At 35.1% G+C, this 144179-nt stretch overlaps 9 protein-coding genes, 1 long non-coding RNA gene and 4 other non-coding genes across 20 annotated transcripts in view; 1 reads left to right on the top strand and 13 right to left on the bottom strand.

Moving 5' to 3' along the window:
• Nucleotides 1-7625, bottom strand: part of LOC132283735 (nucleoid-associated protein At4g30620, chloroplastic-like) — a 9794-nt gene extending 2169 nt beyond the window's left edge. Inside the window, exons 1-5 of the mRNA XM_059785746.1 lie at nt 7393-7625; nt 3023-3174; nt 1142-1242; nt 985-1024; nt 331-402 (exon numbers count right to left, since the gene is read on the bottom strand). Of these exons, the coding sequence (XP_059641729.1) occupies nt 331-402; nt 985-1024; nt 1142-1242; nt 3023-3174; nt 7393-7483 (456 nt within the window). The 5' untranslated portion in view covers nt 7484-7625. The remainder of the gene's footprint in view (nt 1-330; nt 403-984; nt 1025-1141; nt 1243-3022; nt 3175-7392) is intronic.
• A 1368-nt stretch (nt 7626-8993) lies between these two features.
• On the bottom strand, nt 8994-13308 carry LOC132283734 (pentatricopeptide repeat-containing protein At4g31850, chloroplastic). Its single transcript, XM_059785745.1, has 2 exons — nt 9557-13308; nt 8994-9395 (listed from the first exon to the last, which is right to left on the bottom strand). The coding sequence occupies exon 1, from the start codon at nt 12964-12966 to the stop codon at nt 9628-9630; it is 3339 nt and encodes a 1112-aa protein (XP_059641728.1). The 5' UTR covers nt 12967-13308; the 3' UTR covers nt 8994-9395; nt 9557-9627.
• Nucleotides 13309-14379: 1071 nt separating this feature from the next.
• Nucleotides 14380-19463, bottom strand: LOC132286738 (uncharacterized). The gene is made up of 5 exons (XM_059789116.1): nt 19229-19463; nt 18530-19077; nt 18362-18427; nt 18198-18269; nt 14380-15494 (listed from the first exon to the last, which is right to left on the bottom strand). The coding sequence occupies exons 1-5, from the start codon at nt 19296-19298 to the stop codon at nt 14733-14735; spliced, it is 1518 nt and encodes a 505-aa protein (XP_059645099.1). The 5' UTR covers nt 19299-19463; the 3' UTR covers nt 14380-14732.
• Nucleotides 19464-22720: 3257 nt separating this feature from the next.
• Nucleotides 22721-48055, bottom strand: LOC132286871 (probable protein phosphatase 2C 60). 5 transcript variants are annotated; one of them, XM_059789283.1, is made up of 11 exons: nt 47850-48054; nt 46739-46861; nt 45712-45775; nt 38069-38177; nt 29737-29890; nt 28237-28362; nt 26539-26662; nt 26075-26151; nt 24980-25032; nt 23877-23931; nt 22721-23292 (listed from the first exon to the last, which is right to left on the bottom strand). In XM_059789283.1, the coding sequence occupies exons 2-11, from the start codon at nt 46853-46855 to the stop codon at nt 23086-23088; spliced, it is 1086 nt and encodes a 361-aa protein (XP_059645266.1). In that variant the 5' UTR covers nt 46856-46861; nt 47850-48054; the 3' UTR covers nt 22721-23085. The 5 variants fall into 5 exon arrangements, with proteins under 5 accessions (XP_059645266.1, XP_059645267.1, XP_059645264.1 ...); XM_059789284.1 differs by having other exon boundaries at nt 46739-46857; nt 47853-48054; XM_059789281.1 differs by having other exon boundaries at nt 47853-48053.
• A 6298-nt stretch (nt 48056-54353) lies between these two features.
• LOC132282773 (uncharacterized) lies at nt 54354-63798 on the bottom strand. 3 transcript variants are annotated; one of them, XR_009471850.1, is made up of 4 exons: nt 63508-63798; nt 59279-59445; nt 55000-55214; nt 54354-54792 (listed from the first exon to the last, which is right to left on the bottom strand). It is a non-coding gene; the product is annotated as an uncharacterized LOC132282773 (long non-coding RNA). The 3 variants fall into 3 exon arrangements; XR_009471851.1 differs by having other exon boundaries at nt 54354-55214; XR_009471852.1 differs by lacking the exons at nt 59279-59445; nt 63508-63798 and adding an exon at nt 55356-59272 and having other exon boundaries at nt 54354-55214.
• Nucleotides 59529-59632, bottom strand: LOC132287593 (small nucleolar RNA snoR103). Its single transcript, XR_009473091.1, has one exon. It is a non-coding gene; the product is annotated as a small nucleolar RNA snoR103 (small nucleolar RNA).
• Nucleotides 60837-60940, bottom strand: LOC132287591 (small nucleolar RNA snoR103). The gene has a single exon (XR_009473089.1). It is a non-coding gene; the product is annotated as a small nucleolar RNA snoR103 (small nucleolar RNA).
• LOC132287590 (small nucleolar RNA snoR103) lies at nt 61350-61453 on the bottom strand. Its single transcript, XR_009473088.1, has one exon. It is a non-coding gene; the product is annotated as a small nucleolar RNA snoR103 (small nucleolar RNA).
• LOC132287592 (small nucleolar RNA snoR103) lies at nt 62530-62633 on the bottom strand. The gene has a single exon (XR_009473090.1). It is a non-coding gene; the product is annotated as a small nucleolar RNA snoR103 (small nucleolar RNA).
• A 968-nt stretch (nt 63799-64766) lies between the features above and the next one.
• Nucleotides 64767-79284, bottom strand: LOC132282869 (L10-interacting MYB domain-containing protein). Its single transcript, XM_059784680.1, has 9 exons — nt 79168-79284; nt 75217-75584; nt 74992-75142; nt 73715-74055; nt 73490-73640; nt 72228-72538; nt 72005-72155; nt 65840-66180; nt 64767-65585 (listed from the first exon to the last, which is right to left on the bottom strand). The coding sequence occupies exons 2-9, from the start codon at nt 75547-75549 to the stop codon at nt 65058-65060; spliced, it is 2307 nt and encodes a 768-aa protein (XP_059640663.1). The 5' UTR covers nt 75550-75584; nt 79168-79284; the 3' UTR covers nt 64767-65057.
• A 3443-nt stretch (nt 79285-82727) lies between these two features.
• On the bottom strand, nt 82728-93003 carry LOC132284679 (probable folate-biopterin transporter 2). The gene is made up of 5 exons (XM_059786803.1): nt 92040-93003; nt 85346-85605; nt 85120-85215; nt 84878-85048; nt 82728-83621 (listed from the first exon to the last, which is right to left on the bottom strand). The coding sequence occupies exons 1-5, from the start codon at nt 92404-92406 to the stop codon at nt 83022-83024; spliced, it is 1494 nt and encodes a 497-aa protein (XP_059642786.1). The 5' UTR covers nt 92407-93003; the 3' UTR covers nt 82728-83021.
• Nucleotides 93004-95614: 2611 nt separating this feature from the next.
• Nucleotides 95615-100033, top strand: LOC132284677 (probable folate-biopterin transporter 2). Its single transcript, XM_059786802.1, has 5 exons — nt 95615-96697; nt 97854-98113; nt 98249-98344; nt 98416-98586; nt 99056-100033. Exons 1-5 carry the CDS (start codon nt 96331-96333, stop codon nt 99656-99658), a joined length of 1497 nt encoding a protein of 498 aa, XP_059642785.1. The 5' UTR covers nt 95615-96330; the 3' UTR covers nt 99659-100033.
• Nucleotides 100034-102731: 2698 nt separating this feature from the next.
• Nucleotides 102732-108626, bottom strand: LOC132284680 (uncharacterized). Its single transcript, XM_059786804.1, has 6 exons — nt 108405-108626; nt 108268-108324; nt 105691-105844; nt 104873-104970; nt 104710-104775; nt 102732-103172 (listed from the first exon to the last, which is right to left on the bottom strand). Exons 1-6 carry the CDS (start codon nt 108531-108533, stop codon nt 103134-103136), a joined length of 543 nt encoding a protein of 180 aa, XP_059642787.1. The 5' UTR covers nt 108534-108626; the 3' UTR covers nt 102732-103133.
• A 7262-nt stretch (nt 108627-115888) lies between these two features.
• Nucleotides 115889-134394, bottom strand: LOC132286753 (monogalactosyldiacylglycerol synthase, chloroplastic). Its single transcript, XM_059789138.1, has 8 exons — nt 133384-134394; nt 133104-133276; nt 125563-125724; nt 125343-125484; nt 119031-119255; nt 118637-118699; nt 118471-118545; nt 115889-116309 (listed from the first exon to the last, which is right to left on the bottom strand). Exons 1-8 carry the CDS (start codon nt 133879-133881, stop codon nt 116076-116078), a joined length of 1572 nt encoding a protein of 523 aa, XP_059645121.1. The 5' UTR covers nt 133882-134394; the 3' UTR covers nt 115889-116075.
• Nucleotides 134395-144179: the final 9785 nt, after the last annotated feature.

Here is a 144179-nt window from a genome sequence, read left to right as displayed (position 1 = left end):
AAATAAAATAATAAATCCAGGCACTTAAAAGTAATTGGTAGAATGAAACATGGGGAAAGAAATTTATGCCAAAAATCTGTGACACTAGGGACACTATCAATATTGTCTCCAATAAATATGGGTCTATAGATATACTCTCTTAGAGGTTTAAGTATTGCATTATGAACTATCGTAAGTGTCACATCTGAAAGAATAAGAAATTATAATTTAGCCTGGTGTTGCAAGGCATGATGCTGAAGAATCAGGTAGGCATGACTGACAATAGTTAAGGATCTTAGGAAGATTGCAACAAAGAAGGAAACCCAGATGCAGTAAATTTTGTTCACTTACTTCAGCTCCTAACTCCATTGCAGCCTCAGTTACCTCAGTTCGCACAGGCTGCTGGTTACCAGAAAGTGTTACCTGCAAAAGAAGAGCCCAATGAAAAAATAGAAGTTTTCTTTGAACATTATTGAAGTGAATCCTGCACTACTGCTGAGGAAAATGAGCGAAAACTAATTAATAGTCACAAAGCAGGACTTCCCGAATTACATGGCCTGGACGGGAGTTTAGATGTCCCTTTTGGAACAAGAAATGTTCCAAACAGGATTTGAAGGAACGCATTAATTTGAAAAGACTCATTAATAAACAGAACTGTAGTCAAAAGAAAAGTCAGAGATGTGATCTAAAAGAAAAGTCAAAGATGCCGAAAGGTGGTTATTTAAAACCTAAAGGACCAAATCAGAAGGGCAAAATGAAATTGATACAAATTATATATATTAAAAATAATAAATAAATAAATAAGAGGATAAAAAAGGAGGCAAAAAAATTAGTTATCCACTTTAGAGATTCAAAAACATGTTAACCTAGGTTGATAAAAACTGAACTGAATTTATGATCAATTAACAGCAACTGAACCAATTCCAGAAACAAACTTATGTATACGTGATATGACTTGCAGGTTAACTTACAAACACAGACAAAGAAAAAATGGGAAAATCATACCTTTATTAGTTCACCTTCGCAGTAACCATCAAACTCTGCTCTGTAAAATCATAACAAAAATAGCAAAAAATATATAAAACGACCAGAGCAACACGTCTGCCTAATTGGACAAACAGAACATAAAATGAAAATAAGAACAGATCCCAGTAATTCATACGCAGCAAGTTCCTTTTGCACACGAACTGCCTCAACTTGGACTACCATCTGGGCTTTCTTAACAGTCTCGTACAGATTTTGCATATTACCCAATATTCCAGCCTATAATTAAGTAACATGACAGTAAGATCATTGCCAACCATTAAATATGAAATTTTAACAGTTAAGTACAAATATATAGAAAGAACCAACATAATGTGTTATAGGTCTAATTTTGTTTCTGGGAGAATCTGTGGTGAGATAGCAGACACTAGATAATTATTTCCCTTGTCTTGTTAAAAATTTCATCTTCATGGGACTCCTACTATTAAGCCATGTAACATAGACTCTTCAAAAGTATGTGAAGTACCCTTGTTGGACACACAATTACTCAAACATGGATATGGGATATGTGTCCTACACTTTTTTTCATTGGACATGCATCTAAAGCCGTATTCAATAATTCAATTTTATTCTATCATTTGCTTCAAAATGAATGAAATGCCTATATTGAAAACTATATGACACAAAGACATTATTTTACTCCAAAAAGTAAAACAAAAATAGTAAATAGTAATCATTATTATTCTTCCTTTCTAAGAAAGACGATCTAACTCTTCCTCAATGTGCATGACTGAATTGAAAAACTAAAGGCAACGGTCTTGTGGGGTTATCGGCTCACAAGAGAGCTCTTTAGTCCGGATATATGCCTTCTTAAAATAAATAAAAAATAAAGTAATAAGAACTCCAACCACCATTTATTCATTGACTTTCCACTTATGCTACGGCAAAGACTCCTTGCATCTATTGGAGTTCATTGCAGTGCCCTCAATGGAGATTTAGTCGTTTACTTGATAACTCTTTTGGAGGATTCAGGAAAACTTGAAAGGTGTTAGAGATCATTGATTTGGGTTAGTTTGGATATAGAAAGGAACAAATTAAATTTCAACGACAAGTTCACTATGCAAGAAAAGCTTGAGATAACGCTTCTCTTTTTGGCATCCCTTACGGTATTTATTGCGCGGGAATGCTTTTGAGCCTTCATCAATACGAAAACTTGGATAGCAGTGACCACCTCCTGGGCCCAAACAAGGTTATCTTAGGTGCTTCCAAGCTTCCCATTAGGAGGAAAACCAATTTCGATGTCAATGATTCCTCTCTTAGAAATACATGGAAGCTTGGTTAGGAGGTTGATTAAGCACTATGCCTTGGAAGTACACAAATTAGACGACAGATATCATGGATGACTGTAACTTGGGCAGAAGATATTAGTTGGATATAGGTCAGCCAGCAAAGAGCCAGATTGTGTAGCCAAAAGGGGCATAATCACCTTCAAATAGTGAAGAGGGCCTTTCAGTCCTCCTTGATGTTTGCTGCTGGTGAATGGTTTTTTGGGTATGCAGTTAAATTAACCTTATTCGCTATTTGTTTCTCGTAGTCTTAGTTTCCACTATCCTTTGTTTCTCAGTCTTCTCTCCCTAATGATATTCCTGGTCCCAATCCTTCCAAAAAACAAAAACAAAGGAACACGCATGTTGTGCCGGAGCTTTCCAACAGGCTTACATATCTATATGTATTGCTATATCCACTCAATGTATTATACAGAAGTTAAAGTTCATAGGGAATAAGTAAAATAATATATAACTGGAAAGAAGACCTTCATAATATCAAATAGAAAAAGATGTAAAGGTGAACAAACTTTCAGAAATGAATCAAGCATATATATGAACATTTGATTTCACTTAATGATGAGTATTGCTCATCTAGAATGTGAAATTTATTTTATAGGAGCTCAAGGAATTAAAATCCGCTCAGCATCAAAAGTGAAAAATAAAATAAAAAATACCCAACAGAAAATGCGGCTTAATGAAATTTCCAACTGATAAGAGAGAATCAACAGAACCTTTGATGGGGAATCATCACTCTTGTCATTACTTTCCTTTTTCCCTCCAAATAAACCATGTACACAAAGAGATCTGTGGGTCTTAGCAGTCTTACTACCAGGCCATGATAGAACAGAAAGACCAACTGTATTTGCTTTTGCGTTTAGTTTACCTATAAAGAAATTAGGAATTAATGTTATATCTCACATCAAGGATCATTCAACCAAGCCTGCAAGAATAAATGTTACTTATGAAGGAATAAAAAACAAAAAAAACTTTATGTATTAGGGAAAAAAATACAAAGAAACTAAAAATGCAATCATTTTATCCAACAAGGTATTAAAATTTGCATACAACTTTAAGTAAAATAAAATAAATGAGCGTATTACTTCTTTTCTTTTTATTTGAGATGTTTGTTTGCAGTTCAAGTGCTTTTTCTCTTTTCCTTGTTTGTCAGAGAAGGGGCTTATAAATGCCACCCCTGTTAGTCGATCTTAAGATCTGGAAAAATGACTAAATCTGATATCTCATCCATGTTCTTCCATTGAAATATTGAATATGATTATAGGATAACCATTAGTATTAGTCTTGGTCTTGTTCATGGCCATGTTTGGCAAGTACACTATGAATCAGATAGTGAAAATTTGTTAGGATTACCAACTACAGTATGACATACCAGGCTAGACAATTCAAGTACTCTGGGTATAACATTATCCTTAGAGGTGTTGTGTCCCCTAAATAAAATAGCCTGGGTAATTGATACCTATGGGTTGTAAATCCCTATAATCACAATGGCCACATGAAATGGCTAGATAGTCTGATCCCAACCAATTGGGTTTACAAAGTGAGATCCTAGAAATTGTTGTGACCCCTTCCAATACAGCTTCAAGTTGGGTCATTTTAGCTCAAAATGGATATTCTACATATGATCTACAAATGTAAATTTGCATTTGTATGTATACTTCTAGTAACAATATCAGATTGGATATGCTCATAACTATAGGTTTGTAATAATATCACGTCGTCCAGTGACAATAATAATATATTTTTTTTTTTGATAAGTAGTGACAATAATAATATAATGCCACTAAAGAATAGATCATCCAATTGCAACCTTAATATTAGTTTATATGAATAATATGTAGTAATAAATATATAAAAGTTATAAACTTTTGTATTTCGGGTTACTCAGGTTAGTAAAGCCTTTGCCCAAATCCCACCCAAAATAAAATTATAATAACTGATATTAAATAATTTATAAACAAAATGATAAAAAATAAAATTTTGATTCATTTCCAAATTATAATACAAAGAACATTGTTGAACCCACAAGTTTGGGTAGTTTTATTTCAAGTTAAATATATATATAGTTTCAATATGTAATGCATATACTATAGAATCTGTTAAGAAGTTACTGAAATTTTGAACAATCTGACCAACCTGAAAAACCATCAAACCTAGTAGAGTGTGGTGCAGGTTAAGATGCAATGGGTTTCTTGGGACTTGGGCTTCATGTGGGCTGAGGTATTAGTATCTTGGGTTTGGTGTGGGCTGACCCCTTTGCCCGCCCAAGTCTCACCCCTATTTTAGGTTGGGTTGTGCTATTCTTTATTGCACCAATCCTTCTGATGATAGCTTCAAGTTGGGTTTAGCTATAACAGTAGCTTGCATCAACTTATCATGAACTTGTATATTTTTAAATACCATTGCCTTGCTTGGTTGTGAATGTGTACGCACTTCTTATTGATTGGTATGCATTTGTTCATTCACACAATTATTTGTCAACGTGATACCATTCATTTTACATGAACTGTATTAGGGATTTTGGTAGAGAGTAACCAGTTATCTAATAAACTTGCATTGTAAATTATTTAAGCATCTCTACTTATTGTGCTATCGAGCTTATTCCATTTATTGAATCATTGATTGATATTTCAGGTTAAAGGAGGAACAGATAAGATTGCATACCATTACTTAACTTGAGCCTTTCATTCTAAGAAGCACGGACACGGATACGACACGACACGGACACGGCGACACGGCAAATCTAAAAAAATTAGGACACAGACATGGCGAGGACACGGCGAATATAGTGTGTGTGTGTGTGTGTGTGTGTGTGATGTAGTACTTTAAAAATTACTAAGTGTTATTATTTTTCATCAACCTCACAATGAAAAAAAAAAAACACAAATCATAACTCATAACTAATAAACTATAAAAGAACAATGTTGCATAGTTATAAAACCAAATAAAAAACAAGACATTAGAATAATAACTAGTATCATTTAATCATCATTGCAACTTTACTCCAAATACAAAAGCACAGACAGAAAGGAATATTAACATTCATGACTGTTTAACATTCAGGACATTACCGTTAGCATTTAACATTCACAAAAACCTAAAGGCTAGTCCCCAAAAAAGATACAAAAACAAGTCAGTGTACTATCATCTATTCCCATCCACCATTTGATCTAGGACTTTTACCATTTACAATACCAAAAGGGTAGTACAAAACAAAAAACAGAACATATCAGCATTAAAAAAATAAAATAAAATCCAGACACGTGTGTCCGCAGAATGTCCGAGTCGTATCCGTGTCGTGTTCGAGCCGTGTCCGAAAATTAAAAAAAATTCCAGACACGTTTTTTGGTGTGTCCGACACGTATCGGGGCGTGTCCTACGCGTGTCCATGTCCGACACGTGTCGGACACGGATTCTTCGCCCATTTTGGTGTGTCCGTGTTTCCTAGCTTTCATTATTATTTTTCAAATTTATGATGCATTACTTGAGCAAAGAGTCTTGGGATTGTAAATTTTTTCGTTATGATTGTGAAATGCAATTGTGGTTTAGGAAATTTTTTGGTCTTTGTCTTCACTTACATTTTGGTATTTATTTTGATTGAAGTTTCTATTCAAATGAAGCAATGGGAATCGTATTGCCATTTATTTAATGCAATTAGACTCAATTGATTCCCTTGTTGAGTAGGAAAATTCTGAGATTCTTTGTTGAGGTTTCACACCACATTAGTTATTACATTACTTCCGTATAACCTAAAAGATGCACGCCTAGAGAGGATACTTTCTGATTTAAAATAGAGTTACATTGTGATACATACTGATAAAAGTAAATAAGCAGGAGAAAACTAGAACCAGAGAGAATTCTCCTAGCAATTTGTATCAAAGATGGACCACATTGAATCAAATCGTAAAGTTTGAATGACTGATAATAAGATTTTAACAATTAAGTAGCATGAACAATAATAACTGAATAGTTCATCCCAAACCTTTCCCCATACTTGCAAGGACAATGAAGAAGTGGACGAGCCCCAATCAAATTTATCAACGGATGGGAGACCCATTTAGGCATGCCATCGGATTGGATAAATATCAGATTGGACTATGTCCTAATCTGATTATAGAAAAAATAAAATAAATAAAAATTGCAATTTGATCCAATCTAATAATCCAACAGATTACTCATCATCAGATCCACATCTGCTTTGCTATTTTTGTCGGATATCCAATTCAATAATCTGATCTAATCTAATAATTACTTATTGACTTATTAAAGGAAAATATTTTTGTTCTTTCAATTTGCATGAAGAACTCAAAGAATTTACCATCTTATCATATATATAACATTTTACCCAGACAAATCAAACGGTAGATATAATACATTATTGAATATATTATATTTGGTCGGATCAAATTTTTATTAAATCGAACTGACCTTAATCCAATCTGATTTAGTGGTATGACGAATTATTAGATTTGGAACATTAGCGGATTATCGAATTAGATATTCTAATCCATATCCAACTTATCTAATCCGATTCGGATCGGAATTCAATTATAATTCCGATCCATTGAAAGCATGCCATAAATAAAGGCCTTAACATACACTTTCCCTCCCCTACCAAATCGTTATATATCAATACTTAAACAATCATAAAAAAACAAAACAAAAAAAAAATCCCTATTCTGTAATATTATTGCATCATCTATGAAGCTTTAGAAGTATCCAAAGTTTTATCAATGGAACCAAGAAATTAAAATTCTATTAAAAGCCCAGAAATTACATCTCAGGACACACTTTGTGAAACACAAAATTAGCAGCAAATCCTAATTTCAGGTGCATACAGTTCCAAAATGATTCATTGTATCCATTATGTAAGAACCCTACCAGGTTAACAATTCGTGAAATAAAAAAAATGTAAAATAAATGAAATTGAGAAAGACTATAGATAGTTGTGTGTGTACAGATGTATATAATAAATAAATGCATTCACAATTTACATAAAAATACATACAATCCACGCTAGAAAGCTAAAGAAGGGCAAGTGATTCGAAGAAACAATACAGACGAGAGACAGAGAGAAGGAGCTTACAGAATGAGAATGAAGAGCTAAAGTTGTTGTGGTTGCTTAGCAGGTAGCAGTTCGAAAATTGTGCGGTTAGGGCACTAGGAAACGCCGCCATTGATATGAAGAACAAAATTGCTGCGTGAGAGTTTAGGGAGAGAGATGGGGAAAGAAGGTCTCAGGAACCGGAAGCAGCGATTTCAGCTGAGAGAGAGAAAGATGGGAAAAATGTGATTTTGTACTTCGAAGATATTATTAATCAGTTCAGCTCTTTTCTCTCGCCTTTTGATTCCGATTCAGGTGGGTATCTTTAGAACCTTAGATTTAAAATATAAAATTAAAAAATATAAATAAAAACTAAAAATATAAATATATCACAATTATTTAAAAAATTGCAACACGATTCTGAGGCTTATTTGTCACATACAGAGCATGCAACACAAACAAAATCGAAGTTGCTATCCCATCAATTGATGATGCAAAACCATCATTTAATTTCTTTTTCAAATTATTTTGCAGACTAAAATAAATTGTGTTGCATGCTCTCAAAATAAGTGTCTTACGTACCTGAACAGAGTCATCGTATGTTCAAAGGAAGCACATATTGAACTTGGCTCATTATATTATATATGATTATGTCTAAATTTATATATATAATATATAAAAATTTGTATCTCAGGCCTGTCCTAAACTATTATAATTTCTAAAGTTTTTATTTTTTTTATTTTTTTTCTCTTCTTAAATTCTTTTAATTTTCTTTAAAAATGAAAATAAAATTTCTCTACTTCAATCACATTCTAATTCTTTTTCTTTTCAAAGTTATTTCATTTTTCTTTTCATTTTCTTCTTCTTATCTAAAATTTTTTTTCTTTTCTTTTTTTTTTTTTAACACTGCGTCGTAGAATTGAAATTCTAGCTCTGCTTACAATACAAAACAAAACAAAAGTAACTGTAATATAATTCAGACTAGATAGACAATTGGGTGCTTGAAGAGACTGGATATCACCCACAGTCGATAAAAAAATGAACATAGAAATGAAGTCACGAACCCAAATAAATTATTTTTTTATTTTTTGAAAGACATGCAACAGCACATTTGGGTAAAAGCTAATATAGGGCAGACTTGGCATTTATAGGAGAGTGGTTGAGTTAGAGGTTCAATTTCAAAAGACATGTCAGAAAATAACAATCTTAGAAGAAGATTATAAGAGAAAAAAGAGAATGTTAGGTTTCATTTTTTGAGAATAGTTTTTTATTTTTTAAAAATTAAAAAACATGAAAATTATCACACTAAATTAAAAATGACATATTTTTAAATGCTACATTAGGCGGCACCAAATTAGTGTTGTGGATTTCAAATTGGAGCGCCGCCAAACATAACAAAAGCAATTTTAGAAAACTGAGCCAACAGACTCTAAAACCTATCGTTTATATAGAAGGTAGGAGGTATCTGGATTTGCTTTTCACACCCCTATAAAATTGGGTATTAAACTCTTAGAAATTATTCCATGACCTTAAACGTCGGAGGAATTTATTTTCTAGTTTTTTCTAGCCAATTTGTATCTGCAATAGTTGCCTCAAGAAGACAGATAGTTCAACCAGATACAGATTAGTGGCTTACGTAGACATTATTCACAATACAAATCATGTTATATCTAGGTACAGAACTGATTGTATAGAAGCATGTTGTTACAAATTGAACTGCTATTCCAGATTTACTGATAACCTAATCCATAAAATTTTGAACAAGGATGAATCAAGGTGGCATTTACACATTTGGATTGATGCTACACAACAGAAGCTAAAGGGTATGATTTACAATAATCGAATATTTACATCCTCGTGGACATAAAGTACACCTTAATTGCCCTGGACCGGTTTCCATGGAATGTTTCGTGAGTTGAAACAAGGTAGCAATATCACCACCCGACCTTGCAGATGCATCTAGGTCCACCTCATATAAAATGAGCAGCCTCAGAATGCAAATTTTCATGACCGTGGCAAGAAAGTACAATCAGGCTAACGAACCCCTGGAACCAAGTTTAAGCAAAATTACTACGTATGTGAGTGAGAGAACACCGAGTCAGAATGAATAAATGAATGGTATTGAAACTGGAAAAGAGTTCATACGAGAATACATTCAGTAATGTATATAAGATAAATTTCAAGAAGAGATCAAAAAGAAATGTACCTAGTATGCCTTGAGTACAAAATTCTGAAGTACAATGAGCAGCCCTTGTCCCTTGAAGAACCTCAAAATTGTCAAGCTTGATTAGGAAGCTGTTGAAATGTGCCAGTGTTGGGGCTACAGCCCCCAACCATCATCTTCTTATAGACTGCAAATGCACGATCAGGATTCCCTGACACGCTATACCCTCGAATGAGAGCATTATATGTGAAGACATTAGGTTTAAGGCCCTTAAGTTGGAGTTCTTCATACATCTTCCCTGCTTCCTCTACCATTCCAACAATCCCGAGATTGAGTATCAAGGAATTGTAGGTGTAAAGGTTAGGACTGATCCGTCTACACCTCATCTCATCAAAAAGGGAGAGAGCTTCATCTACTCTTTTAGATCTTCCAAGGCCATTAATCATAAGGTTATAAGATATTAAATCAGGATCAAGGCCACTTGTCTTTAGTTCCTCAAAGTAGTGCATAGCATCCTCCACTTTCCCCGCCATGCAGAGGCAATCTACAAGAACAGTGTAGGACTTCAAATCTGGTCTTATTCCCTCTTTAAGCATCCTATCAAACAACTCACAAGATGTTTCCACATCACCCATTTTCCCAAATCCATTTATAAGAATATTGTAGATAGCACAGTTCGGTTTGCACCCATAATTAATCATCTCCTCAAAGAAATTCTTAGCTTCGTCCAATTTTCCCAGCTTCAAGAGACCATCTATGAGAGGACCGTAAGTACAAGGAGTCGGAGAGAAATCTCCACTCATAAGATCATAGTACAAATCTATGGCTTTTTCTATACTATTAGACTTCACAAGACCGGAGATGAGTATGTTCTGAGTTATGGTGTTAGGCTTACATCCCCTGGAGAGCATCTCTTGATAGAGTTCAAAAAGTTCATTGACTCTCCCAGACTTCCCGAGATCATGAAGCAAAAAGTTGTAGGTGAAAACATCTGGAGCACAACCAGCATCTTTCATATCCTTAAAAAGATTCCAAGCCATTTCAGTAAGATGAATATCAAGAAGCCCCTCAATTAAAGGATTATATGCTTCCGGGGTTGGTTGAACTGCATAGCTTTTTGTAAACTTGACAAATAGCTCATGAGCATCAATGGCTTTCTTATGCTTGCACAATACCCTAATAAGAGGTACCATGACTGATTGGTCTCTGCAAATTCCATCTGACACCAATCTCTCAACAAACAAAATGGAATCTTCTAATGCAGCTTCACTCAAAATCCCTTCCACAATATCTTCCCAAAAATGGCTGTCTGTCTGCTTCCTATCCTGATGAGTGAAGTCCTCAATGATTTTGAAAGCATCTTCAATCCGACCATCTTTCACAACGCAAGGAAGCAGGGTGCACAAAGTTATATAATCGGGGTAGAGTATTTTCTTCATCTGATGGAAGAACCAGAATGCATCACTAACTCTGTTTTCTTTAGCCAGTCCATAAATGACAGTGTTAAAAGTAAAAACATCAGGACTGCAATTCATTCCTGTCATCTGATAGAGCATCTTCAGGGCCAAATCAACCTCTTCATTCTTGCAAAGACAATCTAGAAGTGTATTGAAAGTAATTGTGTTCGGAGGGCAGTGATGCTTAGACATGCTATTAAACAATTCAATGGCCTCTTGGACTCTGCCTTCTTTCCCTAATCCAGCTAGTAATGTGTTGAAGGTTACAACCGTTGGAGAAAGTCTCATCTCCTTCAATCTGTAAAACATTGCCCATGCCTCATCTACCCGATCAGCTTTATAAAGTGTGTCGATCAAAGAATTGATATTAACAACATCTGGGCAACAGCCGCTTGCCATCATTTCAGAGAGTAACTGAATGGCTTCATCTATTTTCCCTGCCTTTTTATAGCACTTCATCATCATGTTGTAACTTATCGAGTCCGGAGCAAGCCCACTATTTTTAAGTCCATTGAAAATATTTTTCGCCTCCCCAAACCTACCCATTTCTGCAAGACTATACAAAGATGCATTGCAAGCAACAATATTAGGAACAATTCCACGATCTTTCATCTTCTCAAAGGTTTTAAGAGCATTTTCAGGCTCTCCAGACTTTCCATAATAGTCGATGAAGAGGATGTATGTGTAGGCAGTAGGTTCAACACCAAGATATTCCATGCTATTACAAAGTTCTAGTGCTTCATCCAATCTATTTACTCTCAAAAGCCCCCCAATTAACGCATTATAAGTATGAAGATTAGGCAAGATCCCTTGATTTCTCATGGAATTCAATGTAACAAATGCTTCGTCAACCTTCCTGGCTTTGCATAAAGCATCAACAAGTATTGTGAAAGTAACAGTATCTGCAGCATAACCATCAGCCTCCATCTCGCTCCAAAATTCTCTTACTGTGTCCAAGTCCCCACAGTCACTGAACTTGTCCATTAAAGTGATATAAGTCACTCTATCAGGCTTTTGACTGCTAGATTTCATCTTTATAAACACTTCCTTAGCACTATCAAGTTTTCCTGCATTACAAAGAGCATCAATGAGAACTGTGTAGGTAATGACATCAGGTCCACAACCCTCGTCATCCATTCTCTTTAATATGCTGCAAGCTTCGTTAATTTTCCCAGCCCTCCCAAGTACTCTAATGCATATAGTGAAGGTGTACACATTTGGCCTCAAACCCAAGCTTTCCATCTCGTTTAACAAACCCATGACAGTTCCAATGTCCCTTCTCTTCCCGGACGCTACCATAAGCGCAGAGTAAGTTTTCAGACTAGGCTTAATCCCTTCTGAGACCACTCTTCTATAAACCTCCAAGGCCTCCTTACACCACCCTGATTGAAGCAGCAAATGGATCAACCCATTGTATGAATAGCCATTTAAAACAAACCCGGCTTTCTTCATCCGCTCAAGCGCAAATGGGGCTTGGCGAATCCCTCCCCTTACATGAAGGACCTTAAATATCGTCAAATAAGTAGTCAAATTCCTATTTATGATTTGCTTTTGCATCAAATCAAACACAACCACCATATCATCCACCCGCCGATGAACCCTCAATAGCTCAAGCATGTAATTACAGGTTTCAGTGGTGTGAGAAACACTGGGCAGCTCAGCAACTGACTTGAAAAACGAAAATGCCCCAATTGGGTCCGAAATCGACTCTAAAACCCGAATAACTTCCTCAGAAGACATGCCATTTTTGGGCTTCCCATTCACCACCATCACATCATGTGAACTTTTCACCAGAAACCCATTGACACCCACATGTTTTTTCCTATGTTTCTTCCAATTCACCTTAGACCCAAATGACAATACCTTCAAATTTCCAAAATTTCTTCCTCCTAGTGACCCATTACAAGTAGAAGCAAAGGGTTTACTATCACTTACAGCAGTATACTGAAAATTACTACAGCAAATCCTTGAGGAGCAGAGTATAATCACAGCCATATATGAATTATCATAAACAATTCAATTCAATGAACATAAAGCTGTGAAGTGCATATAAATTAGACATCTTTGGTGCTATGCATGATTGTTGTTTGTTGAATTGCGTAAGAGAAAACTAAATAATGTAGAAACAAAGATGGGTTTGTATGCTTACCAATTTCAGAGAGAGAGAATGAGAGAGGTTTTATCGGTTAAACGAGGACTTCGTGGACAGAAGTATCCGTTGTTGGCTGCTTTTGGATATTTTGAGTTCTATGGCGTCTCTCGTATGACGAGCATTATTACATGTTATGTTTTGTAATGACATCAATATTACACAATGTTAGATTTTTTCTCTTTCTTTTCTTTTCTTTTCTTTTTTTTTTTTTCCTGTTTTTCTTTTCTTTATTTATTTATTTACCTGAATTCCATTCTTTTATCTAAATTATTTTTATTTTTCTGTTTTTTGGGACTTCGATTTTATTTTGCTTCTCTATTAAGGAACTGTGACTGCTCTCTCTAAATCTGTTATATATCTCATTGATGTTCATATGTGGTCTCCACTTGCTTTCTTAAGTTGTTTGGCCTTTCTTGATTTGTTTGGATTATGGGTTTCTATATTTAAATTTTATTTCAAATGTATTTTTTTTTTCAGAAGGTAGTTAAATGTATCTTCTCCATTTAAAATTCGAAATTCACATTTAACATAAGTTATTGCAAAAACCTTTTAATCTTTTTAACCCTCCAATATGTTATGTCCCAGGGATATCAAAGAAACTAAAACACTTTATTGACCAAAATTTTCTTTACGCATAGGCTGTTGGAATAAATTTTCAAAATAAATAAGAACATGCAATAAAAAATAAGTTATGAAAAAATTACAATTATAAAAAATAAAACACGTGATTATAAATCAATAATTACATTTTAAACATTTAAATTAATACAAACAAGGATAAAAATTATTGTCATCTTTGCCTCGTCCATATGAATTATCTCCTTCCAACTTTTCTGTTACATTCCTTATAAAAAACAGTAGGCGAATCTACCATAAAGTTAAAACTGTGATAATCATTTTGCTCAAAACACCTCTCACAAACACCGTTTCAAACTTAACGAGCCATTTCAATCACGCTTGCCTCAAGTGCCAAGATCAAATACAGTCCATCATTCAACCCTAAATACTGTAAATAACTTCACTAAGATCTTGAAACCTATTACTAAATTTCAATAAAACTTGTCTTGAACCAACTATTCAACTTCAGATGCATCTTTGACTGAACTCATAATGTTGCCAAGCTCAAATAGATCAATTCACCACCATATCTCCCTACATAAATAAGTTTGTTAAAATCCCTGAAACCTATTTGTAGGAAGTAGGCAAACCATTCATCAACATTCTGTTTGACATCCGAGAAAATTAAATAGAAAATGATCAAAATATTACTTTGCATGAAATCATTGTATTAAAATGCCGATACCACAAGTCCTAAGCAACCCGAGAAATTAAGCAGCATCCTTAATTTGCCATCAACAACAAACAGGTCAGATAGGGAGACAAATAAAGGAAAGGAAAGACAACCTTTATAAAAGTATAAGATAACCTGAAATTTACCTAAGAATAAAAAAGGAATCACTTGTTTCTTACATACCTAATGTTTGGTAGAAATGCAGCATATTTAGAATGCTTTTACGAAGGAAAAAAAAAAAAAAAATCCTACTTTTTCACAACAACAATGATTCTTTCACAATGGAAGAATAATTCCCAATATGTTCTGCAAAAGGTCTTAATCTTCTATGCTGGGGCAAATCACTGCCAACTCGCCCCCATTTTCTTTCTCTTTCTCTTCCTCGTCGGAGCTTTCTCCATCTAAATCTGAGTCAGTGCTATCAAATGTTTCATCCTTTCCCTCCTTGGCTGAGGTGTCCTTGCTTTTATCAATATGCTGAATATTATCAGGCATATTTTTTATGGCTATCACACAGCCACCATTTTCCTGCAACAAGGACATGTGGTTCTCTCCCATCCTATGAGCTGTCATCGATGCTTCATTTGTTGTCCCAAAACTACACAGATTGCACCAGAACTTGAAATTGGCACTCTTCAACATCGCTGTGGTTTCATCAATTGGATACCCCTTGTTTATCTTCCACAGATCCTCTGTTTGCTGAACTTTCTCCATGTCGTCTTCCGAAACTTCCTCCTCTTCCTTTGGGCAGTTGCTTATGTACGGGTTCATACTAACAGTGCACATTGCATCTTCAATGTATTTTTCAGTTTTCTCGGGCAGAGGATCGCAATTTCTGATACTTTTGCCCAGTGCCATAGTACTTCCCCGTAATGCCCTCTCTTTTGCCTTGTGCTTCTTTCCCCGAAGGTGGTCTTTTAGACCCTCTTCACAGGGGGCTTTCACTTGACACACGGGACAGCTCCAATCCTCTTGTATCTTCTTACTCAAACCGGCTGAAGGGCTCTCGTCATCACCAGTGGCAAATCCTATTTCAAATTTTCGCTTTATCCCAGCAACACTTGAATTCATAGGCTTAACCTGATAATGATGATGATAAAGACGACAAAAATGATAATGGTGATGATCAGTCACTTGCCCAAAATAAATACTCCGTAAATAAGAAGATTATCAGAGCAATGACTCTAGAAAGAACTATATCTAGGAGTTGCTCCACAATAAACACTGATGGAATTACCAACTACTTCTTGAATAGGGACTAGGGAGTTACTATTTTTTATTTCTTCACATCAATAAGTACATAATTTTCGAAGTCATTAACTGAGTTACAGTATGAAAACAGCGAAAGTTAATAGCATTACATCGTATCTCCTCAAGCACTTGATATTCTTGCTGATTGGACCCACTATAGCCAATCCTCTCAATAAGATGTGTTCTTTAAAGAAGACAAATCAAGCAAATAACAAAATACTCAACATAGAGGTGTAATCAAACAAAAGAATTTGGATGAATAAGGCAATCTTCTTTTCCAATACCTTTTAAGGGTACCAGTGACTCAGGTGCCTCTTATTCATTAAAGCTTTTGCTTAGAACAGCAATCCTAGAGTGAAGGTCTTTTGGACCAACCATTAGAGAATGTTAGCAGAACTTTCGCTACTTTATAAAGCAGCTAAACTCATATTTATACGAATCAAAAGAATTTAGTACAAAGAAGGGCAAAGCCCACTACACTTGTTGTGATATTGACGATATATAGCTCTTAGTAGGAGCATGTTAAAGGAGAGCACAAACGATAACAACCAAAGTAAGCTTGTTCAAGCTTGCAAATAGAAGTTCTTAGTTGTAAAGTTCTACGACATTATTTCCAAATTCAAGGTGTGAATACACTTCCTAATAATCTCATAACTCCTATCCTAACCTTTACATCACCAAGAAACATGTCCATAACCAATCATGGAACAAGCTGCACAACCCACCTAACACCTGGCGATGACAAAGGGCAGTCCCAAAGTTCCCAAGCATGAAGCAACCAGACAACAAAGAAAAGATGGCAATGGACTCTTCCAATTTACAGCAATTAGGAGTGATCCAGCCCCAACAATTCATACGATTCATAATAAAAACACTTGCTATTAGCTACAGTCCTCATAAAGAACGTAAGTATAGCTCGAACATATAAGTCAACTAACTTAACTCACTAGTTTAGATGGAACTCATAACTCAATTAAGTTTGTCCAAATTATTTAGGGTAAGCTACATGAATCTTGTTTACAGTTCTGCTATGCAGAAGGCCATAACTTTAGTTACAAAAGCTATTATACATGTTCTAGCAATCTCAAGTCCTATTATATCTATTCTTGCTATCTCAATTCATATTCATTTTGGTCTTCCCTTTCCCTAGTATTACACTCAAGGTGAATTATGTTACTCTTCCTTTGTCATAGTTATTGGTCTTCTATGCATATGGTCAAACCATCTTAATTCTGGAAAAAGAGACTTAGGTAAAACAATTAGACAATCACATCACAACGGGGTAGCACTTTTCTGCTACTGAACAAAAAGATTCATCTTCAAAACAACCAATGGAAATAGTCCAGTAAAGGAGTACAACAGTAAAAGTTACTTCATAGGGTAGAGTAAGAAAAATCATTACAATTGTTTTCCATAAACCACTTTACCTACCCTAGTTGTCCAAAAACGGCCTTTTATGAGCGTGATGAATGAAAAACTAAAGAGATTGACCAGGTTGACACATTGAGGCTTCTATCAAATCTACATACATTCCCAAAATCCTTCTCTTAGTTCTTTGTGCAAGAGAACTCGAACCACAAATCATTGTTGAGAGATACCAACAAAACATTGTTTCGCATGAAGAGAACCTTAATTACACAAGAAAACCATGTACATCCAACATTTTAGATTGAGATCCTCACTTTGACTCAAACTTCGTAACCATGGACCAAAAAAATTCTCACCCATCAATTGCTTAAAGTCTTCATCCAGCACTCTCCTTAATTTGATATTCGATCTAGCCCATAATTTCTGAATTTTATATAGAGTCGAGCCAATTTGGATGAGTAGCCATTTCCTGGATACCTTAAAAATAGATTTAGACTAAATAATTGGGATATCTTGAACTAAGACAAAAGAAGATAAAAATTGCAAAAATTTCCCAAGGAATAAATTTTTTATTTAGGTCTAATATCTAAGAAAACAAATCTAATAAACTGGTAATTTAAGGAAAATCCAGTCAGTTCAAGCAAACATATCAAAATTTAGAATGAAAAACCTGGTTAGATGATTATACATAAAAAGTTGCGATGTAGCAGGGATACTTCTTTCTTTGGGCGAAAACCCTCAAATGAAAAGGGAAGTATCATCTTAAACTGGCATTTTATAAAACTGCCCAGAGGTGGCTTGAACATTATATATGTATATATCTAATCACTGAAATTGTTTGTGAAGAATGGTGTAGTTACATATAAAAATGGTTTCACTTCTTAGGCCCCATATATGATATAACTACACGCATTTGAACACTATCTAAAACTTCTAACATATTCCTCGAATCACCAAAATCACTGCATTAGCTAAAAAAGCACTCAATGCACTAGCTGAAAACAGCACCTTTCACAGGAACACGAATTCAAAGAAGAGGCAGAAATATGAAAGATTACAAAAGGCACATAGCAAACAAAACTGAAGAGAATGTGCAAGAATCAAAATTGGAAATAAAATGCTGGAATAAACATGGTTAGCAGAAGAGATTGATTAAAGACTCACCGAATTTTTTTTTCCCTTACTAAGATCAATCACTGGTTTAACCTCTAACTCATTCTTCACTTCTGGTTGCCTCTGAAAAGGCAAACAAAACAAAAGAGAATGTGTAAAAGTCAAAAATGCATATAAATAGCAGAAGAGGTTGATTAACTTGATTAGAGACTCACCGAAATTGTTTTCCTAAGATCAATCACGGGTTTAACCCCTAACCCATCCTTCACTCCTGGTTGCCTCTGAAAAGGCAAACAATACTGAAGAAAATGAGAAAAAGTAAAATTAAAAAAATAAAAAAATAAAAAAAAAAATGATGCAGAAGAGATTGATTAAAGACTCACCGAAATTGTTTTCCCCTTACTAAGATCAATCGCGGGTTTGACCTCTAACGCCCCTGGTTGCCTCTGAACAGGCAATTCACCATGAACCCCACCAACCTCACGATTTGGGTGTTTCACCAATGACATGTCTTTGTACCCAGTTTCTGGACGACCAAACACTCCACCTTCTGAGTGTTTCATCAATGACAACATGTCTTTGAACCCACTTTCTGGATGACCGAGAAATGCCAAATTTCCCTCAATCCCCAACCCATCTTGTTGATTGAAGAACTGGGATAGTAGACTGCTTCCTGAACTCAGTAGAGAAACAGGGGAATCGATCAGAGACAGCTCTCGGCTTCTCCGCATTGCAATTTCTCTCTCTAACATCAGTTCTCTCATCACCTCAGCTTCGAGTTCTCGCCGCCGTCGAAGCTCCGACATTACAATCTCTTCCCTGATCCGCCTCTTCTCAATCTCCCTCATGATCAAAGCCTCATTCACGTCAAACGGAGTACTCACAATGTCGCTCATTCGTCGAACACTTGGTGGGTTGTTCAAAAGACCAGCTAAAACAAACAAATATATAGAATCCATATAAGCAAATCATGAAACAAAACACAATAAAGAACTTATCATAAACACAAAGATAATATGTGTGTGTGTTTGTGTGAGAGAGAGAGAGAGAGTGATTAGAAAAACTTTTAGGGTTTAACGAACCACTTAATGCTTGATCGATGAAGGAGCTGCTTGAAGTTCCATCTTCTTTGGCTGCAACCTTGAACTCCATGGCCAACTTAGAGAGAGGGAAAAAAGACTTTGAAAGAGAAAGTAACAGAATAAAACGGAGAGTTGAGGGTCAGTTTTATTATTAGTATTATTATTATTATATACCCGCTACTCCAATTTAGATATAAATTTCAAAATAGATTTCTAATTTGAGAAATTTAATTCTGTAAGTAAATTTACGTTCTTTTTCAAAAGTAATTGCACACTTTATATATATATATATATATATATATTATTTGCGGAATGGCTACACATACAAAATTTCTAGATAGTTATGAAAATTCTAATAGTGACATGGCACTCTATATGCCCCCGGGCTCAAGGAAATTTCATGGAAAATTATTAAATGGTCCGGTTTGAGACCACACAATGTCACACAACAAAATGTGTCTAAAAATATATCTATTTCGAAATTATTAGATAGTTCGGTTTGAGACCATATTATCTGATAACAAAATGTGTTTAAAAATATATCTATTTCATAGAGAAATTGTGGAGTGGTTGGGTTAGGGACCACAAGTAGTTCTAACCAAAAAAATTCATGCAGATGTGCGCCTAAAAAAATTGTGTCTACTTCATGGAAAAATTATTAGATAGTCTGATTTGGGACCACACGTGGTCCTGACCAATAATAAACTGTTACGCAACCAAATGTGTCTAAAAATATTATTATTTTTAATGTATACTCCAATTTTGATATAAATTTCAAATTACTTTTCTAATTTCAAATATTGATTCCTTGTTTCAAAATATGCACCCTTTTTGGAAGTTTAATTCTGCAATTAGATTTAAATTTAAAAGTACATTTCTAATTTGAGAAAGATTTTCAAATTTATTCGCTTACATTTATTTTTTGAAATATATATTGTATAGTCAAATATCGAAAAAAAAAAATTGATATTATTTACCAAATTCCAAAATACTTTTCTAATTTGAGAAATATATTAATGTTTCAGAATATGCCCCTTTGTGGTTTTAATTCTTTAAGGAGATGCAAATTTCAAAATACTATTCTAATTTGAGAACATGTTAAAATTCAAAAGTAATGTAATAAATTTGAAATTTTAATACATCTATTTTTCAAAAACATATATTTTATTGTCAAATATCTATATAAAAAAAAAAAAAAAAAAAAAAATGATATTATTTACGAAAAAGAACATAACCTTTAGATAAACAAAACATAGAAGATTTGCAATAAATAGACGAAAAATTTAAATAGATATGAGCATCAAGTGAACTCATGTTTTCAGGAGTTGAGCATATGGTACCAACTGTGACTCCAATTGGTAATTTCACAATTTATATTTAGGATTTAAAATTTCAAATTGTTCAGTATTAAAACTAACTCTTAATTTTTTTTTTTATACCTAATTTGTATTTTAAATAGGTCAATGGTTAATTTTATTTCAATGAATATTTTCTTTAATGGGTTTTTGCGCATTTAACTATAGATATAATTTATACACACACACACATGTATATTATAATTTATAGATATATGCTTGTGCGTAAGGTCATAAAATCATCTAGAAAATGAGATTTTTCTTATATATATATATATATAAATGTATATTAATTTTAACTATTTAGAATTCAGTAATAAATGATATCATTTTACTTACAGTTTTACAACATTTTAGATGACACGTATCTTTTTAAGTAATACTCAAATTGCATTATTGAAATGCACAAAATTTTTGTAGTTTCCTACAATTTATGAAAGTAACCATAAAAGTTAAATTGGAAAACAAATAAAATCTCTATACTTCAACATTTATTTTTTATAAATAAATTGATAGAAGGCCATCACGAGCAAAGTTACTTGTAATTCAAGATGGTTATGAAAATTCTGCTCGAAACACAAGGCTAGCAAAGTAGCAAGAGCTGAAAAAAAAAAAAAAAAAAAAAAAAAAAAAAAAAAAGCTTCATGAAAAAATTATTAGATGGTCTGGTCTGGGACCACATGTGGTCCTCGTTATCGATAATATATTATCACGTGATTTTCCTAACGAATAATACAATATCACGCAATCAAATGTGCCATATTTATTCAATTAGTTTGAATTTTGTCACAATTTGTAATTGACCACTACCTAAAAATTTCATTGCTCCTTCACTTTTTCCTTTTTCTGTGTCTTTGAAGAGACAATAATTCAAATTCAATTCTTGGAAAACTGAAAAGGCCTTAATGGATGGCAATTTTATCCATCTGACCACGATCTGCCGTTAATGCAATAATAGTACATAAAATCAAATGTGATATATATATATATATACACACACACACACATTCATTTGAAATGGCTTTTGTTATTTTTACCTCTGCAGCAATTTTCAAGCAGCAATTTGCAGGTTCCATACTCGGTTGAATATATTTAGTGTTTTGAGAGTGACTTTCAATGCTTTTGGCCTTATCTAACATGACCTGCCAGACTCGTCCTTTATTCACAACCTAGATAGTCGATTTTTAAGTGTTGAAATTTCTACTAAATGATAATAAAAAATTATAATTAAACACTATGCTTAAAAAATGTTTGAATTATAAAATAATTAATCAAAAAGAGTAAATAGGAAATTAAATAATAATAATAATAGTTTCTATACTTCCACATTACTTCTCAGTATCAGATTGACATACAAATTAAATATAATTCAGGATGGCTACCTACTAAAAAAAAAATTGTGTATATGAGATGAAGTGTAAAGAAAGCCTTTTGTTTATAGAAATTTCTATTTAGATAGAAATTATTAGATACTCATATTTGGTGGCAGTAGCACATGGCACTTTTTTTTTGCTCACAACGAGCTCGAATCCCTTCCCTCCAAGGGTTGGTTATACAACTTAAGCACACTGTCCTGTTATTTGGAAGTTATGGAAGGTATTTAAAAATAAAAATAAAATTCATTACCTTTTGAGAGCACCGAATCAACGTTTAAATTTCCTCCAATTTCAAATCTAAATCACTGATTTGATACTCCCAAACATAAATATATTAAAACTGAAATATAGGTACAAGATGATAAGAGGCATGCCTCCCCTGTACAAGAAGAAAGCTGATCCAAGTGTTTTTCATTTATTTGGAGTTCATTATTGCTGCTATATTCATAATCCAAAACTCATCCCGGAGCTTGTGTCTCCATGGAAAGATCACAAACTAGACAAGCCCAGGTTAGTCAATTTTCCAAACATGTCCCAAGTGCTGTTAACTGTACTCATTCCTTTCTTTTCTGTTTTTTTTTCCCTAGTTGGTACTCACACACGCTCGTCTCTTCTGAGACTTGAACTCCTAACCTCCCTTTGGAAAGTAAGAGGCTCACTCTGACGATTTTCACATCTCCTGCAGATCGGATCAACCCTACAACTCCCGGCATTGGAATAGTTGATTATACCAAAGATAATCAGTTTTTGGACACTAAACATTGACCAGTAAAGCCCAGAATCAGATTACACTAAATATAGTACCTCAGACTCCAAAGAGATGAGGTTTACTATGGCACAGCCAGTAGTGTATAATGACAGTGTTAAAGCAGAAAACTACAAACAAAAAGCTTTCTGTACATACTGATTCAGTGGTGATTTCGTATTTTTAACGTAAGGACTAAAACAGGAACAACATAAAATGCTCACCTTCTCAGTTTTTGAACCCTTTTTTCGAAGGAAAACCATCTTCCTCGGTAAAACACAACCTAAGATTCTGAATTTTTAAAGCAATAAAAGGGATCATCTTAATCTTCTTCCAACCACACTAAGGACGCTGGGACCCTACCTATCAATTACTGCAGCACTAGCGTGATTCATTCTCATCTGGTTTTGGTCCAGTTTCAGCTTGATTAGAAGCTGATGATCGCTCCTCTGAATTTGCAGTGGACTGGATGGGCTTCTTGAACTGCACTATTATCATAGTCATGTTGTCACAGCCCTCACCACCAGCTGTTGAGGGAGCCAAACACCTATCAAATACTCTCTCACATATCACAGAAAGCTTGCTTTCCTGCATAACCAAAGGAATATGGCCCAATTTCAGGATCAAGATCACTTCTAAACAAAATTAAAGCAAAAACTGAACCGTTTTTTCTGATGCAAACATTCCAGTATGTTGATGAAAGTTCAGAATATAAAAAATTGCATTCGACGAGTAGGTCTTTAAACATTTATAATGCAATTAGGAATATTGACTATTTAATGAACCAAACAGGTCAAGTCTTCTCAAGCATCAATCTATATATATATATATATGTAGGCACTCTCTGGATAACACATCCAACTGACATTTTCTTCCATTTTACAGCAAGACAATAAAAATATAGATATTTTAAATGAAAACAATGCAATTTGTAAGGCACCACCGATAGTGACATCACATGTTTGGTAATGCACCAACAACATATCACTTTTTCTCCGGAAAAGCTCACACATTACTTTTCTAGCATATTACTGGTACTCTAGAGAAAAAATAACAAAATGTACCTTTATTTATTTTACCAAATTGAATTAGGCTTTAAATGCTTTAAATTAAAATAGAAAATCAGTATAGCCTGAAAAATGCATATTCCAAGAGTGATATCAAACACTTACCGAGATCAACTGTTCATGTACATAATCTACTAGTTGCTGACTTGACATGCAATCCCTGAAAATTTCACCACAAACAGCAGCCATCCAATTATTAGATATTGAAACCCAGTACCCATAATTTAGCTGATATAAAATTTTAAAAGAAAATAATTTATGGAACTTCGGTTGTAGGAAGAATTCTAAGAATTCAAAATTGTATATTAAGGATTCATAAAAGCATCTCTAGAATGTCTGCAGGTCTGAAATTAAAGATCCAAGGCTTCTCTGAGAAAAGGAAATCCAAAAAAGTCAGGGCATCATTAAGGTTTCTAAAAAACCCAGTTCTGGTATTGCCAAAATATAGCTCTGCTCAATAAACATCAACCAAGGAAGATTAAAGAAAGCAATTGTCACATAAAAGGGGCCACTAAATACATGTGTCCAGTACGTATTCTGAAACTACACCAATTAAGTGCTGTCAACCATTGGGTTTATGATTGAAAAAATGAAACTTTAAGTATTTTCATCCATTTCATTCTCGGTGACAGCTACCATATCTAGAGTCCTAGACACACTTAATATTACGACGCTCGTGACCTTTCCCATATACATACTATTTTGAAAGTGGATGTGATAACGCAAGAAAAATTACCTAGGGAAATTTTAATGGCCATTACCCTACTGAGAATGTCAATCTGGAGAGCTAGAAGTAGTAGACCTTGTAAATTCAGACATACCCGACCTCCAAGTTTATTTGCAAGAAGTAGTTGCCCTGGGACTTGGAAGACTCCATCCATAAATACACAAAAGGAATGAAAATGGAGCCTTCGATGTTTCCCTTAGTGAATATACAGCTGTAATGAATTTTCCCAGGAATGACAAAGAACTGACGGAAAAGAGCTTGTCAGGTTATTTCAATGGAAAGTACAGCCACCCTGGCTAAAAGGTGTCGCATTCCAAATAATTATTATGTAGATATGAAACATACTTCAAAGCACATGTAAGAAAAAAACTTAATAGTCTAGCTACTGTTGAAAATTCAATTCAAATGTGGAAATAAATTTTTCATAACACACAACCATCTAAACAAGTCAAGTTGAAAAAGAAAAGCATGAGACACGTACCAGATGCCATCGCATGCCAGCACAACAAAATCATCATCATTGCACAGCTCAACCTAATAACAAAATAAATAAATATCATGAGGAAAAAAAAAAAAAAAAAAAACCAATGTTCAGAGATTTAAATTCAAGGTTTTTATTTGAACACAAGCAGGTGATAAATATTTTATAGGAAACTTTGCCAATGCCAACAACTACAAACTTGGGGATGAAGTCGGGGGAAGGAACAAGGGTGCAGGCAGGTAGGAGAAGGATGGAAGAAAATCATTCATCGGTGCATTGAATTAAACTGAATAAATTGGATTCCAGAACAAACCAATTTAAACATGCTAGCCACCCAAGTCGGTGTGTGAATTAAGTGTTCACACCATCCAAGATACATAAAACTTAATTAAGTCGAGAATGAAATCAATTAAATATAAAGTCAATCACAAAAGGAATACTTCGAGCATATAAAATCTTCATATAACTGTCAAATAAAACAACCCAGCGAAGATTTCAAGACTCCATGTTCCATAATTATACAAAAAGTTATACATGGACTAACAATTATGTCATATAAATAGTTTTATCATTGCATTTTGTTGAAAAAAATTCAATAAGAAATTAAATAGGCTTGGAAACAGAACAATGAAATATAACTTTTAAATAAACTCTTGAAATCAACTGTTCTTTACCAACATTTTGTCTTAACCAATTTTAGATTCAAAATTTTGGTGATTCAGACCTTCCCCAAAGCACACAAACAAATTACTCACTATTTCCATCCCTCTCCCCCATATCACAATGCTGGCACTAAGTTATTTTCTATATTGTGTATGATCCAGTTAAACTGTTGCCCTAAGCAATCAATAAGAAAGATTTTTGGGACAGCAATTCCACCAATAATTACCATGCCAGTATATTCTTGCTTTGTGGACTTGGACAAAACAGAAGGGTAAAAAACCATGATTAATGTAGCCAATCCAAGAGCTGGACAAGAGTTAAAGATTTTTTAAAATTTATTTCTTACTACTTGAGCCTAGAAGATAATCAACTATCTATTTGCAAAGCAATTCTGTCATATTGCTACTGCTGCAGAAGGAAGAAGATACATACAGTATTTATATCTGGATTGGCAGTTATAATTTGCTTCTCAGCAGGTAAAAACTTATTCTGCTTAAATTCCATGTCACCTGCAGTAAAATAAAAACCTAGATTTAATATTCAGAAAACAACAGGAACTGCTGTCTTTCCATATCTCACACACATCCATACATCAGTATACGAGTGTGTGTCTGTGTAGATATAACTCCATTTAATATTTTAATATGAGAAGTGGGAACACATACCGCTGGCCCTGAGACCAGTAGTATTTAGCTGCTTCAGATTCATGAATCGTGTTATTATTATTATTATTATTTTTTTTTTTTTTCCCGTACCACGAAACAACTAATGCCGACTTGCATCTTGTAGGATAATCAAGGACTAGACCTATGGGTTAGTTTCAGAGTTATAGACTACCAATGGGAAAATGCAACTAGATTGATATAATAAAGTCCACAGGCAGGCAGGTATAGTACCAATAGCTCTTGCAAGATTAAGACTGCCATTGACTCGTCCTGCATGTATAAAACCGCCAGCTTTTAAGATCCTCTCTCTCTCAGCCTCGAGGTCAGGCTTGTGATCTCTGGAAAGGTTGTATGCCTGCACCCCCAAAAAAAAAAAAATAAATAAATAAATAAAAAGAGAAGAAGAAGAAAGAAAAAGAAAATCACATTGAGAAACATAAACACATCTCATTTTAAATCTACAACATACAAAATATTTCAATAACAAGCGTATATGTTCTACATACATATAGTTTTGGATACACCTTAGCCTGTCTATCCATTACTAGTCAACTGGATAAAAATAAACTCCCTCCGTCCCAATTTAAGTGTCGCTTTTGGGTAGTAGTAATTTTTAAGGGGACATGTGGGACATGCATTGTCTCCTTGGAAAGTTACTAAATTGCCCTTTTAAGTTTTGAATATTTAAGTTTGAAATTTAAAACTCAAAGGACATATATGGAAAGATGTGAAATATATTGTTTGAAAAAGGAAAGTGGACAATTATTTTGGGACAGAGGGAATATATTTTTAGAAATGTGATATGGTCCTTGCGGATCGGATCATCCATACAATGTACAAAACGAAACTTCAGATATTATATAATAATACTAATATTATTTTTCATTTTTCATCAAATTAAGAAAAAAAAATCCAGGATCACAATAACTAATGTACACAGCAATTCTCTCATTTAAGAAGAGAGAGAGAGAGAGAGAGAGAAGAAGAAGAAGAAGAAGAAGAAGAAGAATGGGCTGAAGTATAATTTCTGAACTCCCTTTATAAAGTTTGGGTTGAAGTAGAATTTCTGAAATCCCTTTATAAAGTTTGTTGCAATCTAAATCCATATCTAAACAAAACATTACAGCTGTGTGAAATGATGAAAGAGAGAGAGAGAGATGAAGTAGAATTTTTTAAGCCTCTCTAAAATTAGGCCTTTTCATCTTTTTGTTGAAGAAGAGGTAAGAGAATTTCATTAGAAAAGAAAATAACATTTAAAGAAGGGGAAAAAATAAAGAAAAAAATAGCAGGACAAAGAGAGAGAGAGAGAGAGAGAGAGAGGCAGAAGAGTGAGGATTTATTGAAGACACGGCTTGCCAACAGTCATACTTCGATGATCAGTAGTAGCAAGTTCAAAGCTTGGTTGCAAAAGAGAGCAAAACTTTTACCTTTTTTTTTTTTTTTTAATGATCTTTTACAGTTTCAAACAAGTAATAAGCATGAAAAGATCAAGTAAATAAAATTGCTTGAAATTTTTCATATAATAAATATTTTTATTTCTTATTTTATACCTTCAAATTATTGGAACTTTTCAATGAATTCCACATATTGTAACCCATACTTTCTTGAATTTTTAAAAATATCTCCGTATCCTCTGTGTGCCAGTGTGTCCAAAAGGGAAAAATATTCGGACACATTTTTTGGCGTGTCTAACAGAGATACTTCTACCTTTTAGCTGTGTTCAACATGGATACTTCAACCTTTTAGGCGTGTCCGTGCTTCCTAGGTCAAGAACCACAGTTCATAATTTCTCTTTTTCTTTTTCTTTTTTCTCTTAGGAGGGGGTTGCATAAGTCAAATTTTAATCTACATAGAGCATCCTTTACTAGCAAAAATACCATCCCTATAAGAGTCTGAACATGAGAAAAACTTCATAAATTTATGTATTACCTGACCATTCCTGGATATTACACAGCGAGAATCACCAGCATTTGCAACAACCAGTTGGTTGTTTCTAATAACTGCAACACAGGCAGTACTCCCAGAGGTTGGTCCAGAAAAATCAGAGTGAGGCCCCTGATTGCAATGTCTAGAGTAATTAGGTAAAAGTATACACGCCAAAAATATATAGCAGAGTGAAAAATGACAACTCATCAGAAAAGTTCTTTACATAATTTCCAATTGACATGGGAATAAAAGTTGAACATCAGAAAAAAAGTATTACTCTCACAGGCCATATGATATTTACTGATAAAACTGTGGTACATTATAAAGAGGCATTGCATAGATATAGACTCTTCCGTTTGAATAGCAGATCATTACAAATTTGAAGCTTATTTGTTAATTCCCCAGGCTCCAAACTAAGTTCTAGGCTTTGAGCAGAGAAAAAAAAGTTCCGCAGATATATGCTCCAAATTTTCAATATGAAAAAAATAATCAGATGTGCAAAAACTAGCTTTCTATCACAACACTTACAGAAGTTTGTAATAAACTTTTACCAACAATAGGAAACAGTATGCCGGTAGATAGACATATATTCAAACACAGAGAGAGAGACTGCTTCAATAATAAAAGCGTGATTACCCGCCACCCGGTGTTGTCCCCATTCCAAAAATCAAAACAAACCAAGGACCTAATTACATACATCTGAAAATAAATACATCAAAGATATCAAAAACCACCTATCCACAATTCCCACCTATCCACAATTCGGTTGATGTCTAATAAGAATGCATTGTATAATTAAAATGAAAGCCCCTCCCGAAAAGTTGCTTCAAGGGGAAAAGAAGATAAGGATTCAAAATACTATTTTGAAAAGAAAAGGATGAAGTACCTTATACAGCAGGCATTAAAAGATAAGAAAATAGTTTAATGAATGTAAATTGTGTAAACCCTCAATTTGGATGATGTGCAACGCAAGAGAGAGAAGAGGAGGGAGATATACCCATTGACAATAAGCATAATTATAACACATGTACAATTGCTGGGGTATATATTTACACGTGTCTCCAAATGTTCATTTTCGGATGGAGTTTGAAAGTGGGATAGAGGATATCCGATAATCCATTAGAGTGAACGAGATGAATATCTATCTTGTTTGGCAAGCGTAGAGAGAGAGAGAGAGAGAGAGAGAGAGAGAGAGAGAGAGAGCAAACATGCAGTCAGAGAGTGTTATCATACTAGATTGAGTTAGAAGTTGCTTTGTGACTGAAAAAAATGAATTTACTGTGAAGAAAAATGTGTTGATGTAGAAAAGAAACCCTTCTAAAACTCTAAAATCTTCCACAAGCCACATCTACTTCCTACATCCCTAGCTTAAAGCTTTAGAAAGGGAAAAAAGAAAATTTGCACAAACTATACAAATGAAAAGAAAAATGCATAAAGCAAATCAGCATTGGTCCTAAAATTAGGACAATAAATTGAGTATACTCGTTTGGTGTGAGCAGATACCTCCTCAAAAGCCCAGTCATCAACTTGGTCATTCCCCTCACCAGCCCTTGGAGACCATATCAAACCCTCTATCATACCAGTAAACTTGTTTATCTTATCTCCCAAAACAGCTAGCTCCCTCCAACCTCTTTGTCCACGCATCATTTCATCCATTCTGCACCCAATAAAAGTAACACTAACTGGAACGACATAAAATGCATCACAGGCAAGTACTTGATATTAAATAAATAGGCTAAAGATAGCAGACCTTGACTACCATTGAGTACCAGACTACCAGTTGTGACAACAATCTTTTCTGCAATCATATAAATTTTACTTGCACATTTGCCCCTTTTTTTTTTTTTTTTGATAAGTAAAATCATATATAAAAGCGCTCAGAAGGGGAGCGAAACCCAAAAGGAATATAAAAACCCACAAAGGGCCACTAAGCCTACAAAGAGGCCAGGAAATCAACAATCTCCTCAAAAGATATATGATCTCTCCCTGAAACCCAACAAAAAAGAATAGAAAACTTAAGCAAAGAACACGACATCTCCTTTCCCTCAAAATATCTTCTATTCCTCTCAAGCCATAAGCACCACCCCACACAAAGAGGTGTAGCCCTCCAAGCATCCCAAATATGGGCCCCCACTTGGCAACCTCTCCAAGTCTCAAGAAACCCTCTAACGGTTCCCGGCATAACCCATAGCATCCCAAACAGCCCAATCATTAAGGCTCAGCAATCACGAGCCATGGTACAATGAAAAAGAAGGTGATCCACTGTTTCCTCATCTTGAAGACACATATAGCAGCGATTGACCACCACATGGTTCCTCCTTCTCCAGTTATCCTGGGTTAAGATTCTTCCCAGAACAAAGGTCCACGCAAAGAAAGCCACCTTGAGAGAAGCCTTAGAGTGCCAAACAGATTTCCAAGGAAAGCAAACTCTAGGATCATTTGAAAGACACCTACAGAAAGATCTCACCTCAAATCGCCCCTAAGAGTTGGCAGTCCAAGTCCAACTATCAGACTCCTCAACCACAATCTTCTGGTGATACAATAACTCCTAGAAACGAATGGCCTCCTCAATCTCCTAGTCCTAAAACAATCGCCTGAAACGAACATCCCAAACCAGTCTTCCACTATTAAGATGATAACAGTTGACCACCAAAGCCTGCCTATCTGAAGCAAATCTGTAAAGCTGAGGAAAAGCACGGGCCAGAGGATCATCCCCACACCTAACATCCTCCCAAAAACTAATCCTCCTCCCATCCTTGAGTCGAAAACGAACATGTTTGGAGAAGAGATCCCACCCCTTCCGAATAAAATTCCAAACCCCCACCCCTCGAGACCCCCTCACTACCAAGGAGTCCAACCACCTCTCAACTCCCCAAACCGGCTCACCACAACCCGCCTCCAAAGCCAATGCCTCTCCGCACTAAACCTCCATAACCATTTCCCAAGGAGGGCCTTATTGAAAGGCATCAGTCTACGAAGACCCAAACCTCCAAATCGAATTGGCTTACAAACCTGCTCCCAACGAACAAGATGAAACTTGAACTCTTCTCCTCTATCCACCCCCACCCCCACCCTCAAGAAAATTCTGCTGCAATCTCTCAATCCTTTCCGCAACAGAAGAGGGAATCTGAAAAAGAGAGATAAAATAAGTAGGAAGGCATGATAGGGTGCTCTTGATCAGAGTAACCCGGCCTCCTTTGGAGAGATACTGCTTCTTCCACCCCGCCAATCTCCTCTCAAACCTATCCACCACTGGGTCCCAAACCCCCACACACCTTGAAGGAGCTCCCAGAGGCAACCCAAGGTAAGGGATGGGAAAAGAGCTTGTGCAGCAACCAAGAATGTCAGCAAAAGATTCTAACTCGGGGACCTCCCCCACCGGCACCAAGACACTCTTACCAACATTCACCCTCAGGCTAGAAACAACTTGGAACCAAATCAAAACGCATCGCAAATATCTAAACTGGGACACATTCGCATCACAAAGAATCAAAGTGTCATCAGCAAACATCAAACGAGAAATCTCCAACTGGGAGTCAACATCCCTTCCCACCAGAAAGCCTCTCAAAAAGCCCAACTCAATCGCCCTTCTCAACAATCTGCTAAGGGCCTCCATCACAAACAAAAAACAGGAAGGGAGAGAGCAGATCCCCCTGTCTTAAGCCTCTCGAGCTAGAGAAAAAACCGGAAGGAGCTCCATTCACAAGAATCGAAAAACGAGCACTGGAAATACAAAAGAAAATCCATCGCCTCCACCTGTCACCAAACCCCATCCTCTCCATAAGGTAAAGAAGGAAACTCCAACTCACATGGTCATAAGCTTTCTCTATGTCAAGCTTACACAAAACTCTTGGGACCCCACTACGCAACCTGGAATCCACACACTCACTAGCAATAAGGACTGAATCCAAAATCTGGCGGCCTCCTACAAAAGCATTTTGAGAATCCGAAATAATGCCATCCAACACTTTCCTTAAGCGAGAAGCAAAACCATCGCCAACAACTTGTAGAAACACCACCCCCCCCCCCCCCCCCCCCACCCCCCCCACCCCCACCTTTTCGGAATGAGAATGGCATTCAAGCTCTTTCAAAAGGCCCTTGAGCATGGAAAGCATGAAAAGAGCCTATCACCTCCCCTCTGACCACCTCCCAACATTCCAAAAGGAATCTCATGGTAAACCCATCTCGACCTTGGGCTTTATCCCCGTTACAACTCTTTAAAGCAATCAAGACCCAAACACTCCTCTCCAGAAATAGTGGCAAGCTGCAACCCCTCAAGCAAAGGTCTCCACTCAACCAACTCTGTGAATAACTTCTCAAAGAATTCAATAAATCCTTTGCAGATCTCATCTTCCTTGCAAAGAATCACTTCCTCCAGCCGAATTCTCCCAATATGATTGCCCCTTCTGTGAGCATTGGCCAATCTGTGAAAAAATTGTGTTTCTGTCCCCCTCCTTGAGCCACAAAGCTCTAGATTTCTGTCCCCACGAGATCTCTTCCATGATAGCAATCTCAGCAAAAATCAGCCTGGCACTCCACCCTTCTAACCTTCAGAGAGTCCGCCAAATCCCCTTGGCCTTCCATCCGGTCAATATCAGCAATCTCAGCAAGAACCCGATTTTTCCTCCATTCCAGATTCCTGAAAACCTCTTTGTTCCAAATCTTAAGATTCCCTTTTAAAAGACGTAAACTGCCTACGAGCACATGACTTTGGGTGTCAACCACCCCGAATCCCTCCCACCAAAGGCGAACCCTCTCCAAAAAACCTTCAACTCGAAACCACATATTTTCAAATCTAAACGGAGAACGTCTGCTACGCAATCCACCACAATCCAACATCAACGGAACACGATCTGAGATAGGACGAGCCAACGTAGCCTGAATAACATCAAAAAATCTCTCCTCCCACTCCCCTGACACAAGGAATCTATCAAGCCGAGAAAGGGTAGGATGAGATCTGCCACTAGACCAAGTAAACGACCCTCAAACCAAAGGCAAATCCACCAACCCAAACTCATCAATAAACTCCGAAAAGAACTCCATGTCAGAAGTCCACCTCCCCCTCGTAGATCTCTCGAACGGAGAACGAACAACATTGAAATCCCCTCCAACACACCACGGTAGAACCCATCAACATCTAACCTCCCCCAACTCCTCCCAAAGCAAATGGCGCTCACTATCCTCCGTAGGACCATAAACACCAGTGAAAACCCAATGAGAACTATCCTCGAGCAGAGACAGAACACAAGAAACAGAGAAACTCCCAACCTAAGAGTCCACCAGAGACAACCATCTGTTATCCCACATGATCAGAATACCCCCCGAAGACCCAATAGCATCCAAAGCCATCCATTCCACAAATCTCCCTCCCCATATGCTTCGCACCATCCTATCTGACATCGAAGCAAGCTTAGTTTCCTATAAACAAACCACATGACCACCCCCTTTACGAATGACCGACTTCACCACTTTTCTTCTAACGGGGTCATTGAGACCTCGAACATTCCATGAAATGAAATGTAGCTTCATAGGGAAACAGCTGAAGAAGCAAACCCACCCCTCCTTCCACCAACCCTCTCCCTGGATCCCCTATTCCTCCTTTCATATGTGATAAAATCATTGGATCCCTGCATCACTAACTCCTCCACCTCCTCCTGCACCCCTTCCCTACCACCCTCCCTTTTCCTGAGATGAGAATCAAGAACATCAGCGAACAAACACCTCACCTCAGCCTCCCTGCCCTCGAATGACACTCCCAACAGGCCCCACATCCATACCATTCTCCCTCACCCATTCCTCCTTAAAGTCATGCCCTGAACCGACATCATTCTGGCCCCTCACCCACTCCCCCTCCGGAAGAACAGCTGCCAACGGGACTGCCAAATTCACTGCCTGCTCTAAATCTTCCAACGGAATCAAACCCGATTCCCGATCCATGGAGGAACCTTCAGCGCCTTCCCAATCATCAAGGGCCAAAAATGATTGAGAACAAAAACGTGTATCAATCTCATATTCAAACAGCACACCTCTAGCATCAAACTGAACACCTTTCAACCTCAAATAATCCCGAATCTCATTCAACAACACATTAGCCGTATCATCATCAATGCTCACCATCACATCATGTCCCACACACGTCACCCCCTTACAATTATTCTCACACAGCCAATAGAAACCCACCTTATCAACAATACCCCTATCAAGAACGCCCTCCAACTCTGACTCCCTCTCCACTGCCGGAGCCTAGTTAAAAACAGAGTCAGCCCCAGTGTCAACCCCAGTGTCAGCCCCATCCTTCACCAACCCCAAGGACTTACTCAAACCCCCCTGAGAAGGAGAAGAAGCAGAGGGAGAGAAGAAGCAAGAAGGAGGTGCTCCAAAAACGACAGTGGACTTACCCGGATCAAAATCCGACTACACGGACGCCACCCATTTCTGTTTATCTTTCCATGTCCAACGTTTGCGTAGAGCAGGAAGAAAGATCTTTTTCTTAGGCAGACGTTTTCGCAGCACTAGATCCCTTGATCGCCGATCTTCCTTGATTCTTCCAGAAAGATGCGAGCCTCTGCCGACAAAAGAGAAAGTTAATGGCTCAAATCTGTTCTTCAAAGTAGGCCCAGAGAAAGAAGACCCACCAACCGGCCCACTTTTCAATCCAGCAAGCCCACAACCCGAACCATCATTAAGAGAATGGGCAACCGGCCCACCATCTGACCCATCTTTAAAAGAATGGGCAATCGGCCCTCCTTCCATCCTCAAACTACTAACGGGCCATCCAATAACCGGATGCCTCTCAACAGACCCACCAGAAGAAGTGCAACCCTCACAAGCTACTAAAGCCCCATTCCCCGACCCAATGCCAGGCTTTGGATTCTTACTAACCCAAGAAAGTGAAGGATCAAACTTAGCAGAATTTGAAAACTTCTTGGATACAGCTGTTTTCCACTGTGAACGGGCATCTCCTAGGAGCCAACCACGTGGTTGGTCAGCATTCCTCCCCCTCCCACTCCCACGCGCTTGTTGCGCGTGAACACCAACACGAAACCTTTTATGATCCCACCGCTGCAAAAATGGCCGACGACCCATCCCGGTGGAGCCTCCATTCCACTGCATCTGCCAGAGACCTTCTTGTCGGCGACGGTTCAACCCAGACGACAACCCATCCTTACGTTTCTGAACAAAAAGCCTTCTAAAACATTCCTTATTACGGATCCACAGCGCATCTCTCCAAATCTTCCATCTTTGGAACTCTACCATCCCCTTCTTCCCCATGGATTCCCACCTCAACCATTCTTTTTCCTTAAGCAAATGCGAACCATCACCTCCTTCCAAGCTATCCGTCGTCGGAACAAGCTTGGGTTGCTTTTCCTCCCAAACTGCCACTTTATAACAGTACCGGTCATCATGAATGAAAACAAAAGGTGGACAAACCTTCCCATCAGCCACTGTAATACGAACTCTTTCTGCATCAATGGCCTCATCGGCATCCACCCAAATAAACCCGCCGCATAAATCGCCTACCATCACAAACAGAGCATGGCTCCACAAGTGAAGGGGAAGATCATAAATTGTCACCTTCTTCAACCCCTTCTCTTTCAAGACCTCCGAACACCCCACCCTGAAGCTCCAAGCATCCCACACGAAGAGTTGCCTTCCCCCAGTCTCGTCGACCCTCGTTAAGGACACGAGTTGCTTCGGCCGCAGAGGGAAGCTGAAACAAAAGAAGCAAGTCCGGCAGTGGCGAGATCGACACACCAGAGGAGACCTTCTAAGCTCTCGAAGCCCACGCCGCAATCTGAGCCCCATCACCCACTTCCTTATCAAATTTACCCGCCAAGCACGACCTAAGGTCTTCTTTTCTCCTTCCAACCGAGTCGTCATCCAAAAAAATCGATGGTCCCCTAAACGGATTTGCAGATCTCGCAACACCACCTTGAAACAATCGAGGCAGTCTAGCAACCTCCAAGAACGAGCGCATGACAAAGATCACCGGATATTATCACACGCTTGGACTCCTATAGATTACTTGCACATTTGCCCTTAGGGTCCTAAATTCAATATTATGGTGCTTTTAAATCTTATAATAGTTGAACGCCACTTGTTCAAGGACAAGCATAGGATGAGCGGCTTTCAACCCACAATGATAACTCACTTGCAAAGGTAAAACAAAATGAACACGCAATTTTGACAAAGTGCTTTACATATTTCATTTAAAACTTACCTGAACAAAAGGATGGTGTGGCTAAGACTACACAAGCATTCATAGCTGCTAGTCAAGTAGTGTGTGGTTTTAAGCCTAATTCTGTTCACTACCTAAAAAATCAGAATTATAACCTTGTAAAAATTATGTGTACCCATATAGACCACAGGGCTTATTATATTAATGCACACACAGGTTAAGGTTCACATATTTGCATAAATATATTGGTTATAATTTAAGGAAAATTTCAGAAAACCCCCTGAACTATCTGCAATTTGCAAATAACCCCCTATTGAAGCAACCTGCACTCAATATAGAAGGAATTTTGGGTAAAATATTCTAGCAGGAACACTTGAGAAGGTGGGCCTATACATAAGAGACATATATTGTTTGGGTTGGTATATAGATTACACTAATAACCCATTTTCCATAGCCATTCACAAACGGGGTTGGTGTATGGATAAAATTGATCCAAGGGCACTTCTGTCAATAAAAGGACATTATTGTAATTTTAGATCACAAAATGTATATTCTGTCCATTTTATAACAGTGTGCAAATGGCAAGGAGTGAATTGCAAGTTTTCGGGAAAGTTGAAGGGGGTTTATTGCTAAAATGATAGTACAAGGGAGTTATCTGTGACTTTTTTATAGTTAAGGGGTTATTCTACATTTTACCCTATAACTATTTAAAATTATATTTGGCTCCTCTACTGACTACTTCATTCTTTGGAAATGTAATTGCATTGTGGTTAGATGTCTCCAAACATCCCACTTTTTGGAGCTTTGTGAATAATGACTAAAATCAAAGCAAAAACAATAACCAAGCCATTTTCCCAACTACTTGGGGTTGGCTACATGAATCCTATGTTTCCATTTTGCTCAATTTAAGAGCATAACCTCATTCAATCCATATGCTATCATATCCTTCCTTGCTAAAATCAAAGCATTGAGACAATAATCTTGAATTGAGTCTGTGATGAGAGAAGCCAGAGACACTGAAGGAAAAAAAAAAAAAAAAAAAAAAAACCAGCTTTTTTAAGCACATGAGAAAGTAAAGCATAAACCCTGGTACTATGCCGGTGGTTTCCAATGATCTCAAGCGCTTACAATTCCTTAACACAGACCAAAGTCAATGAGATCATCAATCTATAGGCTTTGGTAAATTAGAAGTATATAAAAAATAACAATTATAATAAATAAATAAATAAAAACCCAGCTTTTTTAAGCACATGAGAAAGTAAAGCATAAACCCTGGTACTATGCCAGTGGTTTCCAATGATCTCAAGCGCTTACAATTCCTTAACACAGACCAAAGTCAATGAGATCATCAATCTATAGGCTTTGGTAAATTAGAAGTATATTATTATTACTAAATGAATTTCAAAATACAATGAATAATGAAACGTGATCCTGACCATTATTTCTTTATGAAAAGAAACAACAATATTATTAACAATCAAAAAACAATACGCATCAAAACCATGAGTGGATAATAGTCTGACCTAATAAATATCCAAATAAGAATAATAATAAATTTTAAAAGAGAAACTATGAAAAAAAATCCAAAAAAAAAGAAAGCTATATACTGGTAAAGCAGTGAAGAGAGGTATAAGCATCTGGTGGAAGGGCTAAAACCTGAGGAAGGCTTTCTGAACTGAGGTTCCTATATCTCCAGCTGAATATGCTTCTTGTTTGAGCATTTGCTGATGAAGAAACTTGGCACAGAACTTAGAGACAACCTTACCTGCACTTTAATGAACTTAGGTTAGTATTACTAATAGAAATGTGGCTTGTTATAATCTTATTGTACTGGAATTAGCAATAAAAAAATTACTTAAAAGGTCATCTTATAATTCAAACAGACCAGAAACAAACTCTGAAGTATGAAAAGTAGTATCCCACAAATGTGTCAAATAAACCGAGTCCACTAGGTACAAAAATAAATCAACACAAAGGACATATATCTATCCAGATTTTTCAGGTACAATAGCCTTGGGCTCAACCTAACGACTAAAGTGCTTAAATAAATGAACCTATGTCCTGAATATGAAGATTTATCGTAAATGCAGTTAAAAAATACATAATTATCCTTTCAATCTTAATGTAGAATGACAAATTGCAATAAACTATTTTGCCCTAAAAAAAATTCAAACCGTTTTATAGAACATGAAAAATCAAAGTATAAATGCATCAGAAGAAATATAAAAAGAAGGAGAGAATAGTGTGAAGGCTTGAATGATATAAATCACTCATTCACAGCTCTAGTATTCATAGATAAAAAAAGAGCACATGCTCATATTACAATAAAGAAAATAAAATCAAATCTAAATCAGATCACAGCATATTCTATAGCATATGGCATATTCTATAGCATAATCATATCTCTACTAGTACGGTAAGTCATTCCATAAATCGTGGCTATCATATTTGCTAACACTCCCCCTCAAGTTGGTGTGTGGATATCTGAAACGCCCAACTTGGACAATGCATTCTCAAACACAATCTTGCTGACGCCCTTTGTAAGAATGTCGAGCTTGTGACAAATGGAGTACAAATTTGACCAGAGATGATCTTCTCTCGAATGAAGTGACAGTCCACCTCTATATACTTAGTCCTATCATGCTGAACAGGATTTGCTTCTATGCTGATGGCAAACTTCTTGTCACATTAAAGTGAGAATGGAAGTGACACTAGAAGGCACAAGTTTGTCATCGAGGTTTTCAGCCATAGCACCTCACATACCCCAAGAGCCATGCCCTATACTCTGCCTCTGCACTAGATCGAGAGACAACATTCTGCTTCTTATTGTGCCAAGTAACCAAGTTACCACCAATAGTTGTACAATAGCCCAAAGTTGACCTCCTATCTGAAATGGATCATGCAAAATCAGCATCTGTCCAAGCCTCAACACGCAAGTGACCATGATTGGCAAACAAAATACCATGGCCCGGACACCCTTTTAAGTAGCGAAGGATCCGAATAGCTGCATCAAGGTGAGGGGTATGAGGAGAGTGCATGAATTGACTCACGACACTCACAACATAAGCAATGTTAGGTCGAGTCATGGATAAATAGATGAGCTTCCCAACAAGTCGTTAATACTGACCAACATCCAACAACAACTCCCCCTCAAAATCAACCAACCGATGATTCTACTCAATCGGAGTATCAACAGGACAAGCGCCAAGCTGACCAGAAGCAGAAAGCAAGTCAAGAACATACCTGCGCAAAGAGATGAAAATACCAGCCTAGGAGCGAGCCACCTCAATGCCCAAGAAGTACCGAAGGAGCCCAAGATCCTTAATCTCAAACTGACGGCCAAGATAGCTCTTAACCTCAGTAATTCCGGCAGTATCATCTCCGGTAAGAACAATATCATTGACATACACAATGAGAGCAACTGTCTTACCGCCTGAATGACGTAAAAACAAGATGTGATCAACTGCACTCTAATGGAAACCATGGCAGTGCCAAAGCAATCAGACCAAGCTTGAGGAGACTGCTTGAGGCCATACAGGGAGCAACGAAGACAACAGACCATACCGGAATGAGCAAGAGAACGAAAGCCCGAAGGGGGAACCATATGCACCTCCTCCTGCAAATCAACACTAAGAAAGGCATTCTTGACATCTAACTGAAATAGATGCCAAGATCGAATCGCAGCAACGGAAAATAATACACGAACGGTATTCATCTTGGCAACGGGGGCAAAAGACTCCTGATAATCTATACCATAAGTCTGAGCATAACCCTTGGCAACCAACAGGGCCTTGTAACAAGCAACTGACCCATCTGGATTATGCTTAACTGTAAACACCCAACGACAACCCACATCCTTTCGTCCAATAGGAAGCAGAACCATGTCCCAAGTATGATTTTTCTCAAGTGCTTGTAGTTCTTCTGTCATAGCATCACGCCATTGAGGTTGTGCTAGTGCATCTATAACACTAGAAGGAAGAGGAATCGGGGCAACAGAAACAAGAAAACTCTTATACGAGGGTGAGAGAGCACAATCAGATACAAAATTAGAAATAGGGTAACTACAAGAATGTTTACCCTTCCGAAGAGCAATGGGGCGATCATTAAGCGAAACAATAGCTTGAGAAGGCGGAGCTGGTGCCGAAGGAACAAGGCAGTCGTGGGAGTAGAAGCTTGTACCTGTTGTCTCTGACTATAAACCTGTGGAAAAGGAACAATTCCCCGTGCTAGAGGGGTATCATGAGACGGAATAATAGAAGACGAAATAGGCAAAGGTAGAGGAGTTGAAGACCGAAAAAAGTGATCATCAATTGTATTCAATGAGAACCATTCACTTTGAGAACTAACTGAACTACTATAGTATGGTGTATACTCAAAGAAAGAAATATCCATGGATATAAACTGCCAACGACGGGGAGGATGGTAACCCTATAACCTTTTTGAGAGTGAGAATAGCCCAAAAACGCACACGTCAAAGCCTTGGGGTCAAGCTTTGTACAAGTCTGCCCCAACTACTGAACAAAGCACACACACCCGAAGACTCGCGGAGGAATAAAAAAAAAAAATGACTTGGGATGTAAGATTGAGAATGGGGTTGCGAAGTTAAGAACCCTAGAAGGAGTTCTATTAATGATGTAGACAGCTGCAAGAACTGCATCTCCCCAAAATGATTGGGGAACATTCATGCCAATGCAGATTGCTCTAGCTAAGTCAAGGATGTAGCGATTCTTTCTCTCAGAACGGCCATTCTGTTGAGGGGTTTTAACATTAGACATCTGATGCTCAATCCCAAATTATGTACATAACCGCTGTACCTCCCCATAATTGTACTCCGTACCCCGGTCAGATCTGAATTTTTTTATGGTACGACCATATCGAGTCTGAACCATCGTTATAAAATTTTTAAAAATGGTGTACACCTCATTTTTTGTTTTCATAAGATAAACCCATGTAACACCTATGATCATCAATAAACAATACAAAATATCAAAATCCAAGGCTAGAAGTAACTGAGCAAGGACCCAACACATCTAAATGAACAAGATCAAAAGGTGTTAAAGCAGATTTATTATTACTAGCAGGATAATTGGAACGAACATGTTTAGCCAGGTGACACCTCTCACAGGATAAATCTGAGACTGTCACGTTACAAAATAAGGAAGGAAACAAATGTTTTAAATAACCGAAAGAAATATGTCTTAAATGCATGTGCGGCATGTGCCAACGCATAAGCTGAGCTTTATTAGATGAAACAAAATTGGATAATGAAACTGAATGTGCTTGAGGTGACAAAGGAACATCCAACAGGTATAGGCCATCCACTTCACGCCCACTGCCAATCATGCGTTTCGACACCAGATCCTGAAAAATACAGTGACTACAATTTAATTTTTTAGTAACACTACTAACAGAAATAAGATTTGTAGTCAACTGTGGAACATAAAGTGTATCTGACAAAGTTAATGAAGGAGTAACTGATATGTGGCCCTTCCCAGCAATGAAATATGGAGCGCCATCCACAAGGCGTACCTTGTGATAGCTAGAACACATACCGTAAGATTGGAAGAATAATGACATACCAGTCATATTGTCTAAAAAACCAGAATCAATGCTCCATGATGTCGAAGATGTAGATACGCTATGTGCAGACGCAATAGTACCTAAGTGAGCTTAAGTGGAGGTTGGCTGAGATGATGCCTCCATTTGAGTGAAGAATTGTTTGAACTTGTCCAAATCAACTTGAGTCAAGCTAAATGTGGCAGAAGATGTTGAGGCAGAGTTGTCAGGAGTTAACAAAGAGACTGGTTGTCTAACAAAATGGGTAAAGGATCGAGGCTGTTGTTTCAATTGCGGTGGGAGTCCATGTAGTGCATAACAACGAGATTTCATGTGACCAATTTTTCCACAATGGTCACATCTCCCACGTTGTCGTCCTAGAGGAGGACCGGTGGTAGAACTCTGAACTGACTCGAATTGTACAGTTCCTGAAAGGTTGGAAACCCGAACTGCCATAGCAGAACGATCAACAGAAGCAACACCTGATGGATGAGTCCGACGACACTCATCTAACAACACATAGGAGTATGCATCCTCAAGAGTAGGGAATGAAGATAAGCCCAATAAATGAACACGAGCATACTCAAACTCGTCGTTCAACCCGGAAAGAAATTAAAACACTCTATTCTTCTCCACAATCCCTGTATATAAAACTGCATCATCTAGATCCTTTCAAGAGTGGAAGGAATCATAATATGACATCTCCTCCCAAATAGCATGAAGCTTGGCGACGTAACCTAAAACTGTCAAGTCACCCTGAGAAATCCTGGTGATATCTCGCCCCAATTGGAAAATCCGTGCATTATTCTGCCTCTGAGAATAAGTGCGTTGAACTGAATCCCAAATCTACTTAGCAGTCTTCATAAACATATAGCCAACGGCTATGTCTGGCTGCATCGAATTGACTAGGCAAGACAGAATCATAGCGTTATTTGGAAAACACTGTGGATATGCCTTCTTCGACTTAGCTGGCTCTTTCCCATAACCAGTAATATAGCCAATCTTGCCTTTGCCACCAATGAAAATCTTGGCAGACTGTGCCTAAATCAAATAGTTGGAGCCATCCAACTTCACCCACAATTGGTGATTTTCAAATCAAATAGTTTGTGATTTGAAGCCCTGGATTTTCTGATGAGTTGATCGGAAAAATGGCACCACCACCAATAGAACTTGAGCCAAGAGAATTAACAGTAGAGGACTTTAAATCTACCATAATCTGTCACACGACAATACACAAATCCAAAAAACCACAAATTCTGTTAATAGATCAAAGGGTCTCCTTAGACCATAAACAATAACAATGTCTCCTCAGACCATTCCCAAAAAGTCCAAATACAAACTTTTTTAAGGACCGCTATACGCTTACATATAGCCGGACAAACTCCTCCTTAATATCCGGAACCTCTCTATAGACTAAAAAATTTTTACCCAAGCCCTTCTAGGTATTGGAGACCACCTATCCCAATTTACCTAACCCTAGAAGAGTAAAAAAGAATTTGTAAAACTTAAAAATACCTGTTTTCAATCACAAAACAGCAACCCAGAAAAACATGTGTATGCAATGTCACACGATGTCACAAACAACCTATGATAGCTATCGCACAAGTATCAAGGCTGCTGAAAGATATGGAAAGGTGTTGGCTCTGATACCAAAGAGAAATATAAAAAGAAGGACAGAATTGTGTAAAGGCTTGAATGAGATAAATCACTCATTCACAGCTCTAATATTTATAGATAAAAAAATATCACATGCTCATATTACAAGAAAGGAAATAAAATCAAATCTAAATCAAATCACATCATATTCTATGGCATATTCTATAGCATATGTCATATTCTATAGCATAATCAAATCTCTACTAATACGGTAAGTCATTCTATAAATCGTGGCTATCATATGCGCTAACAGTATCATATAGTCATGTATCGTATATATCAAATAGTGTATCATATAAACATTCAACATGAGATACGTATTGGAAATACAGGTTGATTTTATCTCTAAAAGTTATCACAACATATGTACCATAACATATTTTATATATAAGTAAGATTGTATTAGACAAAGTTCAAACAAGGAATGCATCCCACAAAGCTACACAAGGCCAAATGGGGCCCCTAAACTCTCAAAGAGTCCAAAAAATCAACCATCTCCCCCATGGATCTACAATTTCTCCCAAAAATATATTATATATTGAACCCGTACGAACACAAGAAGTACATCGATGAATGGGAATATTAGCAAACCTGATTTCAGACCACGGGCCAGATTAAATCCCAACCATTTAGATATTGTTCGAGATAATGTAGAACCCATTTCATGTGCTTTTTGTTCCAAGTTTTATATTATCATTTACGACAACTATTGGACACACTTATAGGGCCACGTTCAAAATCGGGAATTAAATGCAGTTTCACAATAGAATGATAGAAGAAATCAAGTGTAGTCTTTGTTGAAGATAATGCTAAGGAAAGGAGAAGACAACAACTACATGGATTGAAATAATTTGAAAAGATTTTACCCGGTCCGTGTGGGTGGGGTCGCCTTGCACAGGTCCTCGGGGATTAGTCGGGGCAAAGCCCCGGATACCTCGAGTTTCCAAAAAACAAAAAAAATAATAATAATTTGAAAAGATGTGATAGCATGTAGTTTAACTAAGGTTATGGTCTTAGCGAGAGCGTAATAGTGAAACAAGATTCATTTAACCCACCACAAATAGTTGAAATAAGACTGTTGAAAAGAGTATTTCTGAAAAGGATAAATGCTTCAACTTTCGAGTGGAAGAAGCCTTTTCTTCCAAAAAAGAAGAAATTCCACTATTCCTATTCCCTGGTACTTATTTATTTGCCTCTATGCAGGGTTTGTCGACCATTTCATTTTAATCCACACGATAATTAATACTTGGGGCCGAGAATGTGAATACGTGCTATCGCTTCCAAAATAACGTTATCTATGTCTTCTCATAAGAAATATACATATGAATTATTTCATGATTTTCTACTTTTACAGGATCCTCTTTAACTTTTACAAGTTCTTTTTTATCTTCTTCAGTAAAACAAAATTTAAACTCCATAAAAGTTCTAGATTTAAAAAGTAAAACATTTCTTTAATTATTGAAGAGCTCTAACTGGATTTGTATGAATTGCAATTGCTCTCGGACTTCTTTAATGTCATTACGTATCAATATCCATTATAGCCCACCATATACTATGTTACCAATTGTTACAATCCTGATTATCATGGTAACAAAAATAAAAGACGACTATAATAACTCAGGTGAGGTATATTCCAACTAAATGGCTTCAAGGCTGAATAGCTCTAACTACAGCTCTATGGGTTCGTTTAATAATAGATCTACGCCCAAACCGGTCCACACTCAACTCAATCATACTCGTGTGCATGATTGAATTCCAGATAATGTAATTTTTTATCAATTCAATGGTTAAGCAACCAAACACTTCTAAGGAGTAGTTGTGTCTGTTTTGGAAATGTGCCAATGCTGACATTTGTCGTTAAGTACTTCTGGCTATGTATCAAACACATTTTGGACATATCTATGATCTAAAAAATTTCTTAATTTTCAGCACATGGTTAACACTTCAAGATCATTTGCCAAAATGTAACTGAGGAAAACTTATATTGATCAGGTCAAATTAATCCATATTGCATTTGTATTTCTCTACGTTTAGATAAATAACAATCCAGATAAAATACTAAAAAATGTGAACCAACAAGTACTTACCTCCATGGCCATCATAAACACCAAAGAATGAAGTGGAAGCATCCAAATCAGGAAATGCAGCATGCTAGAAAACAAAGGAAAAATAATAATAAAGCACCTCAGTATATAATTAATTATATAATATAATCAAGTGTTAGCCCACACTACAATACATGGACTTTTCAAAAGTAGTGAAATACCCGCGTCGGACACATATTGCACGGAAATGGGTCGACACTTTTGGTTAGACATGTACTTAAAAAACATATCCAATCAATCAATTTTATTATATTGTTACTTTAAAATGAGTTAAATGCCAATATTGAATGATATTTTACATGAGAACATTATTTTACCCTAGAAAATAAAATAACATGAATATTTAGCAATGTCCATGTGTCCTATATTGAGATTTGCACATCATGTACCCGAGTCCATGTAATATTGGTTACGAATGCATTACCATACAACTTCCACAAATTCTAATTTATGAAAAAACAATATCCCTAAAGAAACCTATGCCAGTGATTATCTAGTATGAGACTAATATAGAAACAACAATCGAGCTAGTATTCAGTTCAAGGGAGACATCATATCATAATAAACAACTAAAATCATTACTAAATTAGCTCGCAAAACCAAATACGTTCTTGCAAGACTAAGCCAACTGTTTCAAAGGTCACATTTATGGATTGTTCAATTAACTCTCACAGAATGTGAACTCTGGGTACAAGCAACAATACTGTAATTTGTTTGAGAGGTAAAGGAATTCACCTACTTATCTTGATGGTACATCTATACACTCACTCAAAATGCAATATCTTTTGGTTTAGAAATCTTGATAAATTTTGCCATGCATTATACATACTGCATACAAGAGATAAACAAAGACAAAGCAAGTAATTGAACTTGAACACAAAAAATTGATATCCTTAGGACACAATCATTGCTCACAGCGTCTTAAGGACACAATGAACACAAAAAATTGATATCCTCAAAAAAAAAAAAAAAAAAAAACAAATAGGAGGGGGTTTCATTGATTACTCACAGCATCTTCCATTGTTGCACGCCATCCTTGCATGGATGATAAACCATATCTAAGCCCAGAATTATCACCGTCTTCAGAGAATTTTTCAGTTTTGGGAGTACTGAGATATATACCCATCTCTAGCTGAAACCAATAAATACCTCAATCAAAAATCAGTTTACCCAAAAGGTTCAACTAAAAAATACAAAAATAAATATAAAAAATAACATATATATAGAATTTCTTTCCAACAAAAATTCAAGCATCTAACATGCTACCTGGTTATTCAGAAAATGTAAGGAAGAATATGAAATTCATAAATTTTAAATTTCATTAATACTTTTTCTCACCCATCTGGCCATCTCTAGCCGATACTAAAAAAAAAATAAAAAATAAAATAAAAAATAAAAACCTCCAGTTACAAAAGCATTATAGTGACCCAAAAAGAGTGTATCATTCTTTTAAGCCCAAACTCCTATTATATTCCCGATAAAATGTAGGGAAAAAAGAAAAAGGAAAGGTAATTTATAAATCACATCTTCTTTTTCTTTTTCTTTTTTTCTTACCCTCCATTTTAGAACAAATTAAACATAGAGTTAATCATCTATTGGCTGTTGCTGTAAAAAAAAAAAAATCAATCTCTACTAAAAAAGACTTGGACAAACTCAATCTAACATGGATCCAAGGTCATGACATTCATAAAAATAAAATTAAAAAAAAAAAAAGTAATAATCATAGATCACAATAATCAAGATTAAATTATACCCAAATAACAAAGAGAACCCAGATGCTAAATCAGAATTATAAAGATGATATAACACAGAATTTACATAAAAAGAGACGAATCCACAAGTTCTTAGGGCATGTGATTTACTTGGCCAATTGGGTGTCGGTGGAATGTTCTTAAACAGGAGCCAAGAAAGAGAAAAACAGCAAGTGAATCCAAATCTTTACCGAGAATTATCAAAAACCCAGAAGATTTTTCACGTTACATGAGAGAATAAAACAAGAAAATGAACGTAATAGACTGAGAAGTAAAAAAATTAAAAAAAGAGACAGAGCAGCAACAACAAAAACAGAGAACGAGACCAGCATACGAAACAAGAAAAAGTAGAGAGAAAGAGAGCTGTACGACTTTTTGATGACTGAATTGTCTTTTAGACTCTTTTGAGATTCTGATGACTGATCGATCTTCTTGAAACTGTTTGGAATATATTTTACAGGCGAGTTAATATAGTCGTTCAAAAATGCTCTCTCTGTGAGAAGTTACTTTGATACCATGAATGAAGGATAGTCTTGCCAAAACAAAGAATTGGACCAAAGACTCTTAGCAAAATAAGACCAAACTAAATTACATATTTGGTTTTTATATTATTTTTTTCTTTTGTTTTTTTTTTTTTTTTGATAAGTATTTTTTCTTTTGATTTTTAACATGACAAAAAATTCACAAACCCTTTCTTGTCTTTACTTAAATTCTGAATCCTCTACTTTAATAGAAAGAAAAAATACCACCAACTTAAAGAATTGATAGAAAAAATTATCCATGGAATCGTATTCCTTTATTGCTAAGATCAATTTAGTACATGTCAGATTTAAATATTTGTTAATCGAGTAAGAATCGGTTTAAGAATAGAGTAGTAATATGAAGAGAGCTCACTCATGTTGTAAGTCTTTATGTAAAAAGCAAATAAGTTACTGCTCTATAATTAATACATTTTACATTTTTCAATTATAAGGATGCTCCCTTAATAACATAACAATTAAGAATTATACTAATATTAGTAAATTATCATTTTCCTGTTTTCAATCTTTTTCAAATTTTTTATAAATTCAATCACAAAACTAAGAAATCTTTGCATATAATTCTTAATTCTTTTTGTTTATACTAGTATTTTTTTAAAAAGAATATCTTAAACTATTTAGAATTTTTTTTTTTTTTTTAAATTACAAATAAGCACTAAGTTGGGATGAAATATTCATGAGTTCGAAATATAAATGAGTTTCAGACTCAACCAGTTGACATCCTAATTGTCATCTTATATTAATAGCTTGACTTGCATCTGATGCCGCATCCATCCTCTAATATGTGTGTGTGTGTGTATGTGTGTATGTGTGTGTGTGTGTGTATATATATATATATATATATATATATAGTGTGTGTGTGTGCTTTTAGTAGGTGCAAACTGCAAAAGCATTGGAGCTGGGGAAAAAAAAAACAAGTAATAATCTGAAGAATGTACCTTTGAGAGAGTGTAGAAGAGAGGGACCCAAGGTACACCATTTAATTAGGGGTGCCCTATTATAAAAGCAGATTTGACTCTTTTAAACAAAGAAGAAGACTAAGTACCTACGTTACCAATTCTATCAACTAACTTTAATAATTTACACAACAATTGAATCAACTACCACTAACAACTACTTACAGTAGTTGTAGTCCTTTGTTTTAAGATGCTATTTTGATAGAGCCAACCGATAGCGTATATGTATATATTTAGCCATATCGTGCTCACTACTTAATATATTCCTTTTATTGTGTAGTAGATTCCAATCAAAGAATGAAACAATTTATTTATTTGTTTTTGTGGCAAAAAAAAAAGAAAAGAAAAGTTGCTAATGACAGAATGGTTGAGCAAACATTGTTTGTCAACTTGGCCTAAATTTGTCTCTTTCTCTTTTCCATAATTGGGCTTTGTTTTTTTGTTGCGCATGAGAGTACTAAATTAACGTTTTGAATTGAAACAATTTAGTTTAATATTTTAACAAAATTTCATTCAATTTTAAATATAAATTACTGATTCAGTAGTTCAGACACAGCATTAAAGTAATTGAATGGGAGTATAAGTATAGTTTTTTTTAGGACGGATTTTATTAATTTTTTCTATGAATATGATGCTTTGTAAGGAATTAACGTTATGAATTGAAACAAATTTAATTCAACATTTTAACAAAATTTCATTCAATTTTAAATATAAATTACTAATTCAGTAGCCTAGACATAGCATCAAAGTAATTAAATGGGAGTATGAGTTAAGTTTTTTTTAGGAAATATAAAAAGAGCTGATAATATGGGTAACTCGGATTTTATTAAATTTTTATATGGATATGATGCTTTGTTTTTGTTGTGTATGAGAGTAATGAATTAACATTATGAATTGAAACAAATTTAGTTCAACATTTTAACAAAATTTCATTAAATTTAAAATATAAATTACTGATTCGGTAGCCCAGACATAGCATCAAAGTAATTGAATGGGAGTATGAATAAAGTTTTTTTTAGGAAATATAAAAACAGCTGATAATATGAATAACTTGGATTTTATTAAATTTTTCTATGAATATGATGCTTTGTAAGGACAAAAAAATAAATAAAATAAAAAAAGAGGAGGTTAGAAGGTCTAAAAATTCAAACTACCATAATTGTTGTCGCTTAATTTTGAGTCTCTGTGGCTTGTAGTTGTGGTAAAACTTTAATTACATTCTGCTGCCATAAATATATGATACATTATCCAAATAAATTGTATTTGCATATGATGGAGGTGGGATTCAAGCCGCACAATCATTTTTAACAGGTGTCGCTCTCACGTTTCGAGTGCGCTCTGCGCGCGTTGTGACTCAAATTCTCACTATTTATGAATTAATTCTATCGTCCTCACGCTCATGCTCTCGAACTTGTTGTCGCTATCACTACCGTTTTATGTGACTTAGGATAAGACCAACTTTGGCCCAAAGAGTTATATTTCTTGAGTTTCAAAATTTTTGTTCAATCTTTTTATTTTAGGATGTCCAACATACACGCCTTATTCCAAAAATAGATGTGCTTTTTTGTATAACATTCCTAAAGGTCTTTTATTAAAAAAAAAAAAAAAAAGAAGTTGCACTAATTGCTAAATATTATTTTGTTTTTTAACAAATATATATTTAAAAATTCACTCTTACCATACAAAAAATATATATTAAGACTAGTCAAGAATTTTGGGTCAGAACAAGTATCATGTAAAGAGTCAATTGTTGACAACAAACAGCTAAATCTTGACAATTAATCAATCTATTATAAATATAGGAGCAACACATAACACAACAAAGTTAATGTAAATTTTCACCGCAATTCTATTTATTTCTTGATACATTCCTCCACACACACACACACACACACACACACAATATGTAGGCATTTTATCGACTCAATCTTTCATATTTATAAACGGGAATTATCTGTGTTGACCTCTTATTTACAACAAAACGGTGTATATCGACTTAATAATATGTCGTAAAATGTAAATGTTCATGCTCAAGAATAGAAAAATTCGTGATCAACTTTTACTTCCTCTAATGATAAAAGAGTGTAATGGTCATTAATAAAGGGTATAATTTCATTCTCTTCATACAAATACGTAGTATTCCAAAAATAAATAAAATTGTACACACTATGCGAAAATTAAGGGCCATTTGGCAATTGATTTTATTTTGTATCTTTTTTTTTTTGTTATGGATGGTGTACTGTAACAGAGAAAAACACGAGAGAGAAAAAATAATAATAATAAAAAATAAAAAAAAATTGTTTGGTAAATTTTATTGTGATTTGAATAATATTGTGTTTGTTTTTGAAATTAAATAGTACCGTGTTTGTTTTCGAAAAATAGATCAAAATCATAAACATCAAATGGGTGTTCCATAATGTGTTCGCAAGTAGCCCATAAAAAATTAAATAAATAAAAAAACACTATAAATGACTTTTTTAACTAGTCATTTTATTTAAATTTGTAATATTTTTGTACCAAATATGTTTTTATATTTTTGTTTTAAAAAATTTTGTAACAAATTTTGCATTACGAAAAATGCTTTCAATCACTATTGAATACAAAAAAAAAAAAAAAAAAAAAAAAAAAAAAAAAAATTGCCAAATAGGTCTAAGAAATTGACAAAATAGGTATATTTTCAATCACAATCGTTCAGTGAGTTAGTATCTTCGATAGATTTGAGTGTCAAATTTCGATTCTCTACAACTAATCTAACTACTAACACTTTTTGCTTTGAAGAAAAAAAAAAAAGACTTTCTTGTAGAATTGACAAAATCTTTTGTAACATATATATGGTTAGCATACGATTCCTAATCCAAGGTTACACGAGTTTGTTCTAAAATCCAATGCTGAGAATCTGTCTGACCAATGGCCAATATAATAATATATATTTTTATATCTCAAATAATATATATTGACTCATCGCTTGAATAACTGAAGGAAAAGAAGATTGATTTGATGTATTAGTTACTATTTGTCTTCAAAGTTCAAACCTAGATTGTTAAAAAAGTGTCAACATTAAGCAAAGCTTCAACTATCTTTTTGGGGTATCTTCATATCCTCTTAATTCACCCTTTAAGCCTCTAATCTCTAACCCTTAGCCAGCACAAAAAAGAAAAAAAATAATTAAAAAAAAAAAATCATTTTGTAAATTAAAATTGCATGAAATCTCAAATTATAAAAAATTAAAATTTAAGTCGAATATAGTCGATTTAGTTTAAAATATTTGGACATGAATCTTCTCCCTTCTTTGTTTTTCACTTGTGCATTTAGTAAATAACAATCAATTTCACTTTTTTATTATTGTCGTGACACAAAGTAATTAGTTGAAACACCATTTATATATATATTAGTAAAATACATGTATGATGCACGTTAATAGAACTGTGTGTATAATTGTAAAGTAAAAAAATTATAAATGTTCAAAAAATATATTTCAGAATAATTTTTCATTGTTATTTACTATATAGTTATATATTATTTATTGGAATAAATAACATTCTAAAATTTTAAAATAAATTATAAAAAATTAAATATAAAAATTATTTTCTATAAAAAATTCTCAGTTTAGGATTTTATTGGAATATTTTGATATAGAATTGTTGTTATATATTTATTGAAATAAATTATATATATATATTTTTAATTAGATTTCCTTTTACTGAATTTCAGTATTTTCGACAACTATATTATTATTATTGAATTAAATAAATAAGTTATATCTATCCCATATTAGTAGTCCAATATTCCATTTTAGAGTGTCCTAAATTAATTGTCCCATTTTACAAGTCAAAGCAAAAAAGTACTATTTTTTCATAATTTTTCTTTGAATTTTCAAATATTTCCCAACTTGATAATATACACATTTAAACTGAAAAGGATACTATAATAATTTTTAAAAAATAAAAAATAAAAAATAATGCATTAATTGCATATTTCTTAAGAAGTTCTAATTTCAAAGATAGACTCCCCTTAAGAAGTTATAATTTCAATAATGGACGGACAACTAAAATGTGAGGAAATGAGTGTGTGTGTGTGTGTGTTTATATATATAAATGAAAAAGAAGGGGATCCATGGTTGAAGTGTTTGCCTCCAAATCACTAATACATTTTTTTAGTTTTTTAATGGGACCTAGTCACCTAGCACAAAATTTATCATGGAGACAAATATAATAAAATACTCTGTCCCTTGAAATCTATGGAGTCAGTCACCAAGGTTGACAATCTCTCTCTCTCTCTCTCTCTCTCAAACCAAATATACAAAACCAATATTATAATAGAAAGGAGTAGATATATTGTGAGAAATCTATGAATTGACCTTTTTTTATAAAATTAAAAAAAAAGAAAGAAAAAGAAAAGAAAAAAAAGCAATACAATGGGCGGATTGTGAAATGAAACTGACCTGTCTATAAACAAATGATAGCGATCAACCATCAAATATGTACTATTAATATTTTAATGTAACATGGTGGATGGGTTGTATTTCATGTCTTTTGCCCAAGCTTTTCTAGGCAGCCTACATCAATGCGTATCAACACAAATATTAGAAGACGTTCGGTAAGAACAAACAAATGGTCTTTTAACCGAATGTGATTTTTTCAAATTAGGGTACCACTTCACTAATTATGTCAAAGATATGTTTTCTGCGGGAAGATTTTACCATTTTTGCTCGGTTTGTAAATTCAAAATTCAAGGAAGGAAAATGATAGAAGCACCGATGGACCGGGATGTCAAACACTGGTTCAAAACATTATAAAGAGAGAAGAAAGTTTTATTTGATTAATTAATGTGCAAGAGTCATTGTCGGAGACTTGTCACTGACGTCATTAACCAACCACTGCTATAGAGAAAATCAATGGATATTTGTTGGACACTGATTAGTGGAGTCCCCGGCATCAAGTCGTATAGAGATTAAATCAAAGGTATTTTCCATGTCTCCTCTACTGGGCCCGGTGTCTATCTTCTAAAGAACTTATTTATATTTAGTTGGTACCAAGAAGTAATTCACACGCAACATGGCTTTTTTCAGAAACAATTTAAAAAAGATATTTAATGACAATTAATGTGGACATGACAAAGCCTTGCGACATATTGGAATGGAGCTTCTTGATTTAAGTGTGACACTATGCTTACAGGGATGTTTGCTGTGTGGAGAAAGTAAAAAATATCTTACGCACATCTGGCACCACAACCTAGATGGTATAAACTTTCCTTCTCTGGTGAGTTGAGTATTCGGAAGGCTGGGGCAGAAATAATATATAGTTAGATGTGTGTTTTTTTGAACTTTCGAAGGAAAAAAAAAAAAAAAAACCTTTTGGGTGTAAATGCAAGCCAACATGTTAATTCAAAAACAAAAGAACAAAGCTCCCAGTTATCTGTAAGCTGGATGATAAAACATCCAAGCCTAGAAGGCTACACTGCACAGCATCAATATAATGAATGTGTGTTTTCTTGAACTTTCGACAAAGAAAAGAAAAGAAAAGAAAATAAAATAAAAAATAAAAAATAAAAATAAAAATAAATCTTTTGGGTGTAAATGTAATCCAACATGTTAATTCAAAAACAAAAGAACAAAGCTCTCAGTTATCTGTAAGCTGGATGATAAAACATCCAAGCCTGGAAGGCTACACCGCACAGCATCAAGATTTGATTTGTGGAGTTATTGAAGAGAAACCCTTGAGAACTTGCTTCATGATCTTATTGCATCTTGGGTGAAGCAAAGCTGCAATAATATAGAGTCTGTTGGGCTGTAATCAAATATCGAACAGGCTAAAGCAACTGAAAATTACAAGTTTCAAAGTTCAGACCCCATCCAATTTAAAAAGCTATAGGACAATCTTGAAAGATAACTTGAACCCCATTGAATAAAAAAAACAGACTAAAAACAATATCTGTGAGAAAAAATTGAGCCCATGAGAAGCAAAATCCAAAATTATACCGTACATATAAATTCAGAAACTAAAGTAACCGGATCGTGTAACTCACCCCTGAAATACTGAAACTCGGATAGAGTTGAGAATCAACACTTGAGGCATTTTGTTAGATCCCTTGATAAAGAAACACAAAATCCTCGAAAAATATACAACTCATCGGAACAGGGGGCAGAGACTGAGTTTCTGGCAGAACGATTCGAACCAGATCGTGTAAAAAGAAACAGTTTGGTTTTTAAGCAGTTCGATATCAGTTTCTCACATCACAAACTGTAAAAAAAAAATAATAATAAATAAATAAATAAATAAAAAAGGACAGTATTGAAAAGAAGATAAAATTTGCAGAAAATAGAGAATCGCGTCATTATGACAAAGCCTTGGTTTGGATCAAGAGAGCAAATTTTGACAAACCATAATATCAGCCCCTTGCATTATTGCCTAGACTCCTTGGAAGGCCTAAAATAAATGCTCCCTATAGCGGCATAAAAAATGGCTGATCGGAATCTATCATCTTCCACCTTTTTCAAAACTTCAACAACCACCTTAAAGTCCAAACCCCCAACCATAACCAACTTCCCAACAACCTCCCCAAAATTATTTGGTGCTTTCGGCAAATCAATGCAATTTAATCCAACTTGGAGGCTTATAAAAGAGGTCCAGTTCCTATGTTTCTGGTCATCAAAACTTTTCTCTTAAACATAAATTTCAAAAGCTTTATGATTGGTTCTACAAAAGGGGGCTATTCTCCAGTGCAAGGCAATGGCTTTTTAAATGACCTCAGGGTGATATGTTGAAGATCTTCCACACACTGCAATGCTTCATCAAGAACCCGAACACAATATATTCCTCTAAACGGGAATAGTTCTCCTAAAATATATGCAAGATTCGATTTTGTTGCAGGAGCCTGTGGCAGGAAGAAATTGCAAATGGTGCCAGAGAAGCAGGCTTAAGGTTTTAACTTATGGGTTCTACTCCTGAAACAAAAACAGAAGTTCGGGTAAGGGGACTGCCACATCTCTGCAGCAGGGTTTTTCCAGTTACGAAACCACCACCTCCTAGAGGTAACAATTTTGAATTGAGGGGTGCCGACTTCCCGATCAAAGGTGACTGGAAACATCTGGCAGACTGAGTAGGACCATAACCATCACCCCTTTGGGACTAGCATCCTTTGCTGTAAATGAATCCTGCTATACCCATGCTGTAGTGCAAAAATGTATGTTTTCAAAAAGGATAATTTTTGAGAGACGAAAAAAGGAAAACAAAATATTCTGCTTCAGCACCCCCTCATCACCGTCCCATAAAACAATGACAAATATTTGAAGCCAAAATGATCTGACTTTTTTTTCTCCCAAATTACTCAGATTTGAGTTTGAGAAAAAAATTAAAAGGCATTGAGGTAAAGGATTATAGGGTCTTGAGATAAAGATTAAAGTTATTGACAATAAGTTTAAAAGGTGTTTAGAACAAGATTAAAGCTGTTGAGAACCAGATTAAAATTTGTTGAAGTGATATTAAATGTGTCGTAAACAAGATCAAAGGGTGTTGAGAAAAAGACTAAAAGGTGTTTAAAACAAGATTAAAAGTGTTGAGAAAAAAATTAAAAGTGTCAAAGAATAAGATTAAATGTATTGAGAACAAGATTTAAAGGTGTTGAGAAAAAGATTAAAAAGTGTTGTAAACAAGATTAAAGATGTTGAAAACAAGATTAAAGGTGGTGAGGTAAAGATTAAAGATTTTTCTAAATACCTTCAATCTTTTTCTCAACACCTTTTAATCTTATTCTTAACACATTTTAATCTTGTTCTTAAAGCATTTTAATCTTGTTCTCAACACTTTTTAATCTTTTTGCTCAACACCTTTAATCTTGTTCTCAACACCTTTTAATTTTTTTCTCAACACTTTTAATCATGTTGTCAACACCTTATGAGAAAAAGATTAAAAGTGTTAAGAATAAGATTAAATATATTGAAAACGAGATTTAAACGTGTTGAGAAAAAGATTTAAAAGTGTTGTGAGCATGATTAAAGGTGTTGAGAACAAGATTAAAAGTGTTGAGAAAACTATTAAATTGTGTTGAGGTAAAGATTAAAGATTTTTCTTAATCTTTTTCTCAACACCTTTTAATCTTTTCTTAACACCATTTAATATTTTCTTAACACGTTTTAATCTTATTCTCAACATCTTTTAATCTCGTTCTCAACACATTTAATCTTATTTTTAACACCTTTAATCTTTTTTCTCAACACCTTTTAATCTTTTTCTCAACACCTTTTAATATTTTTCTCAACACTTTTAATCATGTTTTCAACACCTTTAATCTTTTTCTCAACAGCATTTAATCTTGTTCTTAGCACCTTTAATATTACATCAACACCTTTTAATCTTATTCTCAACATCTTTTAATCTTATTCTCAACACCTTTATCTTTACTTGAAGACCCTATAATTTTTACCTCAATGCCTTTTAATTTTTTCTCAAACTCAAATAAGTCTACCACAACAACATGGACTTTGTTTCCCACATATTATATTATCAGGTCACTTTGGCTTCAAATATTTGTTATTTTTTGAAAAGATAATGTCCAATGTTTTAGAAGTAAATACTAATTATGAAACTGCTTTTTGAACAAGAATTTCATTCTTTTTTTTTTTTTTTCTAGTTGGGTACTCACACACATGCCTTCACGGAGGCTCGAACCCCTAACCTCTCTTTGAGAAGTAGGGGCTTGGTACTGCTAGGCCATATATATGATTCATAATATATTAGCATCTATATTTTTCAAAAAAATAGTGGACATTGTCACACTCCAAGACAATAGGGCGCGATTAGTTAGGTAAAATCGAAAAGTGGAACAACAGTCCTCTGCTAGAAGAAAAACAATTTGTGCAACGGTTGATAAAAAAATTCATGAAAAATTCAATTTCGAAATTTTAACATATGAAACAAGTAGAGATAAATATAATTGAAATTTAAGGAATTTAAGTCCCTATGCTTGGAAAGATACCTAATTAAATCATTCTCAACACATTTTAATCTTATTCTCAATACATTTAATACTGTTCTCAATACCTTTAGTTGGATTCTAAAAACCTTCTAATCATTACTTCAGCACCCTTTAATCACCTCAACACCTTTAATCTTTACCTCAACACGATTTAATAGTTTTCTCAACACCTCTAATCGGGTTCTCAACACTTTTTAATCTTTTTCTCAACACCCTTAACCTTTTTCTCAACACCTTTAATCTTGTTCTTTTTCTCAACACTTTTAATCTTGTTTATAACACATTTATTCTTTTTCTCAACAACTTCAATATTTTTCTCACCACCCTTTAATATTGTTCTCGATACCTTTAATATTACCTCATCACCTTTTAATTTTATTTTCAACAGCTTTAATCTTGTTGTCAACACATTTTAAACTTATTATCGACAACTTTAATCTTTACATCTTTACCTCAATGCCTTTTAATTTTTTCTCAAACTTAATTCTGAGTAATTTGAAAAGGAAAAAAAAAAGGTCTACCACAAAAACATGGACTCTCTCACATATTATATTATCAGGTCACTTTGGCTTCAAATATTTGTCATTGTTTTACCGAACGGTGATGAGGGAGCGCTAAAGCAAAATATTTTTTTTCCTTTTTTTTTTTTTTTTTTTTTTTTTTTTTTTTCTCTCTAATTGGTAGTTTTCTCTCTTTTTTTTTTTTTTTTTGGTAATATTTTTACCGTAACGTCGTTCCTTTTTTCCATCTCAATAAAAAATGATCCTTTTTAAAAACATACCTTTTTGCACTACAGCATAAGTACAACAGGACCCATTTACAGCAGAGGATCCTAGTCCCACCCCTTTGACATTTGTCAATATCAAGCCCAAGCAACCCCGGCATCTTCCTTGTACTAGGAATACCAGGCATCATACTCCCAGAGCTAGGTCTAGTAATGGGGAAGCCTCCCGGCCCCATTCGCTCAAGTGCTCCCATGTTATGACTTGCGACCATTTCTCGTGTTCGCAATTGCCCCTGGACATAACCCTAGATTTGTTTCCGCCTCTAAAAGGATTTCAGTGTTGGTCATTGCTTCCATCAGCCAAAACAATTGTCGAATAAGTTCATTTAGTTATAACTTTCCTTTTGTTTTTTCAGGATAAGAACAATCAAATAAGATATTCAAACAATAAAAGTAAAGCCAACGTAATCATTTGCGGTTATCAAACACATGGATAGTAAACACCACATAATAAGGTGAAAAAGTAAAAAGCGCCTATAATATAGCATAACAAAATAAGTAGTCGGCGTAACAAAATAAGTAGTCAATGAGATAAGAAAAGTAAACCTCTTCATGTCTAGGGACCCAATAGTTGGCCCACAGGTCAAGATCATCATGGGACCATAAACCTCAACTGTGATGCAAGTTGGGGGTTTGATGATGTCAGCTCCTTCAGCCTGCTGAAATAGATATCATTGACTCGCCGAGATTTTGGGCTCTCATGTAGCTGCATTCTGCATTAGAATGATAATCCATGTCAGCATTCATCCTTATGTTTTACTTTGCAATTTTATATCAAATGTCTCTAATAGGATCTAAATATATGTAGGTCCTTTACGGGAATCTCAAGCTCATTAGATGCCCACCTAAAGCCCACACATCGCTTTATGTCCATATTTACAGCAAGTACACATACTTGAGTGCCCCACCAAGAATTAGGACAGTTATGTACAGTTTACGTGTATGCGTAAGAATGCGCACAAACACACGTGCCATCAAATTATTTTTACTTCACATTTTCTTAAAGATAGAATATTGTGGAGTTATAATTAGCATTGAAAGAAGTGTTTGAAACTTGACTACCTTCACAAGGAACTGAGCATTTCTCTCTCTATTTTTACCGTCATAAACAAAATCATGTTTCAAATTTGTCCCCAAAGAATCCATAGTTTACATGATTAAAAAGAAAAAGTGCTATAGAAACCTTTAGAAAAATAAATCCAATTAGGAAGAGAACATCCAATTTGATGAACTTTGCACATATGGAGCTGACCCAATAGCCTAGACTAATCTAATAAAATCAAAGCAGCATGTATATACAAATGCACAAGCAGTACATATATTATGCTCAAATATCTGACATCATAAACTTTTGGTCATCATATGCAATTCAAAACCATATAGAATTCAATCCAAAAACTGAATAAAGAAAAAGGAATAGTGAACCAGACCAAAAATGAATAAAAACAAATATATAATCCTTACTAATTAAATTATAACACAAATATAATCCATATAGGTTAAAATTTAATTTAAGAAACATTAAAAATAATAATAATAATAAAAACAGAAAAATTGAAAACAAAAAACACCTAAGATCTGAAAAGGGAAAATCTCAGGGTCTTTGTACCGACCTTGAAATTGCATGAGGCAATGGGAAACAAATTGGATGAAGAAGTGGAAATGAGATCAAAAGCGGGTCTGCTATCATCCATTCATCCTCTCTAGGGTCATCTACAGTAGGTATATTTACCAATTCAAAAGCATCAAATCCAATGAAGTGCACGCCCTCTATTATAATCAGATATTTTCAATTAATGAAATATCTCTTTATTGAACCAAATTCAAGAGAAACTCAGTTGTAAATGATATGAAAATACTCCAATGAAAAAGGAGTTCTATTTGTCGGTCTACACGACTCATATGGCTTTGACACATGGCTGCCAAATAATTTCAAGAAAAATATGAAAACTGAAATGATTCTTGACTAACAAACATGTCTAGTATTCTACTTATGAATTATAATCCATTTCAGCATTCAAAACTCTCACACAATATGCTATCTTCTTATGTGTTATTGTGCAATATAATTACCAATCGTATCAAGTGTCTTCTAATAGGATCTAAATATATGTAGGTCCTTTATGGGCATCTCACTCTCACTAAATGCCCACCTAAAGCCCACACATAGCTTTCTGTCCAAATTTACAGCAAGTACACATACTTGAGTGCCCCACCAAGAATTAGGACAATTAATTTACATATATGTGCATGCATGAAAGTAAAGACTCGTGTACCATCTAATTATTTCTGTTTCAAATATTCTCTCGAGTGTTATCTACATGTATTTAGTAACAATTCAATAACCATCGCACCCAGAAATGCGCTAGTTCTTGACTAAAATATCTATTTATCCAACCGAATTCAAGAGAAACTTGGTTGTAAATGTTATGGAAACACTCTAATAAAAGAAGTAGTATAGTTGCTGGTTAATACTGTACTAAATGTTGACTAGCAGACATGTCTATATTCTACTAAAAATGATAATCCATGTCAGCATTCAAACTTCACACACAATATGCTCTCTCCTTATGTATTACTTTGCAATAAATAATATCAAATGTCTCTAATAGGATCTAAATATATGTAGGTCCTTTATGGGCATCTCAAGCTCACTAGATGCCCACCTAAAGCCCGCACATCGCTTTCTGTCCATATTTACAGCAAGTACACATACTTTAAGTGCACCACCAAGAATTAGGACAATTATGTTCAATTTACGTGTACTCGTGCACACAAACACAAACACCCCATCGAATTTATTTTACTTCACATTTTCTAAAAGATGAATATTGTGGAGTTACGATTAGCATTGAAGGAAGTGTTGGAAACTTGTCGACCTTCACAAGTAACTGAGAATTTCTCTCTGTTTTTACAATCATAAACTGAATCCCATTTCAAATTTGTACTCAAAGAGTCCATAGTTTACATAATTACAAAGATAAAATACCAAAGAAACCTTTAGAAAAGGAACATCCAATCTGATGAACTCAGTACTTATAAGTTGACCCAGTAGCCCAAACAAATCTAATGAATCAAATGAACATGTCTACACAAATGCACAAGCAGTACATATATTCTGCTCAAATATATGTAAATAGACACCATAAACTTAAGGTTACCATATGCAATCAAAACCATATAGAATTCAATCCAAAACATAAAAAATAAAAAGTTACTAGCAACCCAGACCAAATGAACGATAATAAATATATAATCCATATCAGTTACATTTTCATTTTAAAAATTTTGAAAAAAAAAAAAAAAAATCAAACAAATGAAGTGAAAAAAAACTATGTAAAAACATAAAGAAAGGGACCAAAAAACAAAAAGATCGAAACTTACTGGCACGTAAGATCTGAAAAGGGAAAAGCTTAGTGTCTTTGTACCGACCTTGAAACCACCATGGGGCGCAGAGGCAATGTATTGGATAAAGAAGTGGAACTAAGATCGAAAGCGAGTCTTCTATTATCTTATTCTCTTTAGGGTCATCTAACAGTCAGGTATTTACTAATTCAAAAGGCATCACATCCAGGGAAGTACCTCAACACTCTAATCAAATAATTTTCAATTAATCAAGTATCACTTAATCCAATCAAATTCTAGAGAAACTCAGTCGTAAATTTATGAAAACACTCAGATAAAAAAAGAAGTTAGAAAGACTTTAGACTAGCAAGCATGTCAAGTATTTCTTATATATTAAAATATTACCGTTGAATATAATTACAAATCACATCAATTGTCTTCTAGTAGGATATAAATATCTGTAGGTCCTTTATGGGAATCTCACGCTCGCCAGATGCCCACCTAAAGCCCACACATTGCTTTTCGTCCATATTTACAGCAGGTACACATACTTGAGTGCCGCACCAAGAATTAGGACAATTAATTTACATATATGTAAATGCATAAAAACAAAGACACATTAACCATATAATTTATTTTATATCACATTTTCTGTAATAATAGCAATGAATTAAGTGCTGAGAACTTGTCTACCTTTAAAGTAAACCAAATAGAGAAGAGCTTATTTGTTCCATAGCAACTCATGAAATTTTTTGCCTTTTTTAAAACATCCTATTCTATTTGGTTTGGTTATTCTAATTTTCTGGCTAATATTAATTTTCATCACATTTTTCAAATGTTTACAGAACCAAATGTGACTTCTCCAGTATGTCTCCTCATTGTTCTTTAACTAAGTATTTCTCTCCATTTTTTTACCATTATAATAAAACTGTGTGTCAACTTTGAACCCAAAGAGTCCAGAGCTTGCATGATTAAAATGAAGAAAAAGAACATCATACAAGCCTTTAGAAATTGAACATCCAATTAGACTAACTTTGTAAAAATGGAGCCGAACTGAATAACCCAAACTAATCTAATAAAATCAAAACAGCATGTATATACAGATGCAAAGGCATTTCACACATATTCTGGCTGAAGATATGCAAATAAACAGACATCGTGAGTCTTGGGTTCCCATATGCAATTCAAAACCACATAGATTTCAATCCAAAAACTGAATAAATAAAAAATAAATAGCAGAACACATAAAAAATGAAGAAGAATAAATATACATTCAATATCAGTTACATTCTAAGTTAAGAGATATTACACAAAAAAAAAAAAAAAAAAAAAAAAGGACAGCATAAATGGATTAAAAGAAGGAAAAGCTGGAATATTTCGAAACAACTAAGATCTGAAAAGGGAAAGAACTTTAGGGTTTTGGTACCGACCTTGAACGCGCCATGAGGGCAGAGAGGCAACGAATGGGATGGACGAAGTGGAAGTGAAACCGATAGTGAGTGTGCTGCACTGCTGCTTCGGGTAGCAGCACCGTCACTTGGTCTGAAGCTTATCACCGTCTGATATGCCTACATAACCCAACATTCTAGAGGGAGAAAAGGTGGCACTCGCATCAGCATAATTTTAGAGAGAGAGACCCACCATCTTCTCTCTTTGCAAGAAGAGAGGTGCCTCCTATTGCATAAGAAAGGGAAACCCTAACCTGTAGCAAAGAGAAAAAATTACAAGGGTAAGCCGAAGTATAAGAAGCCAATAATACTCTTATATTATATTACATTTTATACAATGAAATAACAAATTTATCATTTTTAAAAATTTAGTCAACAAATCTGTGGGAAAGAAAGCTTGCAGAGTCATTGAGTGCATTCGCCAAATTTCAATGAAAATTAAAGTAATGGACTCTTCCTTAATAGTTAATCTGATGTCATGCTAAACACTCGGTTTGGTAGAATCTAGATGTGTTTCGAGTTGATAGAATGGTCCGATCGCAACAAAAACGTTGCGAGTTTAGGTGAAGAAAAATGTCAGAGATACTTCACATTATATCTAAATGAGAAATAAAATGAATATATACTAGTTAAGTATTAATTCCACCTAATAACTTATTTTTGGATCCAATCACAAACTACCTTACCCTTACATTATGTGAGACGGTGAAAAAGTATTTTTACAAAATATTTGAAGAAGTAGTAACAATTAGGTCAGGTATAAATAGAGAGTTTTAAATTTATTAAATTTTAAATTTGAAGAAGTCCTAACAATTAGGTCTTCTTTTTGGTCTCACTCTTTTGAATTATCATAACTGAGTGGTACATAGACTGAACCATATAAACCTGAAGATGCAACAACATTTACAGGAAAGTTTGCATGAAAGAAAAAGAGTCGAAGAGGTCTACCGAAAATAATATGGAATAAAGTTACCAGACATTATTTTAAATCTTAAATATAGCAAAAGAAATGAATAATGAAAAATAATAATTAATGTGACTTGTCCATTTCACATGGGATAAAAAACAGTATTTACAAAGTCCGACTATGACTTTGTAAATATTCATGAGCAAGATCAATGTCGGCTTAATCAACACTACAAGTAAATTCCACAAGAAGTATGGCTATGAGAAAAGCAATAATAGAATGTTAAAAATAACTGGAGTCATTAACAACAAACAGATCCATATAGTACAAAAAATTGAGGGAGAAAAGTGTTGATCTTGAACTTCACTGAGATTTACAGATCATGTCAAGAAACCTTAAAAGGCTGAGTTGAATCAGTACACAACTAATTAGGATTTTATTTCTTGGACATAATACAGAAATGCTGCAACATCTGTACCATTGATTAACATCTTATGCACAACTGCTCACCAGGAAAACCTGCTAAAAAAACTCACAGGGTGTATTAACAGAAAAACTAAAAGTTCCAAAATCTCTGGCAAAGCTTGCTCAAAAACTACGTACCAAAAAAAAAAAAAAGCCCCATCTACCCTAAGCGACCAAGCTTTCTAAGTAGCCACTTCTTTCGAAGTGTGGCATCCAATGCCAAAAATGTCTTTGCTTTTCTCTCATCTTCGAGAAGATCGCAAGCATCCAATAAAAGGTCATCGTCTATGTCAGGTATCGCTTGAAGTGCATCAATGGCGTTTTCAATTGAGACGAACTTCTTGTCTGCTTTCTTACCCACCAATTTTGCAAATACATCGGCCATGTCAGTAAAAGCTTCTTGCATTTCCTCCTTGCCAGTTTTCTGCACTTTGCTAGAACGTCCCGAGACTGATGGTGTCACAGCTGGGCGCTTTTTGCTTTGATCACACGTCTTAATTCCAATATCTTGGAGTTGTATATCTCCAGGAACTTCTTTGATCCCCATAATTAGGGAATTATAGTCAGTTTCTATCCCCAAGACTTGAAAGCTCAGCTGTTCATCCGTTATACCGCTTCCAAAAATCATGCATAAATCATTGTAATGTCCCAAGATTTTATCTTTGTACAAGATTGCATCAGGGTGGTCCTGCAAAGGGACACGTGTAAGGTACTTGCAACAAAGAGGGTAAACAATATACAAGAATCCGAAGATGACACTACTTCTAATCTTCATTCCCTTTATCAAACTGCAATCAACATTTAGTGGTATTTAGTAATTCGATTGCATTGATCTTCACTGAAACGAAGTGCAAAGCTCCCGACCACATTGTAGAGCATTCCAGTTGGAAATGAATAAGCCATATAGATAAAATTTGGTTTTGAAGTGTGAGAGAATTGCACCTTGATATAAGCTTCCCATGCATCATCATCAGCTGCAACTATTTGATGAGCTTCATCCCATGCAAATCCATTCTGATTGAGAAGACTGCTGATGTCAATGTACTGTTTCATCAAGTGCATATACCGATTTTCTAGCACACATCTGTCGTATTGAAGCCCAAATTTTTCATGAAATGACACGATCATGTGAACCCAAGCTTGTTCGTTGAATGTATGCTCAACTTTATTCCCTTGATGCAACAGCTCTAACATAAGGTCAATAAAATGGCGGTCCATTGGTGGGGTCCAATCTATCATCGGATCTGCCCTATTAGCAGGGAATTGACCATCCTCTGCTTCACCTACAAATTGAGAATAAAACACTTATATGGATGAGCTTGCATACCACAAAAATTAACATAGTTCCAAATTGTCCTGAATAGAAACCGAGAGGAGTCTAGAATGACTGATGTACTTGCATTCATAATGTTATTACAAGTTCCAAAGTTTCCATTTCTAGTGACAGCTCCAATATTTTTCCATTCTATTTTGGTGCATACCGACTCCAAGAATGAAGTTTACTCCCAATTCAGATTCCAATGCAATTCCATATGTTCCTTACAATTTTAATAGACTATTATTTCACAAAATAATAGATACATCAGTTAAAACTAACCTTCCCAAAATTATGACATCTGTTATTGCTGCATAGTAATGCACCAGTACAGTTAACATGTAGGCATCGTTACCAGTGTTATTAAAGGCCCAAGGCGCTAGAGGTCCTTTGGAGCCTAGGCGCGAGGCGCACGGCGAGGTGCGCGCCTGAGTGAAGTGAGGCGCACAATTGAAAATTTAAACTACCATAATAACATTCATATCTCATAAGTCATATCAATATTCTAAAAAATTAATATCAAGTATAAAAAAGTACATCCATCAACTATACAAGCATCCAACAACCATAAAACAGAGCACACATTTGTTTTCTTGAAAGGCAAAGCAGAATGTGTTTTCTTGAATGGCAAAACAAAGCACAAAAAAAATAAATCTGTTAACCAAAAAAAAAAAATTTGTTAACACGAAAAAGAAAAAGAAAAAACAGAGCCAAAAAAGAAAAAGAAATAGCATAGTTGTTAAAGGCTCAAGGCGCACAAAAGCGCAAATGACTCCGGGAGCCTGAGGCGCAAGGCGAGGAGCGCGCCCGACTGACGGAAGGCGCACGTTGAAAATAAAAATAAAAAAACAAAACCCACCCAAGGATGTGATATATTTTCAAATCAAATCAATCTCATTTTTTTTGGTTAATCTTCAATTCAAAAGATTATTGGTGGCTGATTTCTGAATCAAAGGATCAATTATGGGTCTAAATTAAACATACAAAACTCTCAAATACAAAAAATTCAATGATAATTTGCAGTAGGGTTCGTGAGATGGGTGTCTTATAATCGGGAGCCTAGGATCAGCCAATTTATTTTTGTTCGAAGTTTGTTAAGAATTCTCCATGTTTCATAAGCTTAATTCTCACCAAAATCCATCAACATTGATTGAAACAAAATGAAAAGAAAGAACAATCCAAGCATGACCCATTTAGTATGTTTCAAAACCAAAAGAATATCATCAGTACTTAGAAAATTATGGATGGCAAATAATAAAGAAAAGAAAACTACAAAATTGGATTTCTTTTTATTTTTTATACACGTAATAACAACACTTGTGTTGTAAGACAAGTAATTACTTGGTGAAAACTTGATCATAGACAATATGATGGTGGTCCATCCGACAAATATACAATATGAAGTGAACAACATATTAACATGTTAGACAGATAGAAACTTAGAATGGAAAAATAGTGATCAACAGTCGTCACAGTGAGTCCAGAGTCCAGACTCCAGAGAAGAAAAGAAAAAAAAGAAAAAATAAAAATAAAAAAATAAAAAAAGAAGAAAAATAAAAATAAATCTGCCAAAGACTTGGCCGAGAGAGCCGAGAGAAGAAAAGAAGAAGAAAAGAAGAGAAGAAAAGAAGAAGAAGAAGAAAAGAAAAAAAAAATCTGAGACCGGTCACCGATCCGGCAGATCCGAGAAGAGGAGTCTAAGAGGAGAGAAGAAGAAGAGAAGAAGAAGGGAAGAAGAGAAGAAGAAGAAGAGAAGAAGAACTAACCTTAGATCCGGCAGATGATGCAGATCCGAGACCGAGAGTCGGAGTCCAAGTCGTCACTCGTCTCGCTGCCTCTGTCAGTCTGTCTTCTTTCCTTTCCTTTTTGCTTCTCTTTTTTTTTTTTATGTTGCAACTTGTAGCTTTTCTTTTAACTAGTAACTAATAAAATAATATGATAATAATATAAACAATACATAAACAATAAACAAACAAAACCATGGAAACAAAACCAGTTAAAAATACATTTTCAAGCAGGCGCGCCTGTAGTCTCGCGCCTGTGTACAAAAGGCGTACGCCTTCTTTCAACCATGCGCCTTAAGTCAATACAAGCGATGAGATGGTGCCTGGAGGCGCCTTGCGCCTCAGGCGCGCGCCTTTAGCGCCTTTGAGAGAAGAGAACTAGACGAAGAGAGAGATGTAAACAAAGATAAGAAGAGAGGAGAGATCTAGAGGAGGAGAGAAAAAAAGAAAGAAAAAAAGAATTGATGTGGCTTCGTCGTTCATCTCTGCAACTAAGGCTTCGTCTTCGTCTCACAATCTCATTATATGTTCGGTTAACACATTGACTCTTGGGATTTCTTATTTTGTTATTCTCTTGAACAAAAGTAACTTCTATCGTATGCTTGGGCTTTCTTTTTTGTTTATTAAGTTGCCAAAAGTACCCTAATAGAACAATTGTATTTTTTAAAACAAATATCAATAAGGCATGCCTCACAAATAGGGCGAGGCGTAACCGAGGTGCGCGCCTAGTAAACATCAGCGAGCCTGGGATGACAACAGGCGCTAAACCTGAGCCTCGAGCCTCGCGCCTACAGCCTAGGCGTGCCTATAACAACACTGATCGTTACTTTACATAATCTCGTGCATATTTCTAGAAATGAGTCCTAATCCATGAAAAAATAATACAGGTCCCTTTAATGCTTAAAGTTTGCGTACGCACGTGTATCTGCATGTGTGTGTGTGAGAGAGAGAGAGAGAGAGAGACTGATATAACTCTAAGTCAGTCATTTTCGACATGTACACAGCTTGAATTGTTTTTCGGTCAATTTTATCCATGAATGAAGTTAAGGACGTTTATGATTTACGCATTATGTTCCAATGACTTGTATGCAGCATATGTAAGCTACTAGAAACTGGGAGAATAAAAAATTAAAATGAAAAAGTGAATGATTATGAGATCAGAATTAAGGCAAAAAAGAAAAAGAAAAAAAAAAAATGGTAAAAGCTTATCCTAATTAGTGTTAAGAAATAAACCCTGTTCCAAGTTCCCTGGAGAACATCTGCGAGTGTCTTTAGAGAAAGGAAATCTTCATCAAGAAAGTTTTCATGGCAATAAGTAACTAACTCAAACTCCAATGGTGGCTTCTTAAATTGTGTTTGTTGTATTAGGACCAAACACATTTAATATAGAAACCTTATGACCCATGCTTATCAATGTACTTGTTATAAACCTCTGGCATTATATCAATTTTCAAACTGCTGTAGAGCAAACTATGACCATTTTTTGGGTCAATATCGAAAAACAACAGACGGCTTTATGATGCTCTAGCGACGCGTCTCACAGTCCTTGATAACAATTTCTCCGCCTACAGTCACAACTCTTTTGAATATATGGAAAACGTTCATAGCTACGTACAATCTGTTTGGAGGTGGAGATGGTGAAAGCACAAGTGCTGAAGGTGGTGAAAACTAAAGTAAGTTTTTTTAATGATTTCTCTGTTTGTCAACTAAGTACAATATTTTCTACATTTTTACATATATAGCATGTTGCTGCATAGTTTTGAAATTTATAGATTTTAGGAAATATGTTGGAGCAAATTTTGAATTTACATTTGATTATTTTTAGTTTGTCATATGCTCCATAAATGATTTGATTTGATTGTTAAGATTGAAATTGCCAAATATATGATTTATTTATTCTCACATAGATATAATGCACATTAGTAGTGTTATTTGTATTTTGCAGCTCATAATATCTATCAAAGAAGATCATTAAGCCATCAAAATCTCAAAAGTTTGACAAATTTAAGTCTTTCTAAATTTATTTTCTATGTATTGTTCATCTTGTGGGTTTTGTCATGAAATTGATAAAGGAGGATATTGGTAGGTCAATAGGAGTTAGGTTAGCTAATTTGTACAAACCAAGAATCTGTATGTTTTAATTTAACTCTTGATGTTGGGTTCAGATATAGTTAACAGAACGAGTTAAATGATGAGGGTTCGAGTCTCCAAAAGAGCAAAGTGGGTGTGTAAGTGGCGGCAAAATTTAAGTCCTCGTACTAATCAAAACGTGACCTAATTTTATACTTATACAAAAAGAAAAAGAAAAAGAAAAACAGAGCGAGTTAACTCACTCTGTCCAAGGTCAAAACAAGAATTCAAAGCTTCAAGCAGGGGCACAAAGGTAACTTCAACTCTTAATTTGCGCACTCGCCAAAATTAGGGTGCATGCACATGCATTCATATTACTATACATACAGGCGTTTAAATTTGCATGTTTGATCCATAATAGAGAGAGAGAGAGAGAGAGAGAAGAAAAAAGGAAAAAAAAAAAATTAATTAGATGTTATTAGTCACGGATATCAGAGCACTAAAGGAAGGGTGGATTGCATGAGGAGCAAATTTGATAATTGTCAGCAGAGGGCCGTTTGGTGTGAGTCTGGATCAGAGGTAACTAGGAGATTCTTGGAATGAGAGTATCGTAACCTTGTTGTAAATCATTCTTTGCACATTGAATTTGATCTGCCTGGATTACGTCCTGTGGTTTTTCCCAATGGAATTTTCTACGTGAAAATTTCGTGTATTTTTGTGTCATGTTTTTCTTATGATTTTTGCTTTAAACTCTGCATCATCCCTATTTTTACATGCTTGATTGATAGTTACGATTTGAAATATGGTTAAAGTTGTTAAATTCTAAATTTATGTTAGAATTTCATTATTTAGCTGTTAAGACCTATTCACCCCCCTCTAGCTCTAGTTTGGCCCATTTGCGTACACTGACAATAAGAGCCTAAGATTCCAATCCTTATTCTTCATGATTGTACCTAGGTTTTATTCATCTTTCTTTTATCCTAGTTGAGTCAAGTTATTCAAATAACGTCATGTTTTACTGGCCTGGACTGTAGTAATTGGCCACAGTTTTTATTTTGTTGACTGGTAAGCTTAATTATGAAAATAAAACTCAAAACTTTGGCCCTAGTAATGGATATTTTGTTGACTGGTAACCCAATTCCATGACTAGTGACCCAAACCATTTTACTACCCTATAAGCCATTTCTAGAACGTTCAACATCCAAAAGTAGATTTTGTATGTTAACTCCCCCAACAAAACTTTCGGAACTTTCAGGGATTACAAATCATAACATCCAAAAGCCTATTTAAATCCCTTTTCAATGGATCAAGTAAAATAACTTTTCTTTCAACCTCTAAATCCAAATACTTCAGGTTGTCCATATTTCAGCCCACAAAATTATCTAAGAAGCATTATTCAAATTTCTTTTGTATTATCCTACACAAGGCAGTGTCAAAACTGGTGAAAATCTCTGGGAAAGAATCTTAAAACAAATCAAGTATAAATATGGGGGAGCACCAATCATGTTTGTTAGTAAAACATTGAATACGAAAATAAAGTAAAAACACAAAGAAAGCATATATCTTCATCCTAGTCATCTTTGGAAATCATAATAACTCAGGAAACATGCAGAATATCTAACACATAGGAAGAAAATTCATATATTAAATATGAGAAAATCAAGTGTGTGCATGTTGAAATCTGGTAAAACTCAGGAGTCACTGGCAAATGAAAAAAGAAGAATTGCAAAGCAAGGAAAACTTGGCATAAGATTCAAACGAGTTTCAAGTATTATTTGAAGTAGCATAAAATAAAACTCCAACTTCTCTTTTTCAAACTTTAGCAAAACTCATACTTGTTCTAAGAGGAAACTGGACTCACTTCGTCTTCTAGAGATGACACAATTAGTCATTGCAGTATATAATCTTATACAATCATCGCAACCAATAGACATGTACCTGTTGTGATAAGAACAATTTCATTGTCTGGGTCGACATTGAGAGCCAAACGACTGTATCTTCCATCAGAATTATTTTGCCCATAAATGATACATAATTTGTGATAGCTTGGTGCGGTTTTAACTCTGTATGATCGAGCATCAGGATGTGCCTGCACGCATTATATTTATACAATAAAAATCAATCTAAACATAACAATACGAATGAATGAATAGCAGTTCACCTTGATATAAGCATCCCAAATGTGATCTTCAGCTGTCACCATCTCTCGTGTCTCATCCCAGGAAAACCCGCTCTGCTCAAGAAGATTCTTAACATCATTGTACACTCTCCTCAAATGTTTGTATCGGTTCTTCAGAACATCTCGATCATGGTGAGATTTGAATTTTGCATTGAATGATTTAACCATGTGAATCCAAGCCTGCGTAATGAATGTCTGTCCAATTCTATTCCCTCTATGCACCTGCTCTAGCAACAAGTCAATGAGATAACGATCCATCGGTGGTGTCCAATATGTTCTTGAACGTGCACTACCTACAAACACAACATCTTGTTTTTAGGAGTAAACCTTCACTGAATAAAAGATTTTAGGGTTTCAGAGAACTATATTTGCAAGTTCATCAATGACCTTATTCATGAAATTCAAGTTCTTAGTTTCTCAACCAAAATTAATAACTACTCTCCTGAACACATTTGGAGTGAGCCTAATTGGTAGCATCAACAGCCAAAACGAGCTAAACAAACTGCTTCCAAAACCAATGGGCTTCCCCTGTATTGTAATCGAGCCCAATACATTCAAAAGTCTTAGGTTTTACTTTTTCCAGGATTAGCAGATAGACGAAGTTTGTAGGTGATTGCATGCACCCAAAGGGATTATTCTAGACTTGGAATGGGCTTCAAAACACCTTTGCATAACCCAAAGAAAGGAAGTGAGAGATAAAAAGAGAGAGAGCAAAACGAAAATAATAAACAGGAAATGTAATTGCATTAAAAGAAAATGAGGCACAAGATAGACGGCCAAATAGTACCATAAAACAGAACCAAGAGATCTTGAATAGAAACACAAATATGCGAAGGGAACTAATGCGGTAAAAAATGGCCCTAAAAGTTCTCTTCGCAGGGCTTTTAGCATAAAATGGAAAAATCTATCGAAACCACAAAAAATTTAAACATTCTCATGAAAACGGCAAATGCCCCATGCAACTATGCGTCTGTTTTTCACTGATAAAATATTGAACAAAGCAAAACATGAGCAACTCTTGGTAAGTTTTGCTCAGTTCCCTCTTCACCCAAGTCTCTCCTTGACCACAGGTTATCATGAAATTTCCATAAGACATTACACCCAAGATTCTTGTGACCCATCCAAGAAACAAAAAGATTCCAGTATTGCATGTAATAGTGAAAACATAGTAATCTAGGTTTTTTTTTTTTTTTTAAGATAAATAATAAGAAATCCCAGCTTGGTTATAGAAAACCAAAACGCACCAGTCTTTGTTCCTGAGATGTCATCTTTAAAATCTTTGTCCTGATGTAAATCACTCTGAATTCCATCGTTGATTGCATCTCCAAAAATCAATCTCAAAGTTTTATAATTCGGCAACATTTTTGTTCTATAGGACCGCGCTTGTGGGTGTGCCTACACTCATATAATGTAAGCCACTTATCAACAAGAAGGAAGCACAAACTTTGAACGAGTATTGAGCAGCATACCTTGGTATAAGCATCCCAAACACCTTCATCAGCCACTATCATTTGGTGTGTCTCATCCCAGGAAAAACCATTTTGTTTAAGCAGTAATGTTATATCACTGTAGTACTTCAACAATTTATTGTATCTGTGTCTCAAAACCCTTCTGCTATGTTGGGGACCAAATTTTGCATTGAACGAAGTAAGCATATCCGTCCATGCTTGTTTGTTGAATGTATTATCCAGCTTATTGCCTCTTTCTTGTTGGTTAAGCATCAGCTCGATAAAATATTCATCCATCTCAGTGGTCCACTCTGTCCTTGAACGCTCACTATTTGGAGGGGCTAGGCTACTGATTCCATCACCTATACCAAGAAATTTATTAGTAAAGGTAGTCAATCCTTCACTATAACATATGGTTCCCAAATTGATGAACAAATGTATTCTCTGAAGTCTGGAAATATGAACATCACAATGGCTATCTGATAACGCAATCACATTTTAGAGTAAACAAAATAAAACAGTCCATAAATTGCTAAACTGGAAGAGTATGCTCAACTTCGCTTGGGATAAACTCCAAGAAGGTTACCTGATATGGCAAGACAGCAGCGAATGGCTGCCTGCTTTGGCTGAAATGTAAACTTACTATGCTTTCCAGACTATTCGAGAATTTCTTAAAATTTTTTTTTGAGATTCCATGTGAAAACAGTGTTGAAAACTTCTTGATCAGATTGTGTAGTAAAGCATGATGGGAAGGTGGTGCACAGTGGTGGAGCCAGGAATTTTCCTCAGAGGGGGCAACCATTAACAATAATATGATAACAAAATTTGAACCAAAATAATAAATAAGTTCTTCTGAATTTTTATTCTAAAAAAATTTGTGGGACCCACTGGAGGAGAAAACGCAAGGGAGTTGTCTAATTTTGAAAATCGTATGGGCAAATGAGTTAGAAAATGAAATATCTTATTGCATTTTGGAAGTTTTTCTTAAGGTCTTTTGTGAATTTTTTAAGAGTTAAGCGGGGGAATTTTTATTTATCAAAATTTGGGTATATAAGTGCAAATATCATAAAATTCCAGTGCGGGCAATTGCCCCTACTGGACCCAATGTGGCTCTGCCACTGGTAGTGCACAACTATTAACTTGTTACTTACACTTCTTATGAGCTGAAACTTCCATTTTCAAGAATTAGCAGCACAAGACCGCATGGTTATAAACTAAATATCGACATGTTATTTTTCCAAGGGCAACAACTAATCTAACCTTAATCTAGGTCCAAAAAAAGGAAAAAGGATACACACCCAAATTAATTCCTTGGAGTTCATCATCAATATCCATGTCATGACTTGAACGGCTGTATCTTCCATCAGCAGTTGTATAACCATATATCAAGCATAGATCATTAAAGTTCAGCAAAGATTTGGTCTTGTATGTCCGTGCATCTGGGTGAGCCTGCATGTTGCTCACTGTTAATTAACAACAACGAAATAGACAAAATTACAGACAAACCACAGAATGTAATGCACCTTAATATATACATCCCACACAAGGTCATCAGCTACCACCATTTGCCGTGTCTCATCCCAAGAAAACCCACTCTGGCCGAGAAGATTCTTGATATCATTGAATTGCTTCCATAAATTTGTATAACGACTTTTCAGAACATCTTTGTCATATTGAGATCCAAATTTTGAATTAAACACAGCAAGCATATCTGTCCATGCTTGCTTGTTGAATGTATGGCCAATCCGATTCCCTCTATGCATATGCTCCAACATAAGATCAATAAAAAACCGTTCCATAGTTGGCGTCCAGTATGTCCTTGAACGATCATTGCTTGCAGGAGCTTGGCTACCCATTCTTCGGATATTAAGAATACAATTTAACCATCTATCTGCAAAAGGAAAATAGCATACAAATCACCTCTGCATCATTGGTTAATGAGTTGAAGCAAACAGAAAAGGGTTAAAAGATAGCATGCCAGAAACAGAGACGTAAAAGAATTCTATTGCTCAAGACAACAAATCTGCAGTTGTGCATGGCAATAATAGGACCACATACTTTAATTTAAATTAACCATTACCCAATGTGGTTCTCGTAAATTGAGGTGCTAAGAGGGTCAGATCTCACGAACACCTCACCTTCAGTATTTTTAGCACAACGTAGGTGCCCTTAAACTTGGGCATGCATTTTCAAACTTGGCTGCCAGAGCTTTCGCTTAAAAATCTATCACTCAATAAATTAATATTGTAAACCCCACTAGAGGAGTACAATTAGCTTAAATTGACACTGCTTTTCAAGGATGCATGTTGATTAATCTAAAAAATAATAAAATAAAAAAAGGAATATGAAATTTTGTTGGAAAAACAAAAGTTTGCTGAACTTGATAAAGATAGTAATAAAATTGAAGATCCAGTGAAGTATGTTAAGCAATCAAATAAGAAAAATCTTCTTCTTGATAAAGTTAAATTTCTAGAACAGAAGGTGACAGATAAATTATCAATAAGGCACTGGAATTGATAATATAAAAAATTGGAAATTGAGCACAAGAAGTCGAATGAAACACTCTAGACTTTTATCCATGAGGCAAATAGGCTGGAAAATTTATTGAGCATGTCAAAATGTTTTTATGATAAATATGTTTAAGATTCAGTGGAAGTGGAGTCTTTGATAAGTATAGAATTGTTTGAAAAAAAACCCTAAGAATTCGTTTGATGAAAAAAAAGAGTTGGACTTGAGATCAAAATAATAATAATAATTGAGAAATGAGTCTTAAAAATTTGCAGGTCTTGCTACCATGTCTCAATCTCAGAATAAGAAAAAAATAAGAGAAGTCAAAGGCATCAATTTAAAATTCTTTGCCTAATATAGTTCACAAGGCTTGTAATATAAAAGAATGGAGAGTGAGAGTTTATGTGGCCAACCCAGTTCATATGAGATAAAGGCAAGGATGATGATAATGACGACGACGATGATACAGTTCATGCATCTAATGTAAAGAGACTTACAACTGTTTGAGTCAAATAAAATTAATAATAATTTGTTAGGTCTCTTGTCATCCACACTACATTTAAAGTTATTAACTTTGGCGGTTGGTATTTTGACAACCGGTGGTGTTTTAGACAAGTGACTAGAGCCAAGTCATACTTCACTAGAAGAGTGCTCGGGTGGACGTGACAGTACAAAGATTTCAAGTTTTTGTGAGTTTGGGAGACGCCCTATATGTTAAAGGTTTTGAAAGAAAATCGCTTAACCAAAAGTCAAATCTGCGATGATGATTTTGAGGCAAACTTTACTCAAGAGAATTGATTAGTTGTTTAGAAAGATGGAGAATACCTTTTGAAAGCTCAAATTTTGCCTTCCCATGTTTGTTATAGTGCATTGCTTAAATTTGCATCTTCACGGATCAAAGATTGGGGTATGCAATATAAGGATTTGATCAAGTTGTTAAAACATGGTCTATTTAGAACTTTTCCGAAGCTAGACAAACCTCATAATAATGTTTTTGGTCCTTGTCAACTAGGAAAGCAAATTAAAGTATATTAGAGAAGATTTTGCATTGTTGCTCAACGAGGCCCTTGGAGTTGATCCACACGGATCTTATGGGTCCAACTAGAACTGAGAGAATAGGTTGTAAGGCGTACATTCAACCTATGGTTGATGAAATCTCCAGATTTACTTTTGTTGCATTTTTTAGAGACAACTGATGCCTTCGCTAGTTTCAGGTTTATTTGTCAAAGGATTCAAAATAAAAAAAATGATACTTAACAATTGCAATCAAGAGTGATAAGTGTGAATTTGAACCATCCAACGTTCATTGAATTTTGTGATCACATTTTGTGCATAAGACATGGATTTTTAGCACCAAAAACACCTTAGTAAAATGGTGTTATTGGCTTAAAAATAGAACAATTCAAGAAATGGCCAGTCTAATGGTTCATTATAGTGGTTTAATGTTTTTGGTTAAAGCTATGAATACAACATATCATACTCTAAATAGAGTACACCTTAGATTGGGAATGCTGAGGTGGAAAATGATATGCTCACATATGAAGTTAGGAATCGTGGGAGAATGTTAATTCGAATGGCCCCAATCCTTTTCCTAATACAACTCATCGTTGTTATGATCCAGAAGTTGCCCTTGAATAAATGCAGGGAAGACTAGTCCGATTAGGTCCAAAGCCTAGTTTGAAAAGGCCAGGGTGTAAAAAGATCATGCAAGTCCACAATGAGAGCATAGATGCAGTTGTCATGACATTGACACAAGCGACATCTTTTTAAATATTACAGTGAGTCGGCTTCCATCATCTCCAACGATAACCAAGGTAGAGAAGATGATTGAGCCCAATGAGGAGGACAAAAGGCAAGGAAGAGCCTAGCGAGCATTTACCTCCTTGTGTCCTTTCAAGAGCGTTTACCTTCTTGGAACACAGAGCTTGCTCAATGTGAATCTCCTCAAGTTTGACAAGGAGTCTTTAGATAATGGTGCGGCAACATGCAAGCACAGGCTCTTAAATAGCATCTGTCTCCAAAGTCTACTTAATTAAGAGGTTAGTCACCTTTGATACAGACATTGTGAATGCCTGTACTCAGGTCATCAAACTAAGATGGGGATTCAAGATGCTAATCAGAACAGCATTCCATTTGAGTCTTGAACCAAACTTTCTGGTAATAATTCAGACTTTTCTTTCAGATGTAACCAAAGCAGAAGGGAAACCAATGAAACTTAAATAATTGAAGTATAAATTCATTAACTTGAACTGGGTTCCAATATTTTGATTGATTGATACACAGTGATTGAGGTTCCATTAAATTTGAATTGTTCTTTCTGAAAATAGCATTGTAAAGCCAAGAAAAAGACCAAATTCAATCTAACCAGGAAGCAAAGCAATCAAAATTTCAGGAGAGAGAGAGAATTCAGACTTTTCTTTCAGATGTAACCAAAGCAGATGAGAAACTAATGAAACTCAAATAATTGAACTATAAATTCATTGAATTGAACTGGGTTCCAAGATTTTGATTAATTTGTGCAAAGTGACTGAGCTACTACAAAAATTCTATCAAATTTGAATGGTTCTTTCTGAAAATAGCATTGTAAAGCCAAGAAAAGGACCAAATTCAATCTACCCAGGAAGCAAAGCAATCAAAATTTTAGGAGAGACAGAGAATTCAGACTTTTCCTTTCAGATGTAACCAAAGCAGATGAGAAACTAGTGAAACCCAAATAATTGAACTATAAATTCGTTGAATTGAACTGGGTTCCAAGATTTTGATTAATTGATTGAGACGATTACAAGAATTCTATTAAATTTGAATTGTTCTTTCTGAAAATAGCAATGTATAGCCAAGAAAAGGACCAAATTCAATCTACCCAGAAAGCAAAGCAAGCGAGAGAGAGAAAGAGAAGCAGGAAATTGAAACGCAAAGCTTGAATGAAGATAGAATAAATAAAAGAGAAAAAGGTATGAGCTTTTTACCAGTTTGGTTTTGAGAAAGTGATGGTGCAATTTGGCGCCTAAGAAGAAGAGATCTGGTAGGGGCGAAGAGTAACCCTACTCCGGAATAAGGGCAAATCTCCTTTCAGCTGTTTGGTTACAGAGGCAACCTCTCCATTCACACATTTCACACGCTTATATTGTGCATGTGTGTGTAGGACTCTTAGATTTTCAAATCGGGTTACTGGGTCGGGTTTACTGGGCTTAAAATTCAACTTTTTGTGGTGAGAATCAAATTTTGATTTCGAATCCTTAGGATCTTAATTCTTAAATAATTGCAGCCAATGATAAGCTCCATAATTAAAATCAATGATATAATTACATGATGTATAAATCAATTAAATAGGGATGTCAATTTTTACCGCCCTGTCGGGGTCCCGCCCCGTTAATAACGGATATGGAAACACTTGTTATACCGTTGGGGCGGACATGGATACAAATTTTGTACCCGTCGAGGGTTACGGGGCGGGTAAGGGTTCAATATACATATCCTAGGGGCCCCGCCCCGCCCCGCATATAACTATATTTAATATATATATATATATATATATATATATATATTAATAAGTTATTTTAGCGGCTTACCTAATTACCCATCTCTTATAATCCTAATTTGGGATGTAAACTTGGTATTAAATTTGCTTTTGTTTTGGTTATGGTGGAAGTTGGAGCTTAGAACTTCTTGTGATTTGGTTGTATTAAACTTTTATTTTTGTTTATTATGTTGTATTAAACTTTTATTTTTGTTTATTATGTTCTCTGAATTATTTTATGTGCATGTTATTTATTTATTTTTTTATTAGGATACATAATTTTATTTATGTTGTGTCATTTCTAGGCTTTGCACATTTAAATAGCAGGAGTTTAAGTTTCAAAAAGTGGGAGAAAAAAAATTGGTAGTGGGGCGGGCACAGGAGCACAGTATTTCCTAACGGGGCGGGGTTGGATATGAAAATCCAACCCGTCGCGGGTCTCGGGGTGGGCATGGACTTGACAAAAATTAAAAGGGGTGGGGCGGGATTTAGAGAAACCCGCTCCAAACCCGCCCCGTTGCCATCCCTACAATTAAACCATTCATATATATATATATATATATATTTTTTTTTTTTTCTTTTTTCGGACATATCTATATATAGATCCAATTAAGTACTTTACTTTTTATATTTAATTTTTACTTAACACTTAAAAATTTCAGTGCTTAAAATTTAGCTCTTAAATGTTTTAGTACTTATTTTTTTGTTTTATCAAACAACAGCTTCCTTTATATAAGTCTAAAGATTTCCCAAAAAAAAAAAAAAAATGGATTTTCATTTTTTATATACATGTTTTTCTTAGACATTTATTTTTCAATGTCTATTAGTTCATTATTGATTTGTTTGCATTTTTATAAATAATTTGGAATATACTTTTCGTTTTACTATGATATTTGTTATATGCATGTACCCCCATTCCTATTGCGAGTACCGCTCACACAATTGTATACAAACTAAAACAAATTTCTTATATATTGTCTTCTTTGCTCAAAATTTAAATGAATTTGAATTTGGTATTCTATACGTAAGTGCACAAAATCTTGGACCAAACACTAATATCCGATCACACAGAACCTGATAAAAGCAAGACGATGAAAGATGGGAAATACTCAACCACACGTAGGCCGTCAACAACTTGATCCTATTAGGGTCATTTGCCCATACTTCCAAAAAAACATAATGTTGTGTTCGGTAGGAGCGTGCGAAGGAAATAAGATGGGTGAAAGAAAATAAAAAAGAACGAATAAATTTTCTCTGTTCGGTAGAAATTATATAAGAAAATAAATGATAATAGGAAGAATAAGTCATTCTTCCTCTTTCACAAATTTTCATCCAAGATAGGAGGGTAGACAAATGAGCCTATTATAGAAGTTTTAAATTACTACATCACCCTTCATAAATATTTAATAAATCCCATAAATAAAGTAAGTAATGGATTTAATGGTAAAAACAACTTAAAAATTTATCTTTCCTTTTATCTTACTGATCAAATTAAATTGTAAATTTTTTCCATTTTCTTCCATCTAACCAACTTAAAATTTTATCTTTCTTTTTATTTTACTTATCAAATTAAATTGTGAGTTTTTTCCATTCTCTTCCATTCAACCGAACAAAGGATGGTTGAGAAATTAAAGAGATTAAGAGGATGGTTGAGACATCTTATGGAAGAGATTAAGCGCTTCCCTCTTTTTGTTCGGTTGGATGGAAAAGAATGAAAAAAACTAATAATTTAATTTGAACACTGTGATAAAAGAAAAGATAAAATTTTAAGTTGTTTTTACCATTAAACCCATCATTTATTTTATTTATGGGATTTGTTAAATATTTATGAAGGGTGATGTAGTAATTTAAAATTTCTATAATAGGCTCACTTGTTTCTCTCATATCTTCTGCTCATATTTTGAGGCCAATAAAAATTTGTGAAGGAGGAAAGATGAATTATCGTTCCTATTATCTTTTATTTTCTTATATCATCTCTACCGAACAAATTACTTCCTTTCTATTTTTCTTTCACCCTTCTTTCCTTCTTACCAGAGTCCTTTTAGGACATTTCCCCTCATTCTACCAATCACTCCCTGATATCTTGCTATGTTCTTTTCGTGCACGGATCTTTAACCGCGTCGGACAAGAATTGATGGTGGGCTGGGATGGCCTTGTTGCTTCACTTGGGCTGCTCGACTTGTATGATATGTTGAACCAGACAAAGTATTACACTTCTGGTGACCTCGCCTTTATCGGATGAAATGGGCTTATAGTACTTGGCCCTCTCATATTGGGCTTGCTTCTGGGCTGAATATCTTGCATGTGGGCACCCTTCGGTTAGTAAAATTTCCCTCCACACTATTTGACAACAATATAAGTTGGCATAAATGCCGTGTGCTCAATTTATGAGACGTTAAAGATTTCCTCCCTCATTCTTATGTCTTGGGGATGATGTTGGTATCTCAAGATATTAAGGGCTTGTTTGGTTTCTTAACCATTCATATGACAGAAAATTGTTTTTAGATAACAATCTTTTATAGTTATATGAAAATAGACATTTTTATAACTGAAACTGAACCAAGTAGAGATTTTTGAACTGTTTTCTGATAACAGAAAATTGTTTTCATAGTTACAAACCAAATAATAGTCTCACTCCAAAAGGGGTGAAGATGAAAAAAACTTCCTTACACCTTTAATACTTTGTTATCTGTGCCTTCAACCAATCGTATCATGTCACATAATCAAAAGTGCTTTATTTTAGTTGATCCTATCACTATGAGGTTGGTTAGTCGGTCTTCACTACAACAATACAACCGGCTCAATTAAGTTTTTCTTGGGTGAGAATACCCTTCATTATATATAAATAAATAAAATTACTAGAATTAACATTAAAAAAAAAAAAAGGTTGGATGCATGTGTTGTGTATTCTTACCATGATGCTTGCTCCGGTCTCTAAAAGTTTTGAAATCTTGTCTAGATGTAGGTAACATTTAAAATATACAAGCGATCCACAAAAAATTGCCAAAATTAAGTACAGAAAATATAGTTTATCACAGCATCTTCTTCTATTATGTTATTCTCCTTTACATGAACTCAACAGTGTACAAGAACAGCAAAATGAATTTTTTAAAATAATACCAAAAAAAAAGATGCAAACTCTTAAGTAACAAATGTAAAGAGACAATGAACGACTATAGAACCTTTCCAGCACAATTTCCAGATTTGCCTCTCAAATTCAATATTGGCTCGGTTATCTTCTAAATTTATATTTGCCGTAGATGTTGAGTACTCAAATTAATTTGAAAATGATGTTTCCCAAGGCTACCTTCCATCACCATTGCTAACAAGGGACACAAGTTCGACATCCTCAGTTTCTGGAGTTGCAGTACCTTCTTTTACACCCGGTATATCAGCTGGAAGAATCGAAGAGCTGGGATCACTTCTGGGCACCAGAAATAGCAGACAAAGAGGAGCAATTCTCAAGATGTTCCGGACCAAAATGGCCAGCCAAAGTTTATCAAATTGTGTTCGGGTAACCTTCAAGATATGGAGTAGAAAGCCTCCTCCCCATGAAGATGAGAGAAGGCCAAAGTTATCGATTGACATAAGCAAGGCAAAGAAAGTGCCTTCAATGCCTGGAGGACAAAGCTTGGCACTGAGGACAAGAAGTGGCATCCATTTAAGCCTTCCAATCATTTGATAAACACTTTCGTCAATAACCACAAAGAAGTAATCAGGTATGCCAAATTTCAAGTTTAAGCGTAGCACGAGCATCAAATCCAGCATTCCTGATATGCCAAATAGCAGCTGAGTCCAGAAGAGCAGATCCCTAAAAGGATGGTCTTTTAGACCATACTGATATAGGATTGCCCCCAAGAGTGAGCCAACTGAACCGATTGATAGAATGTAACCAACAGTCTCCTGCATTTCACAAAGCACTTGAATAAATCAACTTACTGGCATTGCAACAAAAGTTGTCTGAATCTTCAAGGCCTCAAATTATATACAACTCAAAACTATGCTTAAAATGTTCATGCATAATTAAAACATTGAGAATGAATTGACTGAGGGAGGAATTCTTAAATTTCATATTTCATAATCATGACAATTGCTTTGGTTATACCATTTCCATTACCTTTTTAACCCTTCTAGCAAACATTTTTTTTTTCCAGAGCCTTTCTAGTAAACATTAGTTTATCTTGTTAATGTTCGGTTGGAAATATATTGAAAAAATACAACTCATTAGTTTGAATGCACAATAGAGTCTAAATATAAAATGGGTCAAGGAAGCAAGAGAAATGTGATGGCTTATGATCTAGCCATGTATATGGCCCCTGATAGATCCAGGATGGTGAAACAAAATTCATTTGGCCCCTCCAAATAGTAGAAATGCAGCTTGGGCAGCCAACTCTAGGCCAACCTGATTTTTCAGTCATGAGGGCAGTGTTTCCAAAAACTCGGGCAGGGCTACAATTGAAATTTTCAACCCGAACTTGATTCAGGTTGAGCTCAAGTAAGGTGTCAGACAACCAGAACCAACCGAATCAATCTTACCTGAACCTGAGATCTAAACCAACTTCATATATATTTAAATGATGAAAACTTCGAATTTTTTCTTGTTATGACATAATTAACCATTTTATATCTCAATCTCTTTTTACTCGATACATTTGGTGGAAACAATTTTTATTTTTTTAACTTTTATTGCGGTTGGACAACTAATTCAAATTTACCCAAACTAACCCGAGGCAAACATAAATTACAACCCGATTTTTCCAATCGGTACACTAGTTCAAAGATTTAGAATGGTTCAGGTTTGGGTAGGAGAGCTTGGGTTGAAGATCGGATTGGTTGTGCTTGGGTTGATGTTTCATACCATGGGTTAAGCAAGGGTAACCCTTCTTCAATCCTTGCAACCCGCCCAAGTTGCACTCCTACTAAGTAATTGGGGTTAAGACTCTCTTGTTTTCCACTATAATTTGTTGTTTCTAGCTTCCAACTATTTCATTATATTTTCATGATTTATTCCTGAGTTTTTATCTACATTCGTTATTATTAACTAATCTGCTGTTGTCCTTCTTTTCTTCTTTTGTAGTTGTCTAATCTGTAGTTGCACTATTAAAAGAAAAACTGTCAGATGTGATGACTTCGTGCACAGAAAAGTAGAACATATTTACCTGAGCGAAAGATGGGCCAGCTTTTGAGTCCGTGTACCAATAGAACATCCCTTCGTAGATATTCAAACTCAATGCAATCGATGAGTACATATATACACATGGCCTCCACACATTTGGGCATTTCAATGTTGTCCACATAGCCTTAGCAGCATCAAGAAACTTCTGGTTTACCTGGTACCAGGACATAACATCAGACTTTGGGTGTTGATGGAATCAAAGAATCAACAGAAAGCCATGACTACCTGTTTGTAACCGTAGTTTGGTGTGTGGGGTTCCTTGAGCACAGTTCCAACTAGAAGTACTAATCCAAATGGGATTATCAGCAAGCCAAACACCCCCTTTGACATGTTAAAAAAAAAAAAAAAGGTTCCAAAAGGTAAAATATCATAGTTTCTAATTAATGCATAATTACAAAACCGGAAAAAAAAAAGAGTGACGTTTTCGCCAAAATAATGGACATAAGCTAACCTTTGGGCCAATTAAGTGAACAAATATGCCACTTAAAAAGAACCCCACTAGTGCTCCGATAGAGGAACTCAAAGCACATAAGCTTTGCATGTCAGCGGCGAGAGAAGGATGAGTACCACTGTTCTGTGCCACACATGCATCAATGGTGACATCTGCAATTGCAACCCCAGCACTTCCTGCTGTTAAAGACAACAGCGCTAATACGATATGCAGCTTCTCATGCATTGATATAAAGAGCATGGAAATCACACCAAGAACACCTGAAATCAACATTAAGCAATTTATTTGGTCAAACAACTAGTCAATGAAACAATTCTTGCAGGTTTTTTTATTTTTTATTTTTTAATCATGTCAAACAACCAATCCTTTGCATGTAGGTTTACTATCTGAAAATGATATGGTAGCCCACAAAAAAAGCACTTCAGAACAATTTGGGCACAGGGAATCTTCACATTCGTAATTGCATGGCAACCACCAATTTGGGGACACATAAGTATGAAAAATAAATAAACTGCAAATTATTTAACAACGCATTCTTTCTCTCTCATTTTTTTTTTTTTTTTTTTTTTTCAGTTTTTTATGGGAAAGAATTATTTGTTCCTCAAAGGAGAAGTAATCAAACTAGATCTTTTCCATCTAGACACTTTGCTGCTGCAGTCCCTAAACGATGGAATGAATGGGAAATGGCAATAGTAGCAGTTTACTCATTAGACTATTAATGATCCCCAGGCCCCAACTATGAATATAATATTCCATTTGGTCAGCATATATTTCCATTGTGTAATATATATATATATACACACACAGTTATACACACACATGAATTGCTATGGCACTCTCTGAAGTAGTCTTGTGTAAATCATCAATTGTGTGAACTTAATAAATTTACATTTATAAATACCATATTTTGTGCTGCTCATACATCTTTGTTGTTAATTTACATTCACGGACATGAGAAATCTTTTTCTACTTTTTCTAATCACTAAATTCTTTTAGCTTCCGAAGCTGCAGATCAATGTCCTTCTATACTGTATCTAGAATGAGAACCATATTCCACCAAGCAATTAAGAATTCTGCTTCTGCACAATTCCTACAGTTCCCTATTAAGAATGCCCAGCCAAATAAAATAATACAAATTTGGTTTCAAGTTTGATGCAACTATAATAAGTTTTTAATCCTGCTCGTAATATTGAATTATGTATGTGGAAGTCTTCTTCCTATTGATCTTACTATTATGCTTTTAACATACATTACTGTAAATTCATTAAGAAGCTCCTAAAGCTTTGGAGATGCATAATGGAAATAATTAGTTTTTCATGGGAAATATCTATTTTATGCTGAACTCTCCACTAAAATCTCCAGGCCACTGCTCCATCAACCGATCTGGTCTAAACAATTTGCTTCTCCATGGTTTGTTCAATCCTTCAGCTTTGTTCTGTTCGGTTCTGTAGTCAGATTGTCTTTGATGTAATCCTTGCTTAGAATCCCTCGATCACATATATTGGATGAACTATGGCAAACCTTCTACTGAGAATCAAGGCTTGCCATATCTAAAAATATGATTCTCTCACTACATTGTAGAGAAGCTCCATGCTCTACCCTAGACCAGCTATAACCTCATATTTGTAGTTAAATATAAGATTCCTAAGTAGAATAGGAAGAGCTATTGTCCAGGATTCGATCGATCAAGCATTCGGTTGAGCTACTCTGAACTTCAATGAAAATATTTGGAAAGTTTTTGATTGATTAAGACATGGATCAAGCTCTAATTTTTGCAAAAAACCCATTTGAAGTATGTGAAAGTGAGATGGTTGTGGGGGGTTTCTTTATCACCTCTCCTATATATTAAGCAAAATTACAGTCATGCCCTTATCAAACAAACAATATTACAAGAAACTCTAACACTCTCCATCAAGCTGGAGAACATTCCCAGCAAAATCTGAACGGCATGAGCCCAAGCAAGGTTATTAACACCATTCAATTAATTGGAGGTGATCAACTTAGGCATATCATCATGATTGAGGGGTTATGGTTTATCGTTAGCCATGGCTAGAATTTGAACCAAAAGAGCAAGGCTAGAAACAAGAACAAATGTAAAACCAGAATATGATTTTGGTCTGGGAATTATGGAGCTAGATGTCAAATTCAAATGCAAAACTTAAAAGGCCAAGCATCCAAAACAAAGTTCAGAAGCAATTATAGGTAATTATAGGTTCAGGTTTTATCTTGGACACAGAACATCCAAAGTCGACTACCTTAGTGGAAGTCGATTAAGCTAAAAACTGATTCTAGATTCAATTAATCCCCAACCAAACACCAATCAAGCTCATTTCCTGTCTAAACAAACCTCATGGGATGGATTTCAACCAACAAAAATAGCTGAAATGGCTTTGAAAACCAGATTGAAAAAAATTGCGCCAAAAAAACCAAGAAAAAAGAAAAACTTTGACAAATGGAAACTGTGCTCAAACAACTGCTAAATGAAACACGGAAACTACCATAATTACCAGAAAATTTAGGCGAGCCAGGCAATGTGGTTTTCTATTTGTAGATGCTGACATCAGCGTCAGCATACTGTCGCATCCATCCCTTCTGATGTTCTGCAATTCGATTTGGATGAGTTCTGGGCTTCGATCAGCTGCTCTGGTACCAAGTGAGTGTGCGTGTTTTGGGTTAGAGAAGAGAAGAAGAATAAGAGAGAGAAGGGAGAAAAAGATTGAAAAGGAGAATCTGATTGTTCTAAGTTTTCTACACCACCTATCGTATTTATATTAAGGTAACAAATTACATTAATAATTAACAAATCTAAAAATCCCCAATTTGAGAATTCAATTATATCTTTGAGAAACTTTAGGATGGAAGCCTTTTTTGAAAAACATTATTAAAATACTATTTTGAGCCTTCTAAAGATCAATCCAGGTCAAACTTAGTTACATAATCTCACAGTTCTACTTCCAAAATTTGGTCTACACCTCCTTCAGGTATAAGCTTTCATTTATTACACCCTTATAGGCAACTGCCACAGGAAATTTAAATATTGCGGTTTTTCATTCAAATCACTCCTAAGCAAACCAACCAAGAACTAACCCTTAGGCTTCGATACTCAATTAAACTGCAACACTCCAAGGTATTTAACATGACCTTAATACCGAAACTTAGATCTCATATTCAACAAGCATCCCAAGATCAAACTTTCAGTTCTGATATCAACTTCAGCACGAACATTACCAAACAAATCTATATGTAATTTGCTAAGGTACATTGCACTGCACTAGAGTCAAACTAGACGCAACTTTCGAATCTATGTATTAGTATTAAGATTCTTTCACACATAAGTTGCATGAAATTCCTACTAAGAGCACTCCTGCCCTAATTATGAGATTATTTCAACCAATCAAAAGATTCAAAATGCTATCCAAATATAAATTCCTAAACATAAAATAACTCTAATTTAGACACGAAATAAAATAACAAATATGTTTGGAAACATGAAAACTGTGATAGTTGGATTTGAACAGGCTAGAATCCAATGTTCATGTGCGAAATTCTCCAAAATAAATTATGTCGCTGTAAGTAGATCATCCAACATTAACTAACATATGAGCACCAAAAAACCTCATATTTAGCAAACAACTTCTCTGCTTCTCATTACAGTCCAAAAATGCGTCCATACTCGCCCATTCCGGTTTTGAACCAGTAGAATAATTATCCAGAGAGTTGCTCACCCATCATGGCATTTGAAATGTTACTATAATTTTATAGTATTAAATTTTTTTCTTTGACAATGTTCTAAAATAAGAACTCCTGCACCTGATTGGCAAAATAGGGCTCACATCCACAAATTAGAGAAGACAATTTTTATAATTATAGAGATATTACAATTCTTACGAAAATCATGAAAAGCCCCATAAACCATCACTCTCCTAAGCCTCAACTATTAAAGCGCAAGTATGTACTTATAAATTTTCTAAATCCAGCTCCTTGTTTGGTAATAGTACAACATTGTAAATTACATTTACCAAGAGAAAACTTGACAAAATAGGAAACTTGATGTGGGGATTTGAGACAAATCTAAACACTGTTTGTTAGATTCTATTGTTTATTGTCTATTAGGATTAGGGTTAGGGTTAGGGTTGGCTGTCTTCACCCACTCTCATTACCATATATAGGGTTTACTTGTTCTCCACACATGTCCTCTCCTATATAATCTCCTCTGTACTCTTACATTATTACTACAATACAATATCATATTTTTCCATTCCCTTTTTTCTAACATGGTATCAGAGCTTTCGATTACTGGTAAACAGTTTATTTGTTTATTGTAGTCACCGCCAAGGATGGCACCATCAGCCCCATCCCCGGTGGCGGTCAACCAGCAAACTCACGTTTCTGCACTCCAAGATTTTCATGTGTCCCATCTAGGGAAGCCTCGTTGCCTTAGTTTTCCTCCGGGAAACCCAACGAGATGCCTCATTTAGAAAAGCCCAGCCTAGGGATGCCCCATATAGGGAAGCCTCGTTGTTTAAATCTTCCTCAAGAAAACCCAACGAGATGCCTTGTTCAGAGATGCCCAGCATGTCAGATTAGCTCCGTCACTGCACCACCATGTGCCTCAAGTGGTAATCCCACTCTTCCACGCGCTTTGATGCGCAACAACGGTAATCCCACACTCCAACGTGTCAGATCAGTTCCGTCACTGTGCCACCACGCACCATTAGTGGTCATCATGCGCTCACATGCGCCTCAATGTGTTAGATCTTCAAAACTCCGTCACCGCGTCGCCACGCGCCATCAATGGTCATCATGCACTTCCAAAGCACCATCAACGTGGCGGACCTTTACAAATTTGTCACCCATGTGCCACCACACCTCAATGTGCCTCAAGTGGTATTCACGCTCCACCATCTCTTTTATGATCTCGTCCCCAAACTTAAGCTGGTTTCATACTTACCTTGAGTTTGAGAGGGGCTGTTAGATTATATTGTTTATTTCTATTAGGGTTAAGGTTAGCTGTCTTCACCTATTCTCATTACCATATATACCATCCATTACCATATATAGGGTTTACTTGTTCTCCATTCCTTTATTTCTATCACTGTTTATAAGCTTTACAAAACTCAATAACACAAAAATATATCATAAATACTCCTAAAAAGATTTCCTTATATTTAGTTTTTTTTCCCTAAACTACTAAAACTTCTCAAAAAAATATGATAAAAGAATTGGAAATTTTTTTCGTAACATCGTGCAAATACCAAATTAAATAAATAACTATGCTACGTTTTGTAAGACATGTATCAATTACAGGGACCTGGATCCTCTCTAGTACATCTATATTTTGCTTTGCATTTACATTCAGGATGCCAACAACAATGCAAAGGTGTTGCATTCTTGAAGAAAGTTGTTGCATTGTTGCATCTCGATGTAATTTTATAAGTGCGTTGAATCCTTGAAGTAAATGTGTTGCATTCTCAATGTAATTGTGTTCCGTCCAATTGCATCCTCGATGTAAACGAACAGCAAAGTACAGTACAAAGATCTGTACTGGAGAGGATCCTGATTCCAATAATGGTGTTTCCCATCTCTATGCTTCTAAGCATGCTATATTAATGCCACTACCCCTCTAAACCTCAATTTGCACCTCTACCCTATCACATTCAGGCGTAAAATACTCGCAGTTCCTGTGACAAAGGGGCAAATCTTTCAATTTTTTTCTGATAGGAAATCTAATAGGAAATAAAAAAAATATCCCCCATCACATTCGGGCATATAAAACACTATCACGTATACATGTTTCATGAGTATTTTTATTAATACTTGTACACATTGTGCCATATTAAGATACAATATACATAGATATATTTATAAGTTCAAGATCCTGCATGCTTCAAAGTTTTGACCTCCAAGGTTACCTACCAAAATCATATCTTGCTTTGTGAAGATATTGATAAGATAAATCACTACCAGCTAAGGGATAAGTCCAAATATCATTAATATGTACAGGAAATTGCTATACTGAACGGAAAACATTTATGTCACAAAATATGCATGCAGATACATGGCCAAGATGGTTAAAGCTAATGAGGAAGAAAGAAAGAAATCCAAAAGGCCTAAAAGGCTAAAACTAAAACGCGTATGTGCATGAATGCTTTTTTCAATCAGATTTCTTTAGCCTGTGCAGCTATAGTTCTAGCCTTTTAGGAGAAGGCGACGGGTCATGGATAGGAGAAGGTGGAGACCAAAACTGACATGGATTGAACCAATTAGGAAAGATATGACATGTGGTTTAACTCAAGCTATTGCATTAGATAGATTGGAGTAACAAAAAATTGATTCATGTAGGTGACTCCAAATAGTTGGGAAAAGGTTTTGTTGAATTGTTGGAGGGTTTAGGTTTTTGTTGAATGGTTGAAACCTATAGAACCCTTTTTGTATTCAGTGCCAATTAGTAGACCACATAAAGTATGCAACACCCAAATTCTTCAACAAGGTTGATAAACACAAAAATCTTGATGTAAAACAAGAAATGGTCTCAAAAGTTTAGACAATTATTATTATTATTATTATTATTATTATTATTATTATTATTATCAGACAAGAGAACAACAATTAACATTTAAAACAGAATGCAACCCTATACTTCTACAAATTCCAATGTAATAAGTAATAATCTAAAGAAGACATGTAAAATTACCTGCTAAAATGAAGTAAGGTCTCCTCCGATGCCCGAAAACAGGAACAACATCAGTGAGGAGGCCCCAAATAGGCTTGATGATCCATGGAATATTGATTATTCCTGAGTAAACCTGAGCTTCAGAAGGCTGTACCTTCTGCACATCCTTCATGTAATACTCCATGGCGACCCGAATCATAGCTCCACCCAATCCCTGACTTATTCCATAAACAACCACAACTCCGAAAACAAAAGTCCAATGCATTTCCATGGCAAGCATTTTGAACCAATAGATTGGAGCCCAGAAACAACCACGGATCCCTCCTCCTTTGGGTTCATTTTCCTCCACATCTTCGCCATTAATTGGAAGTTTCTCGTCCTCCACCATCACTTTCTTGGGAAATTTTTTCCAGAAACCAACAACTACCCAGCTCAGAAATCCGAGTTTCCTGAACTGGGCTTCTCAAACTTGATGAAAATTCCACAGATTTGTTTTTGAATTTCTGAGCTGGATATATTGAAAGCAACAACTACCCTTTTCACAGATCAATGTTTCCTGAAATGGGGATCCAGAATTTGATTGGAAGAAACTCTTGAAATCTCTGAACTGGGTGCTGATTTTTTTGCTTGAAGAACTTTGAAAAGTACAAACCTTTCAAATCTAAATGAAACCCATGTTTCCTCAAATGGTTTATTTGCTAAATTTGTTAGTAAAATCTATGGAAGCTCTGATCTGACTCCTTTCTTTTGCTATACAGTTGACCCCAAAAAATCCAACAAGACCAATACTTTTTTCAAACTGGTATTTGCTATTATCCCTCTAAATGCCCCCAAAGATTATCCAGCAAAAAAGAAAAGGAAGTTGCTTTAGATTTGTTTCAGATGGAAAATAAATGTTTTTGATAGATGTGAGAGAGGAGGAAGTTCCAAGGAATCAAGGATGTAGATGGGTCTCTGACACTATTTGACCAACCAACTAATATGTTTTTTTTTTTTTTTTTGTTTTTAACTCAAGAGGCCATTTGGTTGTCCTCTACAATCCAGTAATTATTTCACCGCCCAAAGTAAAAAAATTCAAAAAACTATGTATATATATAGAAATAGAGAAATAATGTTTGAGAGAAAACAAACAACTGAATTGGTGGGTCGAAAACCTAATAATTTTAAGACACCAATCGTTAGATTCATGAAAGTGTTAACAACTGGTTTTTTAATTCTATTTTATAGAATATTCCCCAAAAAAAGTTGATATTGGTAACGTGACATGGTAAAAGTATTAAAAAAAAAGTCACAGACAAAATGACATGATAAAGTAATTTAATGAATAGTTTTGTCACCAATTGTGTTTATGATTCTTTTCACTTTTGAAGCAGGGATATATTTGGCCCCTATTAACGATACTGATTAAGATAAAAAAAATTCTTCCAAAAGTAATGCTAAAATATTAAAAAGTTGCTTTAAACAACTAAGTAAAAATTATATAATATTTTAATAAACTAAAAATAAAGAATAGTAGTATGAGTTTATATTTTTTACTGTTACATCACAACGGATGATTAGAATTATATTCACGCACGTGCCAGTTTCACATGTGTGAATAATTTTAATCATTCCTATTTTTACTATATAAGAGCAGATGATCCAGTTTTAAAGAAGACAAGTTACAATGACAAGTGAACCTTTTAATCATGAGCAACTAAATGATATTTTTTAAATAATTGTTAAGTCTTTTGAGAAGTAGTCTCATAATATTGATAGATACCAAGTACAGATTTAAGTGAGATATTTTGTAAACTAAAATAAAGAAAACTCATGTCACGGTTTCCTTCATTTGCCATATCGTTGAGGATAATAATTAGATAATAATAATTGCAAATGAATCGAGTGATTCATAAATAAATAATTTAATTAGGTTTAATTAAGTCGAACTCGTTATTAAGTAAATGAGCTAAGTTTGAGTCTAATTTTTAAGTTCATTTTATAAAATGAGTCAATATTAATTAACATAACTCCACTTATATAGGCTTGTAAATATAAACTTGAATTGCCTCCTAAATGTTCAAGAACTCAAGTATATTCTTGATTTTCTTGTAAGATTTTTTAAGATTTTATCTTATGAAAGTATATTATATATTCTTTTGACGTTTCATATGATAAGATTGATCAATAAGCTCCTTAGGTAAACTAATTAAAAATGATCTTGGCAACTGTCGATTACGATATTAAGTATTCGAGTTTTAAAAGTTAAACCCGAACCGAATCGGACCAAACTTTCCTCTTTGTTTTTTTATTTTTTTTTATCCGATCCTGAGTTGAAGTATAATAGAGTCCAAAAAGTCTATTGCTTGACTTGGCATGCTTGTCTATTAATTTATTCTAGTACGATAATTAAGGCTCGTGGATTGGTGGGGTCACCATTCACCATCTGTTTTTTAATGCTGACATTAACATGTTTAGCTCATGAGTTTCTTGATTTAGTGGATGAGCTGAGCAAGAAACTTTCCATAGTAACTACGTCGTATTTAACAATATGGACACGTGTCACTACTACATTGGCACATGTATGAAAATTTCGTTATTACAGCTTTTGAACTGGAATCTATGAGTGTCTGATAAAGCTGGTACATAGGTGCAAGTGCAACGTAACAAAACTAGAGAAGCAATCAACTTACATGCTGTTTACTTCAACAAAATACAACTTCGAATCAGAAGTTGCCACGTAAATACTTGGATGAACTCGAATCTAACATCAATCCATAAACCAATTCACAGACGTAACCAGCACCAGAAGTTCCCTCACGCTTGGCTTTTTATATTTACAAGTTGACAACATGTTATGCTATGTTTCTTTAATTTCCTTACTGAAAAAGGAGAAATAAATGCTATGTTTTAAACCTTTTTTTGTTTTTTGGTTGAATATGCTTTAACTTTTGTGTCCAGATGAAAGGGTTAAAAAAAACAAAACAAGGTCATAATATTTGTCTCTAGGTAAGTCTTTTAGAATTTTTTATTTTTTATATTATTTTTAATTCGGTTATTTAAGGATACTTTAATCATTTTATCTATTTTATTTCGATCAAAGATAAATCTACAATCACAATACTCATAAGTTTAAGTAAGTTTAATTCATTCGCAATACTAATTATATCAAACTTTTGAAAAAATAAAAATAACCTCTAATTACATCAATATGTCCTTACCATTATTGCATATGAACCCTTTTTTTTTCTTTTTTTCTTTTTTTTTTCCAATTTACAAGAAAACTGGATTAATTTTGTAAATTTGGTTTAGTTACTAGTACAGATACAATAGCATGTATTTTGCTCTATTTATACTTCATGATGACAAATTTTGATATATTAATTAATAAGCTCTGGCTAGATGGTATAAGCTATCTTCCTCCTTTGGAGAAGTTGAATGGAACAAAAATTATACATGTTATGTGACTGTGTGGGGGTGGCATGGAATTAGAATTGAAAAAAAAATTTGGTTCAAAATTTTGAATTATTTTTTTTGAATTTTAATTTCAAAACTCTAATTTCATACCACTTTTGGAAACAACATTTTTATCTCATGCTATAGTGGATGGTGTCGAGGTATATCCAAATTTCAAAAGTGAAAAGAATTATAAGCAGAATTAGTGAAAAACTAATCATTAAATTGCTTTATCGTGTCATTTTGATTTTTGTATGTGTCTTATTTTAATACTTTTATCATGTCATTTTTTTTTTTTTAACCAATATCAATTTTTTTGGGACCATTCTATAAAATCGAAACAAATATCCAAATTGCTGGGATGAAGACCTTTCCTCCATCAAAACATTTCTTTTTCATCTGAAACAAATCTGGAGGAATTTTTATTTTTATTTTGAGGGCACTTTAAGTGATGTTAGCAAATGCCAGGTTGAGAAAACTATTGGTCTTGTTGGATTTTTTTTTTGGGGGGGTCAACTGCATAGCAAAAGAAAATAGTCAGATCAGAGTTTCCATAGACTTTAGTAACAAATTTATCAAATAACCGTCTAAGGAAACATGGGTTTCATTTAGATTTCAAAGATTTGTTTTCAAAGTTCTTCAAGCCAAAAAAAAAAAAAAAAAAAAAAAAACAACAGCACCCCAGTTCAGTGATTTCAAAATTTCAGTGGACTTCCAATCAAATTCTGGATCCCCATTACAGGAAACATTGATCTGTGAAATGGGTGGTTGTTGTTTTCAATATATCCAGCTCAGAAAGTGAAAAATTCTGTGGAAACTCTAATTTCTGAGCTGGGTAGTTGTTGGTTTCTTGAAAATTTTCCCGGTAAAGTGAGTGATGGTGGAGGAAGAGGAACTTCCAATTAATGGCGAATCTGTGGAGGAAAATGAACCCGAAGGAGGAGGGAGCTGTGGTTGTTTCTGGGCTCCAATCCATTGGTTCAAAATGCTTGCCATGGAAATGCATTGGACTTTTGTTTTCGGAGTTGTGGTTGTTTATGGGATGAGTCAGGGATTGGGTGGAGCTCTGATTCGGGTCGCCATGGAGTACTACATGAAGGATGTGCAGAAGGTACAGCCTTCTGAATCTCAGGTCTACTCTGGAATAACCAACTTTCCTTGGATCATCAAGCCTATTTGGGGCCTCCTCACTGATGTTGTTCCTGTTTTCGGGCATCGGAGGAGACCTTACTTCATTTTTGCAGGTAATTTTACATGTCTTCTATAGATTATTATTTATTACATTGGAATTGGTAGTAGTATATGGTTGCATTCTGTTTCAAATGTTAATTGTTGTTCTCTTGTCTGATTATAATAATAATTGTCTATAAATTTTGAGTGCATTTCTTGTTTTACATTAAGATTTTTGTGTTTATCAATCTTGTTGAAGTATTGGGCTTTGCATACTTTATGTGAGCAAGAGAGTGCTGATAAAATAAGAACAGGTAAAATACTCAGCAAAATGAGTTGGTGATAGAATTTTTTGAAGTTTTGTAGAAATTGCTTCTATTGATAAGAAAATTATAATCTAGCATCACTTTCTGAAACTAATTATTTCCATTACGCATCTCTGAAGCTTCTTAATGATTTTACAATAATGTATGGTAAAATTTAAAAGCATAATAGTAAGACCGATAGGAAAAAGATGACTTCCCAAACACAATTCAATATTACAAGCAGGATCAAGACTTTATTATAACCAAACTCGTATTATTTAATTTATTTTATTTGGCTGGGCATTCTGTAATAGGGAACTATAGGAATTGTGCAGAAGCAGAATTCTTAATTGCTTGGTGGAACATGGTTCTACATGTAAATTCGTTAAGTTCACACAACATGACATAGCAATTCACACACACACACATATATATATATAACACAATTGAAATTCATGCTGACCAAATGGAACATTATATTTATAGTTGGGTGAGCAAACCTATTTACCATTGCCATTTCCCATTCATTCCCTTGTCAGCAGCAGCAAAGTGTCTAGATAGAGAAGATCTAGTTCGACTGCTTCCCCTTTGAGGACATATGAATACAAATTATTCTTTCCCATAAATAAAATAAAAAAGAAGAAGGAAGAATGAGTTGTTAAATCATCCGCAGTTTATTTATTTTCCTACTTATGTGTCCCCAAATTGGAGGTTGTCATGCAATGGTGAATGTGAAGATTCCTATGCCCAAGTTGTTGTGAAGTGCTTTTATCATGTGCTATCATGTTGTATTTGGATAGTAAACCTGCATTCCAAGGGTTGGTTGTTTGACGCGATTGGAAAAAAAAAAAGAAAAATTAGAGACTGAAAATTGGTTTCAATGACCGGTTGTTTGATCAGATAAATTGCTTAATGTTGATTTCAGGCGTTCTTGGTGTGATTTCCATGCTCTTTATATCAATGCACGAGAAGCTGCATATCGTATTAGCGCTGTTGTCTTTAACAGCAGGAAGTGCTGGGGTTGCAATAGCGGATGTCACAGTTGATGCATGTGTGGCACAGAACAGTGGTACTCATCCTTCTCTCGCAGCTGACATACAAAGCTTATGCGCTTTGAGTTCCTCTCTTGGAGCACTAGTGGGATTCTTTTTAAGTGGCATCTTTGTTCACTTAATTGGCCCAAAGGTTAGCTTCTGTCATTATTTTGCCCAAAACCTGATTTTTTATTTTTCTTCTAGTTTTATTATTATGTATTTGAAAATATGATTTTTTTACCTCTTGGAGCAATTTATTTATTTATTTTTTTGGTTGTGTGAAAAGGGGGTGTTTGGCTTGCTGATAATCCCATTTGGACTTATACTTCTAGTTGGAACTGTGCTCAAGGAACCCCACACGCCAAACTTTGATTACAGACAGGTAGTCAATGCCTTCTGTTGATTCTTTGATTCCACCAACACCCAAATTCTGATGTTATGTCCTGGTACCAGGTAAACCAGAAGTTTCTTGATGCTGCTAAGGCTATGTGGACAACGTTAAAATTCCCAAATGTGTGGAGGCCATGTGTATATATGTACTCATCGATTGCATTGAGTTTGAATATCCATGAAGGGATGTTCTATTGGTACACCGACTCAAAGGCTGGACCATCTTTCTCCCAGGTATATATGTTCTACTTTTCTCCGCCCGAAGTCATCGCATCTAACTACAAAAGAAGAAAAGGAGGACAACAAAAGATTAGTTAATCAAAACAAATGTAGATAAAAAAACTCTGGAATAAATCACAAAAATGTCATGAAATGCTTGGAAGCCAGAGAAAAATCAACAAATATTAGTTGGTGTTTTTCAATATATTTCCTAACAAACATTAACGAGATCAACTAATGTTTGCTAGAAGGATTAAAAAGGCAATGTAAATGGTATAACCAAAGCATATGTCAGTCTTTATGCAATATTAAATTTAAGAATTACTCAATCAATTCATTGTCAATGTTTTGATTATGCATGAACATTTTAAGCATGGTTATGACTTATAAGTTGTGTATAATTTGAGGCCTCTGAACATTCAGACAACTCTTGCTGCAATGCCAGTAAGTTGGCTTATTCAAGTGTACGTTTTGTGAAATGCAGGAGGCTGTTGGTTACATTCTATCAATCAGTTCAGTTGGCGCGCTTTTGGGGGCAATCCTATATCAGAATAGTCTAAAAAACTATCCTTTTAGGGATCTGCTCTTCTGGCCTCAGCTGATATCTGGCATGTCCGGGATGCTGGATTTGATGCTCGTGCTACGCTTAAACTTGAAATTTGGCATACCTGATTATTTCTTTGTGGTGATCGATGGAAGTGTTGGTCAATTGATTGGACAGCTTAAATGGATGCCGCTTCTTGTCCTCAGTTCTAAGCTCTGTCCTCCCGGCATTGAAGGCACTTTCTTTGCCTTGCTCATGTCAATTGATAACTTTGGCATTCTCTCATCTTCATGGGGAGGAGGCTTTCTGCTGCATATCTTGAAGGTCACTCGAACACGGTTTGATAAACTCTGGCTGGCCATTTTGGTCCGAAACATCTTGAGAGTTGCTCCTCTTTGTCTGCTTTTTTTGGTGCCCAGAAGCGATCCCAACTCTCTGATTCTTCCACCTGATATACTGAGTATGAAAGAAGGTACTACTGCAGCTGCGGAAACTGAAAATGTTGAACTTGTCGCCCTTGTTACTAATGGCGATGGAAGATAGCCTTAGGAAACATCATTATCAAATAATTATAGTACTCAACATTGAAGGCGGAAAATATAAAAGAAAAAGATAACCAAGCCAAGATTATATTTGGGAGGGAAATCCAGAAATTTTGCTGGAAAAGTTCTATAACGTTGATTGTCATTTGTTCCTTTAGAGTTTACATCTTTCTTTATTTTTTATTTATTTTTATTTTTAAATTTTAACTTATTTTTAGAATTCATGTACCGATCCCTCAAGAAAAGGCTTTGATTGTTGTTGTAGTAGTAGTATTTTTAACTTCTTTTTACTGTTCTTGTACACTGTTGAGTACATGTAAAGGAAGAAAACGCAATAGATGTTATGATAAACAAATAAAGTTGTAGTTCTGATTTAGCCAATTTTTGTAGATAGGTTGTATAATATTTTGAAAGTTACTACATCTAAACAAGATCTCAATTTTTAGAGCACAGTGCATGCATCACGTGTAAGAATAAAACACATCCATCTAATTTCTATTTCTTCTTTTTCTTCTTATTATTATTTATTTATTTATTTTGAGGTTGCACCCACTCCCAAAAGGGTTGAGATTAATTTCTTGGGATAATTGCAATCATCCCCAAATCACAGGCATTGAGGGAGGAGGTCTACTCCTAGGTTGATATCTATCCATTTCATTTCACCAACCATGCCTTTTGGTGTACTCCTAGGTCAAGATTGGGTTCTATTAATAGAATTTTACCATGGAAGAAATGGCCTTGCTACCCTGGCAAATCTTACCATGGAAGAGGACCCATTCAACTATCTTGGTAATAATATTCATATATATATATATATATATATATATATATATACACATACAAAAAAAAATAATAATAAATTCTTTTCTTTTTTTTTTATTTGCTTCACATATATTCAGGAACTATAACTATGGTCCGGCAGGCAAGGCCTTGGGGTTCAACGGGCTTAAACATCCAGAAATAGTTTCCAACAATTCCTTGGTTGCTTTCAAAACGGCTCTCTGGTTTTGGATGACAAAGCAAAGCTCAAAACCTTCCTGTCACGACGTGATGACAGGACGCTACGTACTCAAACAAGCCAACTTGGAAGCAAATCGGACTGCTGGCTATGGCCTGGTGACTAACATAATCAATGGTGGACTTGAATGTGGCATGCCCAACAACAGCCAGGTTAATGATAGGATAGGCTATTTCAAGAAATATACCAAGCTTTTTAATGTGGACACTGGACCTAATTTAGACTGTGAGAACCAGAAACCCTTTTAAAAATAGGGACAATTATGTAAAAGACTTTTCTTGAACTACACATTCACTATATTATTTCGACGTACAAGAACCCTTAAGCCTATGTATTTATAAAAATTCCTTAAAAATATTCATTCCTTCGTAACATCGTTCATTACTTGTTATTCATTCTAATTTTTTATTAGGATCTGAAACTCTCAAGTCATATCACAAGTTAAGCAGTCTGATACACAAGTAAAATATCTAAAATACTCAACAAATATTTAAACAATTTAAAGATTCTCATCTAATTAAGATCAGCAACAAAAAGATAATGAAAAATCGGCAGATAACATCAAAAAAGAGAGTTGAGAAAAATCAAAGGAGACAGCAATTGTAAGCAAAAAATAGAGTACTAGAAAGTAAAATCAGATCTGGACATACCAGGAGCAGTAGAACTAATACTCACTGCCAAAAACAAAAAATTCTATTAATAGCAAGCATTTAGGAAACATGTATGATTCATACATAAAGCCCTAAAAATTGTCTGATTTTTCTTACTTAAAAAATCAATTGTGAGCTGTGTGATGATGACGGTTGTGAGCTCAAACGTCTGGCTGTTAAAGTGAATGTGAGTGAAGCAAGCTAGGTCGAGCCAGAGATTCGGTATTGAACCCTCTTCGATCGTCGGTCTATGATTTTAAAGATTGAGAGGCGATACATATTGAGAATTGTCGATTCGATTGTGGAAGTAGTCATTGAGAGGAAACAAGGTTTGTTTTCTGTCAAGAATATTGATCACAATCGCAAGATATTTATTTTATCCATTTCATTTCACCAACAATCGCAAGATATTTATTTTATCCAATATCTACTTTATCACAGGCAATCAAGGGAGGAGGTCTACTCCTAGGTCAAGATTGGGTTCTTGTTATCAAGTATAAGGGCATCCCTTGTGCATATCTAACAATATCTATCTATTTTATTTCACCAACTATGATTTTGCTATGCTGACAACTATCTATTTTATTATTTTATGTATATATTCCAATGACTATTTTCGACGGTTTTGAATGAAGTGTGGAAGGATGATAATTGAGTGAGAATTTTTTTAAAAAAATTCTTGAGAGAGAGAATTGTTAAATGATGAAAATTGTTGGTAGAATTAAAGTAATATTTATAGAGATTTTTTTTTTTAAAGATTTTTTTATAAAAAAGAGCTTGGATGAAATAAAATAAAATAAGTGAGATTGCAAACAGCTAGAAATCAAGGAGAGAGAGTGAGAGAGGGATCCACCAAAAAGTAAGAACAATCAACTTTTAGAAACTATACTTGATTCCTTGTTGTGGAGTATGTGAAAGATAATGGGGCTACATGGCTATTCCAATCAATCAAAACATGCGACTTTTTAATACCATGAATTGAGATGACATATTACTTTCTACATCATGGCCAAAAATGAACAATCATCCAATCATTTTAGTATAAAAGGACTTTGAGATCAAGCTTTTGTGAGATTGAAAAACGCAAGATAGTAGAGATTATCTTTAATGCCTTGTCCGGATTGAAATTATAAAAAAAAAAAAACAAAATTCGTACAAACTTTGAACTAAATATTCAATTCTAATTTCATTGCTCACAAACACAACAAAAGTAGTGCTTTTGATTCAAAATTGACAAGTTCACTTCACAAAAAAATGATTAAATTTGTCTGCCCTAGACTAGTTACAAAGACACCCTACTTACCATACCCAAAAAAATCTATAACATTCGAAAGTCTCCCCTATTGATCAATTGCCAGGGAAATTCTCAAATTTGCGCATTGAATAGGCATATAAATTATTCCAAATAGAAAAAACAAACTGCTTGGATATTTCAAAATTTACCTACATGCAAGTCTCTTGGTGCAATTTCAAATCATTGTCGCACATCACGTTTTTACATTATTTTCCCAAATTCCGACTCACTAGTGGATAAATCGCAACATTATCTACTTTACCAACAAATTTTCACCAAGAAGTGTTTTTTAACTTAAAAATGATATTCACTGATAAGCTGCAGGCCACTTGAGCTACCACAAACTAGTTATCCAGGCCCAGAAAATGTTGATATCGTCCATTAAATCGTATCAAATTATGAAATGAAGAAGTTTGATTCTCGGTTCCAGTAGCAGCAGCGGAGTTCCTTCCTGCATGAAGAAGTTTGATTCTTGTTCATCGATTCCCAGAATCCGTCAAACTCATCAAGCACCTTAATGCATGGGAATAGTGCCGACGGAGTACTCAACCTCCTGAAAATGAATAATTCTTGAATGTAAAAGGGATATCATGAAATAGTATTTGCACAGATGGAATATTTGAGAAGAAAAAAAACATTAAATTATTAACAGAAACATATAAAGTTAAAAAATGAGTGCAACAAATCAAGTTTTATACAAAATTTCAAATTTTCAGATGTCTTACAGTTGTACATATATAGATAATTTCATTTATAGACCACATCCAAAATTCAAAGAAAAAATGTGATTTCAAGGAGATAACAGATGATACAATAAATTTGAGGGTCAATGAATCATTTGTTGCAGTAATGTCATCGTTATGGGATGATCTAGACAGGTACCCAACTATACTATTCTGTTGATAACACACATACCATCTCTTTTTCCTTCCTTTTAATTGAAAATGCATTGAGTGGCAGAATTAAAGACAGATCCCCGAAAACAACACAGGAGATAATGGTATCATGCTTCATGCCTCAAGGCAACTGCTTTCCCAGAGCAACTCACCTTTTTGCAAGAACTAAACATTTCATACAGGTGCAGAGGTAACACTATTGCCAGAAGAAAAATGGCTGCTATTAGAGCAACTTGGAACTGTCCGACAGTTCAAATTGCTACGAGGCAAGCCGGCAACTAGTCTCCTCTGGCAATAATAGCAAATGGTGCAAAAGCAAAATCAAAACTAAAACTAAAACTAGTGCACCAATATATATTTAATATCCAAAGTTCAACAATGGCGAACAGAATTGTATGACTTACTTGAGCAGAATCTCAATTCAGAAATTTCTGCATTAGGTGATACTCTGCTTGAAAAACTATGATTTTGCGCTTTTTACTTCGAAACTTCCAAGTCTTGTTACTGTTTTATTAAAAGTTGCAATTCAACATTTGATAAAACCATAAAATAACAAAAGAGAAGTTCCATTCATCAAGAAATGTTTTTGGGTAAGCATCAACCCAAGAAACTTCAATATTTCGTTTATGAAATAGTTGATAGCGCAGGGGAAAAAATTAAAGCAATGAAGCAATTGAGCAAATATAGTAAGACTCGACATATATTTTTTTTTCTTAGTTGGTACTCACACACACGTGCCTCCACTGAGGCTTGAACCCCTGACCTCCCTTTGGGAAGTAAGGGTCTGATACCACTAGGCGACTAGCCCGTTGCTAGTAAGACTCGACATTGTTATATAGAAAAAGTACAACAATCTTGACTGTTACACGAACTGTTACTGCAGTTGTGGTGGTATCCAGTAGATGAAAATAATGATACTAGTTTACTTTTTTCTTATCTTTGCAGCTGTTTATAGGCTGATATTAGGATTCAACTGAAAAAACAAGATATAAGGAAGCATAAGCCACACATATTTTATAGCTTAGACAAAAGATCTAGTAATAATAGTTCCTCACCAAGTCAAAATTATTAAATCCTCTAATTCTGATACGCGAAAAATCACTGTAAGCGTATAATTATTTCTGCAGGAGGTAAGGAACTTCTACACCAACGAAAAGGACTAAACAGAATGACAGTTGAGTACAGGAATTAAACCTGAGCAGGGGGTAAGGATGAAACCCAGTCTGATGCGTGTGTTGGAAGAAGACCCAACGTGTTAAGCTGCCAAGATCAAATGAGTTTGATATGAATAAACAATAACATTAGAGATGCTACAATATAAAATGCAATTTATATCGGGTTAAAATATACAACCCACCTTCCAGATACCCAATGCTAGACCCCCCAAATTAAGGGCAATGAATAGTAATTTGGGTGCAAGAAGGTCTACTTTACTGTCCGCAAAGGGCTCAAAAACTGCAAAATAAAAATAACAATTAACATAATTGAGTTTAAAAAATTAAATGGAAAACCTGCATGGAAATTACAAAAGATTATGCAGATGTGAAAAAAAAATGTATCCTTTAAACTACAAAATAAGGCCACAGGTCGAATGCCTTCATATACACTTGCCAACTAGAACAAATTCTGAAAAATAGCAATCCATATGTAGCAAATATTTTTCTTTTGGTATTATGCTATATCAAACTGCTAGTGGAATGCTTGAAAAGGTGTTGTATTTATTTCGTGAAATATAATTTAACAGGCAGCAGTCATTAAAGACCAGTATGAAGCTTTATTAGAGCTCTGGAGACAACATGTAAAGCAAAATGAAGAATCAAATGGACGCATGAACTTGAAAATTGCACCGCTTAAGTTTTTTGCTGTTTGTTTTCTGGATAGATACCTAATATGAAAACACAGCATATAATAACACTAAATTATGCATTGAGCAATGCCATCAAAGCCTATATAGAAAAGAGTGAATAGTTATTGCCATGAGAAGAGCTTATTTTACATTTATAGTACAAGTGGTTATCATCCTAAAACACCGTAGTGCAATAAATAATTGCCGATAAAAAATAAATAATAAATAAATAAAGCTCCCACTTTCGATGAAATAAAATGATTCGGAAAAAAGTAAAAATTAACAAAGAAGTTGCAGATGAAAAGTTCAATATCGCTCTGGAGCCTCACCTTTCCCAACCCCTCGAAGAGCACTTATAGGCTGCCATAGAGCTGAAAATGTGATACCAATGCTAAACAAATGCACTGTGCTTCCAGCCATCCACATCATGAAACCCATCATTAGCAAATTTTTGAAAGGAGCTTGTGCCACTTCCCACGCTTTCTGCTTACACATAAATAGGTTATAAATTATGGGTTAAATTTATACTACCAAAAAGAGGTTAATGCAGAAAACTTCAGCCGGGAAAAGGTTGGAGAGACATATGAAGTAAGGAAACTTGATAAAAATGCATTTAGTAATCTAAAAACTCAAATAACAAGCAAAGCTTCCATTAGTTGTTCTCACATTGCAGCTGGCAAGATATTAGCACTGTATTTATAATTTTATACAAAAAAACTAATATTTCTAAAATCATCTTTAAAAATGCAGAATTCTTACTTTTCTAAATCTCCATAACTCCTACAAATTAAGGTAAAAATATATATTACCATCACCAAAAGCATGGCTATAGTGGCCTAAACGAGATCCTAACAACATCATAGCATACTCATAATTATTAACTGACTATTTTACATAACTGACATTGTTCAAATGCAACATGAAACCAGACTCTATGAAGCAAAGCTTTTTTCTCTAGCATGACTCTCTGTTTTCTTTCAGCTGGATCAGTTCTCAGTATTTCAATGCCTCCAGCCAACTTGGAGAAATCCGCTTAAAAAGGTAAAGGAGAAAACGCCATTTAACATGTAAAAATAGCACAAGATCCATCCTTTATTGCATGCCCTTTTTATTCATTTAATAATACCATGGATTTATTAGTCTCCTGTAAGAAACCAAGTCAGCTTAAACCCTAGACTAGTTAGTAGCCAACCATTGTTGAGTTCAGATCATCTATCATAAGTTGTTATTCTTGGAGAGAGAGAGAGTTCAGCTAATTAATCCAACTCAGCATGTCAAACGTCACTAATTATTTGAGTTGAACGACATATTGATTGTTCCCATAAGGTCATTTATCTGGATGGAAGGAAATAAAGAATATTTACAGAAAGAAAACGATAAAGGGGGAGGAAATATGTTCATTCAGTTCAGAAGTTCAATTATACTGCACTCAATTCTTCTTCACCTCTTCATTTTATTTTATTCTTCTTATTTCCTTTTGGGGAAAAAAATTTTAAAAAAGAAAAGAAAAAGAAGAGCACTCTGCACTATTTATGTGAAGAGTAGTCAACATTAGTAGAAGAAGAAGAAGAAGAGGAAGACCTGAAAAATGTGAAAATCTCAACTTCAAGTGTCCGCAGTGATACATAATTAGTATAATAACAGGTATTGTCGCAATTTTTCTGAATTTAAAATTTTGAACCATGATCTTTGAGCGCATTTTAATGAAATCTTAATTGTATGTAAAAAGTAAAGAAATAAAAATATATATATTTGAACTTTGATGTCGTCCTACACAATTTTAAACTTGTAAATAACATAGTTAATGTGAGGGCTCTGCCAAAGCTGCATTCTCAAATATATCACTAGGGTGAACTTGTTCCTAAATGCATGCTTCATATGTTTGTTGAATATTTTTATTTTATTTTATTTTTTGGTATTTTAGCCTTATTATTTGTTGTTAAGGAATTTTCTAAGTAGAAATCTAGTTCTACTCATTTTGAAGGATCTTACGATCCTCTATTCCTACGATCCGATCCCGTAAACCCTCCAACTGATCCAAGTCCAATGTTGAATCCCAATCCTGACAACCTCGACAGTGTTTGGTGTGGTAATACTTGTCGTCTATCATTATGGGATCTTCACAATGTGGCAATTTAGATAGTAGCTCTAGGAGAAAGCTGCTGAATTAAAAACCTGTAATGCATCACTCCAATTGGAAGAGGATGGAAGAAAAAAAATTTTGCAGAATGGTAGCATAGCACCCTGAATACAACATATGCAGACCCCAAAATTAATTCATAAATATTTAATTGGTCATCATACATGTCTGACAAATACGTTCCTAAACCCAGAGTCAAAATTCGGTAGAGCATAACAGCAGTTCCAACTTCCTTTCCAACCTAGGCACAAAAACACTACTCCAATGTGGAAATACTTTTGAGTGTTGGCAATGATTTGAGGAAGGTACTGTAATTCAGTTCTTTTCACATCTAAAAAAGATAAGGATTTCTTTTGGTGTATGTTTGCACAAATTCCTAAAATTCTTGAGGTTTATTTATTTTTGGGAAAGTATAGCATGAAGAACAGTTTCTTCATAGTATACTCATAATCAAATTTTATTTATTTATTTATTATTATTTTTTTTTATAAGGATCATTATAACTTCAATTAAATTGCAAACAAACCTTAGTAACTTTGATAACAATAATATTGAACCCATTAAACAACTTAAACATTACAGTCAAAAAAAACCCAAAAGAATGAAGAACTATTATGTGGGCACAGAACAAAAGATCAAGCAGACAAATAGCTAAAATAATTACAAAATCTGCAAGAAAGAAGTTAAAATCAAGTTAAAAAAAAAAAAAAAAAAAAACCTAAAAGTCCAGGTTGTTTTGATTCTGTCAACAGTTGATTGGAAATACCTGAGATTTCCAATTAGCTTCAGCATCTTTCTTTTGGCGGCTGAGCGTTGATTCATCCTACAAAAAAATTATCACCAAATCAATAAATAATAAACAAATACACAATCTATATAGAGAGAGAGAGAGGGATAACCTACCTGATCGTGAGAAGCTCGAACAAAGCCATGGGGATCTGGGATGTCGCGAGAGGAAGGAGTAGAGGAATTGTCTGTGAAATCGACAGCCCATCTACGACCTCCCGCCATCACTCCTTTTCCTTTCTCCATTGTTATTAACGGGTCCGAGTGAATCTCAATCTGTTTCTGCTGTTGTTTATTCCAATTTCCAACCCACCTCTTTCATTATTTGTTGTGCCCATCAAAGGGCGTGTTTGGTAAAATTGGTTATATCGCGTTATTAGATTACTTTTATTTTTTCATTTTTAGCAAGGGAGTTTCGATAGAAATTGTGCAAACAAATGCCTCTTTGTGTTTTTTTTTTTTTTTTTGTAAATTACAAAGGCACCCTCTTAAGTTAGATAAAGATTTTGATTTTAATTTTCACTTACACCTCAAATTAATATTTTGGCCTCGAAAACATACAAATTGACCATTTTACTCTCAAATTTTTAATACAAAATATCTTTATTCTTAAATAACATAAAGACCCTGTATATATATACAAAATATCTTTATTCTTAAATATCATAAAGACTCTGTACGTATGTTTATTCTTAAATATCATAAAAACTCTGTAGGTATGTATGTATGTTTATTCTTAAATATCATAAAGACTCTGTATGTATGTATGTATGTATGTACATACTATTATTGTCGATGACAACCACCACGACCACCAACACACCCATGCCACCACCACGACCACCAACACACCCATGCCATCGCCACCACAACTGGAGACGTCGCCGGTGACAACCACCACCACGACCACCAAATCCAAACCCCAAATTGAAAGCCAAGAACGCACAACAAGACTTCGCCGGTGGGTTCTTCACAACTCATCGACGCCATGAAGTGATGCCGGTCCATCGCCGAGGCCATTTTCCCTCTTCTCCGAGGCCATCATCGCCGGTGATTCACAACCGCCATTTCGAGCTCGCCCAGCCACTGCCACCTCCAATCCACAACCCAAAATCGATGCGGCCAACCCCAGATTCGTAGTTGCCATTCCGAGCTCGATTTTGTATGTGCGTGTGTGTGTACATATATATAGATAGATAGACATATATTTGTGCAATTTTAAGGAGTTGGGTTTTGTGTGGCTGTGTGGTGGTGGTTGTGGAACGACAAATCCAGTAGGAGGAAGAAGAAGAAAGGTGTACGTTAAGGGTAGTTTGGTCAAAAAAATAGTCAACAGGAGGTCAAAGTGTAGCATAGTCATTTAACACCTCAAAAGTACGATGACCCCACCAAAAATTGACATTTGGGGTGTAAGTGAAATATTAAACCACTAATTCAAATGTAAGTGAAATTTAAAACCAAAATGTTAATCTAGCTGAAAAATAAACTAACCTTAGGGGATGTGAGTGTAATTTACCCTATTATGTCACATGACACATTTTCCTCTCTATTAGAATGAATCAAATTCCATTCTGTTTAAGGAATTTTGTGCTATGGGGGCAACACAATGTAACATCTATGTAGTCCAATATATGGTCTAATTATACCATATACTATAGTATTTTTTATTTAAATATTATCTGAAAAGATAATGTATATATATATAATTATTATTATAAAATAATAATCTATAAATATATAATTTCTTATAATATATAGTTTAATATAATCGAATAAAATTATAAAATAAATAAACCTGATTAAAAATCGAGGCTAGAATTTGATTCTATGTCCTTAAGATAGATTCGCCCTACTATGTTGCTAACGGACTTAGTGGCGTCTATCTCCTAGGATACAACGACTTGTCTTCCTTCGGTAGTAGTACTGCAAACCAAAGGAATAGGCGAACCGGCTTAGTGACTCGGACTCAGAGTCACTGACTAAGGCCGGAACCCACATACTAGAGAGAGAAGGAGGAAGAAGAAAATTTAGAAGAAGAGAAGAATTCTCTGAAACCTGCATGGGTTGTAATGGTTCAGGTTTAGTGGTTAAAACTGAATGCAATGGTTCAGTTTAAACAGCATTGGTGCAACCCTTTTAAAAATAAACTGAAAATTAATTTTTAATTTAATTAAATTAAATACCAGCCCAGCCCAACAACTATTAAACCATAGGCCGAGCGGGTCGGGTCGAGCAAGCGACGCGCGCATGTGTGGTAGTTGGTTCGGACTCAAGCTTGCCTAGGTCCTTCCCCTCTTAAAAAGTTAGGTGCCCTTGGGTCCAAACCCAAATCTCATACTAGGCTTATTTAAACTCAAATTGGTTTTAATATTTTTCTGATGTGGGACAAGCATTTCCCACATTTTGCAAACTTATCAAGGACATTACTTTGAAACTAATTTCTCATTCATCCGGAAACGAATTTGAGAAAGTAAATATACCACGTTCATCTCCTTGCAGAGAGGAACGCGCTCGTCTATAGATCCGCAAACAATTCTTAACGGAATTTATTCCAAATCTCATCCAAAGTTTATGTTTTTAATGCCCCCGTTTCTAACAATCCCCCATATGAATGGAAATTTGTGTAAATTGCAAATGAAGAAGATACAAATACTAGAGAGAGTACTACTGGAAAGTAATTGCATCGGGATAGGTAGCTTTTGGCCTTGAACCTTCCCTAGTGTATTACTATTGAATTTACTGGCTAACCAGTGAACATGATGTCTTGAACTGTTCAGTCGTTGATGTAAATCAAGACAATAGCAAACACAAAGTTCCTTCCCACACAAAGTCGGTTCTCACGGTTGTGTTCATATAGCCCTGAACAACTCCTGGTATTTCATGAGTGCTCTAGAAAACTTAGCCTTAGAAGTTCTCATAGAAGCGGCTCCACTTCACACTCATATAGGTGACTTCTTATTAAAAATATCCTACTATATCCCACTTGAATTTTTCAAGGTATAAGAGTTATTAAAAACATAGCTTATCCTAATCATCGCTGTAGGTAGCACTGTCTCATCATAGTAAAGGGTAGAAGATTAAATCTTCCCAGTGCTTCTGGTGAGCCATTCAGAATTTCTGTTGTCCCTTTGAACCTAGATCCTGGGATCTCCAGTCAACTAGGTTGGGTTTCCATTAAGATGACTCGTTAGCTTTCGACTTTAATCTCATTCCCCTCGATGAACTATACACTTGCTCTCTTGTCAAACCTTTTGTAAACGGATCCGCTAAATTATTTTTTGACCTGATATAATCTATTGAGATTATCCCACTTGAGAGCAATTGTCTAACGGTATTATGTCGTCGACGTATATATCAAGACTTACCGTTATACATATTACTTTGTGCCCTTCCAATTGCTGATTGACTATCGCAATGTATACATATAGCGGGCACAGGTTTAGGCCAATTTGGAATATCTTCTAAGAAATTATGAAGCCACTTAGCTACTTCACCAGCTTTATCTAAAACAATAAATTCAGATTCCATAGTGAATCTGGCAATACACGTTTGTTTTGAAGATTTTCAAGATATGGCACCTCCTCCAATAGTGAAGACAAACCACTTGTGGATTTAGAATCCTTTATATTTGATATCCAATTAACATCACTGTATCCTTCAAGAACTGCTGGATATCTAGAATAATGTAATCCATAACTTATGATATATCTTAAATACCTTAGAACCCTGATTATTGTAGTCTAATGGTTCTTTCCTGGATTATTTGTATATCTACTCAATTTATTAACTGAGTATGTTATGTCTGGTCGTGTGCAATTCATCAAATACATTTAGCTTCCTATAATGCGAGAATACTCAAGTTGTGATATACTAGGATCAGTATTTTTCGATAAATAAAGATTTACATCAACAAGAGTCTTTACAAGACTACTATTTTCTTTACTAAACTTTTCAAATATTTTCTCAATATAGTGAGAATGAGATAATACTAGACCATCTGATGTTCTAGAAATCTTGATTCCTAGTATACCATCAGTTATGCCTAAATATTTCATATCGAAATTTTTGGTCAACATCTTTTTAGTAGTTTTGATTATAACATCATTACTACACATTATTAGCATATCATCCACATATAGGCACACAATGACATATCCATTTTGAGTGTTTTTCACATAAACACATGGCGAGTAGCTCATTTGTCCAACCACCATTCTCTATTGTTGCTCACAAGGTTGATTTTAGAAACCACAACTGAAAGATTTAGCTCTGATACATCAGCTATCAGCTTATCTTCCTTGGCAATGTGCACTTCAGTGGTCTTTTTCTTAGAGTTATGTTATATTTTGCGGCCACGACAGTCTTTAACTCGGTATCCTAGCTTGCCACATATGAAGCACTTCCCAGTGAACCTTTTGTAGTTTCCTTAGCTGGGACTTTTTCCAGAGTGCTTCCTCTTCTTATTTTTCTGCCTATCTTCCACTATATTTGCCTTTGACACCATTGAAGAATTCTCGGTTTTTTTTTTTTTTTTTTTTTTTTTTTTTTTTTTTTTTTTTTTTTTTTTCAGATGTGCAGTTATTTCTTCAATTCTGAGCCTGATAATCAGGTCTTCGAGCCCCATTTCCTTGCGCTTATGCTTCAAGTAGTTTTTGAAATATTTCTAAGTAAGTGGCAGCTTTTCGATGATTGAAACTACTTGAAAAGATTCACTTAAAATAATCTTTTCAGCATGAATCTCATGTAGAATCAGCTAGAGCTCCTGCACTTGGCTCATGACTGTCTTGGAGTCTATCATTTTGAAGTCCAGAAATCATCCGACCATGAACTTCGTCAAGCCAGGATCCTCTGTTTTATACTTCTTGTCTAGTGACTCCCAGAGCTCTTTAGCAGTATTTATTAGGCTGTACACATTATATAAAGTGTTGTCCAATCCATTGAGGATGTAGTTCTTGCATAGGAAGTCTTCATGCTTCCATGCATCAACAACTCCTAGCTTGGTAATGTCAGTCTCACCCTCATCTAGCACTGGGGCAGTCTCAGTTAGATACTTATTTAGATTCAGAGTTGTAAGGTAAAACATCATTTTCTGTTGCTACCTTAATTTTAAACTTTGCCCCATTAAATTTTTCGGGCTTCTCCCCATGACTGACGGGAATATTAGGCATAGTAGTACTTGTACTTGCTATTTGTCTGTTATATATTAAATATACAGACCACAGTCAAATTTACAGAAATAAAATAACAATAATATTTAAATAATTAAACTATAGTATAAGTCGATTCTGTCTTAAGATTGTAATCCAATATATGGTCAAATTATACCATTTACTATAGTATTATTTATTTAAATATTATCTGAAAATATAATGTGTGTGTGTGTGTGTGTGTGTATATATATAATTATTATTATAAAATAATAATCTATAAATATATAATTTCTTATAATATATAGTTTAATATAATCAAATAAAACTATAAAATAGATGAACCTGATTAAAAGTCGATGTTAGAATTTGATTCTATGTCCTTAAGACAGATTCGTCTCGCTATGGTGCTAACGGACTCAGTGGCGTCTATCTCCCAAGATACAACGACTTGTCTTCCTTCGGTAATAGTACTGCAAACCAAAGGAATAGGCGAACCGGCTCGGTGTAGTACTCTCTGACTCGAACTCGGACTCGGAGTCACTGACTAGGGCTTAAACCCAAAGACTAGGGCTCGAACCCACAGACTAGAGAGAGAATAAGGAAGAAGAAAATTCAGAAGAAGAGAAGAATTCTTTGAATTTTGATGTGCTTTGAAATGAACCCAATGGGGGTTTATATAGGCGTCATGGTGCCTTTTCCGGTGGCTTGAACCATCACCTGCATGGGTGCATAAGCCCAATTTGATAAAAAAAATAAACAGTTTTCACAATCAAGCCTAGCCTCGGACCGGGTTAGTTGGGCGACGCGCGCATGTGTGGTAGTTGGTTTGGACCCAAGCTTGCCTAGGTCCTCCCCCTCTTAAAAACTTGGGTACCCTTGGGCCTAAACCCAAATTCCATACTAGGCTTATTTAAACTCAAATTGGTTTTAATATTTTTCCGATTTGGGACAATCATTTCCCACATTTTGCAAACCCATTTAGGCTTATCAAACACCTTACTTTGGAATTAATTTCTCATTCACCCGGAAACGGATTTGAGAAAGTAAATATACTACGTTCATCTCCTTGCGGAGATAAACGCACTCGTCTATAGATCCGCAAACAATTCTTAGCAGAATCTATTCTAAATCTCATCCAAAGTTTATGTTTTTAATGCCCCTGTTTCCAACAATCTATTCCATGCAACGATGATGCACTGGTTTTTTTTTTTTTGTTCCCACCATGATGTACTGTATTAGTTAAGCAATATATTTATATCAGAGACACAACACTCATGAAACAAATTACATGGAATTCTTTAAAAATTGTTGCATTAATAAATTTCATGATTTTTTTGATGATGTTGGATAGCGCACTCACACATAAAGAATTTATCAAAAGGTAATTTGAAAAGATAAGATAAATTTTATCGTGGTGTAATTACCGCGATAAAATGACTTAATCAAGTTGTAACTAACAGATAAGCAAAAATGAAATGAGTTTTAAATAATTGGAAGGAAACAATTGGGTTTTAGAGTGTTGAAGATAACAAAAATGACGATTTCCTTGGAAATGGGTTTTAAAGCGTACCACCAGGAGAGGTATAGACATAATAAGTGCTTACATACCAACAAAGATTAAGATAGCAAGACAGTGGTCATGGAAGTGGAAATCCGCTAAGAAATGTGTAACGAAATGTGTAATAACTCATCCACTGAATCAACTAGCCCTAAAAATAGATGGCGTTGATGAGCCCGACCCATCCTCGGCCATCGGGGCAAGTGCCAGGCCCCGATGAATTGAAGGGCGCAAATCGTTTTGACCTTGGAAGACTCATACCGTAAAATAATTGCACTAGATACATGACAAATAGATAACGAAAATAAGGCACGGTAAGACCTTGATTCCTCCCTAATATCTATTAACTCCCAACCAATGAAATGTCCTATTTACTAACTTTTTTGAAACTTTAAAATATCCTTACTTGCCAACTTTTTGAAAGTTTGAAGAATTTTTTTTACCTTATTAGGGTGCATCTCTAAGGCTGTCTTCATTTTGCCCAAACATTAATGTGAATAAAATCAATTGAATTTTTTACACCAGCAAAGGCTGTAACATAATAATATGAACTCAACCTTCCAAGTAAGAAGTGAGAGGAATGTGCGATTTTCTTAAATTAAGTCTACTAGGGAATAACACCTTGATATTTATATCATCACTTTGCTGACGTTCACATTAGCATAACACTATTATTCTTGTTAGAGAACAACATATGAAAAATCAACAAAATCCTTCTAAAACCAGACCAAACTGAAACCTACGAGGCTGCGACTGTTAAATTGGGTTGATTTCTCATAATTGATTTTGGGTTAGGTTTGAAAAAATATAAGGTTGAATAGTTAACTGACCAAGATTTAACATAGTTAGCCCCAATAACACAAATTCCTCAACCCATAATTTCTTCCAGTTGATGATCAAGAACAACATTAATTCTAGGAATAAATTTGATATGATTTATTCACTTCTTTTCATTACACTATCATATCAAATGATAGGAAAAAAAGAAAAAAGAAAAAAAGGGGAACAAAAATGTTAAATTTGGCCCACAGGATATTCGATTGCAAAACTGAACAAAAATGGTTTAAGATGACAATGGATTTAAGTTGAACAGTATTGGTGTACAAAGCTTTTCTGGCTGACCAGCTCATGGAGATCATGGACAATTTTGAATACTGCATCTGGCTTTGCCAGCCTCAACGCGTTGTGCGACATTACCTTGAGCTCATCTGCTTTTGGACCAAACCATTGAGCAACAATATTAGCTATCTCTTTTGGGGACTTCGAGAATTTTCCGCATCCATTTTCCACCACGTATGGCACATTCCCGACTTCCTGTAATAATTTTTTTTTTTAAAATGATAATAAGTACACAATGCTACAGTTCCAAATAAGACTTCAATATGCAGAATTTCGGCATTGACCACATACTGTAATCTAATATACTTAAGTCAGACAAGAAATTTAAGCACACTACCATCCTTGGGGTATGTAAAAAATATGCCGTCATGGAGAAGGCAAGACAGTTCTGAAAAGCTCTTCTCACCTTAGCTAGTATCTGGTTTCCATTACCAGCTAAGTGTGTGGGTGTGGGTGTGGGCGTGGGTGGGTGCGTGCACATGCATGCAACTTAGGTGTGTGGGCACGGGTCAGCTAGTAATTAGATAGTATCCACTACTAGCTAGGTGCATGTGGGCGGTTGGGTGGTGTCATTATGGAAGTACTTTGGACAATGCTTTTGAACATCAACTTCAATTAAAGCACATTACGAGGATGTATACAAAGAACCTACTATTTGCAACCAAACTATTCAATCAAACTGGAATTAGGGCCAAGTCACAGCCAGAAATGGTTCAACAAAAATTGTCCAGGAAAAAAAAAGAAGAAAAAGTTATATAATCTTATAGATATCCAAATAATTCTCCCATGTAACTAGAGAGAACTAATTTGAGGATAAATAATATTTAGGGAAATATATTTTGCAATATCATGTGTAAGTTGGGTTTGGCCAACAAGACAATCACCTTCAAATCCAACACCTAACCGGAGAACAGTTCTCCAAACCCGGTCTGTCCATTTTCAGACACCGAGTAAGACATAATAATTGAACTTTAAACTGTGACAGGATTATATCAGCACAAATCCTCCTTAACCTTGCATAAGAAAATTGATTGCAAAACAAGAGAGAAAATTTTCATATTTGGTGAAATAATACCAAAATTGAACAATACTAAAAATATTACGCGAAAACTTCATGATCCATATTCTTTAAAAATGCTCACCACCCAAAAACAAAAAATACAAAAATAAAAGAAAAAGGTGTGCTATTAATGCGCTCCTTGTTTTGCTCATTTGTATATAATAATAATGTTGATGGACTATGTCTTTTCCTTTTCCAGGAAATTTTTAAGAATTTGAATGAACTGTCACTGGATCTGATTAGCTGACTATAAATTGCCTGTTAATTAGCTGACTCCTTATTCAGGGAGCACCAATGATAGCTTCACATGTTCAATATACATGAACTATATAAAACGTCACATTATGATTCTCTAAGTTATTGTGAGTTGTATATTGTGTTCTTTACACTTTACCTGTTAATGCATATATAGTTAATATATATAACTTCTCAAAGGGGAAAAAAATGTTGAATATATTTTCCTGAGAGAATTTAATAGGCAATCTATTATTTTTTCTTTTCATTTCCCTTCATTGGATTTCTTTTGGGTGGGTGCAGACAGGCATAGCCGTGAGAATGCCAACCTTGGACAACTAATTTGTCCAAGTCCAAAAAGGGTATTTTTCACATTAAAAGTACAATACAAAATCTAAACGACCCAAACTCAAACTCGAACACAAGCTTATGCCAAACTTCAGCTCAAGCATGGTCAGTGTTGTTAAAGGCACACCTATGTGCTCCAGGCTCATATAGGCACAACACCAGTGCCTGTTGTGTGCCTAGGTGCGCCTTTGACAATATTTGCGCCTTTAATATGGAATATAAATATGCTTTGATAGTAATTTAATTTTTCAATTGTGCGCCTCACTTCACTTAGGCGCTTGCGCCTAAGCTCCAAAGGACCTCTAGCGCCTTAGTGTGCCTTGGGCCTTTGATAACACTGAGCATGGTTCATTTCATTAAACTAGCTGAGCCAAGCCGAAGACTGAGCTTGTAAAACTTGTGGTGATCAAGCTTGAGCCCAACATTTGATTTCGTCACAGGCCAAGCCCAATCTAAGCATAAAAAGGAATGAGCCGAACCCAAACGGTCTTGAGCTTGGTTTGGTTCATTTTCAATCTTAACCATTACTATAACCTGATTAAGGTTTTGCTTAGTTTACATGTAAGGAAATTTTGATGGGGAATTTTCTATGATAGAGTAGCAAAACAACAGAAGTTATTCTGACCAAAAAAAAAAAAAATGTCACAGATGGCAAGTTACCAGAAAAGTAGTATCCAACGCACAAACATAGAACAGTAGAAACCTGAAAATTACCTGCCCAGCAATGTAATCGTTGAGAATTATGGGGAGTCCTCGGATCATAGCTTCTGCAATGGTCCCTGGGCCAGCCTACAGAAAAGTAAATTACCGTCAGTTGGATGATAACGGATCAAGAGAGGGAGGAAAAAAGAAAGTAGTGTCAAAGTCATGAGAGATTTACCTTTGTAATAATGCAATCACTGGCTCCCATGCATTCCTCCATTTTAGAGACAAACCCCTTTACCTAAAACTTATAAGAATCTTCTTTATGTAAGCAATGGCAACATACATTTAATATATATTTTCTTCCATGTGTGCTTGTGTCTTATCTATGTCTATGTGTGTGTGTGAGCGTGTCCATGTCTCCCTGACACATCTATGACTTGAGAAATGTGGAAGTTCAAAAATAAATCTAGAGCAGAAAATCATAGTCACCAGGACTTTCAGTAGATCGAAAGTAACCATTAATCATTAAAAGCCAATATACCTTACTTAATAAAAAATGGTATCAAAATGAACAAATCAGGTAAATCATAACCAAGGCAGTAGTTGGAAGTTCTGAGGGGTGTTGCTACCTGCACAGGAATCTTCCAATCGATGGAAAGCAGTCTGTTGGCAAGCTTTTTGTTGTGGCCACATATCACAAGAACCTGACCAATTGGCTCCCCAAGACTCTCATCATATAATGCATTTCCAAGTGCCCGAGCAGTAGCCTCAATGGGACCCATTCCTTCCCCACCACCCATCAGCAGCACAGCTGGAAGATACTCATCAAGTCCTAGTTCCTTCCTCAGTTCCTCCTAGTAATTAAACATACTGAAACAGTTAATGTATCTGCTTTACTGACATCAAAATAACAAGCATGCAAAATCATCCCCAACGTCACTTCAAAGGAGTCATCACAACTACATGTTGAAGGACATGGTCACAAATTTACATCATAATATTAACAGCAGAGAGAAAGGAGGGGGGGGGGGGGGGGGGGGGGGCGGAACATGAAGGTTACTAAATAGGAAATAACATAAATAGCATATTACTTTTCGCGAAATATATATATATATATATCTATATATATATTTCTCAGGGTCTTGTCAAAGAGAACATGGCTAGAGAAAAAAAAAAAAAAAAACTGTGCAACTCTGATATGAAAAACCTAAAAAAGTTCATGCTTTGATTTTCCTTAAGTCATACTTTTAAATTGGTTTCTTTTGAGAGGCATTATGTAAAATAGGAATATGCATGATCCTTTCAGCCAGAGAGACAAAATAAAAAATAAAAAAAACTCACAACTAACTTCCATGTTCTAAAGAAGATCACTCTTGAATGTCTAAAGTACCTTTTAGACGAAATTAAAGAAAAATGTGAACAAAAGATTTTCTAAATGAGATTTATATTACTACATGAAAAGCAAACATATCGGTTTCAGAGTCAATTACCAACAAGCTTTATGCACTTTGAAATGAATCAAATGATTATGGTCATATTTCATAGAACTAAAGAAACACTCCCCTAAGTCCATCCATCTGTCCCTCTATGTTATATGGTATGCAAGCACTCAAGCCATTATTCTATCACATTTAGTGTTTGATGAACTTGAAAGATGAAAACAGTTCTTATACAAAATCATATGTTACCTGATAACTCACAAAATTATAAATCTATGCGAACATTATGATTCAACTCAGACATAGTGGAGTCAAAACTAGAATTCATGGAACCTAACCCAGATGATTGGACAATGGATTCTCGATTATTGTTACACTACCTTGTATCATTTTTGAATGTTAATAGATTTATGTGACTGGATATATTTTTTGCACCATAAAGTAAATAATTGATCCCCAGCATTTTTTCCTATCATAGATGACCAGGTTCTTTTGTTATATATGTTAACACCAATTTGATATAAAACTCATATGAATTCGTAGATGCATAAATACATCTCTTCATTCATCATCATCATCCTTGTTTTGGTCCCCACTTGAATGGGGCAGGCGGCAGGCGTAGGCCACTTGAATTATCTTGTATTCCTTTTTATTCCAAGCCATGTCGCCTCTTATATCTAATTCTTAACATCTTTTTTAATTACATTGTCCCAAGTTAATTTTGGTCTACCTCTTTGCTTCTTACCTTCTATTTTAACTATTAATCCTTTTTTAATTGGTTTATTTTCTGCTCTACATTTTATATGCCCATACCATTGAAGCCTACTTATCACTAATGGGTGTCACACCTAGACTTTCTCTAACATGTTTATTACTAATCATGTCCTTTCTAGTTATCCCTATCATCCATCTCAACATGTTTAAGAATGTGTTATTTTTGTTTCTATTCCAATGTCCAAAATCCTACTCTATATAAGATGGTTGGTCCAACAACTGTCCAATAAATTTCCTTTTCAACCGATTCGTTATTCTATTATCATATAGGAAACCACTAGTTTGTCTCCAATTTGTCCAATCCGCTCCTATCCTACTTATTACATCTTCATCTATGGCCATCACTTTGTATTATTTATCCTCAAAATCGAAAATTGTTATTTTGAATAATCCATTGATCTCAAATTGTCATTTTACGTGATCATTATTTGTAGTATTATTGAAGGAAATGGATATTTTAAAAAACTAGAAGAGGGCTTTACATCAAATGATCTTAATCCATCTCTAGGAGCTACTTTAATGCATGAAGAAGATGATGATACATTCATTAGATTTAGTAAACTTACTTAAAAACTTGAGTAAGCTTCAAAACCATCCACAAAGGGAATGTTCTCCCTTATGAAGATCACTTTAGCTCATTCTTCCTCATTAGATCACCATGGTAGTCTTGCATTTAGGAATCACCTATACGCCTCCATGAAGACCTTGGATGCATAGCTTGTGGGAGCTTCCATTAGATGAGAACACCAAATCCTAAAATTCTAGAGAGAAATATTTATCTTCACACATTAATGATGCCCAAAAGCTTACTAACAATACATATCATATATGTATTTATAGTCACATGGTGTGTCAAAAGTAATTCTCAATCTCTAATAATGAAAGTGCTATCTCCAATCTAATGGGCCTCCAATATCAAATTGGGCTATAAGTGAGAATCCTTTAGGCTTACTATCTTCTCACCTCCAATGAATCAATAATTGACCTGGTCCATTATACCATGAACCCACTTCAATTAATTCATAAATTAATTTCCACTCCACTAAAAGAAATTAATTGACCTCCAATTAGATAGTAAATAACTACTAAGTCAATGTTGCACTTTGACCCCTTTATGCATAATTAGCTATTGGATAATTGAAGCCATCAATCCGACCGCACAAGTAATTCATTTATTTTGGTTCCTTGATTATTTCCTGACTTGATCACAATAAAACATTTGTTTGAGAAAAATGATAATTTTGTAAATAAATACATAAAAACCCATTTTGTCTAAAACACACAAAGACCTTCGAATTTACTTTGCGATCAATCATAATTAATACAAGTAGCAATGATGCAAATATTGAGAATATAACCCTCTAACCATTGATTATATAATTACCTAAAGTGTCGGTCATGGGATCCCAGAGGTTCCGCTGAACAAATTAAAGTAATTATTAATTAATAAAAGAGTCTATACTTCTCTCATACTTGAGAGTCAAATGTCATGACGATGATCAAGAGCAATTGCATATGACGGCTCTCGTAATATATCTCAACCTATTGCGGATCCGGTTCAAGTCTTAGTTAACTAAGAGTCTATCCTTAATTACTGACCATGAATTATTTATTATCGCTATTTATATTCTTGTATTGATCGCCATCAAATACATATAAATATCTCTTGCAACCAAGTAGACATATTCAATTCCATCATGAATCAAAAACATAATACATTAGTATTCACCAATTGTATAATACATAAATATCATTTCAGATAAGGAACAATGTCTATACAATCCAAGAAAGAATTTGTTATGCTAGGGCATACAAATCCCAACACCCGATAGCTAATTATGCATCGAGGGGTCAAAGTGCAACATTTACTTGGTGGTTATTTACTATTTAATTGGAGATCAATTAATTTCTTTTAGTGGAGTAGAAATTAATTGAATTGGGTCCATGGTATAATGGACCGGGTCAATTATTAATTTATTGAAGCCAAGAAGATAATAAGCCCAAAGATTCTCACTAATAACCCAACTTGATATTGGATGCCTATTAGATTGGAGATAACACTTTAATTATTAGAGATTGAGAATTACTTTTGACACACCATGTGACTATAAATGCATATATGATATGTATTGTTAGTAAGTTTTTGTGCATCATTAGCGTGTGAAGATAAATATTTATCTCTAGAATTTTATGGTTGTGTTCTCATCTAATGCAAGCTCCCACAAGCTATGCATCCAAGGTCTTCATGGAGGCATATAGGGAGACTTGGTCGATGGTTTTGAAGCTTACTCAAGATTCTAAGTAAGTTTACTAAACATAATGAATGTACCATCAGTTTCTTGCATTAAGGTAGCTCCTAGAGATGGATCAAGATCATTTGATGAAAAACCCTCTTCTAATTTATGAAAATATCCATTTCCCTACATTTACTTTGTTTAGTCCTACTAATTTTAAAAAACCTTTGACTTAACGCATTTCTCTATTTCTGGAGCTTCTTTAAAATTGTCTAACAAAAGTATGTAATTAGCAAATGTCATGCATCGTGGAATGTCTCCTTACACGCCTTTTGTTATTTTATCCAAGACTATTGTAAATAAATATGGGCTAAGCGCTAATCCTTGGTGCAAAATTGTCTAAAATTGTCTCTATACATATCTTGTATAGTTTTATATAATTGACAGGAACTACTTTTCTTTGTAAGGCCCACATAATTATCTCTCTTTGTATTTTATCACGTCATCTCTAAATCTATGAAAATCATGTGCAAATTTTCTTTATTTTACTTTGACATATCTTCCATTAATTGTCTTTTTAGATTAAATGGCCTCTGTAGTGGATCTTCCTTGACATAAATCCAATTTATTATCAAACATAATTGATTATATCCTTAATACTTGTTTTTTCACCCTCTACCATTAGGGCTGCAACTTGGGCGGGCTAACCCAGCCCAGCCCAGCCCAACCCAACCTTAACCTCAACCCAGAGATTTTGAAATTTGGACATACAATTCACAAATCAAGCTTATGTTCAGGTTGGGTTTTGTCAAAACCCAAACATATTCGGGTTGGGTTTGGGCTCAACCCGAACCCAACCCAAAACCCAAAATTAAATTTATTTTTTTATTTTATTTTTATTTTATTTTCTCTTTTCTCTCTCCTCTCCCTTCTTTCTCTCTCTCCTCTTTCTCTTTCTCTCTCAGCCGCCGTCCCCGCCACCGCCGCCGCTGATCCACCACCGCTGCCGCCGTCGTCCCTCGCCCTCAGCCGCTGATCCGCCGCCGTCATCGTCCATCACCCTCAGCCGTCGTCCCTCGCCCTCCCTTGCACTCGTCAATTTATGAACTTTTGTCTATCCAGTGGTCCACTGGATAGTTAATATACTGCAAATGAAATAGGACACCAATGCGGACAAGAAGGCTAGTAAGTCGTTTAGCATAGAATGAAGACAGAAACTTGGTTTATGGGAAGACCAGTAAGTTGTTTGGCATAAATGTTCTCATAAATTATCCGCTGATCTAGTAAAAGATATAGGTTTTGAACTTTTGATTCTTGTAGACGGATCTGAAATATATGGGTTTTGAACTTTTGATTCTTGCAGACAGATCTGAAATATATGGGTTTTGAACTTCTGATTTTTGTAGATTTTGTAGTTGGCAGTTGCAGAGAAAGAGAGAGAGTTGAGAATGAGACCTGGAGGCAATTTGGGAGGCTGAAATGATTTGCCCTAAATTTTTTTTGTTTTTTAATAATAATATAATCAAATATATATATTTCCGAATAAAATAAAATTATTTAAAAAAAAACTCAACCCGTCAACCCGACCCGACAGGACCGAAAAATATTCGGGCTGGGTTTTGACCATAACCCATGTTGGGTACAATTTGGGCTGGCCCAACCCAACCCGATTCGGGTTGAGATTGGGTTGGGATTGGGTTGGGTTGGACCAGCCCAACTTACAGCCCTATCTACCATTGTCTCATAGTAGGACTCATTAATTTGATCCCTCCATGGTTGTCAAAGTTTTATATATCCCCTTTATTAAATAAATCTGTTAACCATTCAATTCTTGTACTTCTTTTTCTTTAAAAATTTGACAAAACACATGTCACAGTATGTAATGAACAAAAAAGTATAACTATAATGACAAGATAGTGTTGACAATCAAAATAATAGTAAAGTAGAAGAAGATGAAGGAGAAGAAAGAGGAGGAGAGAAAACGAGAGGGATGAGGAAGGAGAGAAAGAATGAAAGAATACTTTCATCCTTTCACCACATTCCATTTATACTAACAAGTCTCAGAAATTACACATAAGCACCCAACATTATATAAGTAATAACAAATAAATCCCTAACAACAGATAGGAGTAATACCATATATAATATAATATATATATATATATATATATATATATATATTCGACTAACTTAATCTTCTATCTTATGTAACTTTAGTATAAAAATTATAAATTAATTGAACTTCTATAATTGTCATTCTCAATAGATCTATAAATGAAAACTTATATTTTTATTAGATGTGTCCGTGTCTTAATTTTTAGAATTTGCCGTGTTAGTGTATATGTGTCATTTTGTGTCTGTGTCCAGTGTCCATGCCTCTTAGGATTCAACCCTAGGAGCGGTAGTTTCCTCATAAACATTAATATGCAACAAACAGAAAACATGTGTGAAACACATCAAAATTAAATGCATTCGAGTTAGAAAGTTAACCAACCTTCGGCCTAACAGGCTTAACAAAGGAAGGTCGCACAGGAAGGCCATAAACCTTAATTTGAGAAGGCTCAAGTCTAGCTTTCAATGCCCTTTTTGCTACCTCCTCTGTCGGACAATAGCATCTTGTTACAAGCTTATGAAACCTATACATCGTAAAAACGAATAAGATTATTACCCTAAGAATATTTTATAGGGAAAAACATAATGAGTCCAGAACATACCATGTAGGATGACAAGTGCTCAAATCTGTAACTACCGTGGTAAACACAATCTTTTCCAACAGACCCTTTGCCCTCAAAATTCGAAGTGGAACATGTTGCATTAAGGGATGTACACTGATAATAATATCTGGCTGGTATTTCATCAAGCCTTTGGCAACCTCTCTGCAGAAATTCAGGGTAACAGAATTATAATAGAACGAGTCATATGTCAAAACAGCTATCTAAGAGAATAAAGCATTAACTTCCATACTGAATTTTAAAAAGAAATAAGTAAACCATAATCTTTCAAGAGTCTAATGGGACTTGAAAGAAAAGAAGCAACCAAACAGCAAATAAAACACTTGAGGACTATAATGAAAAAAACTTGATGCAACTAGTAATAAATAAGAATTAAAACATAATAAAGAAGTAAGTTGCTGATGGATCAAACTTATAAACCGAAACTATGACTTCAGAATTATCTTTCCTTCATGCTAAGGAGGTACAATACTAAAACCATCTTATTAGACAGTTGATAAAGAAGTAACAACAAAGAGAAAATCATGAGACAGTCTTTCTTGACGCTGTGTGAGAGAGAAATTGGCTGGTTATAAGTGAAGAATAATCTCAAGAAAATCAAAATCAAAGGAGTCGTAACAATGAATTTGTAGGACAAGAAGTATTCTTCATACAGATTACCATTACCAGTACTTAGCTTCGAGTCTATCTCTAATCTGTTTTAATTGTGAACATTTAACCACACAAAACAAAGACGGCAAGGTTCCTTGGTATACATGTTATTTTTAGTTGGAAACTAGGGTTTTGAATTACTAGATATGACTCATAGGCACAAACTAAGATTGTAAGGTTGGGCAGAGACATTTCATGTCATGTCGTTTTGGAGAGGACAGAGGGGGGTGGATAGCTAGGCCAGTCAGCTCTGCTGTCGGAGTGGGGGTGTGGAGATCCATTGGGAAGGGGTGGGATGAGTTCTCTAAACATATTAGATTCAGAATTCGGGATGGAAGGGATGTCCGGTTTTGGGAGGATTCCTAGTGTGAGGATCGCCCATTGTCTCTTTTGTTCCCAAGGTTGTTCAGGATTGCTGTTGACAAAGATGCTATGGTTACTGACTGCTATCGTCTTGATAGCGGTAGGTTGTCTTGGGATGTGCGGTTCCAGCGATCCTTTCAGGATTGGGAGTTGGATGATGTTACTGGTTTGTTGGCTTTCTTGTATAGACAGGAGATGGAGGGCACTGGTGCGGATTCCTTGACTTGGGTGCCTTATGCGCAGGGAATGTTTCAGGTCCAGTCCTTCTTTTTTTGTCTCTCTGGGTTTCACGGTACCACCTTCCTGCGGAAGACGATGTGGCTGTCAAAGGCACCTCTTAGGGTAGCCTTTTTTATGTGGACCGCAGCTTGGGTAAGATTTTGACTTTGGACAATTTGAAGAAGAGAAGACATATCATTGTCAATCGATGCCGTCTTTGTATGATTGATGGAGAATCCGTGGATCACCTTTTGCTGCATTGTCCTGTGGCCCATGACGGTTGGAGTCTTATTTTTGGTCTGTTTGGTATATATTGGGTCATGCCCCAGACCTCAAGGGAGTTGATGGACATCTGGAGGGGCCAAAGGGTTGGAGGCGCATGCTAGAGATTTTTGGAGGGTGACCTCCCTTTGTGTTTGGTGGAGCCTTTGGAAAGAGCGAAATAGAAGATCTTTTGATGGGAAGGAGTCCTCCACTGGGGCGTTGAAGTTTTCTATTATTTGTACCCTTTTTTGTTTGGTTGGGGGAGAAATTATTCATCTATTGAGGAAATTGTGGACTTTTTGGGCTCTTTGAGTCCATAGGTCTTTCCCACTATCTTTTTTCTGGTTTGTGTACAGCTCTTGGGACGTGTTCCCCTTTTGAACGCTTTCTAATACATTTTACTTATCAAAAAAAAAAAGGTCGGGCAGAGTCATGTTTTAAATTGTGGCACAAAGATATTAGAATACCATAATTTTAAATATTCATCTGGAGGAAAGGGTTGAGGTAAATTTTGCCCATATAATTGGATATATATGCTCTAATATATGCATAAAAAGCTTTAAAAACATGCAAAATGTCAAGCAACCAAAACAACAATCACAAAGGTAAGAGGATTTAAGATAGCTGGTCTTGGGAAAAAAAAAAAAACAAGAAGGATAGCATGCAAATCCCCTAACTAGTAATTCCCCTCCTCAAAAACCAGGTCAAGTCCAATCTGTTATTTTCTTTAATCTTATTAGGATATTTCTTAAAGATGAATCAGCATGTAAAAAGAGACCGAGATATTTGAGATTTTATTTTCAAAAAATAAAAGGTAATAAGCACCAGTCTTTGCTGAATAGTATTTTAAAGTTTAGCTAAATTATGACTTGAGAAAAAGTACTTCAAATATCTAGTATAAAGTAAAACATCTTTCTGGGCATTGAGCGGAAACCAACTCAATGGGATATTTTGAATTTGCCTCAACCATAATACGCTTGAGCCCTAGACTTCTATTCTCTTCAAAACACTTTGGACAAAGCCTTAAAATTTTATGGTTATTGATTTATGTCAAGTCTTTTTGGAGTATGTGTTTCATTGTGATATGTTAAACCATGGTTGCTTCATGTCTTCAATGCCACAAATAGTTTCTGAATATGATTTCCCTTCCATTGTTTTTTTCTCTTATTGAGTGCTTTTCTTAACTACACAGTTTTGTTATGTTCTTCTGAATCATATAAAATTACCATGTGCAAGGGTGTAAGCATGTCTAATGAGCATTTTGGAACCAATTAGGGAACATGGAAGGAAAAGGCCTTTTTTTCGGAAATAATAAAGAACAACAAAGAAGGAATTCTATACAAACACACACACACATATAGCATTACAAAAAACCAAAATAGGAAGAGAATAACAAAACTGTGTAGTTAAGAAAAGCACCCAATAGGGGGGGGGGGGGGGAACAACGGAAGGGAAATCATATTCAAAAACTATGAAGACATGAAGCAACCATGGTTTAACATATCACAATGAAACTCATACTCCAAAAAGACTGACATCAATCAATAACCACAAAATTTAAGGCTTTGTCCAAAGTGTTTTGAAGAGGATAGAAATCTAGGGCTCAAGAGTATTATGGTTGAGGCAAATTCAAAATATCCCATTGAGTTGGTTTCCGTTCAAAATCTCAATGCCTAGAAAGATGTTTTACTTTATCCAAGATATTTGAAGTACTTTTTCGCAAATCATAATTTAGCTAACTTGTAAAATGCTATTCGGCAAAGACCGGTGCTTATTACCTTCTTTTTTTTTCTTTTTTTTTTTAAATCTCAAAAATCTCGGTCTCTTTTTCCATGCTTATTCATCTTTCAAGAAATATGCTAATGAGATTAAAGAAAATAACAGATTGAACTTGATCTGGTTTTTGAGGAGATGGGTTTTAATTTTCTCTTTTCATGTACTGCTTTCTGAATTATTTGCAATAAAATCAAGTTCATCAATTTAGATTCATTGAGAGAGAGGATAGGATAGAAGAAAGAAGAGGGGGGGGAGGGGTTGCGAGGAAATCAACCACCAAGTTTTTAGTCTCTCTCTAGTTTATTAGAGGTGGTTTAGGTTGTCACTGTTGCCTTTACTTTTCCGGTTGCAGTATCTGTTAATCTTTGCTTTTCTGTTAACCGCTACACTTTCTCCTGCATTTTCCAATGACTCGTAGTTCCCAGTGATTTTCTTGCATTTACAGCGCTTCCCTTGAGATTTTTCTGGTCTATGCTATTGCCTTCTCCATCTAATATCATCCGCAATGCTTTCCCGGTGAATCACTGGTGGGTGCTGTTCAGTACTCTGCTTACTTCTGGTCATGCGCTGCTGAAGAAGGTGAAATTCCTTCCGATCATGAAGCCGGTATCGATAATGGAAAATTAACTGACTCTGGTAAGAACTCTTCTGATGCTATTCGTGACAGTATTTACCTCTGCCAAATCAATCTGGGCTTGTTAATGCTCCTCAATTGGCTTGGGTAATGCTGGTTCTCAGAGTTTTTTGGTCTCTGAAAAACCCGTGACAAAGCACCAATTGGAGTTCTTTCAACCTAGCAAAGATGGTGACAGAATTGCTGTAAGAGCTCCAAATGGTCTTGGTTCCCCTGGTACTTTTAGGTGGAAGAATACCTTGGCGGGATATTTTTTAGGTCGCAAATTAACTCCTTTCCCTTGTTTCTGATATTGCAAAAAAGCCTTGGAACAATGATGGTCTTTTGAATGTTTTGTCCAATAATCCTGGATTCTTTTTCGTTCAGTTATCATCTGAAACCTCTTTGATCCATGTTTTGGAGGGTGGCCCTTGGCATTTTGTTGGTTGTTACCTTATCTTGCAGAAATGGCACCCCAAAATGCAGTTAACCAAAGGAGCTACATTGAAGGTCCTAATGATCAGAATAATCCGTTTGCTTAATAAATCGGATATGGATTACAGGTAATCCGGTCCGATTAAAATTATATATAAATATATATATATATATATATATATATATATATATATATATATGTTTACGTTCCAATATATTATATATGTATGTTTTTTATATTAGTTACCTACCACTAAACTTATGTATATTAATTTAGATTCATTTGGTTGCATAGCAGGCATGGCCCTAAATGTATTCCCCCCGCGCGCGCGCCAGGGGGGGGTGGGGGTGGAATTGCCCCCTTGATTTTTTTTATTTATAGTAATTTACCCTTGTTAATTTGGTTTTTTAATTATATACCCATAAAATATTACTATTGCCCCCCTGAAATTACTAAAAAAATTCATTATCCCCCCCCCCCCCCCCCCTTCTAATTTTTTGGGTCCGTCCCTGTTGCATAGTTATATTATGCACCATCTTATATATTAACAACCCTCCACTCCACTTAAGCTTAAAATAACTTATAACTAGACATGCCAGAGCCAGTCGATAAGATTTTAATCTGAGTCAATAAGGATATGGATTGAAACATTCAATCCGATAATCCATTAGCTAAACAAATGGATATGAATTATGGTTGATCCGATCTGTTGACAGGCCATAACCGAGTTTGTCCAAAGGCTGAGTTTTTCAAAAATCTGTATTGAAGTTGATTTTTTCTGATTCTTGGATAAGTATTCATTAAAGAGCATCCGAAAGGAGAGCATGGCCCAGAACAAGCTGACCAAAAACCTATAGCCTCAAGCTATCTACAAAATCTAAAGGAATCTCCAAGGATTACAATTAGAGCCATGGAACCAAAGGAATGGAGAACTAAGGATAGGAAATATAAACACTCCCCAAAGAGACTTCACCCATCAAAGGATCTCCTATTCCTCTCTCTCCATAAGGCCCACCAAAGACAAATGGGGGCAGTCCTCCATGCATCTCTGACTTGGAAACGCACTCGGCAATTGTCCCAAGCATCAATCAAACTCCTCACGGACTCTGGCATGGTGGATCCCAAAGTTGGCAGACAACATATCCCATCCATCCTTTGCGATAGGGCAATGTGGAAGGAGATGATCCCACCGCCTTCTCATCCCTCTTGCACATACAATACCAACTGACAAAAATCCGAAGCCGCCTTGTCAATGTTCAAAATTCTTCCCAAAGCTGATGTCCAACCAAAAAAGGCCAACTTTAACCTTCTTTTTTTTTTTTTGGGGGGGGGGGGTGTTGGTGGGGGAGTGGTGCGGTGTTGAGCACCAAATTCCTTTCCGTGGAAAAGACACCCCTGAGCATCCATCAGCTAACAATAGAAGGATTATACCTCAAATCTCCCTTGGCTTTCCACGTCCGCTCATCCATCCCCACCTCAAAAATCACCTGGCTATATAGCATCACCAAAAACTCAACCATATCCTTTACCTCCCAATCATAAACAGTCTCTCAAACTGCACCTCCCAGATCAATCTCCCCTCATCAAAATGATAACAGTGGGCAACCAACACATACTCTTCTTTTGACTTCTACTTTAAAAATGATCATAAGCAAATTGAAATTTAAGTTGAATATGTTTGGATTCCCAAACTATGTGCTCAGTGTAAGAAATTTGGACACACTACTGCCCAGAGTAATTTATTTTGAATTTATGTTAATTCAGATAAAATTGAAAAAGTTGAAACTTGTTAAACCAACCAACAAGACTTATTCGCTCCCCCTCCAGGTCTAGATCACGGACTTATTCACTCCCACTCTAGGTCTAAGACTTTGCACGACTCTCTATCCGAGCTTCGGGTTCCGGTCCTACAAACTTTCAAATATGCCTCTTGCCAAACACATTGTTATATGCATTTTGACCAAAGATATCTGCAATGGGCTAGCAATATAAGGTTTGATGGCCCACAATAAATGTTTGGCACTATGGTTCAAGACTTCCATAAACTAATTCCTCTGCAATAAACAGACTTTTTACTCATTGTTACCTATACTTCATTTTGGTTAATGAACTTCCATGCATTAACTACTACCAAAGAAACCAATGCCTGAGCAGAAGTGGACATGTAATGTCAGGATAAAGAAAACTCTTCCAAATAAACACGTAGCACTTGGTTAGTGATTTGAGTGGTAAAGGCTTCAATATATCTATAGAAAAGTAGAACTTTTCAACTAGTATTACGACAAGTTTGACATTTCATACTAAACTAGAATTAATTACATATACAAGACCAAATGGAAACATGGAGTTTGTGATGTCCCACATCGCTTCGGGGGGAGAAGTTGTTAAGACTCATATGTGTGGACACCTCTTAACTGTGTATCCACCTTTTGAAGACCGTGAGCACAGAGGGTGTGCAAAGCGGACAATATCTACACGGGGGGCTTGGGGGGGTGGTGGAGGGGGTTGCACAAGCCTGTGCAGGTCATACCAGCAAGAACAGTGGGTCAATAGGTGATTGTGATGTCCCACATCACCTTGGGGTGGGGGAGAAGTTGTTGAGCCTTATATGTGAAGACACCATGTGCAGACAAGTTTTAAAAACCGTGAGCACGGAGAGTGAGCGAAGCGGACAATATCTAAACAGGGTGAGGCGAGTCATGATAGAGTTGATAAATAAATGACTCTCTGCCAAAGATACTCACATAAGACTTAGTATCTTCCATCCAAGCACCCAAAATTTAATCACCAAGGCATACACATTTCCAGCAAATATGACATCGAAAACAAGGAGGATTAAGCCATACATCCTCCCAGGCTCCCCCATCAAGATGGTATGAGCAAAATATCAGAAAATAGCAGAGATTACAAACCAAACTAGACACCTAAGTAATCTTTCAATTCCTCAATCAATTCAAATCAAAGTTTTCGTTCAGGAATGCAGAGATGTGCAGGGAGTTCTCCCATATTGATTGTGAATTTGTGACCAGATAATTTCCATAAGGAATCTAATAAGCTGATAAAATTGTTGCAATGCAATAGTACACAAAGCTTTATTGCAGATTTTATGAACAGATATTTGACCATTTGATATTTACCCAAAACCAATGAAATGTAACATTAAAACCAGTGATGTAACTAAAGATAAGAGAATTATCTCACCGAGCTATAAATGTCGATGTTGCGGCAAAATTGGATTGATGCACCAGACGCGGAGCAGAAGCATAATATGTCATTTTCCACAAAGACCCATGTTTCACCAAGAAGTTATAACTTCTTGGCAATTGATTAAACGGCCAAGGAGTGTGGTCTGTCCACAAATCAGTAACAAACACCTGCAACACACACACTTTAAAAGCACAGAACAAAAATCAACATTTATATACAGACACCCACTTATTCTTTTTTCAAAATTAATTGCAACTAATCCATCAAAATTAACCTGATACTCATCACCAAATTCTTCGTTAAATGCGGCTTTAATGGCTTCTGCAGAAGCCCGGTGACCACCACCAGTGTCACTCATCAAAATAAGCACCTTTTTCGGACTCTTGGACCCCACTCCATTCAAGGGCAATCCACAATCCTCCAAAACACCACAGCCATCTTCGCCCAATCCATTATTATTCCCAGAACCGACTTTGACAGAGGCGAACCCAAGTGGGATTTTCTCACAATGAAACTTAATGGCACTATTGAAATCAATAAAGAATTTCCGAATTCTCGAAGCACTTCGACTATTCAAGCTCAATGAACCAACAAACTTCGACTTGTTTTCACCAGCCCAACCCCCAAACCCATCGAAGTACAAGTAATTGGCCAATACAGAAGCGCACCCATCTGAATTCAAATTGTTAAACCTAGAATCTGCAAAGCAACGCAACTTGGATACAAAAGTAAGTGCATTACTGAATTCTTGAGTCACACTTGAAGGTTGCATGATTGCTTATGCGTTGTAGAGGCAACAAGAACATAAGCAGTCAATCCATGGAGGGTCTTTATCATGTAAATAAAAATCGGTCTCCTCTGTATTGGCTAAAGAAGAAGAAAGAGAAGTACTAAGAGCAAAAGAAAACAAGTTTAGAGAGAGAGAGAGAAACAAGCCAAAGATGAGGAAATAAGTGACAGTGAGGTGTTTGTGACTGTGGCTGAGAGAGAGACAAGGGCGGCTAATCTGGGGAGGTTTTGCAGCCACAGAGAGAGGATTTAGTGAGAGAAATATTCCAAGGGATTTCAAACAATATGCCCTTTGGATTGCGCAAAAGAAAGCAATTTAGAGAGAGAACCAAGCCAGAGATAAGGAGAGATGTGACAGTGTGTGTGAGAGAGAGAGAGAGGAGGGAAGGAGGGGGCGAATCTGGAGGGAGGCTCTGCGGCCACAAAGAGAGGATTTAGCGTGAGAAATAATATTCCGAATGATGATATCAAACAATGGTACTGTGCCCTTTGGAGTGCACAACACAACCCATAGAAAAAATGTGAAAAAACACCCTAAAAGGGTGGGAGACCACCAAAGCCTAAACAAAAGGCACCATATGTGAAGTGGTCGGTCCATCACGCACTAGGTGAGTTTTGTATGCCGTGTTGACTTATTTTTTTACAAAGATAGTACGCAAATAAATAAAGTTTTATAAACATGTTTTTCTTCCTCCATTGTCTCTCTGTTTTTGTTAGGGGTTGGACTCATCAATTCGATTTTCGTCCAAAAATTTTATGGGAGTGGGTAAGTTACTTGAGATTTTGTCTAAAGATGATTGGGTTTAACCTTTAAATTTTGGATGGAATTTGGTGAAATATTTTCTTAACATGAGAAACCCAAAAACCTAAAGAAAATATAAGAATAGTTTATAAATTTTATATTTAAAATAGTTATTTATATTATCATCAATCATATAATTCGTCACCTGAGATCATATTATTTCTCTAAGATCATATTACATAGTTTGGTTAATTTTGATTACACGATTTAGACCGGTGAACATAACATGTTTATTTTCTCTTAATGTTTATTTGTTAATAAGTTATTAAAATTTGGGATGACCTGAGAAACCCAAAAAAAAAACTTATGAATGGCGTGGGTTGATAATTTAGAGGTGGCAATTTATGTTCGTGGGTCGTGTTTGTATCATGTCGATGTAAGGATATTATACTAAATAGGTAAATCTAAACCTAACCCATTTAATAATCGTGTCAAGAATTATCAACACTAATCCAACTTGTTTATTAAATAAGTAAAAGTGTTAACCCGTTTAATGACATATTTATCAAAACGATACATTTAATATTTAATTAAATACTAAATAATACTAAATAATAATAAATAAAAAAATTGTCACAATTAACCCAAATATTCAAAATAAAAAGAGAAATCATAAGATATAGACAAGGTTTATGTTGAAATGACTTAACTATCCATAGTAATTGTGTTTAAATAAGTAACATATTACATAAGTCATATTCACAATTATAACATATTAAGTTAAATGGGTCATAAACGGGTTACACAGGTTGTTAACCCAAATATTCAAAATAAAAATAAAAATCATAAGGTATAGACAAGGTTTATGTTGAAATGACTTAACTATCCATAGTAATTGGATTTAAACAAGTAATATATTACATAAGTCATATTCACGATTGTAACATGTTAAGTTAAATGGGTCATAAACGGGTTACAGGGGTTGTTAACCCAAATATTCAAAATAAAAAAGAAAAATCATAAGGTATAGATAAGGTTTATGTTGAAATGACTTAACTATTTATAGTAATTGAGTTTAAATAAGTAACATATTACATAAGTCATATTCACGATTATAAACGGGTTATACGGATTGAACCCCTCAACCCAAACTCGACATGATTAAGTAAACGGGTTAATCGTGTAGACCTTTATGACTCAAACCCGTTTATGCCAAACCCAAATCCTTTTAACTCGTGTTGTTTTCGTATTGTGTGGTGTCTTAATTTGTCACCCTTAGTTGATACGCGATGAGTTTCTTCAAACTTAGACTTGACACAGACTAAGGTGTTAGAACATGGGGTTTGGTGTGGACTTGGCCCAATAAAATCAATCATCTCCAAATCACTATAAATGCTAGGCTAAAACGGCAGGTAACCTCTATACGGGGGATAAGCTTGAGTAGGTTTTTTTCCAAAAATTCGGCACGACAGCTGCGGGGTTGGGGGGTGGTGTTGTGACAATGAAAAAGATATTATAAACTTTAGCAAGGCAAGTGCATATTATAAAAAATATTATTGGGATTGTTTTAGTATTTTAATAAAAAATTTTAAGTATATAATTGAAATAAAAAAAAAAAAATCAGTGGAGATGGCCGAACCTACGTAAACTCTTTTATTCATTAGTTGAAAATTTGATGCATAAAAATCCACAAGGACATAAACTCAGATATTCAGTTTAACTCTCACGGTGTAAAAACACTAGTATTTAAATAATATGTATGATTTACAAGTTATTACACGTATATAAGGTCATCTTATAGTTTCAGCTAATGAATAAAAGAGTTTATGTTCTCGGTCATTAAAGAGCTCTCTTAACAGTATTACTCATTAATAAACAAGAAAAAAATGTTTTTCTAACGAAGTAAATGAGTCAAAGGGCAAGGTTCATTTACACTTCACCACTGTTCACAAAGAAAATAAAAAAAGTTGCAAGTCCAAATTGAAGGAATATTAACTTGAATTGGAATTCAACAAAAACAAATACTTTTAACCAATGGTATAATCTCTCCTCTCAATCGAGAAGGTTGAGAGTTCGAGTATCAGAAAAGCAAAAGAAAGCATAATAAATAGCTAAGGGAGAGAGGAAGAAATTTTCTTGAAGCAAAAGGCTGACATTGATGGGTTAATGCAATGGATCAAAAACACCAAACATTTTTCATTTGAATGAAGCCCAAAGATTTAGGGGCGCAACATACATAATACGGCCGAGGCCTATAAATTTGAAAATGTCCATTTAATGGGCCCATTTTCAAGTCTCAAAATTTTGACATTTGGCACCAAGTTTACATTATAAATTTGTAATAGGCCCACCGAAAACCCAATTACATTGGCCCATCAGAACCCACGTAACTTCTGCCCCATCCCAACTTGTAGTTGATTGGATATATGTAATGGGTAAAAAATAAAAACTAAGTGACACGAATTAAGAGAGGAAGCGCAAAAGTAGTTTATTAAAGTGGAGTGGAAGCTAAAGCGTTCAAAGTGTGAGAGTAGGTGTAATATTCTTAATTTTAGCGGTTTTATTTATTTAAATTAATTACTTTATTTGAATTATTTTTATTTATTTAATTGTTTGTGTGAGTTGTGTAATTGATATTTAATTAAATGTTAATTGTTATTTGTGATTTAATTTTATTTAATGTACTAATGTGTATTTGAATTGTTTATTGTGTGAATTATTTGTTTATTTTATTATTTTTTTACCAAACATGCTTTCATATTTTCGCTTCTAAAAATCTTGTAACAAATTTACGTTATAAAACAAGTTTTCAAATAGTGTTGAATATACTCTAAAACAGAAACATTATTTCTGTTTCGAATTAAAGCAAAAATACAAAATAACTGTAGTTGGCGAGTTGCCATTCAGGACCCTAATTTTTGGCAAGTAAGGTCCCGTGAGCTTGTACAATTCTTACTTTTTAGGTGAACGCGTAGCATTCATGGTGAACTTGTACCATTCCTAATTTTAGGTGAACTTGTACCATTGATGGTGAACTTGTATCATTTATGGTGACTTTGGAGTCCATTTCAAAAATGTGTTATATCATGAATAAAAATTAATTCTACATGCACCATGATTATCCTTGTCCACTCACTGTATTATTGTCTAAAGAGCCCTTGATTTTTCTAATGTTTAAATTTTGGACAATATTATTCCATATTTTTTTTTGGGTATTTAAGTATGTTAAGTTTGAATAAATAATTAAAGAAGGACTTCATGTCACTATTTGGTTACAAATTTAGTCATGTGACATTTTTAAAATATAAAATTTTAAAAATACCCATTTCTCTTTTAATAATGTCCTTATATAAGAAGAAAAAAAGAGGAATACTTTAGTCATTTCACATTTAATTATTTTTTGCCTTTTTAGAGAAACACTTTTGTTTTCAACATTTAAATTCTTATTTGCTCAAAAATTAAATGTTATGAATTTTTCAGATACAAGAAGTTATACACTCTATATGCACACTATATGAATATTTTTCACGATTGACACTTTTTCTATACTCTAAATGTGTCTCTTTCCTCTAAGTAGTTTCAAGGGCTAAAAATAAATGTCCCTCAAACCATTTTGAAATGATTAGAAATAAATGACACTTTCAAAAAGTTATGATAAAGAGAAAGTTAAAAATCATTAGTTTTCTTTATCAATTACAAAATTGAGATAAGTTTTTATTGACTTTGCTTTACTTTTGCAAATTATGAGTTTTTATTTTATTTTTTACATTTATCATTATAGCATTACTCTTTTAAAATCATAAAATTTTGATTTTCCTCCAAAATTAACAATCTATATTTTCTTATGTTTACAGCAAAATCAACAATCTATATTTTCTTATGTTTAGAAGGTGGTTTTTAAAATTATAAATCGAGACAAGCATATAATGAATGTCACACCACCAAAGTTGGAATTTTTTTTTTTGAATGAAAACAAAGTTGGAATTTCTTAAAGAGATTAGCTCTTGAGAACGTGCTCCCTTCATGAATGAGTTATGAACTCTTCATATTTACCATTCAAAATAATAATAATAATAATAATCATTCAATCAAAGTAATTTTTGAAATATATGAAAAGTCTAATAATATATTTTTTAATCAGTTGATTAAATGTAGAAAACTCAGGACAACTCTTATAAGCATTACTCATGTGTTTTATTATTGACGTGCATCTAATTTGATCACTAGTCCTGTAATTACTTTCATGTGCAAGTTGGTAGAGTTGTACCAATTGTGTCAATTTAAATAATAGATGGTTCATATGTAGGAAGGACCAAGTGGGAGTGGTCCCAAATTTTCATTGATTTGTTTAATCATTCAATCAAAGTAATTTTTGAAATATATGAAAAGTCTAATAATATATTTTTTAATCAATTGATTAGAAGTAGAGAACTCAGGACAACTCGTATAAGCATTACTCATGTGTTTTATTGTTAAAGTGTATCTAATTTGACCACTAACCCTATAATTACTTCTATGTGCAGTTGGTAGAGTTGTACCAATTGTATCGGTTTAAATAATAGATGTTTCATATCTAGGAAGGACCAAGTAGGAGTGGTCCCAAATTTTCGTTGATTTGTTTGTTTTTAGGAGATCAATCAACATGATGAATTATTGAGATCTCGTTTTTAGATTACAATCTTAACTTGTATAAGGTGTGTATTGTGAAGCTGGTGTACATATTGTATTATAAAAAAAAAAAAATTGGTGGGTGTGGCCTGTTTGGTTGCTTTTAACTTTGGAGTCCGATTTGTCTGTTGTTGTGACATCCTTCGGTGCTGCTTTGTTGTAGTCTATGTTACTTTGAGAGAAAAATAATAAAAAACATTTAAAAAAAAAATTTTACTTAATGAGGAGGAAAGAAAAATCTGACAAACCAATGAGGAGTTGACAACACACCCATCACACTGCCAACCCAAGGACGCAACATTTTCTTTTCTTCTTCAACAATTAGAGGGTTTGTGATAATTACGCCAAGTAGAGGCAAGCTTCTTCTGAAAGTGAGAGTTTGAAACGCAACTAAGGAATATTTTAAGCATACACGGCTAGCTCTGCAACGGTGCAACCCTTTTAAACCCTAACATCTTTCTTGCTACGACGTTACTGAAAACTCTAGCATATTTCTTGCTACAATGTCACACCTTATTATTTTATCAAACACCAATTATTCACAATTTTTGACTTTGCGACTTTCCCTATACATCATAAATTATTACTTAGCCACTCCGTTTATTTACTCGAACAAAAAGACTACATTTCCCCCGTGTCATTTGGGCATGGCATTTCAGACTACAAACTATTTTTTTACTTAAAAAAATAATAACAATTTTACACCTCTTAGTACTAAAAAAGAAAAAGAAAAACTGTTATGTTGATAGAAGATCTATATACAGAAAGTCCAAAATGTTAAATAATGTGACCTATATATATTTAGTAGTATAATTTTTTTTTTTTTTTTTTTTTTTTTTTCCAGCAAATAAAAGATTTATAACATCATAGCAACAAGTACATAGACAAGTAGAAATTTCCTAAACAAGATTCCGCAAGCCAGTCGTCCTCCACACGCAAAGTATAACTTTGAAATTGGTTTAACTAAAAAACAAAAAAAAAGACGTCGATATTGGAGCAGTGAGACAGGGTGCCAGACTCCAAGAGATAGTACTAGGAACACCATAAATACCTTAAATTAAACATGTTAAAGTTGCATATCTTACCCCATCTCACTAGATCTTAGAGAGAAGTGAAAACGTAGAAAGAAGAAGAAGAAGAAGAAGAAGAGAGTGTTGTGGCCGAGAAAGAGAGTGATGGATGAATGATGTGGTCCAAACTTGACCCTATCCGTGGGCCGTTCACATCTAGTCTTCTTATTTGGCCGTCCAACTTTACCAAAATGCCCTCTTTCCATATACTAACTACACACAAGTCATAAAATATCTCTCTATACCCACTAGTCACATAAATATCTGTATATATATAGACACACATATATAATACATCATCACGTTAATAAGTAAATATATGCTAATGAAAAATAATATCGGGACCTACACATGCGAAATAATGTACGAAAAATAAATAAAATTAAAAATATCAAAAAATCTGAGACGTTACAATATGAGTGTTATGTGCACATTTAACCCACTTTAAAAAAATTTTCTCACCTTTTGGGAAAAAAAAAGAATAATAAAAAATTTCTCTCTATATATTTCTCCTAACAATGTATTATGTCTCTCTGAGTTGAGAGTTATACATTTCTTAAGATTTAATGTTAATCATAGGTTAGAAAGTTGTATGTAATATATGTATTTCTTAGTGCAAAATATACACCTATAGTATACTTAAAATGCGTATCACAACTCTCATGTGCTAAATGACATCATTTCGCTTGTGTCTATTTTTGTCATTTCGCAAAATATGTATTTTTATATAACATGCAAAACGTATATATAAGGGTAATTTAAACAAATTCTATCTTAAATGTGTCCAGCATAACTTATTTGCACATATTAAAATTTAATATAGTTATTTTTTATTTTCTTAAATGCAAGCAATTATTTTTATGCCTTTGGACTTTGTAACCTAATGATATCTCCTCTAGCTCCTAAAATGGATGGTAAGGATTTGAGTTTTCAAAAGAGCAAAGTGGGTGTCTGAGTAATGTGTGTGAGTTTCTTACCAAATGACCAAAATAAAAAAAAATAAAATTCCAAATATTGAATTAATAGAAACATGAGATTAATTAGACAGTCGTGGGACTCGTGGCTTGGGATTGTTTGTTCAAATTGCCAAAAATAATTATACTTACCTCTTCTGAAGTTAGGCGTAATTACAGGCAGTACCCTCAACGTTTCAAAAATTACACCGTCCTCCCTCAAGGTTTGCTGCGTCGTAACACTTAGCCCCTTCCGGTGATGCTCAATGCCGGTCAATAAAGATTTTTGATGATGTCAGCAAGTTTTGAGCATGAAGTACCATATTTACCCTAATTATAATTGCAAAGACATTTCCACCCTCATACACTCTCAAATATCACATTTGATTATTCTGTGTATACATTTTCTCTCTCTAAAACTTATTATTACAGAGCCTCAAGGGTTCAAAGAACATGACCATGGAGACTCAGGAGCTTAAGAAGGTAGAGTGGCGGCGGCGATTGGGGGTAGTGGCGATCACTGGCATTGATGTCTTTAATTGAATGGCGTTAGCGATGGCTTGACGGAGGTACTGAGGCATATATAATAATCCTTCACTGGAGTTCCTCCTTGAAATTAGAATTCCACCGCGAGCGCAACCCCTGATTGAGCCAATCATAGGCGACCTCACCGCCATATGGGTTGAATCAGTACCCATAGACTCTGAAGGAGCTAGAAAACATTCTCTCTCCCTCTCTGCGACCTTCCGAAGATCTGTCGACCTATCCATCTAGTCTCCGCCGGATCTGCCAAACTCAGTCTTGTCGTTGCCAGACATCACAGCCGTCTTCTTGTTCTAGCCGGTACCGTGAGCAGCCGCGAATCGTCCCAAGTCTGTCTCACCGGCAACAATCACCATTGCTTCGATCACTGTTCTCCGCCGGCTCTGATTTCACCACCTCCATCCCAGGTTGTTGTAGCTCATGATCATGCTCCGTTGTCTCACCATCGCTTTCCCTCATCCGTTTCAACCCAAGAGTCCCTCATCCGTTTCAACCTAAGAGCCACGCCAAATATTATGGCCTAGTCCCGGTCTCTCCCTCCGGTTTCGCTTTCTTCCGCCTCTCATTCTCATTCACCAGCTCCGCCGCACCGCAGCTCCCTTCTTGGCGCAGCATAATACCCGCCATCGGTAGCGAGTTCGAAGAGATTACTTGTTCCTCGCCGGAATTCAAAGGCGACACCATTTGCATCGTCGCCACCGGAATTGACGTCACCGTCGCCGCCATAGCCCCAGACAGACGTTACGATTTTTCGGGGCTGAATATCAAATAAAAGCCGTTTCTCGAGGATACATTTTCCCATTTAGAGGCTCTCCGGCGTAGAGTGACACATCGGTAAGTTTCCGTCCGTTCTCGAGAACCACATCAGTTGGGAAATTTCGATCAATTGTGCCCGCTGCCATCACAACCACCGCTCACCGCCAACCTGCCAAGCACTGCCGCTTATCCTCAGCTCGCCGTTGTAGGGGGTTCCTCTTCCAATTTGCCGGAAACAGATTCGTCAAAGCTGCTGCTCCGATCGCCGCCAACGAGCCGATTCTCTGCTTGACATGGGCCCAGATTGCAAGTCTCTACACTGGGTCGCTCGATGATGGATCTGACGTCGTTCACTTGTACGTTAGAAATTGTTGTACGGCTTACGAAGCCCAGGACCCGAGCTATGGTGGTGGTTATGGTGGAGTTAGGAATGGCGGAGGCAGTGGCTATGGCCGTTACGATGGTGGCTTTCCAGATTTAAGGCTCCAAACATGAAAAAAGAAATTAAAAAAAAAGAAGGTCAAATTCCAAATAAAAAAAGTTGTTAGAGTAAAAGAGTAATTTAATAATCAGTTATTAATATTAATATAAATATAATAATAGGGGTATATTAGTACATTTACATATATTTCTAACCCAACATACCGGCGATATATAATAATAGGGGTATATTAGTACATTTACATATATTTCTAACCCAACATACCGGCGATCACATTGACGGGAGGTAAGAGATATTTTTGAAACGTTAGGAGTATTGTCTGTAATTACGCCTAACCTTAAGGGAGGAAAGTAAGTGTAATTTTTTTATTTTATTTTATTTTATTTTTTTTTGTATAAAAAACAAAGTCAGGTATAATAAAGGTCAAAAATTGCGGCAGCGCGGGATCGGGGATATGTGAAATATGTGATCGAATGTCACTGTTTCTTTCCATAGACAAGTTATTAGGTGATCCCCATGTAATAACTTTTTTTTGGGAATGTAAAGTTGTATATATATATAACTATAAATATAAGAGACCCAACAAACATACGTTTGTCGGAACATTAATCAAAGATATTTGTTGTATGTTCTGTCTCGAAGTGGAAGGGCATCATTCTTGCTTGGGCTCTGTGCCACCATGTAATAACTGCTTCTCTCTATAATCTAGTGCTACCTGGTCACGTGCAAATGTCACTGCCAATCTCTCTATCAATATACATTGCTTGGATCAAAATGTGGAGCATTGCCCTTTATGGGCAATCATGTAAATTACAGACAAACGCGCGCGCGCGGACAATTATTTAACTGTTAAAAAAAGAAAAAAAAAATTGCATTCAATTACGTTATGTTGCAAATGCACTTTTTAAAAAAAATAAAATATTTATTAAATATTCTAATTTTTTGTTGAACAAAACAAATCTTACTGTTTCACTGAAGAGAATTGGAGTTTCAAAATTATTCCCATGAAACCTTTCTACATTCCCCAAAATAAGATCTTGTTGGACAACTATTTTCATTTTTGATTTTTGTTTTTATTGAAATAAAAATATTTTTTTTTGCTGCAAC

The sequence above is a fragment of the Cornus florida genome, unplaced genomic scaffold (assembly GCF_030987335.1).
Source record: "Cornus florida cultivar Cherokee Brave unplaced genomic scaffold, ASM3098733v1 CherokeeBrave_3.0.0_Hap2_Chr11, whole genome shotgun sequence".
Taxonomy (NCBI): domain Eukaryota; kingdom Viridiplantae; phylum Streptophyta; class Magnoliopsida; order Cornales; family Cornaceae; genus Cornus; species Cornus florida.
Note: the sequence above shows the minus strand (reverse complement) of the source record. Positions and strands in the feature narration are given on the sequence as shown.

Coding starts and splice junctions, on each gene's coding strand:
- LOC132283734 (XM_059785745.1), bottom strand. CDS start 12,966: ATGGCTGTGATTATACTCTGCTCCTCAAGGATTTGCTGTAGTAATTTT.
- LOC132286738 (XM_059789116.1), bottom strand. CDS start 19,298: ATGGAGTTCAAGGTTGCAGCCAAAGAAGATGGAACTTCAAGCAGCTCC. Junction 19,078..19,228: donor CATCGATCAAGCATTAAGTG/GTTCGTTAAACC, acceptor TGTTTGTTTTAG/CTGGTCTTTTGAACAACCCA. Junction 15,495..18,197: donor GTAAGGGAAAAAAAAATTCG/GTGAGTCTTTAA, acceptor CATCATTATCAG/GTTAAGCCTATGAATTCAAG.
- LOC132286871 (XM_059789283.1), bottom strand. CDS start 46,855: ATGGGTATATATCTCAGTACTCCCAAAACTGAAAAATTCTCTGAAGAC. Junction 38,178..45,711: donor TGTTTATGATGGCCATGGAG/GTAAGTACTTGT, acceptor ATTAAAGTGCAG/GTAAGGTTGTCTCTAAGTTC. Junction 23,932..24,979: donor CTGGCATGCGATGGCATCTG/GTACGTGTCTCA, acceptor TGAAATTTTCAG/GGATTGCATGTCAAGTCAGC.
- LOC132282869 (XM_059784680.1), bottom strand. CDS start 75,549: ATGGGTAGCCAAGCTCCTGCAAGCAATGATCGTTCAAGGACATACTGG. Junction 74,056..74,991: donor ACTCCAAGGAATTAATTTGG/GTGTGTATCCTT, acceptor TTCTTGGTATAG/GTGATGGAATCAGTAGCCTA. Junction 72,156..72,227: donor TTTGGGATGCTTATATCAAG/GTGAACTGCTAT, acceptor TAATGCGTGCAG/GCACATCCTGATGCTCGATC.
- LOC132284679 (XM_059786803.1), bottom strand. CDS start 92,406: ATGGTGGAGGACGAGAAACTTCCAATTAATGGCGAAGATGTGGAGGAA. Junction 85,216..85,345: donor TTCACTTAATTGGCCCAAAG/GTTAGCTTATGT, acceptor AACATGTCAAAG/GGGGTGTTTGGCTTGCTGAT. Junction 85,049..85,119: donor CAAACTACGGTTACAAACAG/GTAGTCATGGCT, acceptor TCCTGGTACCAG/GTAAACCAGAAGTTTCTTGA.
- LOC132284677 (XM_059786802.1), top strand. CDS start 96,331: ATGGTGGAGGAAGAGGAACTTCCAATTAATGGCGAATCTGTGGAGGAA. Junction 96,698..97,853: donor ACCTTACTTCATTTTTGCAG/GTAATTTTACAT, acceptor TGTTGATTTCAG/GCGTTCTTGGTGTGATTTCC. Junction 98,114..98,248: donor TTCACTTAATTGGCCCAAAG/GTTAGCTTCTGT, acceptor TTGTGTGAAAAG/GGGGTGTTTGGCTTGCTGAT.
- LOC132284680 (XM_059786804.1), bottom strand. CDS start 108,533: ATGGAGAAAGGAAAAGGAGTGATGGCGGGAGGTCGTAGATGGGCTGTC. Junction 104,971..105,690: donor TCTTCGAGGGGTTGGGAAAG/GTGAGGCTCCAG, acceptor TTTATTTTGCAG/TTTTTGAGCCCTTTGCGGAC. Junction 103,173..104,709: donor CATCCTTACCCCCTGCTCAG/GTTTAATTCCTG, acceptor ATTCATTTTCAG/GAGGTTGAGTACTCCGTCGG.
- LOC132286753 (XM_059789138.1), bottom strand. CDS start 133,881: ATGCAACCTTCAAGTGTGACTCAAGAATTCAGTAATGCACTTACTTTT. Junction 125,725..133,103: donor ACATCGACATTTATAGCTCG/GTGAGATAATTC, acceptor GAATTTCTGCAG/AGAGGTTGCCAAAGGCTTGA. Junction 116,310..118,470: donor ACGATTACATTGCTGGGCAG/GTAATTTTCAGG, acceptor AAATTATTACAG/GAAGTCGGGAATGTGCCATA.